Source organism: Phyllobates terribilis, unplaced genomic scaffold (assembly GCF_046119375.1).
Source record: "Phyllobates terribilis strain yellow unplaced genomic scaffold, ASM4611937v1 Scaffold_9__5_contigs__length_417890890, whole genome shotgun sequence".
In the NCBI taxonomy this organism is placed as follows: domain Eukaryota; kingdom Metazoa; phylum Chordata; class Amphibia; order Anura; family Dendrobatidae; genus Phyllobates; species Phyllobates terribilis.
The window spans coordinates 349081894-349208220 of NW_027362769.1; the positions used below are offsets into that span (position 1 = coordinate 349081894).

Genomic DNA, 126327 nt, shown 5'->3' on the forward strand with positions numbered 1-126327 from the left:
AGACAGCTATATAGATCCCCCCTTAAAGCCAGACATGTTCTAGACCCATTGACTCAGATGATATCGGATGGCTGACCACCGACTGCCATAAACACATTTTTAGCCCCAATAAGTTGAATTTTTGTCACTTTTTGTGCCAGCGGATTTTTCACCAAATTCATCAAAATGGAGCAGGATGTTTGATGCATCTGGCACAAATGCTTTTTTTTTTGCACTTTTGGAATAAAAAGTCAAACGACCTTTTCACTAAGTTTCAAAATTGACATCTGATCGTCTTCAACTGTGAAAAATAAAAAAGTGCAAAAAATGTTGCGACATTTAAGAAAGTCTCAGTAATGAATTAGCCAAGAACATCTGGATAATAAAACCTGTGCCCACATTGTGAAGGAAGGGGTCACTGCTGGATCTCCAGGCAGACGTGCTCTCTACTGGCAGGACACATATACTACTGAAACCTGTGGTGGAGCAGAGACTCATTTGCTCCCGGCTCCTCCACTTACTCTGCCTAGTCTCATGGCTGGAGAGAGCTCATGGAAGACAGTAGGAGGCACAATGGCCAGCGCTGGGCTACAAACTGCAGGAAGAAGAATCAGAGACCCCGACGCGCGTCACAGAAGAGGGGCCACGGTAGGGTTGTTTTTTTATCATTCAAATTAGGACATTACTATTAAAATCATATGGAGCAGGGCATTTACTAACATATAGAGGTATTTAATATATGGAAGCACAAAGGGGGTATTTATTAATATATGTACACAGAGGGGACATTTATTAATATATGGGGCATTACTTAATATATGGAGGCATAAAGGGGGTATTGCTTAATATATGGAGGCATAAAGGGGTCATTTATTAATATATGGAGGCATAAAGGGGGCATGTATTCATATTTGAAGGTACGAGGGAGCATTTACTAACAGAAGCTGAGAAAGGGCATTTTTAATATTTAAAGCAAAGAGGGGAAATATTAAATATTGACTCAGAAAGGGGGCACTGTAAGATATTTAGACACACATATACAGTATATATACACACATATATGTGTGTGTGTGGTGTGTGTGTGTATGTGTGTATTTTTTTTTAGGGTGGAAGTAACTTTTGTAAAGCCTATCATATTAATGGGTCATCTGGCGGGACAGGGGCAGGCAGGTCCAAAAGTTACCCATAGGGCTCTATTATGCCCCAGGCAGTTACTAAGTGTGAACAGAGCCTTACAGAGCTATCCTCCTAGGAGGCTTTGATTGGAGGGGGGGATATATATATACATATACACACACACAGAATTTTATGGACAGAATGTGGCACCAACTAAAATCTAAATCACAGTCACAAGACAGAAGGAGGTGGTCGCTGCCTGGGTGTCAGGAGGGTCCTCTGCAGATCTCTAGGAGAACTCTCACTCACCTGTCTGCAGTCCTGTGGGACTCAGGAATGACGGATTCTTCCAATCAGTTTGCACCCTGTTTCCTCCGCAGATTGTGTCCCTATACAGCAGCAGATTCAGTACATCCTTAGCCGGAGAGCCCCAGAGGACGGCACCGGACGGGCACCTGATCCAGGTGTGAACTCCGGCAACAGCCTCAATACCTGGACAATTCCAGGAAACCGTTTCTCCTCAGTCATTCGCTGGCAAGAAAGGAGCTATTTCTCCAAAACTTCAAAGAGGCTCTTCAGTCAATTAGAGGGAAGTGTGATTGAGAAGCCAGATTAAATTACTAAGTAAATATTCATCCTTAATGCATCTGCAGCACTGACCCAGAAACCAGCTGTCAGTGGATAGGTGAGCGCAGCACTATGGATCCGTCCTGCCGTCTGCAGCACATTCACCAAGTTATTTTCTATGGGTAACAAAAAAATAGATATATAGTTATAAATATTTAAACAGAAGCGTAACTTAAATTTCTCGCGACCTACCATGTACCACGCGTGGCGGAGCTCCAGAACATACAAGACCATAGATCAAGGATGGATAATGCACCACAAATAATATCGGTCGATTTTTTTCTAATTTTGCATCAGATCTTCATCTGTGGGTCCATTTTTTTTTTACATCTGCGTGATATCCACGTATGATCCGTTTTCATACAACTACATTAAAACATGTACATGATCACAATTTCCTATGTTTATAATAGAAATCTATCCGGAAAGATCGGATGCCACTCTGGTGGTCCATGTGGGATCCAATTTTTTTTTTATGCAACCACAAACTTAGATCCACAAGATCTACAGCAGGAAAGTGAATTGCTTATAGATCGGTGGGGGTCTCAGGACCCGGAACTCAACCAATCGCATAATAGTCCCCTGAGAAGGGTGCTGCTCAGCAGACAGGACCCGGACCCCCATAATCTGCACATAATTTAGGTGCCTGAAAAATTGGGGGGAAAAAAAATCTAGAAGAAAGTTTAACTACTTTTTGTATAATGAGGTGTTTCCGCTGTAAAAATCTTGACCAAAAAAACACATTAAAAAAATAAGAAAAATGTGAGGCTTTTTCTGACACTTTAGTCTCGTTTTCTTGATGTAAATGGATTGGAATCATTTTTTTTTAATGCAGATTTTGTCGCGGAATCCAAGCCAAAAAACGTGTTTAAAAACTCTGTGTGAACATACCCTACAAGTGTCCAGCAAGGTTAGACAAACACACCGATTTCAGTGGTCGAGGACGACCATATGACATGTATTTATGGGGATCTTCTGCCTTGTTGAAGGGGTGTGGTAAATTTCAGTGCTCGATCCTTTCCTATTTAAAGGAGAGGTGTATAACTATTCAACCCCTACCTCTACTTGTCACAACCCAATGATGAATACAGTAAAAAAGCTCATTATTTCAACCTCGGTCATTAAAAAGAACCTGTCGAATTGTATGTGGAGTCCGATCTGTGCACAGGTAGACAGAAAAAGAAGCTGAGCAGAATGATCAGTTTGCTGGAAAAGATTCAATATAACTTGTATTGAAATCCCTGGTGTATGTATAAGAGTCCAGTGGGCGGTCCTACTAGTGATTGACATCTCTGCATGCAGTCATACAGGAAGGACTGTCAATCACTTAATAGGACCACCCACTGGACTCATTACCATACAAACCCCAGGGATTTCATTGAATGAAATACAAGTTTTACTGAAACTTTTCCTACAGAAATGTCTATAAATCTGATCAGCTCCTCCTGCTCTGTAACATCCTGCCGGCAGGTCAGAGAACATTTTTAACATGATCGATTCCCTTTAAGCCAGAAAAATCCAGACATTACATAATGTCCCATAACAAGATGATGTATGTACTAATAACAGACCCCGACATGTAGGGCAATGTATGTCTACTGAGGTCAATCTGTCGTCAGCTCACTTGGACCATCATAACTCCTTGAAAAAAAAGGGTCGGGAAGGTAAAAAAGGAGAATTTTTGCACTACTGGACTTGTACAGTCTCTGTGTGTTACACTGTCAATGGCTGGATGCAGAATGAGTTAACAGAGAATCAGTCAGTAAGTTAAGTGATAAAAAAAAAAATTGGAAATTTGTATGAAAAAAAAAGAGTTTTGCTTTTGTCGCCTTTATCCGAGACCTGTAAGGTTTTTATTTGGGGGCTTATTTTTTGTGCCGCGAGCTCACCTTTTTATTGATACAATTTTCGGGTAGATCCGATGTTTTGATCGCCTCTTATTGCAATGTTGCGGCAGCCATTAATCCAATCTTCTGATCGAATTCATTATTTTTAGATTTTGATAGATCAAACATTTCTGAACGCGGAGATACCAAATATGTATATATATATTTTTTAATTGTCTTCACTTTAATGGGTCAATAAGGGGGTGATTTGAACTTTTTTTTGCTTTTTTTTTTAAACTTTTTACTGTACTTGTTAGTGTAGCTGCGATTGTCCAATCGCCTGTGCTATAACATAGCAGGGCTGCAGCACTGCTATGTATAGCAGGAATCGCGATCTCCTATGAATGCCGGCCATGAGCCAACGTTCACAGAAGGATCGTAATGACAGGCACGGGGGTCTTCAGCAGACCCCTGCCTGTCATGACAACCCATCTGCGCCCCTGTCATGTGGTCGAGGGGGGATCAATGATGAATGATTGACTGTGATTTAACTGATTAACATCCCGTGGCTGTTTAAGGCACATGATGGCTGATTTAATCAGCCATCATGTGTCGGGAAAGATGTGTCGGGAAAGGCAGTGACACGACATATGACGTAGATATGCGTCATATATCGTGAAGGGGTTAATAACGTTAATTTTATTCACCAAAATCACAGCAAAACCTGTTTGCTACAATTTTGTACTCTCATTGCTTTTTATGGACCTCATCAAAGTTGAACGTGCTGGGAAGCAGAGAGCCTGTAAAAGCCAAAAGTTGCAAAATGTTTAATAAAGCCCGATTACAAAAATCATTTTTAACCCCAAATACATGATGAGAAAAAAAAAAAAAAAAGTTTCCAAAAGGTGGATGTTCAAGAAATAGCGCCACTGGTCTCCATTGGCAGTGCCTGGTATTGCAGCTGAGTCTCATTCACTTGAATAAAGCTGATTTGTAATACCAAGCACAGCCTTTGGACAAAAATGGCGTCATTAAGAAACCCTTCTATTTTCCTCTTGAGCAGCCCTATTGATGCCCTGCTAAAATAAAATAAAAAAAAAAAACAACTGAATACTAAAATTGCAATATTTTCCTCAATTTTTATTTTTTTTTTTTAAAAAGTGTTTATTGTGCAAAAAGAAAAAAAACAAAAAGCAGATACATCTGGATTCTTTATAATTGTAAAACCTTTCAGAAAAGCATTAATTGATCACTTATATATCACATTAAACGCTATCAAAACAAGCCCCATCCCATCCCTCTAATGTACGGCTGATTTAATGTTTTTCCACCAAAAAAATAATATATTATTAAAATGCAATACATGTCCCCCAAAATGATGCTAATTAATGATACGAGCCCTAATATATGCATTAGGGCTCGTTCACGTGATCGTATTTCCTGTCCGAGTGCTAAAAAACGGATCGCTCTTGGGCCAATGTTATTCAATGGGGCCGTGCAGATGAGCGATTTTATTCGGAGGGTGAAAAAAAGTCGCAACGTGCACTAGATTTTTCCGGAAGTTGGATGAGACTCGCCCTGTGGGTGCTTGAAGAAAAAAAAAAATCGGATGCCATACAGAGCCACAGTACAACATGCGATATTAATGGTTTTCGCGGATAGCGCTCGTACCTGTGATAGTCTATGAGGCCATTTACATGTACGACTTCTTCCTCGGACCAAGAGGTCTGCGGAAAATCTTGGGAGACCTGTCCGATTTTGATCCGAGGGTCGGATCAAAAATCGCCAATGCAAGTCGATGGGTCCGTGAAAAATAATCGGACCACACTTGGATGACATAGATTTTCACGGATTATAAGAAAGGAGAAGGTGGAGAACATAAAGCAACGCAGTTACCAAAAAAGCAGAATTAATTAATAAATGACTCTTCCAGGTAAGTTCCTGTGCCGGGGTTACCTCCAGAGGAGCTTTGAAGTCGGATCACTTTCTTAAAAGAAGAGAAAATTCCTTCTCCGTAGAACACAGCGGAACGCGTGACATTCCGCATCACTTACAGGTAGCAGGTAATTGAATTAGCTCCTCACCTGCATGAGTTACATTACCAGCCGTCCACCAGGGTAATTCACCCAGAACCGCACTGCCCTGCAGGGGAATAATGCCGCCCCTCAGGGCATATTGTCTCAGACTAAATTATATACATACACTATATTACATGCACTATATTTTTTTACCTGCGAATTTTCTTAATTTTCTGCAATTCTACTGGGATCATCCGCACTTAAAACTCAGCGTACCGGCAGAAGAAATTGATGCCGTTAGAACTTTTTTTGCAACATTTTAGTGCAAAAAAATTGTTCTTTTTTTGTTTTCACATCCCAGCATTATAAAATGTCATGAATCACCTGTAGGATCCAAATGCTCACCACATGTCTAGATGAATTCCTTGAGAGGTGTAGTTTTCAAAATGGGGGTCCACTTGTGAGGGTTTATGCTGTCTTAGCACTTAAGGGGCTTTGAAAATGTAACATGGCATCTGGAATCTTTTCCAGCCAAATTTACACTCCTAAAAGACAAATCGCGCTCCTTACCTTACGACCTCATTCACACATCAGTATTTTTGATTTGAGCATTTCATCAGTATTCGTATGCCAAAACCAGGGTTGTCTCCAAAACACAGAACAGGTGTCAATCTTTCAATTATAGTTTTTCTCGGAAGTTCCACTCCTGGCTTTGGAAGACAATCATTGATACACTGATGAGAGGTAAAGACCCCAAAATACAGCCAAATCAGATCTCATGCTTTGCACTGATGAGGGGTAAAACATTGAAACACGTATCTGCAAATTGAGATTCTGGTTTGGCTTTTATCCTAAGTCATATAGCAAGGCTCGTTAAAGGGTCGATATTGACTTTTAGGGTCGCTGCTTCCAATAGGTGGTGCTATAGAATTCTAGTCCTCTTCCTCTATGACGAGACACTTTGCATATTTCATGTGGCGTATAAGTCTCCTCACTCTGACATGCCAGGCTTGGCATGTCATTCTTCACAAGGAGAAAATTTACCCCTTAAACCCCAGTCCAGAGCCACTCACCTAACCAAATCAGATCTCATACTTTGCACAAACGAGTGGCAACACCCCAAAACACATGTCTGCAAACTGAGATTCTGGTTTGGCTTTTATCTTAAGTCTCATTAGAGTCTATATTGACTTTTAGGATCTCTACTTCCAATAGGTGGCGCTAGAGTTCTAGTCCTCTCCCTCACTGAAAAGATCATTTGCATATTTAATTTCCCAGAGGAGGATGCATGGCCTATAAGTCTCTTCACTCTGACATGCTAGGCCTGGCTTGTGACTCTCCACAAGAACACATTACCCCTTAAACACAGTTTAAAATGAAAATGAAGCCTACAAGTGACAGTAGTTTCGAACCACATATGGGTATTGCCAGCTTCGGAAGATATTGCAAGAATCTTCTCGTATTGTTTTATTTTCCTAAAGCAACATTTTAGTGGAAACAATTTAAGTTTTCATTTTGTGCACTTGAAGGGTTAAACTCCCTGAACGCGATTTTTTAAAATTCTTTCAGGGGTGCAGTTTTTAAAATAAGATAATGTTTGGGGATTTTCTGATGTAGAAATCCCTAAAAGTCACTTCAAAAGTTAAGTGGTCCATAAAAATTAAGTTTAGTAAATCACATTGAAAGAAAAAAAAAAAGAAAAACTGCTGCTAAATATTTAAAGTGTAACAGTTGTTTTAATTATTATTCCATAAATAAATAGTACACATGAAAATAAGCAATTTAATATATCTTTTCAGAAAAATCTGTTCTCAGTGAAGACACAATTTCCCATTACTGAGATAGATGACAGTTAGTGCTTATAAAGTTCTATGGAGGGGGAGGAGCTAGAGGAAGACAGACATTCTAGGGAGGAGCTAGAGACAGACTGACATTCTAGGGAAGAGCTAGAGGCAGACACAGACATTCTAGGGAGGAGCTAGAGGAAGACATTCTAGGGAGGAGTTAGAGGAAGACAGACATTCTAGGGAGGAGCTAGAGACAGACAGACATTCTAGGGAGGAGCTAGAGGCAGACAGACATTCTAGGGAGGAGCTAGAGGAAGACACGGACATTCTAGGGAGGAGCTTGAGGCAGACACAGATATTGTAGGGAGGAGCTAGAGGAAGACACAGACATTCTAGGGAGGAGCTAGAGGAAGACACGGACATTCTAGGGAGGAGCTAGAGGAAGACACGGACATTCTAGGGAGGAGCTTGAGGCAGACACAGACATTCTAGAGAGGAGCTAGAAGAAGACACGGACATTCTAGGGAGGAGCTAGAGGCAGACCGACATTCTAGGGAGGAGCTAGAGGCAGACACAGACATTCTAGGGAGGAGCTAGAGGAAGACAGACATTCTAGGGAGGAGCTAGAGGAAGACACATTCTAGGAAGGAGCTAGAGGCAGACAGACATTCTAGGGAGGAGCTAGAGGCAGACAGACATTCTAGGGAGGAGCTAGAGGCAGACAGACATTCTAGGGAGGAGCTAAAGGCAGACAGACATTCTAGGGAGGAGCTAAAGGCAGACAGACATTCTAGGGAGGAGCTAGAGGCAGACAGACATTCTAGGAGGAGCTAGAGGAAGACACGGACATTCTAGGGAGGAGCTTGAGGCAGACACAGGTATTGTAGGGAGGAGCTAGAGGAAGACACGGACATTCTAGGGAGGAGCTTGAGACAGACAGATATTGTAGGGAGGAGCTAGAGGAATACACAGACATTCTAGGGAGGAGCTAGAGGAAGACAGACATTCTAGGGAGGAGCTAGAGGAATACACAGACATTCTAGGGAGGAGCTAGAGGAAGACACAGACATTCTAGGGAGGAGCTAGAGGAAGACACACATTCTAGGAAGGAGCTAGAGGCAGACAGACATTCTAGGGAGGAGCTAGAGGCAGACAGACATTCTAGGGAGGAGCTAGAGGAAGACACGGACATTCTAGGGAGGAGCTTGAGGCAGACACAGATATTGTAGGGAGGAGCTAGAGGAAGACACGGACATTCTAGGGAGGAGCTTGAGGCAGACACAGATATTGTAGGGAGATGGTAGAGGAAGACAGACATTCTGCTGCAAGTTCTGAAACCACAGTTACAGCTCTCCATAGAACTTCATGAGCACCAACTGCAATCTTTTATCTCAGTAATGGGAAAGTCTGTAGTCACCGAAGACACATTTCACCTGTGAATTAAGAATTATGAGAATGAATAATCAGTCCTGGCAGAAAAAGAAGCAAATTTCTCTAATAAAAAAATAATACAAAGTTGCTTTTTTAAATGTGCACTATAAAAAAAAACAAAAAAAAAAAAAACCTTTTTAAAAGCAATGGTTGCTCTTTAACCTCTCTAACATCCTAACAAAGTAAAAAAGCTTTTCAAAAATGATTTTAAGAATTACTAAAGATTTTCATAAATAAATGCAAATCACATCGACCTAAATTTACCACTAAAAGTACAATGCGTCATGAAAAAAAAATCACTCAGAATCACTGTGATTGGAAGAAGCATCCCAAAGTTATCACATAAAGCGAGATGTCAGATTTGAAAAATCTGTCCTGGTCTGGAAAGGAAAACTGGCAATGGCGGGAAGGGGTTAGCATAGAGATGGATTATAAAATAATCACAATAAAAAAACCTGCACTAATCACAAAAGTAGAATAAAAAGTCCCAATAAAAGCCCAAAATATTGCAACATGTAAAGTCTCTATATCAATTTTCTGTGGAGCTCACCCTATGTTTTAGCAGAAATTCTACCATTTAGGTCAGTGTTTCCCAAACTCCAGTCCTCATGGACCCCATCAGCTCATGTTTTCAGGATTTTCTTAGCAATGGCCAGGTGGTGGAAGTATCATGAATGCATCAGTAATTCTCTTAGCTGTGCAGCACTATAGAAATCCTGAAAACATGACCTCTGGCGGGCCGTGAGAATTGGAGTTTGGGAAACACTGATTTAGGTTCTTCCTGGGACATGTCTCCAGAAGAAGCCAAAAGGGCGAAACTCTAAGTCAGGCAGTATGCTGAGCATATGGTTTTGTTTTCCAAAACTGGATTATATTGATGTGCTGACTATCCCATGCTCTTTTGTGGGTATGATGATTGTGTTTTAGAATAAAAAAAAAAATTGAATGGTTTTACACTTTCTTGGCTAGAGAAACTTGCTGTTTACTGGGAGAGGAATCCGTGTAAAGTCACAATTCAATATCTGTAAAGAACCGCCTTGTCAAAGAATCAATATGAAAGCTGGTAGTCTGAGTTTTTATGACACTATTAGGATACCATTTGCTCTCTAGTACCTCATTATTGAGCACCTATGATATGTCTAACATTTGCTAATAATTGTTAGCTATAAAAGTCCTTTACATGCCTGAAAGGTGGCAATGGGCCTCCTTAATTCTGGGCCTCCCTGTATAAGTCACACGTTATAGTCACCTCTGACTTGGTGTGCACCTGGGCTTAAAAGGGTTGTTTCATGATTGTAAGTTATCGGGTATCCATCTGTAGGGAAATATTTTACTTCTCACTAAGAGACCCACCAATCTGAGATTGGGGCTCTGCAGAATCCTGTCTGAATGGACCAGGGTTCGAGTATGTGCACTTCCACTTAATTAAGCTATAACTTTGTCCATATATATGTCACACTGACTCTTCTAATTTAGTTGTTCCTTTCTATCTGGAAAGTCAAAGTATACGTCTCAGTGAGGTCATGTGATCTCATGGTGACGTCCTGGGAATGATATAATGTTCTCTGAAGGGGTGGTCACCATCAGTCACTAGATCTGCCTGTATGATGAAATGTCATGGACTGTGCCACTTAAGATCTCTATAGATGGCAAAATAATCTCCTATCACAGTAACTGATGATGATTACACAGCTCCTGTCACACAGTTATAATGTAGAAGATGACAGTTCAGATAACCTGACTGTATACTTAAAATCTATTCGCCTATTCAGGAGAGAGTAATTACAGTGTCATAGCAATGGTGCATCACGGGATTGATGGGGGTGTGCGAGATCCGGCACCACCACCGACCAGCTGTTCCTGGTGCCAGCAGATGCAATTTTGATTAGAAGATTGCAAAAATTGTAATCAAACTTAATTACAAATGTATTTTTTTCTAGATGTAAAAAATAAAAGTGCTAAAAGGTGGACAATACCTTTAATGTTTAAGATAAGGAAATTAACTAGATTCAGTTTTAAAAATAAGGTTCCTTCTGGGTTGCACAGATTTGTTGGACAGCAACATCTTCAAGATTTTATATATTTTAAAAGAAAAACACAAGAAAGCCAAACCCTCACCACACCGGGAACATTAGCCGCCATTGTCCCATACGGAGGATTCGTTCGGGTATTCCCATGTATTCTGCAACTGTATCTCATCTCCTGCCAGGCTGAGGGCTTAGTTCTGGGTCGCTGGCAGAGTGTAGGAAGCGAGAACTGAAACTTCACTTCATGGTGAAAAGCCACAAACTAACAAAATAGTCCCTGTCTGGAAGAAAAGCATTCACCTCTCAGACTTCAAAGCCAAGCCACAGATACTGGTTCCCGAGTGGGGAGTTATAGGGTGGAGGGGGGACGGCTGGAAGGAAAACGAGTTCAGCAACGAAAACACGTTCACAGATCGCTGCAAACCCGATGATTAGACACAAAAACTTCAAAGCGACTCAATCACATTAAGCCAACTTTTCCATTTAGGGTATATGGTGTCATAGAAGGGGGTCCTTCACTTCAGCTGCCATCTCTGTACCAGGGTAAAAAAAAAACTGCTAACAAGCAGTGGCTGTCACTTTTGTAGACCCCAATAATCCATAAATTATAAAGGACAGCCATTTATTTGAATGGCTGCATGCAGTACTACATTTCCCCACTGGCGGACGCTGCACATGCATCCGACTAGATCATCATTAGTGCTTTTGTTTATTTCCTCCCCTTCTTCCAAGAGTCATACCTTTTTGTTCCACCCCCCATAGCAGTAAAAGGGCTTGTAATTTTTTTTTTTGCAGGAAGACTTGTAGTTTTCACTTACACCATTCACTTTTTCATATTATGTACTGAAAAAAAGAGGACAAAAAATACAAATGTGGAGAAATAAAAAGCGATTCCGCCATTGATTTTAGGTTTTTCGTTCATTGTGCGGTACAAATGGCTCCACAATTCACCAGGTCAGTGGGATCAAGGTGATACTAAACTTGTATATTTTATTATTATTTAAGTGGTTTAAAAAAATTCATAAATAAAAAAAAAAGTTTGTGTTGCAATTGTCTAAGATTTCTTTTCTCTATGGTGTCTACAGTGCTGCTCACCATTATTGGCACCCTTCACTTTTTTCATGGACTGTACAATATCTTCAGAAATAAATGGAAAGGTACAAAAGTTATATCCTCAGGATTTTTTAAATTAGGGTCCAAAGTAATACAACAATTGAACATTGTTTTTCCTTGTTGCAATTTGAAAGAAGAAACAGAATAAACAGCATGTGCAGCAATAAAGGCCCCCCTAATTAATACTTGGTTGCACACCCTTTGGCATCAGTGACAGCCTCCACACGTTTCTTGTAGCCATCTATCAGCTTCTTGCACTTCTCAGCTGGAGTTTTCTCCCACTCTTCCTTTGCAGTTTGTTCAAGCTCTTGAATGTTTGCAGGATTTTTTTTCACCGATTGCAGATTCCAGCTCACCCTAAAGATTTTCAATGGGATTAAGGTCAGGACTCATTGCTGGTCATTTTAAAACAGTCTATTTTTATTTTTCAGCCATTCCTGTGTACTTTTGGATGTGTGCTTTGGGTCATTGTCTTGCTGGAGGACCCATGATCTTTGACTCAAAACAAAAGTTTTCTTACACTGGGTAGGACATTTGGCTCTAAAATCTCTCGATAATTCTCTGATTTCATGATTTCTGTGATACGGTCAAGGCCTCCAGTACCAGACGCAGCAAAGAAACTGCACAGCATTATGGATCCTCCACCATGCTTAACTGTTGGTAAGGTGTTCTTTTCCTTATAAGCTTCATTGCGCCGTCTGTAAACAAACTGTTGCTTTGCATTGCCAAAAAGCTCTATTTTTGTTTTATCTGTCCACAGAACATTTTCCCAGAAGGATTGTGGTTTGTCAAGGTACGCTTTGGCAAAGATCAGTCATTCCTTTTTATGTCTTTTCTTCAGCAATGGTTTCTTACCTGGAATTCGCCCATAAAGCTCTGTTTGGTTTAGTGTGTGGCATATGGTACTTGTTGAAACCATGACCCCAGACTCTTCCAGGTTGGCCTTCAGGTCTTTGGATTTTTTACGTGTTTTTTCCACCATTCGCATCAACCTTCGAAGACATCTCTTGTCAATTTTCCTCTTTGCCCCACGTCCAGGGAGGTTCTTGAAGGTTGAATGCGTGGCAAACTTCTTAACATTGCGCACTGCTGAAACTGGGATACCAAGCTCTTTGGAGATGGCCTTATACCCTTTGGAAGTCTTGTGTTTGCTAATAATAGCAGTTTTGATGTCCCCAGACAGCTCCTTTGTCTTCACCATTATGACAAAGGAACAGGGCCTACCATGTGGCTTTTTAAAGCACTGAAGTCACCATTCATTGGCTAATTCATGTCAAATGGGCTCCGACAATCACAGGTGAATCTCTTGTGATTTACCACAGGCGAGTCAAAGTGTGTTTCCATACTAAATTCATGTAAAGTGTGCCAATACTAGTGACACAGCAAGCTTTAGGTTTTTCTATTTTTCCCTCCCATGGTTTTTTGTTTTAAATTATTAATCTATCATTGGCTCTTTTGTATTTAACACGAGTCTTCTATACAAAAAAACTTTCACTTGATTCCATTTTTTTTCCAGGAGATATTCCACATTATGTACTTACACTTCATGGGTGCCAATAACGACGAGTAGGACTGTACATAAAGGGTTATAATTTAACATTTTGATAGACAAGACTTTCACGATGCTTACTTTATTTTTGGATGGTAGAAATCACGGTCTTCTATGAAGTACCAAGATGGCGGAGAAGGGGACCTTCAGGACGCCCCCGGCTGCTATGGTAAACCTGTTGCATGAGATAGGCGACAAGTGCCCAAATGAACAGTCCAGAGACTGACAAGTGGTAACTCTGTTTGAAGTGGTTAGAGGCTGAGGCAGGCTGTGCAACACAGCCGGCACCTGTCTTGTGTAGAGCAGGCTCAGCTACTGATACCGCACATAGTCCATGCCTTAACAGTCACTAAGTAGGAAGGAGATAAAGAGGTTGTCCAAATTCTAGCGTTTCAGCTCTCTCTTTGGAGCCTTTCTCAAGCAGTATCACTAATAATAAGGCCCACCACAACACGATGCGTTTTGGTGAATTGTCCTGGTCACTTGTCTTGCCAGGGATACTGTCTGGCGATAGTCTCACCACTATATTATAAATCATGTGGCTCCGTGGTTAAAACTGCTGAATAATAACACTGGAGTGGACCGTGGGGTAAAACCAACAAGTACAATGTCTGCAGGGAGTTAGTTTTCTTTGTGTTGGCAGGCTTTCAGGCTGACACTATAGGACTATTATATTGTGATTGCCAGGACACAGTTATATAGGGAGCAATTAGTAGATCATTACGGTTGAGTCAGAAACTATTTTAATATAAAAAGTAATTACACGACAATAAGCAGTTTTCTCATCACATTGTTCTCGTCTTCTTACACCATGGCCTCCATGTGGAGGAGCTTCAACGCTTCGGAGATCTGGGGGCTGGTGTCCATCTGTCCGTACATCCCCACCAGGAAGGCTCTGTGCAGGAGTATGGCTGCGTGTTCTGCGGAGACAGAGAGAACCGATAGCCAAGTACTATATAACATCGCTGCAATGATGGGTAACAAATGGGTAGTCTCATCTTATAAGGTGATTGCATATTGCTAAAAAATTAAATTGCACAAAGATTGGTGGGTATCCAGTGTCCTCTTCATTGTCCTCTCTTCAGGCACCCGGCTACCTGCTCATCTCCATTAAAGTGCATGGGACTGGCTGACGCTCCCCGGCTGGGGCCGGCTGACGCTCCCCGGCTGGGGCCGGCTGACGCTCCCCGGCTGGGGCCGGCTGACGCTCCCCGGCTGGGGAAATGCCAATGCGTAGGGAAAACTTAGGAGGGTGCTCAGCATTGTACCAGCGCCACATCTACTCTAGCCTTGTGATTATGTTATTGGTACAAAACCACATTGAAAAAAAAAAAATGGGTAAACTCACCCTGGCAGAGCAGTGTGTACTCGGGCAGGTTCCTCAGTGCCGTCTGGACTACTTCAAAGTCCCTGCTGCCCAAACAATACATGAAGGTAGGAAGGAAGTCTGCAGCAATACTGGATGCAGAAAAGAGGAAAATGTCATTAAGACTAAGGAAAGGTCTCTATCAAGTTAATAAGTTATCTGATATCAATAAGTAGGGGATAAATTACTGATCGCGGGGGAGAGAAGTCCTACCACTAGGATCCCCACTGATCCTGAAAATGTGGCTGTACAGAGGCCGAGCATGTGCGGCTTCTCTCTGGCCATTCTCTATGTGGTCGCCGGAGGTATTCTGAAAGCAGATCACAGAGAATGAATAGAGAGGTGACGGCACTTTCTTGTGACCAGTGAGGGTCCCAGTGGTCTGACCTCCAGCGATCTATATCGTATTGCCTTTGGTACAACCCCTTTAAGGGGCTTCACTTTGGAGGAATTCAGTGTTGCAACCAGTGTACATCAGCACCCCCATATTAGACCAAATATCTAGGACAAAGCAGCTGAAGAAGGGGGATCAGACACTCAGAAACAGGGCAGCACTTGTAGCAGGTGTGTGTGCACCATGTTTGAGGATGGAGTGGAAATTGCGTCTTTTCTATCGGTGTAATTCCCGTTATTAATATGCCGACCACATGAGCGACTGCAGCTGAGAACAGCGCTCTCCACATCAGAGCTAAAAGGGGAAGAACAATAAATGTAAAAGCAAAAGCTCCGAAAACAAAGCAGCGGCTCTCACCTGGGATTACACTGAATGGCGCGTAAGGCCAGGGTGAAGGCCTGATTGCGGCACGATTCCTCGGCGGAGCTCATAAGTCTCTGAAAATCACTCTGCGAAAGAGAAAAAGAGAGAAAAGGAAGAGGCATGAGACTCTCAGCAGATCTTCAATAATGAAAGCGCAGAGTACAACATTGATTCTCCCCCATACGGAGTTCACACGAGCACAGACGAGCCGACCCCTTGTTACATCGTACTGGTACAGAACAAGATGGCAGCAGCCCCTGCTGTGGAAATAAAAGACACCGAGCCCCCCAGGAATACCGCGAGTGTAGGAAGTACACACTGATCACTTCACAGGCAAGGACGGCCGTACTCCAGAAAACTTCTGCAATCCTGATGTCTGGATAGTAAATCAATTTTATACACTCGGTCTGGATTGTGTCTGACTACTTTTAAAGGGGTTGTCCAGGATTGGAAAAATGTAGCTGTTTTTCTGCAAAAACAGCGCCAACACCTGTCAAGAGGCGGCATCCGGGGCTGCAGCCATATTTTTAATGCTAAAAAGGCCGCCAAATGCAGACAAGCCCAATGACGTTACAATACCACACGTTTACTGTGACGTGTGCATGATTCCTGCCGGCCGTGCCCATGTCTCGGCAGGTTTGAGGGGTCTTAAAGGGAATCTGTCAGCAGGTAATTGCTAGGTCAACTGAGATCTGCTTGATGTAGGGACAGAGACCCTGATTCCAGCAATGTGTCAAATTGTTTACTGGGTGCAGCAGTTGTGATCGAGTCACAGTTTTCTCTGCTGCAGAGCTACGAATGCTGAGCTCTGTATAACCCCGCCCACACCACTGATTGGCTGCTTTCACTGTGTATTGACAGAAAGCGGATAATCAGGGGTGGGGGCGTGGTTGGACCAGGAGGCACGAGACACCTAGTCCTGTAGTGATAATCTCCTGCTGATAAAACACTGATTCTGTTGAAACAAAAAAACACAATGGTAAGTGATACATTGCTGGAATCAGAGTCTCTACCCCTAAATCATGATGCTCTCAGATGACATAGCAAAAATCTGCTGAAAGATTCCCTTTAACATCATAAACGCCAGATAACCCCTGTTAGAGAAGTCACTGTTACATATTCTGGCTCATGGCGGGGGTGGGCGCTATTTTAATGTCCATATGCCCAAACAGGAAACATTGGAAGGGGAGTTTGTCACAAGACAACCCCTTAAATGCATTTTTAAACGGTGGAGATAGTTGTTGGCTGAAAATACGTTAGGCAGACCGGTATCTCTCCTCCATGCACATAAAAAAAAAATTTTCGGCTGAGCATTCATGTGTTTTTAATGGGGAGAAGAAAAAGCCGCTGCCAGACAGTTCTGGCGGTGATTTATCTGCTTTGTAGACAAAAGGGTCAGGCATTATATAGGGTGGCTGGTCCAGCCCAGACGAAATTGACTCTCATATAAGGTGTATAGGGGCATTAAAAGCAGGACCACTTACCAGAGGAGGCCATATTATCGTTCCTAACACAAGGTGGACCTTTGTAGTGATGGCTTTGCTGCGGTTTTCAGAGCGGATTGGTCACATCACATGCAATGGATTGATTTATTCGACACCAGTGCAATCCTTTGGATATGGTTTTTAATAATGAAAGGATGGGACTTGTCGGATAAATAAGTGGAAAGGGCCGAATCATACAATGGTGGAGGGGGTCGGGCGTACTCACAGCGAAGAAGGAGAGGATTTCAGGCCGACGCATGGACATTTCATCTACGTCGCTCAGGACCTGCAGGATGTCTGGAAGAAAAAGAAAAAAAAAAAAGGAAACGAGTCCAAGAGACATCAACTTAAATCCATCACACGCCGGAGAGAAGCTGGGTCAGCGTGACACAATCAGCGGCCGGGATGGAAACGCCGTCTTTCAATCAGGCAATTCATTTTGCAGAGAGAATGAAGTGTGATGACAGATCGGCATGGATCCTGGGAGAAGGGGCCCAGCTGCCAGCTCCGCACGGCTCACATCGCCTCGGGCAATGCTTTGGCTTTCAAGAACTGATCAGATTGCAAGCGGACTCAGCCGTGGATGCAGAATTACCAGCAGTGTAACCGAGGTGCATTAAATAAGAACAAAAAAAAAAGAAAATCAAAAAACTCTACAGATCTGGATCGCTCCTGGGATTTCTTTAATTATATTTGACTCTTTCTAAACTTCTCTCTAATAAATATAGACTGCTGCGTTCTTACAAAGCTTCGGAAATATCAGAAGTTTTCTGGGACGCAGCAACATATTACCCAATACATCTTCAAGCCAATCCGTGTCCATAAAAAAATGAAATGTCTCGGGACTATTAAATATTAAAGGTGTCGGTTCACCTTTAGCACCACAGTGAATAATTCTATACATGGAGGTGTAAGCAGAAAAGCTTTGATCATACTCTTTACTTACTATTGTTGCTTAGTTTGTCCTCGTTAAGAGAAAAAAAAAATTGGAGAACTCAAATTAGAGATTGCCGGATGGTGTTTCGCTAGGGTACGCCATCACGTCACAGCTGGTACAATGGTGCCACGTCACAGCTGGTACAATGGTGCCACGTCACAGCTGGTACAATGGTGCCACATCACAGCTGGTACAATGGTGCCACGTCACAGCAACATTGCACCAGGTGTACCAGTTCTCCTCCTTCCAGATCCAAGATGTGTAAGATAGGCCCAAGATACATGGGCCAAACCATCATATTGTGTCTTCTCATGTGGTTTTCCTGTCTCCGTGTTAACAAGGCCATAGAACAAGTTGTCCATGACCGGCATGGAGCATGTGTCGAGGCCCAGACCCAACTGACCACAGCACACCACCCTGTATCCGCCAGACCTTAGGGCGGTGTCCCCAACAGATCATATTTCCAGTATTTCCTTAGTATTGCACAGGGGATCATTTGAGCAATGCTAAGGAAATCCTGATCTGTTGGTGGCATTTGAGGACTGGAGTTGGGAACGCTGCCTTAAGTGACCTTAAACTAATTGACTAGTGACCCTATACTGCTGACGTTGGAACAAATCTGTGGCCTATTAGTTCTTGTAAAACAACAACTCCCAAGTTGCCTTGATATCACTTCAAAAAGCTGCAGATCACAACTTTGGAGGAGTGGTTCGTCAATTGGAATGGCACCATATACTAGATTTTCATCTCTAGATGACGCTCTTCTTGCAATGCTTACCCTCTACCGTATGGCTGCGTGACATCCTCTTCAGGTAAGGAGCCATCTCGGCTGCAGTTAAAGGTGTGAACATGGACACGCTGACCAGGGGAAGGGAACCTGCAGCCGGTTCATCTGTGCCAGAGCAAAGACCAAAACAAATACTAAATATACAGAAATCATATAGTTACATCATAGCATCAGGTCACACCCCCGAGGAGCTAGGAGTGTCATATAACCTTACTTCCAAGTCATCCCTGCATTTAGCTAGGAAAAAAAACATCATATAAGAAACGCTTGAAATGTTATCAGCTGAGGTTCCTTTAGCTATTGTACATTCCTGGATATTGGGGTGGCCCCCAGGGATATCCAGTGATCATGCCTATTATTATAAGGGACCTGTCATAAATCATGGATGGGCTCCTTCATTACGAATACCCATGTTTCACCCTAAACCACTGCAGTGTTTCCTAGAGAACACACATTAAACAGGAGCCCGGAACGATGACCAAGATGAGTAGTCACCAATGCGGCTCTTCAGCGACTTCTTCTCGCCCGGCTCTGCATCACGGACATGTCTCTCCCTATAAATACATAGGGAATAACCTGTCAATCATGCAGAGCCGGGCGGGGAGAAACAGGCCCGGTGACTACATAGCCCAGTCAGCTCGTATTGGTAACTATACCTATGATTGGTGAAAATACATGTGGATAATTGTTATGCACAGAAGTCAGGAAAGTTTTTGGTTTCGTTCTTAGGTTGTTTCACTCTCTGGCTCAGCTGACAGAGGATAACTGAAACTTAAACATGAAGTTTTAAAGTTCCTTATGACTTTCTTGCCTTTTTGCAGCATCTCAGTATGAAGGTGAATGGTGGAAACTAATTGTGTAAGTTACATACCTTCTTTGTCTTCATCTGCGCTCTTCTCCAGAGTCCCACCTCTACTGGGCAAGCTCAGTCCTGCCAGGAGAGACTTAAGGGCTGTCAGGTCATTATTCTCAGATGACAGACCGCTGTAAGAAAATATATCACCAAGTTATAACTTATCGACAGGGGTCAATAGAAAGTGATTCACATATTACAGCATGGCTGACCCTTCTTTTGACCTGCAAAACGACACCCCGAGGTAGTGGTTCTGTAACCTGTGGTCCTACAACTCCAAGCATGTCCTGACAGCTGGAGGTCCACGGCAGTAGAAGTATCCGTACGCGTTCGATCAGACCATATGCTGCATCCGCTCTCCTCAGACTGTGGATGTAGAGTTAAAGGAAGACTGGGCATAGCGGCTTTCAACCCCTTAACAACCCAAGGTGGTTTGCACGTTAATGACCGGTCCAATTTTTACAATTCTGACCACTGTCACTTTATGAGGTAATTACTCTGGAACCACTTCAACGGATTCCCCTGATTCTGAGACTGTTTCTTCGTGACATATTGTACTTCATGATTGTGGTAACATTTCTTCGATATCACTTGCGTTTATTTGTGGAAAAAAAAAGGAAATTTGGCGAAAATTTTGAAAATTTTGCAATTTTCAAAATTTAAATTTTTATGCCCTTAAATCAGAGAGATCTGTCACACAAAATGGTTAATACATATTTACCATATGTCTACTTTAAGCACAATTTTGGAACCAAAATATTTTTTTTTTTTTTTTTTTATTAGGGAGCTAGAAGGGTTAAAAGTTGACCAGCGATTTCTCATTTTTCCAACAAAATTTACAAAACCATTTTTTTAGGGACCACATCACATTTGAAGTGACTTTGAGGGGTCTTTATGACCGAAAATACCAAAAAGTGACACCATTCTAAAAACTGCACCCCTCAAGGTGCTCAAAACCACATTCAAGAAGTTTATTAACCCTTCAGGTGCTTCACAGGAATTTTTGGAATGTGGAAAAAAAAAAAAATGAACATTTAACTTTTTTCACAAAAATGTTACTTGAGACCCAATTTTTTTTTATTTTCGCAGGGGTAACAGGAAAAAATGGACCCCAAAATTTGTTGTGCAATTTCCCCTGAGCACGCAGATACCCCATATGTGGGGGAAAACCACTGTTTGGGCGCACTGCAGGGTTCGGAAGGGAAGGAGCGCCATTAGACTATTTGAATGTAAAATTTGGTTGAATAATTAGCAGACGCCATGTTGCGTTTGGAGAGCCCCTGATGTGCCTAAACAGTGGAAACCCCCCACCATTTTGGAAACTAGACCCCTCAGGGAACTTATCTAGATGTGTGGTGAGCACCCTGAACCCACACGTGCTTCACAGACGTTTATAACATGGAGCCGTGAAAATAAAAAAATCTAACTTTTTCCACAAAAATTATGTTTTAGCCCCAATTTTTTTTTATTTTCACAAGGGGAAGAGGAGAAAATGGATCACAAAAACTGTCATGCAATTTCTCCTGAGTGCACCAATACCCCATATGTGGGGAAAATACAGTGTTTGGGCGCACGGCAGAGTTCAGAAGGGAAGGAGCACTGTGTGACTTTTTGAAAGCAAAATTGGCTGGAATTGAGAGCAGACACCATTTCGCGTTTGGAGAGCCCCTGATGTGCCTAAATAGTGGAAACCCCTCACAAGTGACCCCATTTTGGAAACTACACTCCTCAAGGATTTTATCAAGGTGTATAGTGAACATTTTGAACCCAGAGGTACGACACAGAATTTGATAACATTAGGTCATCATATTGAATAAGTTGTCATTAGTCTTGAATGCAAGTGCTCGCTACTTGAGTTTGCATCGGGTACTTGGGTATGCACCAAGTATCGCGGGTGCTCGAGTGACATGCTCAAGTCCCCGCCCACATGTTTCACGGTTATTAGACACCCAAAAAAAAACATGCAGGGATCGCTTGTGCATGGCAGGCAATCCCCGAAAGGTTTTTTAGGCCGCAAAGCATATGGGGCGGAGACTCGAGCATGTCACTCGAGCACCCGCGATACTCGGTGCATACCCGAACACCCGATGCAAACTCAAGTAGCGAGCACTTGCGCTCAACACTAGTCGTCATATTGTCATCTTTTTTTTTTTTCACTTTTGAAAAAAATCCCAACCCTAATACAACCCCAACCCTAGGACAACCCAACCCTAATACAACCCTTACCCTAGCCCAACCCTAACCCCAACCCCAACCCCAAGCCCAACCCCAACCCCAAGCCCAACCCTAGCCCCTAGCACAACCCTAACCCTAGCACAACCCTAACCCTAGCACAACCCTAACCCTAGCACAACCCTAACCCTAGCACAACCCTAACCCTAGCACAACCCTAACCCTAGCACAACCCTAACCCTAGCACAACCCTAACCCTAGCACAACCCTAACCCTAGCACAACCCTAACCCCAGAGTTTATTTTTTTACGCCGTTCCTCGTACGGTATAAGTGATTATACGACTTTATTCTTCGGGTCGGTGCGATTACAGAGATACCAGATTCATATCGGGTTTTTATGATTGACAGCTGTCACACACTAAAAGACACATTTTTTTGTAAAATCTAGTTTTTCCATCGCCATATTTTGAGAGCTATAATTTTTCCACATTTTGGCCGACAGTCATGTGACGGCTTGTTTTTTGAGGGACGAGTTTACGTTTTTATTGGTACCATTTTCGGGCACGTGACATTTTTTTGATCGCTTTCTATTCGGATTTTTCGGAGGCAGAATAAACAAAAAACAACAATTCAGGAATTGTTTTTATGGGTTTTTTTTATGCTGTTCCGCGTGTGGTAAAATTGATAAGGCAGCTTTATTCTTCGGGTCAGTACGTTTACAGCGGTACCACATTTATATTGTTTTTCTATGTTTTGGTGCTTTTACACAATAAAAGCTATTTTATAGAAAAAAAATATTTTTTTGCATCACTTTATTCTGAGAGCTATAACTTTTTTATTTTTTGGATGATGGGAGTTGTATGGCGACTTGTTTTTTGCGGTACAAGATGACGTTTTCAGCGGTACCATTTTTATTTATATTCGTCTTTTTGATCACGTGTTATTCCATTTTTTGTTTGGCAGTATGATGATAAAGCATTGTTTTTTGCTTCGTTTTTTATTTATTTTTACTGTGTTCACTAAAGGGGTTAACTAGTGGGACAGTTTTATAGGTCACGTCGTTCTGGATGCGGCGATGGCAAATGTGTACTTTTATTGTTTTGTTTGTTTTTTTTCATAATAATATTTATTGATGGGTACATTATATTTTTATTTTTGGTGGATTATTTTTTTATTTTATTTTTTTAAAATATTTTTACAATTTTTTTTTTTTTACATTTTTTAACACTTTTTGGACTTTACACTTTTTCCCACTATGGGACTTTCACTTTTTACATTCTGATCACCTGTATAGCATAGGGATGGAGCACCATCTCTGTGCTATGCAGGCTGTCAGCGCTGCAGATGCAGAAGATACTTTGGTCATGCACTGTGCATGACCAAAGTATCTTCCTGCTGTCTGGTGACCCGGATGTTGTCATGACGACATCGGGTCGTCATTGCAACATCCGGGAGGCCACGGCAGACAGCGCTGGAGGCCGGGAGAGGAGGCGAGTATCGCGATCACCTCCCCTTGTCCACGCAATGATGCGTTCGACTTCGATCGCAGCATTGCGGGGGTTAATGTGCCAGGAGCGATGCGGGACCGCTCCCTGCACATAGCACCGGTTGACACCCGGTGGCGATCGCGCCCGCACAGCCTGTGTGCGGACTAAATGAACAGGGCGTACTAATACGCACCTGGCTCTTAAAGCCCAGGGCGCAGGTACATATTAGTATGCCTTGGGCTGTAAAGGGGTTAAGATGCCCAATCATTTGCTCTCAAATTATAACCCACTGTCAGAGGTGCCGATTACCCCCGTCCCTATGGATAGCACACACTTATTCGGTCAAAATTTTTCTTTCTGGGGTGGGTGGGGGTTTGAAGAGAAAAAAAAATGGGATAAAAAGGTCATAAGTCATTGGGCGCTAGTTATCACCTTAGCCGTATTTCTCGTGCGAGGATCACATTGCAATCTTCGGACTAACCGTCGTCTCTCATGACCTGAGCGTGACATCTGCATAGAAATGCATTACGCCGTCACGCTCCGGTCAGGAGAGGTGCCGGGTCAGTCCGTGCACTGCGATGCCATCCTCGCACAAGACCTACGGCCGTCTGTCTGCGCCCTTAAAGTGGTTATCTGGCAATATCCAGGGTTGCCCACTTCCACCCACATTGACCGATGACGGTACATCCCGTACTCCTCCTAAGACGTGTTGACGATCAATGCGGAAGTGACACCAGACATTGCCGGACAACCCCTTTAACCACGGGCATGTAATAGAGAAATCACTTACTGGAGGGGATCCGAGTGTTTCTGCAGGAAGGACACAGCAGCCTGAGCGTCACACGTGATGTACTTGTGTATGAATTGGACAAACTTGCTGATGAAGCCGCCCAGCTGCCGGGAGTATTTTCTGTAATTCTGCAGAGAAGATGGAAGATCAGGTCATTAGCCGTCGGTTCATCCTCGCCGTACATATCAGTAATGCGGACTACAGAGCCGGCATCTGTGAGCAGCGTGGCAGACCTGTAATAGTTTGATGAAGGAGATAAGACAGTCCCACAAGGCTTCTTGATATTCACTGTGGAAAACTTGGGGTTGAAGAAGCTCCATGATGCCCAGGATGTGAGTGAAGAAGGTGAGATGGTTTTGCTGCCGAAACTCGTGGAAGTTGAAGTGCACGCGGCCATGAAGCAGAACTGCGATCATGGGCAAATGCCTGAAAGGGCAAGAGATACAGGACTCACACAGAACGGGATCGTTTTATTCAGATACCATAGGAATTAGAAAGGGTTATTCAATCCTTTGAGGTGCCATGCCATCACTTTATAATCAGGGGGGTCCAATCTCTGGGGATGAAGGGTACCCAGCACTGGTGTTGGGCGCCATCCTCTTCTAAGTGTTCTATACATGGTGGCCAGATGAAGTAAAAAAGAACACACCAATGTTGCATCCCCATCATTCTTAGGGTCAGGGGGAGTCCTAGAGACCAGACCTACAACAACCATAAAGTGGTGATATAAAAAGGGAAAACTTCTTTAAAGCAGTTGAAGAGCACTACCGACCTCCGCAGGCGAGCAAGACCGATGTTCTCATGTTTGCACATACCTGACAATACACAAGCATCACGTACCTGTCCTAAGGTGTAAAGTTTCTCCTTGTGGAGAGCGACATGTCTAGCATGCCAGGGTAAGGAGACTTATAGGCCATGTAATCTCCTCTGGGAAATTAAATATGCAGATTGACTCTTCAGAAAGGAAGAGGACTTGAACTCTAGTGTCACCTATTGGAAGTAGCAATCCTAAAAGTCACTATCGACCCTTTAACTTAGGATAAAAAGAAAACAACAAAATTTCAATTTGCAGACACGTGTTTGGTGTGTTGCCCCTCATCAGTGCAAAGCATGAGATCTGATTTGGCTTCATGAGAGGCCCCTTACTGGGGTCTAAGGGGTAATGTTTGCCAGGGTAAGGAGGTTTATAGGCCTTGCAATGCTCCTCTAGGAGCTCATCTCTTGAGGAGGATTACATGGCCTACAAGTCTCATTACCCTAGAATGTCAGGCATGTCACTCTCCAAAAGGAGAAAGGTTAAACCTTAGACCCCAATCAGAGCCTTGTCACATGACTTAGGATAAAAGCCAAACCAGAATCTCAATTTGCAAACACGTGTTTCCGGGGTGTTGCTCCTCTTCAGTGCAAAGCATGATATCTGATTTGGTTGTATGAGAGGCCTCTGACTGGGGTTTAAGTGGTAACATTTCTCCTTGTGGAGAAAGTGACATGCCATACAATGCTCATCTGGCAAATTAAGTATGCAAATTGCTCCACAGGAGGATTGCATGGCCTATAAGTCTCCTTACCAGGTCATGTCAGGACTGTCACTCTCCACAAGGAGAAAATGTATCCCTTTATCCCTTAGAGTCCAGTCAGAGGCCTTTTATGCACTGAGGAGGGGCAACATGTGTCTGCAAATTGAGATTCTGGTTTGGCTTTTATCCTAAATCATATGGCAAGGATCGTTAAAGGGTCAATATTGACTTCTAGGATTGCTACTTCCTATAGGTGTCAGTAGAGTTCAAGTCCTCTTCCTCTCTGAAGAGGCACTTTCCATATTCTGTTGGAATAGGACACACATACGAGTCTTGGCAGGTCTGTAAATATGCAAAGTCATCAGCATTGCTCACCTACCAATGGAGAAGAGGGTGGCCTCGGAGATCCCTTTAAGATAATGAATTGCAGAACAGTTGTAATGCATGGTATGACCGGTGTTGGGCACATCTCAGTGCTGGATAATTTTTAGACCACACAAATGTGAAGTCTAAAAATTATCCAGAATAGTGGTGGAGGAAAAGAAATGGCTGCTCATTACTATACTGCATACCTCAGCAGCAGGATGGGATGTGCCACGGCGAGCTTACGGCAAGCCATGTTGGCGTCTGACATTCGGCTCTCCTTGCAGTCACTGGTGTCGGCCAGAAGTGTAATGAAGCGGTGTATAAGGCCATCCATCTGACAGGAAAGGGGTGCAGAAAGCAGAGCGTTTTATCAGATGTAACATCTCACAGCAGCAGAGAAACACGCAATCATGGCCGAAAGTGAACACAACAGCGATTGTCTGCTCACATGTACAGAAGCGCGGGCAATGGATACATGATGTGCTGAGGAAATGACCCGTCCGCCCCCTTATTCCAGACCGATACCACAGCGGTGGTGCCAACATTCAGAATTAACACTTTAATGCCAGACCAGATACATTTTTTTTGCTTTGTTTTTGCCTCTTTGCAATTCAGCTGCCAAAACTTTTTTTTCGATATATTGTCATTCGCTCTTTTTGAGCAGGTGGAGCCTCCTTCATATGCATTTTTGCCAGCATTATAGGAGCTGGAACCTACTATCCTTCACTTCCCACAGCATGTATTACTCCTGACATTCTCCAATGGCTTGCCTGCACTGCTTTGTAGCCAGGCTCTCTAATATGGCTGTGTACAGTTTGACATACTGAGCAGAAGAAAAGAAACAAGGACCCACTTAATTTAGCTCGACAAGGACCCGTCCCCCACTACTTCCTGTAGAGCGACATGAACCCGTCCCCCACTACTTCCTGTAGAGCGACAAGGACCCGTCCCCCACTACTTCCTGTAGAGCGACAAGGACCCGTCCCCCACTACTTCCTGTAGAGCGACAAGGACCCGTCCCCCACTACTTCCTGTAGAGCGACAAGGACCCGTCCCCCACTACTTCCTGTAGAGCGACAAGGACCCGTCCCCCACTACTTCCTGTAATGCGACAAGGACCCGTCCCCCACTACTTCCTGTAGAGCGACAAGGACCCGTCCCCCACTACTTCCTGTAGAGCGACAAGGACCCGTCCCCCACTACTTCCTGTAGAGCGACAAGGACCCGTCCCCCACTACTTCCTGTAGAGCGACAAGGACCCGTCCCCCACTACTTCCTGTAGAGCGACAAGGACCCGTCCCCCACTACTTCCTGTAGAGCGACAAGGACCCGTCCCCCACTACTTCCTGTAGAGCGACAAGGACCCGTCCCCCACTACTTCCTGTAGAGCGACAAGGACCCGTCCCCCACTACTTCCTGTAGAGCGACAAGGACCCGTCCCCCACTACTTCCTGTAGAGCGACAAGGACCCGTCCCCCACTACTTCCTGTAGAGCGACAAGGACCCGTCCCCCACTACTTCCTGTAGAGCGACAAGGGAGCGTCCCCCACTACTTCCTGTAGAGCGACAAGGGAGCGTCCCCCACTACTTCCTGTAGAGCGACAAGGGAGCGTCCCCCACTACTTCCTGTAGAGCGACAAGGGAGCGTCCCCCACTACTTCCTGTAGAGCGACAAGGACCCGTCCCCCACCACCTCCTGTAGAGCGACAAGGGAGCGTCCCCCACTACTTCCTGTAGAGCGACAAGGGAGCGTCCCCCACTACTTCCTGTAGAGCGACAAGGACCCGTCCCCCACCACCTCCTGTAGAGCGACAAGGGAGCGTCCCCCACTACTTCCTGTAGAGCGACAAGGACCCGTCCCCCACCACCTCCTGTAGAGTGACAAGGACCCGTCCCCCACCACTTCCTGTAGAGCGACAAGGACCCGTCCCCCACCACTTCTTGTAGAGCGACAAGGAACCGTCCCCCACCACTTCTTGTAGAGCGACAAGGACCCGTCCCCCACTACTTCCTGTAGAGCGACAAGGACCCGTCCCCCACTACTTCCTGTAGAGCGACAAGGACCCGTTCCCCACTTCCTGTAGTGAGACAAGGGCCCACCCCCACTTCATCTAGGGCAACAAGGATCTCCCCCACACCCTGAGGAGAGACAAAGACCACTCTCCACTTCCGGTAATCAGTTTCGGTGTTTTTGCTGCTAGGGACACACCTGGTGACTGCACTTATGAAAGGCATTTTTCGAGAGGGGAGACCACATGATTTGTAACTAGACAGACAACCTACAAATCACTTTACCACAATATCTAGCAAATGATGTAGAGATGTCTGACAGTACAGGGAGCATTAAAGGATCTGCGGGGGTTCCACAGATCAGACTTACTCCGGTCATATTGTAACGCCATAACCTGGTTATGGGCGATCCCTCACCTTACAGGTGCTGCTGTCAGCGGCGCCCTCGCTGGTCAGTAAGATTTCTGGCACTGGAGTTATCATCTCCGGCAGTTGCAGATAAAGCTGCAGGAGGAAGTCCCGGCAATGCTTCCCTAAAGAGCTGCGAGATAAACGCCGCATTAGAGGATTTGCGCTGACCTTTCAGATCAGGCTTGTAATAGCGGAGAATCTATTGAGAGGATCAGGTAACAAATGTGTTTGCTTAACGCTACAATCCGAGGAAAATCTAGCACGACGGCCGGATAACACTCAGAGAAGAAGGGCAGGCAGAGGGATAATAGGCTTACAGGGGCCGCGTCCGCCCTGCGGCTGCTCACCTGTTTCCCCACCGCTTTATGCAGTTCGCTAGATGCTCCATAACCTTTCTGATGCTTTCCTGGCTCCCGTGGCAGCAGTTAATGAGCAGCGGCAGGCGAGACTGGATCAGGGGGCAGGAGGTTTCCTCGGACCCCTGGCTCCTGGTCTCTGACTCCGTTATAATAAGATCCACGAGGCAAATGAGCTCCGATGCTTTCAGCTGCAGCACAAACTCCTCACGGCCCTTCTGTAGGAGAGAAACGAGGCGTAGAGGAAAAAAGAACAACGATAAGGAAGAATTCAGACAAACGTGCAGCCAAGTCCGAGTGAGGGTCACAATGCAGCGGCCCGGGACTTTCCATGGCGCAGCGGCCCGGGACTTTCCATGGCGCAGCGGCCCGGGACTTTCCATGGCGCAGCGGCCCGGGACTTTCCATGGCGCAGCGGCCCGGGACTTTCCATGGCGCAGCGGCCCGGGACTTTCCATGGCGCAGCGGCCCGGGACTTTCCATGGCGCAGCGGCCCGGGACTTTATGAGTAAATATGCAGAGCAGCAATCAGCGCTGTTCTCCATGTTTGCTGGTGTAAAGTGCTCCAGGAGGAATGGTCGGGGGTCTCTGGACCTTAATGTGACAGCTTCATATATGCCTATGAGGCTGTTGCGTTCGGGGCCGGAGACCTGCAGCCGGTCCGTGAATTGTGGTCCATACTTTGTCAGAGACACACGAAAGCCCGCATTTGGCCTAAGTTGTGCTTGCAAAATATTGTCCAATGCAGTACCTGTGGAGTGCGCTGGTCTCTTCCCTGCCATATACGTGGGATGTGAACACAAGCCCAGAGAAAGTCCAGAGAGGCCGATGGGTGAAACCTGGGTATAAAGAATCAACATTTTTTGTTATACAAGGCTAAGCTAAGACTTCACAAAGACATAAGATAGCAATATTGCTGCATCGCAAGGAATGATAATGTATGTGGGTGTGCTGTGACCAAAGAGCTGTCGTGACCTGACAGTCGGCAGAAATAAACCACTCATGGATTTCTATGGCACCACATTAGACCATCAGTGAATCCTTATGTCGCGCAGGCACAAGACCTTCTGAGTATATATGGAAAGCAGCAATCACCTCTGTTCTCGATGTTTGCTCAGCAGGATACTAATGCACTGGTGTAACGTGCTCCAATTAGACTGATGGGTCAGAAGAGCCAGGAGGTATGGCCGGAAGGAAGGAGACTGGGACCCCGAGGGAGACTTTACCTACAGGACACAACATGCAAAGAAGAAACAGACAGAAGACTTAAAGGGAATCTGTCAGCAGATTTTTGCTGTGTAATCTGAGAGCAGCGTGATGTTCGGACAGAGGCCCTGATTCCAGAGACGTGTCATTTACTGGGATGTGTGCTGTAGTTTCCATACAATCAGTGTTTTATCAGCAGGAGATTATCACTACAAAACTAGATGCCCCATTCCTCCTGGTCCAACCACACTGCCAATCAGCGGTGTGAGCGGGTTCAGCTTTCTGAGCTCTGCTGGATCTACAGGAAAGAAAACTGATTGTATCACAAATGTGGCACCCAGTAAAGAAAGTGACACATTGCTGGAATCAGGGTCTGTGTCCCTACATCAGATATGGCAGCAAAGACCTGGTGGCAGATTCCCTTTAAAGTGATATTATGTCAAAATCTAACATATAACCCCAGCGTATCTCATGTTGTGCCTTACAACCGAGCCTTAATCCATTTTTTCCCTTCCCTTCTTCCATGAGCCATAACTTTAATTTTTCCATCGATAAAGCCTTACGAGGGCTTGTTTTTTTTGCTACACAAGTTGACATTTTAAATTATACACCATGTACCTTTCCCATACAAGATTCTGAAAATTGGGAGAGAAAAAAATTCCAAGTGGGGAGAAATGTTAAAAGAATGCCATCCCGCCATTGGTTTTTTTGGGGGGGTGGAGGGCAGTTTTCATAGCGTTCATTGAGCTTTAAAAAAAAAATAAAATATGCCCTGAAAATGGGTGGGATTCTCCAGATCAGTATATTTACAGTAATGCCAAACTTGTACACATTATTTTATATTTTAAAAAAAAAAATCGGAACTTTGTAGAAACAAGAAAAATAAAAATAGTTTTGTGTCGTCATATTGTGAGTTCCGCAACTTTTTTTAAAAATCTCCATCAATGGTGTTGCTCGTTTTGTATTTCTGGGTTTTAAATCGCTTTTTATTCCATTTTCTTAGAATCCAAGACGAAAAGATTATTTTTCTTTTTTTAACTTTTTTTTTTTTATTTTAAATTGTAGTTATTTTTAATTTATTTTTAGATTGTAAAAAATATGGCAATTCAAACATTTATTTTTGGTTATTCAAATATATATTCTATTAACTTTTATTTATTTTTGTACTCCTCTGGTGGACTATGGTCGCTTGTACTATATACTGCCCGCTGATCCATACCTCAGTACAGTAGTATCTAGCAAAACTGACCATCTCCTACGTAGCCCAGCTAAATGGTTAAACAGCAGCAATCTGAGCTGGATCCAATCGCTGCTGCTTTTTACATGCCTTGTTCCATGAAAATAGCAGCCGCTGCTGCAGGTCGGGACAGCTGCTAATAACTTCAGGATCCAGGAGGTCCAGCCAGTCGATGAGAAGACCAGAGGAGGGTTTCGCACGAGAGGCTTCAGGGCTGCAAAACAGAAAAAAAGAAAACTTGCATTCAGCCTTTTTTAATTAAGTGTCCACAAGCTCCAGATCTCATGAATCTGTCCATCATGCCCAGTAGTTGGTAGCAGCCTGACTTTTGGGCCCCTTCAATCTCAGGATTGGTGGAGGTCCCAGATGTTGGCTCCCTATTGATCATGCAATGATGCCATTTACCATAGCAAACATAGAAATATCCCATTAAACTCCATTTATTCAGGAGATGAGAATGTGATTTCATGAATTCACTTATCCCCTTTACAACCTTTGAAGTGAAATGTAAAACTAAAAATATAAAAAGTACAAATTATGCACTTTTCCCAGTTCAAAAGTGACAAATAAAAAAAAGTTTAGTATCGTTTCTATAAAAGCGACAAAAACATTGTAGGTATCCCAAAACGGGATCAATAAAAACTACGGTTCAGTGTGCAAAAATCAAGACCTCACCCAGTTAAATCGACAAAAAAACAAACAAAAAAAAAAACAATAAAAAGTTACAAGGTGTCAGAAAAACCTCAATTAGTCTTGCAGAAAACAAACCTTCGTACTGTTGTGTCGACAGAAAAGAGAAAAAAAAAAAGTTATAGCTTTTAAAGATGAGAAGGCAAAAATTAAATTGCAAAAAAATAAATAAATAAATTGCCAAGTCAGGAAAAGTTAATAGAGATGTTCACGTGATAAATTTGGGTAATAGCCTTCTGCTTCTTATTTATTTCACTTTTAGTGCACAGCTATCATCAGTGACCCCCCTGGAGAAGAGTGAGGAGCGGCTGCCATGGAGGAGCGGACTGGAGGGAAGGAAGGGGAAAAAAAGGAAAGGAAGGGGAAAAAAAGGAAAGGAAGGGGAAAAAAAGGAAAGGAAGGGGAAAAAAAGGAAAGGAAGGGGGAAAAAAGGAAAGGAAGGGGAAAAAAAGGAAAGGAAGGGGAAAAAAAGGAAAGGAAGGGGAAAAAAAGGAAAGGAAGGGGAAAAAAAGGAAAGGAAGGGAAAAAAAGGAAAGGAAGGGAAGGAAGGGAAAAAAAAAGGGAAGGAAGGGAAAAAAAAAGGGAAGGAAGGGAAAAAAAAAGGGAAGGAAGGGAAAAAAAAGGGAAGGAAGGGAAAAAAAAGGGAAGGAAGGGAAAAAAAAGGGAAGGAAAGGAAAAAAAGGGAAGGAAAGGAAAAAAAGGGAAGGAAGGGAAAAAAGGGAGGGAAGGGAAAGAAGGAAGATAGAAAAGGTTGTTCACTAATTTCCACAATATGGGGGTAAAAAAAAAATGTACAGTATCGGGAAGGCCAGAGAAAACAGACGTTAGAAAAGAAGCAAAGCACATGAGGAAATAAGTGCAGGACAGAAGTTGCTGATATATTAGCTTTAAAAAAAAAAAAAAAAAAAAAACACCACAGCAGCACCTTGGATACATATAGAAAACATCCAGCCTATATTACAGGGAGGGGCACTCCCGCAGGAGAAAAAAAATTGGAGATTTGGATTAGGCTGTAAACTGTACGTTAGGGGGTCTGAAAATGAATGACGATCGCATTGTGAAATTCGGTGCAAAACTAACTACGAACATGTAAAAAAAAAAAACATTTTTTCCAAGTTGAAATAGCCTGTCTCTTTTGAAGCACTGGCTGCCGCTTTGTCCTCCATGTTTTACCCTACAGCTCTAATTAATCAGATTATATACAGCAAATACCAGATTCACCAGAAAGTTATATCAAAACATTTCCAGCATTGTTCCTATATGGCCTACCTGCAGCTCTCGCTTCCCTTCTTCCCCAGCGTCTCTTCTTGCTCCTGCAGTAGTAGAGAGCTCACCACCGCAACGGGGCCTGTGGCCGTAAAGCGTGTTGTGGTTTCGATAGTTACTGACAGCAGAACGGTCAGAAATTCTTCCAAATAGGGTGACTTTGCTTCGATCAGTCCTTGGAGAACTAAGAATTGTGATAAAATGTGACAAAAGGAACAGAAATTCTCATTATTATATCTGGAGAAGTTTCCGGAGCGCGGCGAGGGTGACGGCGGAGCGCGGCGAGGGAGACGGCGGAGCGCGGCGAGGGAGACGGCGGAGCGCGGCGAGGGAGACGGCGGAGCGCGGCGAGGGAGACGGCGGAGCGCGGCGAGGGAGACGGCGGAGCGCGGCGAGGGAGACGGCGGAGCGCGGCGAGGGCCACAGCAGATCTCAGACAAGTCGTGCAGCCAAAAACATATGCACTGAGCTCCCACCACATCATAAATAGCGCAACTCCAAATGAAAGTATGGGATCAATGCAGTAAGTGAGGGATCCCTCTGGAGACGAGCCTCACCTTTGCTGATCAGTTCAGGTTCCACGTTGCATTTATCCCCCGCTTTCAGCGTGGTGATAATGGCGCACAGCGTGGAATTGATCACATCTGGTTCTCGTCGAAATGCCAAAGCTTCTGCCAAATGCAAAAATCCACCGCGCACTAACAAGTAAAGAGCGCAGGACTTGGTAAAAGAAAGGAACAGTTTGGCAATGCAGTCACACCGAATATGGAGAGCGTTAATCGGGAGTGATGGATTGAGAATATCTGTCACGCTGCTATGTCCCTCTACTAGTGTTGAGGGAGTATGTTCTGTTAACCCTTTTGCCGAGTATGCTCGGGCCGAGCTCCGAGTATTTACAGCTGCTCGGTGATATGGTTGAATCGCTCCCGTGTGCATGATTTGCAACTGTTTAACAGCTTTATTACATGTGAGGAATGTCTTTCTTACACATTCCTCTCATGTAATAAAACTGTCAAACAGTTGCAAATCATGCACACGGGAGCGATTCAACCATATCACCGAGCAGCTGTAAATACTCGGAGCTCGGCCCGAGCATACTCGGCGAAAGGGTTAATAGAACATACTCGCTCAACATTACCCTCTACAGCTTTCATTAACCCCTCCATACATGTCTGGTGTGGATTGTGTTGTACAGCCGACATCTGCCTCTCTGACTGCTGCTGTTTAACCACTTCAAAGGGGTATTCCCATCTCCAAGATCCTACCCCAATATGTAGTAGGTGTAATAATAATAATATTAGCAAATACCTTCAATTAGAAATGTAGTATAGTTCTTCTGATAAGCTATGTCACTTACCCCATGTACAGGGCACTGCAGTAGCTTAGGTATCCATGGTTACAACCACTAACAGCTAACTAATGGTCACTATATGAGTGGTTGTAACCATGGATAGCCAAGCTACTTCAATGCCCTGCACATGGGGTAAGCGACATAGTGAATCAGAAGAACTAGACTGCATTTCTAATTGGAAGTATTTGCTAATATTATTACGACTACATATTGGTATAGGACATTGGAAATGGAAATACCCCTTTAACAGCATTGTTAATCAATCACAGGGGCATGTAAAGCGTTGTCACTTAGGGCAGGAGTCTGTTCTGATGCAGACTGCCCACCTTCACTTCCCTGAGGGGTGCTGATGAGCCCTACTGAAAGTCCCCAGTCACCATAATCTGGGACCTATGAAGCGCTGCCTGGGGCCCTAGTGAAACTAAGGACCTATAGTAGATGAAGAAACATTATTCATTCATTCATTCGTTCGTTCATTCACCATAATCTTAACACACTAAAAAGCAAAAAACAATGCGCTTGTGCACATTGATTTCCTGGTCCTGGCAGTCTTCAGAAAAATGGCGTCAGTGGAGGCGCATGCGCAAATTGACCTTCACGTGGTCTTTAGTAAAATAGCACCGATGGTGGCGCAGATTGAGATCTCGGTTCATCATTGAGCGGTGATCTAAATCTGCGCATGCGCCACCACCATTTTATTGGAAGTTTAAAAGACAAGAGGAGCAGCAGAGTGGCCGTGACCGAGCAGAAGACCCCGTCCCACACAAAGAAAACTTCAAACCCCGATTACACAAAATGGATTTTTTTCACCACCGGTATCGTTTTAATCAATATCACAGTGCAAATATGACTGTGTGTACTTTACTTAGCAAAGTCCTGCAGACAGGTTCTCTTTAAGGAATTACATCATCAGCTGCTTCCTAGTAAGTATGATGGACTGTAATCATGGTCTATTCTAAGGATCGGCCATGAGAAACACGGTGATGAATGACTGACAGCAACACACGGTCCTGAGCAGACAATGCCATAATTGAACAACCCCTTTAATAGATCGTCAGATCGACAAAGGATTGGCAGGATTGTAATCTTTATATGAATAACTTCAAATCTGTGATAAATTGGTTGCAAAGAATTAATAATGTGCATTTTTTATGACATTCCGACATCTAGAGAGACTAAGGGGAGAGAAAAAAACCAAAACAATTGCTGTGTGTGAATTGCAGACATGTAGCGCAATAAATGAGCGTCGTACCGTCACTGATCCGGTGCTTGGATGAATACTGGGCAGCGAATGACTTGAGCTGAGCTTTTAGGGGTCCTTCCTCCATGCCCGGACTGTCCAGCCACTGCAGCAGCTGCATGAGCACTTTAAAGAACAGCGAGGAGTAGGCCGTGTCCTGGGGTACGCAGCGCTGCAAGAAAAATGGGGCACGTTCACAGAGCGACATGGCCAGACTGGTAACGTGGCCAATATAACGCTAAACTGGGCAGAAGAAATTCATATATATAATTAAAGGTGTTGTCCCCTTTCAGAAAACTTTCTGCTATAAGATCTGATAGTAATAAAATAAACTGAGAATTACTCACCCTCCCCAGGTCCATCTCTCCGCTGCTGCAGCCAATCAGCGAGCAGTATACACAGCTTGCTTGCTGAGCCCATGGATTGGCTGCAGCGCTGGACGTCAATGCTGTACACATATAACAAATTATAGAAACTGGGGCAGCAGCAGAATAGCCGCGCTGGACCTGGGGAGGGTAGGTAATAGACGGTTTGGGTTTTTTATACATACCATTGCTTATAGCAGAAAATTTGCTAACGCTTTAATCCACTGCAGGATCCAGGTGGGGCATCCATTCAGGGGCCCCTTTGTGACGAGATCGGTTACAACTGAGTTGCTATGGCGGGTGGGGGGTGCTTACTGGAGGACCCCATCGCTGCAATCTTGGTACAGGCTGAGAATCAGAGCCAATCGTGATTTTTACTACCACGCAATCTTCCTGCTTTCTCACCCCACTCCATCAGGGATTTCTAGACTCTTTCAGGAACAATTTTCAGCAGTTTCCTTATCATCACAGACAGGATTACAATGAGAGGTAACACCGCTATACACATCTGATAATACAAATCACAATGGGCGATGTCACAGCTCCCCTGCTCCTCCTCTCTTCACAAGACCGCTGCACGCGCTCATTAGAGGCTTCAATGCAAAAGATAGTCTCTGTCCATTGTGGCTAATGTACATGTAAAACAATATGAAGTTAGTGCCCGATTCATTAAAAATGGCGTCATGTTCCCCAGTCTTAAGACGCTGCTTCAGTGAGATGTGCCCGATTCATTAATAGGTACATCTTACAACTGACGTCGTCTTCGCCAAAAATGTTACTCCGTCAGAGACCAGAGGACAGTTCTGGAATAATTTAGGCCTCTGAAGCAGCAGACATTTTCCCTTATTTTGGTGGAGCTGGCGGGGAAGGGATAAATATTTCAAGGCATTTTATGTCAGAAAACTGCTGAAAACACTTTGATGACTCGTGTCTAAAATACCCCTAGTGGCCGGAGTGAAAAGTGCAAGATTTCTATATTTATTATTTTTAATACAGATAATATAGGAGAAAAAAATGGCTTAAAAATCCATTTAACACAAAAACCTGATTTGAAACAATGGGTGATTTTGATGATGGCTTCCCTTAATGTGATTAGAGGGGTATTTTCATCTCACAAAGTGATGGCATATTGCTAGAATATGTCAATATTCTATGATCTGTTCTGAATCCTAAGAATGAATAAGTGTTGATGCCCTAACCGAGCCGGGAAACCACAGCCAGCCAAGCACATATATGGAGCAGTGCTGAGGTTCCCCTGCACAGGAGCTGGCAGCCAGCCCCGCACATACATGGAGCAGTGCTGAGGTTCTCCTGCACAGCAGCTGGCAGCCAGCCCCGCACATACATGGAGCAGTGCTGAGGTTCTCCTGCACAGCAGCTGGCAGCCAGCCCCGCACATACAAGAAGCAGTGCTGAGGTTCTCCTGCACAGCAGCTGGCAGCCAGCCCCGCACATACAAGGAGCAGTGCTGAGGTTCTCCTGCACAGCAGCTGGCAGCCAGCCCCGCACATACAAGGAGCAGTGCTGAGGTTCTCCTGCACAGCAGCTGGCAGCCAGCCCCGCACATACAAGGAGCAGTGCTGAGGTTCTACTGCACAGCAGCTGGCAGCCAGCCCCGCACATACATGGACCAGTGCTGAGGTTCCCCTGCACAGCAGCTGGCAGCCAGCCCCACACATACATGGAGCAGTGCTGCGGTTCCCCTGCACAGGAGCTGGCAGCCAGCCCCGCACATACATGGAGCAGTGCTGAGGTTCTCCTGCACAGCAGCTGGCAGCCAGCCATGCCCATACATGTAGCAGTGCTGCAGTTTCCCTGCACAGCAGCTGGCAGCCAGCCCAGCACATACATGGAGCAGTGCTGAGGTTCTCCTGCACAGGAGCTGGCAGCCAGCCCCGCACGTACATGGAGTAGTGCTGCAGTTTCCCTGCACAGCAGCTGGCAGCCAGCCACGCCCATACATGGAGGAGTGCTGAGGTTCTCCTGCACAGGAGCTGGCAGCCAGCCCCGCACATACATGGAGCAGTGCTGCAGTTCCCCTGCACAGGAGCTGGCAGCCAGCCGCGCCCATACATGGAGCAGTGCTGAGGTTCCCCTGCACAGCAGCTGGCAGCCAGCCCCGCACATACATGGAGCAGTGCTGCAGTTTCCCTGCACAGCAGCTGGCAGCCAGCCGTGCCCATACATGGAGCAGTGCTGAGGTTCTCCTGCACAGGAGCTGGCAGCCAGCCCCGCACATACATGGAGCAGTGCTGCAGTTGCCCTGCACAGGAGCTGGCAGCCAGCCCTGCACATACATGGAGCAGTGCTGCAGTTCCCCTGCACAGCAGCTGGCAGCCAGCCCCGCACATACATTGAGCAGTGCTGCAGCTTCTGTAGTCTCAGAGTCAGTGGAAATCCTATAGGATGGACCCCCCATACAACATATAGTCAGCTGGATAGATAGCATCTGTAATGTACAGCACATATGCTGTATAAATGTACATTGTTATATAGTGGGTGGCACATACAACCACTTACGTGATATTGGTAGAGCTGCCTCATCAGCGGGCAGGAGATGTAATGATTTCTGTCCATAGCCATAGCCAAGACCAGAGCACCGCTGTGAGGGGAGCTGAGAAGGGCAGCGATCGCCTGCAGCAAACGGACAGCGATGCCGGTCACCTGAGTGTTCCCCTGACGGATAAGTGCCAGCTCCTGGCCCAGCGCCTGCTGCAGCGCCAAGGATATGGGTCTGGGATTGGAGTTCTGCCATCTGGGGTCCGGATTAAGAGGGAAAAGCTAAATGGGAACAAAAAAGTTAGTTATGTCCAGCAAATAATGGCTTTAATTTATAAAATATACATATTTTCTTGCACAGATTGATGGCTTCTATCAGGCAATTTTGCTGAGAAAATTCATTAACTAAAACAGGGCAACCAGTTCTTCCATAATAGAAAAATTATCACTTTTCTCACAATTTTTTAGCTTCAATAGTCGATGTTTTTGTACTTTTGTACCCAGTTTTTCCTCGGACATTATCAAGACTCTTTAAGCCCAACACGCAAACACCATGCCCCCTTTCCTATAGCGTTGGTACAGCAGTGTCTCCAATCCTCGGCGTTAGACATGAAGGTGAGTTCAGTACCATTTACCTGGAGAAACATCCCGGCCAGGTCGTCTTCTGGTCCCAGCACTGGGATCTGAGTGAGACCTCTGGGCCGTAGCTGTCCTTGGGGTACTTCGATGCTGGGTTTTCGTTTCACTGTATCCGCACTATCTGGACGACCAAGGAAAACAAAAACAACGGAAAAACATTAAAACACTTATTTCCAACCATAGATCACTTACTAATTTGCACCTAAACATATAAAATTCAGTGTGAGAAGTGTAGTGGGATTTTGGCAGCGCCACTCATTGACAGCAGCCAGATGTAGATGTTGCACAAAGCGCCATACACTGTAGTGGCCATTCTTGGGTACTGCAGCCTCTATTCTCTTCAATAGGAGCTGACCTGCAGTACCCCACAGCGGCCACTACAGTATGGTACTGTGATGTTCTGCTACACACACTATGTACAGCCGGCTGCCGCCAGAGCTGATTGGTGGAGCTGCAGATTGCCGGCCTCTCACCCATTTGATATTTATGACCCCTCCTCAGGACAGATCATTAATATATCCACATAAGACATAAAACCCCGTCATATCAATATAAAAGGGATACTCTTCTTTACGACAGAAGCCATTTAGTAGTTCTGTACCCACCTCTTCTTGGTGGTATAGACGCGGTCAACAGGCTATGAAATGTTTGGCCTCCAGTTGCACCTCTCTCGTGCTGAACCTCCACCAGGTGAGCCATGTAATCTGGGAAAAAAATAAAAAAAACATAAAAAAGTGACAGACCTGCAGAGTTGTTCTATATTCTGCTATCTAACGTAAACCTCACATTATATAAAACTCACTCATTTAGAACACCGTGTAACGTGGGACTCCAGTACTCACTCTTATCCATGATGTTCTGCTCCAACGCCTGAGGTTCATGGGACACCGCCTGGTCCAGATATTGCAGGAGTTTGCTCATACTAGAAACCGGGATCCCGAAAGACTGGACGAAAAGCAGCAACTGCTGTGGTTCCAGATCCTGCAATGCTAAAAAGTCAGACGCAAAGTTATAAAATATATGTGAGGTATAACAGCGTGGCATTACTGTATTGAACCACAAAGCAGACAACAAACACACAGAACAGTCCCAGCAAGTACCCAAAATGGTACAACGTTACATAGTCTCACCCTTCTTCCTTCTCCGCCAGCCAGGGATTGAACAGCTGCGACTTTGGAGACTTCCAGGGCCGACTACCTCAACCAATGGCCTACCGCTTCTGGCAGGCCCCCACAGAGAATGTAGCGGCAAGCTTAGGAAGCTAGCAGTCCATTGAGGTACAAGGCCGAGAGACCCAAGGGTCCTAACCTGGCCTATCCGAGAGTTTCCATGGGGCCAGGCGACCGGTGGGTCCCAATCTGGCTTCTCCGAATGTCTCTGTGGGTTGCAGGCGACCGGTGGGTCCCTCATGGCAACCCCAAACAACATATCCATGGGGCCAGGGTACTTCTTCGTCCTCTCCTGGTCTTCCCAAAAGAGGGATTTTTGGTACTCATCGTAAAATCTCTTTCTTGGAGCCTTCATTGGGGGACACAGGACCATGGTGTATGCTGCTGTCGCTAGGAGGTTGACACTATGCAAAAAAAGGAAAATAGCTCCTCCTCTGCACTATGCACCCGCCTACAGGCACCAAGCTCACCAGTTAGTGGCTAGAGCAGTAGGAGAAGCACAAAATAACCAACTATGTAATGTCCAACGGGGCACAACCATGAAAAACTAAATGAGATACCCAACAGAGCCAACGGGGCATATGTCCAAAAACAGGGAGGGTGCTGTGTCCCCCAATGAAGGCTCCAAGAAAGAGATTTTACGGTGAGTACCAAAAATCCCTCTTTCTCTATCGCTTTATTGGGGGACACAGGACCATGGGACGTCCCAAAGCAGTCCCTTTGGTGGGAGAACAGAAGATAGTCACAGACTAGATCAGACTTCGGCAACTGCTGCCTGCAGGACCTTCTGTCCAAGACTGGCATCAGCCGAAGAATAAGTGTGGACCTTGTAAAACCTTGAAAAGGTGTGAAGAGAAGACCATGTTGCGGCCTTGCAGATTTGAGAGGCCAAAGCCTGATGGCGGACCGCCCAAGAGGCCCCCACCGCCCTGGTGGAGTGAGCCCTTACTCCGGGAGGGGGAGGTTTGCCCGAGATGTGATGTGCCTCCAAGATGGTCGAACGTATCCAACGGGCGATGGTTGACTTGGAAGCAGGGAGACCCTTGCGATGCCCCTCAGGGATGATAAAAAGGGCATCCGAGCGCAGAAGGGAGGCCATTCTGGAAAGGTACACACGTAGAGCTCTGACCAGGTCCAGTTTGTGCATGGACTTCTCCCGTGGATGCACTGGTGCAGGGCAAAAGGAAGGCAAAACGATGTTCTCATTAATGTGAAAAGCGGAAACTGCCTTTGGCAAAAAGGAAGGCACCGGCCTGAGCACTACTTTGTCTTGATGGAATACCAGAAAAGGCGACCGACAAGAGAGGGCTGCGAGTTCTGCGACCCTTCTAATAGAGGTAACAGCCACCATAAAAGCCACCTTCCAGGAAAGGAGAGAGAGAGAGGCTGGAATGTCCTGACTGGGTTCAAATGGAGGCTGTTGTAGGACGCTTAGGACCATATTAAGGTCCCATGGTTCCACTGGAGGGCGATAGGGGGGAGCCAGGTGGGCCACCCCTTGAAGAAACGTCATGACCTGAGGACGGCTAGATAAGTTACGTTGGAATAGAATGGACAAGGCCGCAACTTGGCCCTTGAGAGTGCTGAGAGAGAGTCCCGCCTCTAAGCCAGACTGAAGAAAAGCCAAAATGACTGGCAAAGAAAAAGACATAGGAGTCAGCTGATCTTGTTCGCAGTGACGAAAAAAGGCTCTCCCTCCAAGTTCTGTGGTATATGCGCGAGGTAGCGGGTTTTCTGGCATTAATTAGGGTCTGAATGACATTGTCAGTAAAGCCCGCCGCCTTCAACACCGCGGCCTCAACGGCCATACCATTAAATTCAGAGAACGAGAACTCTGATGAAGAATAGGATCCTGAGAGAGGAGGTCCGGACGGTCTGGTAGTCTCCAGGGGGAGTCGACAAGCAGATTTACCAGATCTGAGTACCAGACGCGTCTGGACCAATCTGGGGCTACTAGGAGAACTGGTACTCCCTCTGTCTTGACCTTTTTGATGACTCGAGGGATCAAAGGTAGAGGTGGAAAGAGATAGGGCAGTTGGAACTGTGACCATGATATGACTAGCGCATCCTGGGCGATTGCTAGCGGATCGCGGGACCGAGCTACAAAGGACGGAACCTTGTGGTTTAACCGGGACGCCATGAGGTCGATGTCCGACGTGCCCCACCGTAAGCAGATTTGGTGAAACACCTCGGGATGGAGAGACCATTCTCCTGAGACGAGGCCCTGCCGACTGAGAAAGTCGGCCGCCCAGTTGTCGACCCCTGGAATGTGGACTGCTGAGATTGCCGGGACAGTCTTCTCGGCCCAAAGTAGCACTCTTGCCACCTCTTTTAAAACGGGCTTGCTGCGCGTTCCTCCCTGATGGTTTATGTAAGCCACGGCCGTGGCATTTTCCGATTGTACACGGACTGGGAACCCTGCCAGGATCTTCTGCCAGTGACGCAACGCCAGGTAAATCGCCCTTATCTCCAGAATGTTGATGGGGAGGGAGACTTCGTGGGGACTCCACCGACCCTGGACCGTGGGTTGTAGAAAAACTGCCTCCCAACCGATGAGACTGGCATCGGTCGTGACCACGTGCCAGCGAAGCGGAAGGAATGATCTCCCGGGTCTGAAGGAAGAAGGGCGGGACCACCAGGTTAGCGACTGTCTTACTTGACGAGGTAACTTGATGCGTCGATCTAGAGATGACGGATTCCTGTCCCAAGCCGAGAGAAGGGCTAGTTGAAGAGACCGGGTATGGAACTGGGCAAACGGAACTGCCTCCATGGCTGCTACCATCTTTCCCAGGACACTCATGCATAGGCGAAGGGAGTGTGGACTTGGGTCGGAGAGGATGTGGGTTCCTTGTCGTAGGGAGTTCATCTTTTCCCCCGGAAGGAGGACCCGGGCACGGGTCGTGTCGAACTGCATCCCTAGGAAGGTTAAGCGTGTTGATCAGCCAGCCTAACCGGGAGAGAGTGTTCAAGGTGATCTGGAGACTGTGGAGACAGTCCCTGAACGTGAGGCCTTTGACTAACAGGTCGTCGAGGTAGGGGATGATTACAATTCCCCTTGTTCGAAGAATGGCCATAACTGTCGCCATCACCTTCGTGAAAACCCTCGGGGCTGTGGCGAGGCCGAAGGTGAGGGCAGTGAACTGGTAATGTGCGTTCCTGAAGGAGAAGCGAAGAAACTTCTGATGTGACGCGCAGATTGGGATGTGAAGGTACGCATCCTTAATGTCCACTGAACATAGATATTCCCCGGCCTCCATCGAGGCGATTACCGACCTGAGGGACTCCATCCTGAACTGTCGGATGCGTACATGTCTGTTTAGCTGTTTGAGGTCCAGAATCGGACATAGTGAGCCGTCCTTTTTTGGGACAACGAAGAGATTTGAGTAAAAACCGGGAACCGGGACTATGACTCCTGAGCGCAGAAGATAGTGATGGCTTGGAGGAAACCGGGAAGCAGAGACGGTTGTGGGGGGCGGGACCTGAGAAAGCGTGATCGTGGGCTGGAATCGAACTCGATTTTGTAGCCGGAAGTCACAATTTCTTTGACCCAGGCATCCTCTATTGCCGGGAGCCAAGAATCTGTGAACAGAAGGAGACGGCCACCCACCCTGGGAGAAGTCCCAGGTGGGAGTGACCCGTCATGTTGAGGAAAACCTGTTGGATCGTGATCGTGATCCAGAGGACTTGGAGGAGCAACTCTTTGGGCGCCAGTTAGGCGTGGGCCTAAAGGAGGGTTTACGACTGTCCCGCTGTGCTGGAGTAAGGTCCTGTTGAGAGGAGGGGTTCGGTTGAGCGAACTGACGGAAGGACCGGAACTGAAGGGGGCGTCTCCTAGGAAAAGGGCTTTGAGTCTGGGGCTGGGGGAGAGAGGTGCTCTTACGCCCAGTAGCATCAGAGATGATCTGATCTAGCTTGGATCCAAACAGCCTGGAACCCTGAAAAGGAAGATTAGTTAGAGATCTTTTGGAAGCCGGGTCGGTGTACCAGGCTTTAAGCCAAAGAATTTTACGTAAGGCAAAGAGATTACTGGAAACCCGGGCTGAGCATGCAGCGGAGTCGAGGGACGCCGTAAGCAGATATTTTCCGGCATGGCCGATTTGATCAGCTAAGTCGGCCAGATCATCCGGGGAGGCCCCTGCTAGGATGCCCTGTCTGAGCGGTTTGGCCCATGCGGACACCGCTTTTGATACCGAGGTTGAGGCGAAGGAAGGGCAGAGGGAGGTGCCCGCAGCCTCAAAGGCAGACTTAGAGAGGGCCTCAACCTGTCTATCCAGGGTATCCTTAAGGGAGGAACCATCCGGAAGAGACAGTACCGTCTTGGCGGAAAGGCGAGAGACGGGAGGATCCAGAGATGGGGACTCCTTCCATTTGCTGACAAGGTCATGGTTAAATGGGTATAGGACGTTTAACTGTTTCTTTCCTGTAAAGCGCTTTTATGGATGTTCCCACTGCTTTTGAAAAACGCTGTCAAATTCTGCATGGTTAGAAAAAGTGCGTGCAAGACACTTAATCTTTTTGAAGGAAACTGAGTAGTCTCGGGAAGGGCTCTCGTCTTCTGTAACATGCAGAGTTTGATTGACAGCCGTTATAAGGCTGTCTATCATGTCCTGGACCTTGGAATACTGGTCTGTGTCAGAACCAGAGTCTGAATCTGAAGGAGAGTTAGATCCCGGGGCGACCTCCGAGGAAGAGGTGTGAGACGCAGGGAGCATCTTGGAGTCTGGAGAGCTGAAGGATGAGCTTGCGTGAGTCCACTTCTGAGAACGTGCCGTCAGTCTGCCCCTGTGAGAAGGGGGCAGGGGTGCCTGCGAATCGTCTGTGGGGACGTTCGGAGCGCTGGTGGCCGTGGATAACATAGGCAAACGTTCTGGCAAGCGTTCTAAGACCTGCACCACAGATTGAGAAACCTTGGTGAGGTCAGAGACAGACTGTGACATAGCAACAGCCCACTCCGGAGGGGAGGGGGTTACCACGCCCTGAGCGGCGGGGGGATCTTGGGGTGCCAGCATGGCGGGAGGTTTTCAGGTCGAGCAGAAGGCCGTAGTGAGACCCGCGGGCCACTTAGTACCGCAGAGAGCACAGGCGTAGTATGTGATAATATGAGAGGGATGGACTGAGAGCTCCCTGGGTTTAGGCATATGTGCCTGACCAGGGATACTGCAGAGGGGACCGCTGTGAGCAGGGAAGGGTGGGGGTCGGTGTCAGGACAGAGCCTACCCGATCCTGTAGAGAAGAGGTCCCGTGTCCCCCTGAAGGCTCCGAAGGTGATGCTGGAGCGGGTCACAATAGGTGCCGACGGAGAAGGGAGCTGCGTGCGGCAGAGAGATGGCGTCGGTGCAGAGGACGCAGCGTTGATGACGGAGCGCGTCGAGGCTCCGATAGGCAGATGGGAAGGGGGTGCGGGCTTGAAAGGCCCCCCGATGATAGGTCCGCGGAAGGCACGAGGGCGTGACGGAAGCGTCACTATGCTCCTCAGCCCTGGTAGGTCAAATAGGAGGGGACGTATAGCTATCGGAGCGGGACCGCCCACCGGACACGCCCCCCCCGACGGAGAAAAGCGCGGCAGATTTGCCGCACATAATGAAGAAGAATGAGGAAGTGCCCAGGGAAGCGCTGTTAAGCGCCATGTTTGGTGAGAGGGGGAGGGGGAGGAGGCAGGTACCGCCGGGGGACTGGGTACTACAGCTGAAAGGCAGGGAAGTACCTGTCTTAGCGGGTCCGAGAATCGTCCCTTTCTTTCTCCTTCTGAGGATGGCCTCAGGATGCCTTCCTGGATAGGGGGGAATCCTGGCTTTTCCTCCTTCCCGCACTGTCTGGTCCTGGACAGTGCAGGAGACAGTGTTAACCCCAGAAAACTGGGGGAAGGTCACCTGCAGGGACCACCGTCTCCCTCCCAGGCCGCTCCGAGGAGGGGGCTGGGGTGGGGAACAGGCTACGACTGGCCACCGAAATCACCCTGAGACACCCTAAAGTGGCAGGGGATAAGTCCTGCCCAGCGGGTCTGAGAGTGGGCGATGTGGGTGTAGCCACATTGCTCTCTCGGTCGCTAGTGGGTTAACAGGGGACGCAGTGTGCCCTGTTAGGCTGAAGAGCTGTATCTGAAAGAGAAAAAACAAGGATTAATAAACACAACAAGGTTCGATCTGTGAAGATCCAGGTCTACCTCCTACAGACACTAAGCTTAAACTGGTGAGCTTGGTGCCTGTAGGCGGGTGCATACTGCGGAGGAGGAGCTATTTTCCTTTTTTTGCACAGTGTCAACCTCCTAGCGACAGCAGCATACACCCATGGTCCTGTGTCCCCCAATGAAGCGATAGAGAAATGTATCTTTCCAGTCAGGGCTGATACCCTTAGATAAGAATAATTTAGAATACAAATCTGTGTCTCTTTGGGTAATGCCATGCAATCCATCTACTGTCCTGAATGAGGTCTCTCATTCTCCTTGTAAAGTTTTTCTCCAATCTCTGTTTCAAATCTTACTGCTACAAAAACACATGTCCCTTCTGCTTCTCTGGGCACAGCCCCCTGAATGGCAGGGACTGTTCTCACCCTCCTCCCCTAAAGCTAAGTGTGCATTAGTGGAGGTATCTTTCTCAGGTGACCACATCACGTGGGTCTACATGTGAGACTCCCTGTTGTGAAGGTTCCGCTGGATCTTCTTTCAACACTTAAAACAATGGGCCTAGACGATTTTTTGAACAATGGTTAGAGGCTCCTGAGATACTAATGAGATTAGTGGAATGCTGGACACTTTACAAGCTAAATTAGTGTACGTAAACTGACGCGCAAGCCGAACATTAATAAAACACAGCCAGCAATCCCTAATAAAACACAATAAGGTATTTCTCTTGGATTAACAAATCTAATCGTCTGGCTATTTAAGATTTTACGCTGTATCGTCACAATATACAGACAGCTTCTTACAATAATGTTGGCAACCAAATATACTGTAAGATGGACCTAAACCTCCCTTTCTGCAAAGAATTCCAGAACATCTTTTCTAAGATCTCGGTGTTGCACCGTTCCTCTATTAAGCCTCCTGGTAATGTAGAAATAAAACTAATAATTGAGTGTTAGCATTCACCTTGTCAATGGCGTGTCACTATACAGCCAGACACGGTCTGATAAATGCCGGAAGGGACAGGCTGCTTAGGGACCAAACTTACTGGCAAGTGGAATGGTAGAGCCCGATTGTTAAGTTATTTATTATTCCTCCTGGAAATGTATAGAGTAACGGCGCAAAGTAGAGAGCCAACATGCCGTTTTATATGTATATATATTCCTACCTTCTTGTGACTGTCTTTCGCATACCGCAATAGATATGGTCATATATAATAATACACCATGATGTTTTCCTGCTGAATAATATGCTACGGATTCTAATTTTTTGCTGGTAGAGGCCAACATTTTGGCAAGATTATGTTAAATGAATATGCGACTGTATGGGCGATTGCATGGGAGACAGCATGGGCGACCGCAGGAGGATGATCAGAGTTGCATTTTTGCAGAAATTCTCCTTTTTGTTCTCGGGGGCGCCTACGAAAAAGATCTTCTAACTAGGTGTATTTTATAGGTGTGGCCATCATTCGTGTGGTGCACACATCCCATATGAAGATACCAGCCTATGTTGTGCCATGTACACTGTGTGCATTGAGGCACATGGATAGATTGGAGGTATATGTTAGGGAAGACTCCCCCACGAATAGCTCTAATGTGAACCCAGTTACATTATGACCTTGTCCATCCCAAAATTATTTCCAACCTACCAGCATCCACAAGACGAGGAACCTCTGAGCGGATCATCCTGAGCTTTAGCCAGTCAGGAAGCAATAATGCTTCTTCTGAAGTGTCCACCAAAAACGCTGTAGGGAGAGGCTTCTTCTCAGGAAACCAAATGTCCAACAAAGCAAAGAAGTCACTAGGACCTATGACAAAAAAACAATTCATGTAACGTGTATCTAAACATAGGACTAAACCAGCAATCATGATCCTTACCACGAGGAGGCCCAAGGGTCAGTAGAATGACCATGGCGTGGACAACCAGAATATGCATTGTAGCAGTCTCCCCAGAGATCCAACGCAAGAAAACTTGATCCTGCGATTCAGACTGAGCAAAAACACATAAAAATGGTAAAAATTACTGCAGATTAGAGGCAGGAAGCAAACAAAGTAAGGGTAGACATGCATCCTGCGCAATCACAAAGTAAGGGTAGACATGCATCCTGCGCAATCACAAAGTAAGGGTAGACTTGCATCCTGCGCAATCACAAAGCAAGGGTAGACTTGCATCCTGCGCAATCACAAAGCAAGGGTAGACTTGCATCCTGCGCAATCACAAAGCAAGGGTAGACTTGCATCCTGCGCAATCACAAAGCAAGGGTAGACTTACATCCTGCGCAATCACAAAGCAAGGGTAGACTTGCATCCTGCGCAATCACAAAGCAAGGGTAGACTTGCATCCTGCGCAATCACAAAGCAAGGGTAGACTTACATCCTGCGCAATCACAAAGCAAGGGTAGACTTATATCCTGCGCAATGACAAAGTAAGGGTAGACTTGCATCCTGCGCAATGACAAAGCAAGGGTAGACTTACATCCTGCGCAATCACAAAGCAAGGGTAGACTTATATCCTGCGCAATCACAAAGTAAGGGTAGACTTGCATCCTGCGCAATCACAAAGTAAGGGTAGACTTGCATCCTGCGCAATCACAAAGTAAGGGTAGACTTGCATCCTGCGCAATCACAAAGCAAGGGTAGACTTGCATCTTGTGCAATCACAACAAAATAGTAAACTTACATCCTGCGCAATCACAAAGCAAGGGTAGACTTGCATCCTGCGCAATCACAAAGCAAGGGTAGACTTGCATCCTGCGCAATCACAAAGCAAGGGTAGACTTGCATCCTGCGCAATCACAAAGCAAGGGTAGACTTGCATCCTGCGCAATCACAAAGCAAGGGTAGACTTGCATCCTGCGCAATCACAAAGCAAGGGTAGACTTACATCCTGCGCAATCACAAAGCAAGGGTAGACTTGCATCCTGCGCAATGACAAAGCAAGGGTAGACTTGCATCCTGCGCAATGACAAAGCAAGGGTAGACTTACATCCTGCGCAATCACAAAGCAAGGGTAGACTTATATCCTGCGCAATCACAAAGTAAGGGTAGACTTTACATCTTTCAACTTTTTAGGAAAAAAAAAACTACAAAAATATACAGGAATGTAAATATACACACCCAGCTATACACCTCATCACCGTCCTTGTTTTTTCGCATGCGTTTGACATAGCATGAGAAAATGGAGAGGAGGGCAGCCAGGACAGCGTTTGACTCTGGGCAGTAAGACAGTCTGGAGAAAAGGTGGCCCATCATTGTGGAGCGTTCCACTGTCAGACGAGCCACGTCCTGCAACACAAGGATAACAGAAGAACAGTGAGAATCCTATGGGAAGGCTGCGAGACGTCACTGCGCCGAGGTCATATGAACCTAAGGCATCTTAGTCCTATTGATCAGTACAGTTACGGTGATCCCAAATTTAACTTTTTTCTTCTACTACTATAAAAAAAATATATAAAATGTGTCGCCATCATGTTGTGAAGTGATGATGGCATCAGAAATGATCCATAGCCCATTCACAGCCTTCTAAATATTGCTGTCGTGATTGGTATGTAACAGCTTAAACTAGCTCTGAGAGCCGGACCCTAGTTCTAGTGACCGGAGGAGGTCCCAGCTATCAGATATTTATCACCTATCCTGTGGACTATTATAGAAAAGACCTTTATCATCATGTGTGTGGCATGAATGTAAAGGCCATGTAATGACCCCCTTACTATTAGGGGATGCAAATTGCAGAATGAATTGTTCCTCACCAGTGCAAGTTCATTATGTTGTCCTTGATCTTCAATTGGCGCATGCTGGGAGAGGTACACGAGATAGGCGCTTATGGTTCTTAGATCAGTCTCCATATGAATAGCCTGAAAAGAAGAAGATAAAGAGACGCCAAACACCAGTAAGAAAATGGCAGTAACAGTAACCCCTTCACGACATGCGCTGTACATGTAATGCGCATGCAGTGTGTCCCCCGCCTCCCCCCGTGGTGCGGGCTCCAGCGCTGAGCCTGCACTTTTCCGGGCACATGTCAGCTGATTCTTACAGCTGACATGTGCCCGCAACAGCCGTGGGTGGAATCGCAATCCACCCGCGGCTGTTAACTAGTTAAATGCCGCTGTCAAACGCTGACAGCGGCATTTACATCGCGTTTCCGGGAAGCATGTCGTTGGCTCCGCCCATCGGCGACCCCGTCACGTGATCGCGGGTCACCGATGGGTTGGCATGACAACCCAGGGTCTGGATGAGACCCCTGTGGTTGTCATAGCCGATCTGCTATGAGCGCCACCCAGTGGTCAGAGTTCATAGCAGATGAGCACTTTTGTTACAAATAGCCCTGCTATGTGTAACAGAGGCGATCGGACAATCGCACCTTCAAGTCTCCTCAGGAGACTATTGAAGCAAGTAAAAAGTAGAAAAAAAATGTTTTTAAAAAGTTTAAAATCACCCCCTTTTGCCCCATTCAAAATAAAAAAAACAAAAAACAAATACACACATTTGGTATCGCCGAGTTCAGAATCGCCCGATCAATATAAAAAAAATTAATCAGATTGGTAAATGGCGTAATGATAAAAAAAATCTAAACGCCAGAATTCTGATTTTTTTTTTGTCGCCGCAAAAATCGTATCTGAACCAAAATAATATCAATAAAAACGTCAACTCGGCGCGCAAAAAATAAGCCCTCACCCGGCCCCAGATCCCGAAAAATGGCGCTTTTTATTTATTTTTTTTAAAACAAACTTTGGATGGATCAAGATGTACAGTCCGGCAACACGTGTCTCCTGACCCAAACTCGAGTCTCATATACTTATGGGGCCGCTCAGTTCAGGAGACCCACGACCGATCCGTACAATTACAGTCTGTACATCGCCGTCTGTACTCAGACCATGAATGCCAGATGTGTGCAGTCAAGCCTTTATGATTAATTTTAAGGATGAATCCCATTTATTTTACCCTGAGCACACATCCAGGTACCTGTTGTAATGCCACAGCTGTGGTTCCCTTAACGCTGTCAAATAGTGGGAGTTTGGGCAAGTCTTTAAGAAGCCACTGGTATCCAGGAATCATCTCCGAGTCAGGAGAATCGTCATCCATTGACTGATCCTTCTCCTCTCCATCCTGCAGACCACTCGACGTTAGCACCATGGAGAGACCCTGGGAAAGTGGCAACAAAAACTTCAGAATCCAGGAAGCTATATATTAGTTCCAAACATATAATAATATTGGCTTACCTTCATGGCCAGGACTCGAGAGGAGACCTGGGGGGAGCTGAGACGTCGCAGGAAATAATCCAGCACTTCACATGTCGTTTGCTCATCGGCTTTAGGTCCGAGAAGCAAATCCTGAAGACGGCTGAGAAGCTGCCTCTGCTTCTGCTGTCTCTAAAAAGTGAACGGATTTACAACAAACCACATGAATGCAAATGTCATGGCATACTTCAGACCACGTATATTTCACATTCTACGGTGTGACCACATGAGCATTCTCCTCCTTCAGTTTCTTGTCCGCGCTCCTGATACTAAACACTTGCACTACACTTGAACAGCAATGCAAGAACAAATTTATTAAGACATCACCTTTGCCCTTGTGAGTACAATTAGACATTTAAGGGGTCGTCTGGTTAAAATAAAGTTATCACCTGTCCGCAGGATAAGTGATAACTTGTTGCTTGGTGGGGGTCCGACTGCTGGGACCTGAAACGATCGGCAGAACAGGACACATTATCCCCCCTTACAACATGTTCCATTCACCCCCTATGGAGCTGCACGCAGCTTTTTCCTGCAGCCCCATAGAAAATGAATGGAGAGGCGTTCGGGCATCCAACCTGCATTGTAATTGGGCTGAGCGTTGCGTGTTTAATTGGTCGGACCCACAGCAGACAACCCAAAGTGTCACACAACCTACTGAAAAGTGTAATGGGTTACAGAAGTGATGAATTTTATTCATATATTTCCAGAATTAATAAGAGGAATAATTGCCACAGCCTACCTGGTGTTTCTTAGCCCTCTGTTCCTTGCTCTCATTCTCTTCCTCGTCGTCCCCAGCTCCAGACTCATCCGCAGCATCATGTAGGAGGAATTCGCAGAGGCATTGCACTGGCAGCACATCCAAGGAGCCTTCACTAGACTGCACCAAATCTGCCAACCAGGGCATGGACTGTGAGGACGCCTTTAAAAAATAAAGTATAACAGCTATATTATATGAGCAGCATGGTGGCTCAGTGGTTAGCACGGTACGGTGGCTCAGTGGTTAGCACTGCAGCTTTGCAGCACTGGAATCCTGGGTTCAAGGACAACATCTGCAAGGAGTTTGTATGTTCTCCCCGGGTTTGCGTGGGTTTCCTCTGTGTTCTCCAGTTTCCTCACACACTGTAAAGACATACTGATAAGGAATCTAGATCGTGAGCCCCAATGGGGACAGTGGTTATAATGTCTGTAAAGTGCTGTGGAATTAATGGCGCTATATAAGTGAGTAAAATAAATAAATCTGATATGAGATTGCATATTTACTTCTGGACACAAACACAACTTGATTTTTCCATTATTTTTAACAAACCTGTCTTTGGATGATATTCAAAAGGAAGTCTGGACTGCGGCTACGGCAAAGGAGGTGACCAAGACGCAACGACTGGTTCAAGGATTTGACCTGCTCTATGGCATTGGGGGGTGGGCGACGAGGAGGTCCCCTGAAAAGACACATGGAAGACATTGCAGATTTCGCAAACGTACAAAGTTTGACACAAAGAGAGAACAAAACCAAAACACTCCACATACTGCGGGTCCAAGCTGGTGAGCTGAGACAGGAGCAGACTGTTGCTCTCTGTTATGGTTTGCTTGGTGGAGGCCGCGGCCAGGTGACTCTCAAAGGCCAGAATTTCCTGCTTCTCCCGCTGTGAAATTTGCAGTTCTCGGTTTATGATCTCAGTCCGGGTCTCTTCATCTGTTACGGTGCACGGTGGAAACGAGTAATTGCTGCCGAAACACAGAGAATGAAAACCAGGAACAGAACATGAAAAGAAAATACAAATACTATGTCCACTATTAATATTCTGCACCAACGTGAGAATTTCTAAGTGTTCTTTGAGCTAGAAAAGGTTCCGAAAATTAATAATATCAGCATTTATATAAAGATTTTTCAGCTGCTGTGTCTGAAAAGTTTTGGGGAACCCCAACAGGCTGCTCCCAGTTTTCAGGTCTCTTTAACATTGCGTTCTGCAACTCGCTCAGTGGTCCCATCTGGGCTTACGTCTGAAGCCCCTGCAAAGAGATTCGGACGTATGCGTCGATGGGGCCATAGACTATAATGGTGCCGGCAGAGCAAATGTGCGCTCTGTCGTGCATCTTTTTAGGGTGTATACACCTACTGGAGGCAGACACTCAGACGCAGTCTACTACATCTAGGTGTCCACCTCCAGTAGGTGTCAACGTGCAAAAATGATGCACGACAGAGCGCATGTTCGCTCTGCCGGCACCATTATAGTCTATGGACTCGTTGGCGCATACGTTCGAATCCTGTTTTTCAGGGGGCTCGAATGCAAGCCCCCAACAAGGCCTGATCGCAATGTGCAAGTACCCTTATTCTCAGCTTACATCCAGGATTACATTCTACTGTATGCTAAGGACCAGGAATAGGAGCAGAGCTGCGGTAGCTAGGAATGGCCACTATAGTGTAAGGAGCTCTTATTTTCAGAGATCGCAGCCGATTATTACTGATGACCTATCGCAAAGATAAGTCATCAATATTGTGGTTCTAGACAAACCCTTTAAGTGTGCTGACTGATCACAGTATGGAGTCTAGGAAAACTCGGGAGAAACCCTATGCAAGGTGCCCGATACCTGTCGATCACGCAAGTATCGGGGAAGGTATTCATGACGTCACGTCCTCACTCACCCCCAGATGTGTAGCAGGAGTGCACATTTATGGCATCCACAGGATATGTACTGCTCTCTGCTTTCACTTGCACTCAGAAAATTGCTTCAGCTCCAATTTTTTGAGAGTGAATGCAGAAACCTATGTATCCGCAGTCATCTCTCCATTCCTGGCAGCGCAGGATCGAGCCCCTTGCAAGTTGCACCACCGAGACCGGCGTCTATCAGACATTTATGGAATATCTGTCCAAGACGACTCTTTAATCTGAGAATCCATTTTCAACCCTACTATAAGATGATAGTAACTTTACAATAGTTAAAACAATAATAGTAAAACATAAAAAAAAAAAACAATAAATCTTAGAAAAGTCTGTAAAGCCGCTATAATCAATGCACTACTGATCTTCCCGCTTTACTTACTTCGTCATTACCATCTCCATAAGCATCTTTAATGTCGGATATTCATCCCATGCAGCCAAGCCTAATGTAAACCGGGAATGAAAGTAGAGAAAAGAATAGTCAGATTTATATAAAAAGGTAAAATACCAGATATACGCCCCCATAATAATGGCACTACTTACCGATATTCTCAGGGTTAAAGGCAGCTACAACAAGCAACAGAGGCCAGGCCTTCCAGTACAGTGTGGAAATGGCCAAATTCGGAGGCTGATACCTTTACAAAAATCAGAAAAAAAAAAAAAAATCTAAATAACTAAATACAACTGAATCTGGAAAAGAACAGGTGTATAAAGGTCTAGTGAAAGACTAGGAATACCAGGAATAGATTTACCAGTCTCTCACTTTACATGAGTGTTGCAAAACAATTAGAAAACTTTTCTAAGGCTGATTTTTTTTTTTTTTTTCAACCATTCCAAAAAAGACCACAGTAAAAAAATTTTTGGATGACGTGAATACAAGTGCATTTAATCACCCATATTATGGATGCAATACCCATGATAAACCAAACAGTTCTGTAACCCTTTATGTGCAGTTCAGTAAGGGTTAAAAGGGTGTCTGGGGTGTTCAACACGCAGCATTAAAATAAAAAACGGGAACGACACACCCATATGGGATGAGGCCTAGAGCTTGCACATGTGTCTTATGGAGTGATTGCATTGAATTAATGGGATCAGCAATCTTATAAGGTCAAAGTGCATCATCAATGCTCATCATTACCATAAGGATTATTTTATCTGGGATCCTTGTGTTTTATTTTCACCACTCGGGTCCAATGGGAGATTGGTCCGTTTTTTGTTATTCGGCCTAACACTTATGAAAAACCGAGGTCGTACCCTGGAGGAAGCTGGATGTTTTCCGGGTGGTGGTAGGTGCAGAGGTTCAATACGGCATCAAGAAGCTGAATCCGTTCTATTTTGAGGACCTCCAGATCTACAAGGAAAAATCCATATTAGGTTGATATTGTGGTTTGCTAATGCATGTAGATGTGGCGCCCAGCTGCGCTTGGTACCACAGATCCTAGAAGAGTGCATTAATGGAATCCTCCACAAGAGGCCCCCATAAACATTCACACATCTCCACCTTCCACCTCAGACCAGCAGAGGGAGCCCGTTATGGATATAAATAGGGAAAGTGGAGCTAGGCAGTTAGTCTAGTCGAGCAGTTCCTGCAGTAGAGAAGCCTGAGAGAGGTTAGTCTGCAGTGGAGCACAAGGCTCCTGCTAGCTAGATTCAGGAAGCTCAGTTAGAGCTTAAGGTGTGCCGACGCCTGTAAGAGCGGTGAAGAGCGGCAAGCTGCCGTTAGTGTGAGTAGCCTAGTGAGGGCCCGAGCGTGGCCGAAGGCGAGTGGAAAGTGAGTAGCAGTGGGGGCAGAGGAGCTTACCCAGCTCACCCCGAAACATATACCGGACACCGGGTCCGATCTTACCGGGATCTCTACGACCCAGTAAGGCATAATCGGAATCCCTGGAGAACTACAGGTCCCAGGTTCACCAGAGAGCTGATACGTAACAGAGCCAGGAAACACATAGGCCCCGCAAACTGGGAGCGTGCACTCCAAGAGAAGGCCCTACCACAACGTCAGCCGGTGCAGGGCAGAGATAAAGTTAGGCCTAGCTTCAGGCAGGTCAGAAACTTACTACGCAGAGGCAAGAAACAGGAGGCCCTACACCCGCTCATTGGGGAGGATCCTGATATGCACCCTTCACCCTACAGTGCTCCGGGATGTGCCTGAACTACCACCAGTAAAAAGTACTGAAGTGACTACCGTGTCCGTCCCCGTTCTTGCTCTGACCCGGCTGGGTCTCGCCTGTCCTGCATCCCCCTCTCCGTACGCTGCCCTGAGGCCTAGCTCCACCTGTGGGGAGCTATACCATCGAGCTGCCTTATCACCGGCCTCAGTGGACTGCCGCGGCCCTGGTGATTCTCACCAGAAACCACAGGTGGCGTCACGAACTATAACAAATAATGGCATTAACAAATAATCCCCTTTTAAAAGCTGACCCCAGGGTACGGGCCCGGGAGCCGACCACCGCGACATCCTCAAGGCCAGGCAAAGGCCCAGGTACCGAGTTGTCCCCATCCCTCTGGGCGAGTCATAGATAACAAGAATATTTGCATAAAACTATCCAAGAAAAAAAATTATATTTTAGAATAAAATATAAAAATAAAATGCTCGGGTAGGCACAGAGTATCGCGGGTGCTCGAACGACATGCTCGAGTCCCTGCGGCTGCATGTTTCGTGGCTCTTAGACAGCCATAAAACATGCGGGATTGCCCGTGTATGTCAGGTATTCCCCGCATGTTTTGTGGTCGTCTAACAGCCGCAAAGCATGAAGCCGCATGGATTCAACCATGTCACTCGAGCACCCGTGATACTCGGTGCATACCCGAAAACCCAAGGTAGACTCTAGTAACGAGCACTTGTGCACATCACTAAAAATCACCATGGCGTTACATGAGAATGGGACGCTACATGAGAATGGGACGCTACAATTGCATTGTGTGTAAGTAATGAGCTGCAGATTGTATACCGTCGGCCTGCACTGCTGCCGCCCTCTTCACCAGGTGATCAGCGAGCTCCATGGCATCGGCAGGACCAAGAGGGAGATCGCGTGACAGACCGATGACCAGGATACGCATCAGGGTGTCTTCTAGAAGTGGCACTTCAGAGCATAGACGAAGGAAGAAGCTGGACAAAAAGAAGGCAAGGAGTTAATATGAGACAACTTGGACACAGAGGTCAGGTTGGACATTTAAAAAGTTATTTCCTTCTTTCGTAATTTGCTGTTTATTAAAATTTGCAGCCGTTCTTGAGATACTTACACTTGTTTATAGCTTGTTGCCTAAGACACCGACCACCGCTGCTGTCTACCTTGCGCTGAAGCGGAACGGGATTAGGATGTAACAGCTTGCTACAGTGACCCTGACCGGCTTTAAAACAGTGCTAACAAGCTCAACAGAAAAGAGCTGGCAAGCACTGCACCTGTTCTGCTGTTATGCAGCAGTGGTCGGCTTCCAAGACGACAAGATTTAAATAAAAAAAGTGTTAATATCTCAAGAACAGCTGACCATTTTAATTAGCAATAAAATGCTAAATTGTTTGTATTTACAAGGACAATAGCCATATAAAATGGGAATAACCCTTTAAAAGGGAAGATCTTACTGGAATTATCTTTATTTCTATCACTGATTTTAATGTGGATTCACTGCAGATTTCACCCCTATACAATGAAGGAGTGAAATCTGCAAAGAAAACTCCCATAACAGTAATTGATTACTTTTTTTTGTCCACTCAACCTTTTGGCTACATGTGGATGTTTTGTTTTTTTTCTTATATTACATTATAATTTCGCTAAAGCAAATTATGCTACAAAAAGGGAGATCATATAATAGAAAAAATAGTGTATAAAGTGCACTCAGTGTATTTTTGGGCTTTGGGTGATGGAAATGTAGACTGCAATCCTCCATCACTTACTTGCGGTCACTTTCTGGTGGCCAGTTGTCCCATTTGTAATAAGTTTCTGGTTGCTCAGTGAAGAGGACTTTGTGCAAGCTGCAAAAGGAAATGGAAAGAAATAAGAAAAGAGATGAAAAAAAAGGAAGAGAGACACCTGAAATCAGTGTTAAATCCCTAATTTCGCCTGTAGGGGCACCGCAGAAAAAGTGAACACTTTTTGCCTAAATCAATAAGAAATTTCAACAGATCACTGGGGTCTCGGCAGCAAAACTAATCATAATATCCAATACTAGCATAGAAAAAAAAAAAATAGGCAACCCTTTTAAATCACAGACTGATGGAAACATTACCAGTGCACGTAATCTTTAGTTGAGAGCTTGCTGATAGACGGCACCACAGTGTGAAGCCACCACACCGCATCCCGCTGAATTGCCGCAATTTGGTTCTGAAATGAACGCAGGATCTCCAAACCTATAAAAATGTAATAAAAATCACAAAACAAATCAGAATATACACAGCAAGAATGAGGAAAGTGAGGAGTACACAAAATATTTATATAAAAAAAAAAAAATAAAAATACTATTTGGCCGACTAGACTCGAGTTTCACAGCCTGTGATTTCCAGACCGGCAACGGGTCTCCAAATCAGAACTCAACAGCCTTATGTATTTCTATAAGGCTTTTGAGTTTGGTCCAAAGACCCCTGGTCGATAAGGAAATCATGGACAAGTGTGTGTGAATCCGGCCTAACACTGACGTTTTTTTTTGTCACTCACTCTTTTTCTCTCCTTTGTCCCATGCAATGCCTGCCTCCTTCACCTGAACGGTAATCCCCAACATCATGGACACAGCGAGCAGATCCGTTATATGGATCACGAAACGTTCCTTTAAAAAGAAAAAACAAAAAAAAGAGGAATGTCAGAATACCATAATCCTGAGATAGAAACCCCCTGACCCGGCACAGTAATCGAAGTCAGGCACAACGTGCAAGAAAAAAAACTATAGGGGACGAAGTGCTGGAGTAGCCCCTTCATTCTCAGGATCAGATGGTGGTCCTGGAGGATATATCCATATCCAAGCGATATGCCATCACTTAAGATGGAAATTCCCCTTTAAAGGTTCCCATGCTAAGAAATGAATCAACTCTATGGGCACTGTTTTTCGCATCAGTCTGGTAATAAGTGTTATGGAAATATTTAGCATGTACGCTGGGACCATTCCCAACATACAGTACAGACCAAAAGTTTGGACACACCTTCTCATTTAAAGATTTTTTCTGTATTTTCATGACTTTGAAAATTGTATATTCACACTGAAGGCATCAAAACTATGAATTATCACATGTGGAATTATATACTTAACAAAAAAGTGTGAAACAACTGAAAATATGTCTTATATTCTAGGTTCTTCAAAGTAGCCACCTTTTGCTTTGATGACTGCTTTGCACACTCTTGGCATTCTCTTGATGAGCTTCAAGAGGTAGTCACCGGAAATGGTCTTCACTTCACAGGTGTGCCCTGTCAGGTTTAGTAAGTGGGATTTCTTGCCTTATAAATGGGGTTGGGACCATCAGTTGTGTTGTGCAGAAGTCTGGTGGACACACAGCTGATAGTCCTACTGAATAGACTGTTAGAATTTGTATTATGGCAAGAAAAAAAGCAGCTAAGTAAAGAAAAACGAGTGGCCATCATTACTTTAAGAAATGAAGGTCAGTCAGTGCGAAAAATTGGGCAAACTTTGAAAGTGTCCCCAAGTGCAGTTGCAAAAACCATCAAGCGCTACAAAGAAACTAGCTCATATGAGGACCACCCCAGGAAAGGAAGACCAAGAGTCACCTCTGCTTCTGAGGATAAGTTTATCCGAGTCACCAGCCTCAAAAATCGCAGGTTAACAGCGTCTCAGATTAGAGACCAGGTCAATGCCACACAGAATTCTAGCAGCAGACACATCTCTTCAACAACTGTTAAGAGGAGACTTTGTGCAGCAGGCCTTTATGGTAAAATAGCTGCCTGGAAACCGCAGCTAAGAACAGGCAACAAGCAGAAGAGACTTGTTTGGGCTAAAGAACAGAAGGAATGGACATTAGACCAGTGTAAATCTGTGCTTTGGTCTGATGAGTCCAAATTTGAGATCTTTGGTTCCAACCACCGTGTCTTTGTGCGACGCAAAAAAGGTGAACGGATGGACTCTACATGTCTGGTTCCCAACGTGAAGCATGGAGGAGGAGGTGTGATGGGGTGGGGGTGCTTTGCAGGTGACACTGTTGGGGATTTATTCAAAATTGAAGGCATACTGAACCAGCATGGCTACCACAGCATCTTGCAGCGGCATGCTATTCCATCCGGTTTGAGTTTAGTTGGACCATCATTTATTTTTCAACAGGACAATGACCCCAAACACAACTCCAGGCTGTGTAAGGGCTATTTGACCAAGAAGGAGAGTGATGGGGTGCTACGCCAGATGACCTGGCCTCCACAGTCACCAGACCTGAACCCAATCACGATGGTTTGGGTGAGCTGGACCGCAGAGTGAAAGCAAAAGGGCCAACAAGTGCTAAGCATCTCTGGGAGCTCCTTCAAGATTGTTGGAAGAATAATTCCGGTGACTACCTCTTGAAGCTCATCAAGAGAATGCCAAGAGTGTGCAAAGCAGTCATCAAAGCAAAAGGTGGCTACTTTGAAGAACCTAGAATATAAGACATATTTTCAGTTGTTTCACACTTTTTTGTTAAGTATATAATTCCACATGTGTTAATTCATAGTTTTGATGCCTTCAGTGTGAATGAGCAATTTTCATAGTCATGGAAATACAGAAAAACCTTTAAATGAGAAGGTGTGTCCAAACTTTTGGTCTGTACTGTAGGTGCTAAACTAAGGGCAAAAAAAGAGGATTTTGGGTACTCACCGTAACATCTCTTTCTCGGAGCCTTTAATGGAGGACACAGGTAACCATGGGTGTGTGCTGCTAACACTATGCAAAAACAAAGATCAGCTTTGTGCCAGTTGGTGGGTATATACTGCTGGTGAGAAGCCAGTTACTGAGAAAGCCATAGGAGAAGCAACATGTAAAGCCTAAAAGTCACAACCACAAAGGGCGGGTGCTGTGTCCCTTAATGAAGGCTCAGAGAAAAATTTTAAGGCGATTACCCAAAATGGACTTTTCTCAATCACTTCATTGGGGGACAAAGGTAACCATGGGATGTCCAAAAGCAGTCCCAAGGGTGGGAAAAAGGAAGATAAAGAGACCAGAAAGTAAAAAACAACTGAACTTATTTCCTTCAGGTCGAAGGCCAAAAGAACTGCGGATTGCAAGATCCTCCTAGCAAAGCTGGCATCTGCCAAGATGTATGAACTTTGTAAAACTTGGAAAACGTGTGGGCTGAACACCTGGTAGCCGCCTTGCAGGCCTACAAAGTGGAGGCATGCTGACGAACGGCCCACGAGGCTCCCACTGACAGGGTGCAGTTGGCTGTGACCCTGGCGGTAGGTGTTTTGTTCTTCGTCCGATACGCTTCAAGAATAGCAGACCAGATCCAACAAGCGATAGTAGCTTTTGAGGCAGGAAAGCCCTTATAAGCACTCTCAGGGATGATGAAAAGAGAATCGGCACATTGGAAGGGGACTGTCCCAGAGAGATAGACGAGAATCGCTCTGACGAGGTCCAGTTTGTTTAGAGACCGTTCCAGAGGATAGGAGGGCGAGTGGAACAGACAGAAAAAAGGAAGCATAATTTCCTCGTTTAGATGAAAGGAAGACATTATCTTAGGAAGGAATGAAGGAACTTGGCGCAACATGACCTTATCTTGGTAAAGAATGAGGAATAGGGAAAAACAAGAGAGGGCTGCCAGTTCTGAAACTCATCTGATGGACGAGATGGCTACCAGAAGAGACACATTCCAGGAGAGAAGGAGCAGCGAGACCTTTCGAAGAAGCTCAAAAGGGGAATGCTGGTGGACGTCCAGAACCATGTTAAGGTCCTATGGGTTCACCTGGGGGACGGTATGGAGGGACCAAGTGGGCCACGCCCTGGAGGAAGGTCCTAATTTGAGAATGGGAGGGCCAGATTCTTCTGAAAAAGGATGGACAGAGCAGAAACCTGACCCTTGAGCCAAAAAAAAACTCTAGGCACGACTGCAAAAAGGCCAAGAGGGAGGGAAGAGAGAAGGACATGGGGGCAGTGTGGTTGGACTCAAAGCTTTCCAGGTGCAATGGTAGATCCGGGAAGGATTCTGAGCCTTTATTACGGTTTGGATGACCTGCTCAGAGAAACCGGAGGCTCTCAAAACTGCAGCGGCAATAACCATACCGTTAAATTGAGAGACCGTGAATTCTGGTGAAAGAGGGGACCCTGGGAAAGCAAGTCTGGCAGTCTGTGAGCAGATTGACTATCTCCGTGTACCAGCATCTTCTGAGCCATTCCAGAGCTATGAGAATTACAGGTACGCCTTCCGCTTTGATCTTTTTGATCAGCCTGGAGAGAAGAGGGAGCGGAAGGAAGAGGTATGGAACTGCAAATTGGGACTGGGGAAATCACCATGGCGTCTGAACAAATTGCGTGACCTGGAGACAACTAGGGGGACCTTGTTCAGTCTAGATGCCATCAGGTTGATGAAGGCAGATCTTGTCGAATACGGATGGGTGAAGAGACCATTCTCCTGCGGCCAGACCCTTGCGACTGAGAAAGTCGGCGGCCTTGGTGTCCATCCCAGTTATGTGCACTGAAGATATTGTTATGACTCTGTACTCTGCCCAGGGAAAAATTTGAGAGACTTCAGCCATGGCTAGATGACTTTGGGTCCCTCCCTGGTGTTTGATGTATGCTACTACCATACGTTGTCCAATTGGATGCACAGTGGAAGTTCAGACAGGCAGTCCTGCCAATGGCGGAGAGGCAGGAAAATGGCACTGATCTTGAGAATGTTGATGGATAGGAAAGATTCCTGTGCATTCCATCGACTCTGGACTGTTAGGTTGCGAAAGACGGCTCCCCAGCTAAGCAGTTTGGCGTATATTGTGACAACCTGCCAATGGACCGGTAGGAAGGACCGACAGAAGTGGACAAGGGGGGACAACAGCCACCAAGTCAGGGATTGCTTCGCTCTAGGAGGAAGGAGGGCAACTCGATCCAGGAATGGAACGGTTCTGTCCCACTAGTATCTAGCTGTAAAGGTCTGGAATGAAACTGGGTGAAAGGGATTGCCTATGTGTCAGCTATCATCCTGCCCATGACGGCCATGCCAAAGCACAGGCAGCGAGAATGTTGTAAGGAGTGAATGTCAACGTGTAGGGCAGAAGTCTTCTCTTTGGGAAGAAAAACTTTTGCTCACCTCATGTCGAAGAGCATAACTAGGGAGACTAGTCGCTGAGAGAGAACTAGAGACGACTTTGGATTGTTGACAATCCATCCGAGGCAAGAAAGTGTAGAGAGTGATCTGAATACTCTCTTGCACTGATGAGAAAGTCGGGGCCATAATGAAGATATCATTCCAGGTAAGGAATGACTAGGATCCCCCTGGCCTGCAGGATCAGCTATTGTCGCTGCCATGATCTTTGTGAATACTCTAACGGCAGTGGACAACCTGAAGCATAGGACTACGAACTGGAAGTGCAAGTAGAGAACTGCAAAGCGTAGAAACCTCTGATGTCCTATGAAGATTGGGACATGGCGATAGGCGTCCTGAATGTGTATCGGACAACAGAATTCCTGGGGTTCCATGGAGGATATCACGTAGACAAACCAGCTTGTTCAGTAGCTTGAGATCCAAGATGGGTCGGACAGAGCCATCTTTCTTGGGAACCACAAATAGATTGAATTAGAAACCCGTGAAGTGCTCCCATGGAACTGGAATAATTAAGCCCCTTTGAAGGAGAGATGAGAAACCATTAAAGAAATCTGGGACGAGTGAGGGATCTCTTGGGTGGGACTCTAAGAAGACATAGTGGAGCAGAGAAGAGAATTCTAATTTTGTATCCCCAAGAGACTACCGCTCTGACCCAGACACTGTTGACCACGGCGAGTCTTTTGTCCGGAAAGAGGAGGAGACTTCCACTCACCCGGAGAGGATTCCCAGGTGGGAGCAACCTGTCAGGAGGAGGAGAATCTCTTGGACCTGTTCCTGGAGGATCTGCCATGGGTACTGCACGGTTGTCAGGAGGGAGTGGGTTTGAAAGAGGCTCGCTTCCTTTCTTGAGGTGCAAGTGGCTTGTCTTGACTGTTCGAGCTTTACCACGAGAAAAAGGACAAAAAAGTACAGTTCTTTGTCTGAAGGGAGGTCATCTTTGCCTGGGTTAAGGGAGGAGAGAGCTCTTTCCTCCAGTGACCTCCATTATCACTTGATCCACTTTGTATCCAAACAAACGGGAACCCTGAAAGGGAAGATTGGTGAGGGACTTCTTAGATTCTGAATCCACATGCCAAGCTTAGAGCCAAATGACCCTGCGAATGGGAACCAGGTTGCTGGAAGCCTGAGAGGAGCAGGAGGCAGCGTCCAGGGATGCCGAGAGAAGGTATTTCCTGGCCTGGGCAATTTGGTCAGCGAGGTCGTTGGGACGGAACCCCCGCAAGAATACCCTGCCGAAATTGTTTAACCCAGGCAGACACCAACTTTGACACCTATGTGGCAGCAAAGGAAGGGCACAAGGCTAAGCCTGTCGACCCAAAGGCCGATTTGGCCTGGGATGTGACGTGTCTATTGTTGGAGTCATTGAGAGAAGCCTCATCGGATAGAGGGAGGACAGTTTTGGTGGATCTGAGGATCCACAGTAAGGGATTAAGTCCAACTTTAGGTAAGGGTGGAGTGGAAGGTATAAAGAATATCCTGGCGCTTCCTTCTCTTGTACTGCTTGTCTGGGTGTCCCCACTCTTCTGTTAGGACGCCCTCAAATTCCTTATGGCTGGCGAAGACCTTAGGGACTTGCTTGACCCGCATAAAGGAGACTGACTGCTCAGAGGGTGAAGAATCCACGTCCTTGACATTCAGGGTTTGGTCGATGGCTAGGATCAGGCTATCAACCATTTTTCTCAATATAGAAGCCTGGTCAGAATCTATGTCCGAATCACATTCAAAACCAGGAACAGATGCCAAATCTGCTTGCGGTTTCGGGGAGAGAGACTGTCCTCCTGGTCAACTGAACGCTCTTCATGCATTACGGGTTAGGGTCCTGCCGGATAGACTGGAGAGCATACAGTGTGACATACTCTACACTGTGCTCTCCATCTCTGTGTGGAGTGATTTCGTGACATATTCCACTTTGTTTCCCTTCCAGTAGAATCTGAAAGAAAAAAGGGAACAACAAAGAAGACAACAAAACCTAAAGGTAGAGATAGGTCTGTGAAAGACCCGTGTCTGCCTCCTACTGACACTAAGCTAAAACTGATTAGCTTCCTACCAGTTGATGGCTGTACCCTGCCGAGGAGGAGCCAATCTGAGTGTTTGCCTAGTGGTAGCAGCACACACCCAGTTACCCATGTCACCCAATGAAGCGATAGAGAAACCTTAACAAGCACAGTAAAATAAAATGGTGCAAAGTAAAAGTGGTGCAGATACCAATAGCTGCCAGCTCTATTATTAGGGGTCATTTGCAAAATTTGAGAAGCAAATAATTGGCTGCTGTGGGCAACTCCTCTACTTTCCTTTGTATTAGATACTTCTCCCCGAATACCATAGTATCCACCTATGCTAAATATGCTGCATTTAAAGTATCCACCAGCCCGACACGAAAAGAACAGTCCATGACCAGACTTCGCTGTGTTTCTCATATGTCCTCATATCCAGATAATCTGACAATTTAGTGGGGTTTTCCCACCATGAACACTTATCTGGTGTTAGTCTGGGACTTCTACCAATCATTATAAAGGGGGTCCCGGGTCCCACTCCTCTTCACTGCATGATCATAGTGAGGAAAGAGTGATGGCTGAGCAGCAAGAACAGTGCTCAGCCCTATAGACAATGAATAAAAATGGGCCGCGCAGGTCTGACTGCCGCTCCATTGACAGTCCTGATTGCAGTGGGGAGAAGGAAGAGACCCCCAATTCCAGTAACAGATTGAAGTCTGACTGGGCGTTTCACCGTAGATACTCCCTCTTCAAATGCAACAGGCCCCGTTGGATGGATATAATTTAGAAACGTGTGAATACTACGCATCTGTAGATAGCAATCACCTTAAACTCCATTTCTGTGTACGTGGTCTCCTTTCTCTCCTGCATCAGTCCCAGGCAGAAAGCCTGGAAATTGATTTCATGTTTCGTCTGTTTGATGATTTCTCGGAGCAGAGCTCGTGAGGCCCGGAGATAATCATCTTTATTGGTAAGTAAATCTTGGAAAACCATAGCTAGAAACTGAAGAGAGAGAAAAAAAAACATCATGAGGGTTGTGCTTAATGACAGTGGTAATTAGAGCAGATTACAAACTAGAAGGAATTCTAGTAATTTTGGTTGGGAAAACTTTTTTTTTTTTTTTTTTTTTTTTACACCATTTCTTTATATGCTAGATCCATGGGGTACCACTAGAAACATATCAACAATCCACAGTATAGAAGGTTAATGTATCATAGCTGGGGGGGTCCCACGTTCGGACGTCTAAGTGATGTTCTACAGGGGAGGTTGGCACAATGTGTAAAATAAATGAAAAAAAATATATATATTTTTACCATGAAAAAAAGCAAAGATTATCTGAATATCCAAACGTGAAAAGATTTTAGCGCTCTTAAAACCGCTTGTACGATTTAAAAAAAAAAAAAAAACTAAAATGTGCTTGGTCATGAAGAGGGGAAAATGGTCTTGAACTGATTAATAAATCCACATGGTTACCTTTGGGGCCTGCTCGGAGCTGTGCTGCAGCACAGTGTACAAGATTTGCATGTTATTTGGGTTTCTGGCATTTGACAGCTCGTTAAAAATCACAAACTTCACCATTGTGCCGAGATTATCTCTGTGTGCATTCAGAAGCTCCCTGTGTTAAAAAAAAAAAAAAATACAGTGAGGTTATTACCAAAGCAAATCACCGATACTATTACATCAAATAAAGTGCTGGCGCGTACTGTCCAAGTGCTGGCGAGCATTATCCAAGTGCTAGCGCGCATTGTTCGAGTGCTCCACAGATAACAGGGAGTCACGCAGCTCTACACGAGTAGCAGAGGGACGTCCATTTAATTACAAAGAGTCTGGATGGCGGAACTATACAAATAACATAGGCGGCCTATGTTAAGGGCATTGTGCACTACAAGTGCTGGGCTTATACATCTGTACAATACCTGACTGTATTCCAAGACTGAAGGTTCGATTACTTACTGATTGCAGGAGTCTGCAGGAACCCCTAGCCACCTCTGCAGAGCCCCACCTGAAAGGACGGGAGGGCAAGCATTCACCATTTATGGGACTGCCGGACCTGGCAGAGAACAGTGCTTGTCGGCTATTTCCAGCAGTCCCATAAGAATAGAGCGGTGGTGCACATGCTTGACATCTGCACCATTTAGACGGAGCCCTGTAAAGCCCAGTTCTCAGGATCAGTGGGGGTCTCTGGTTGGAAGTTATCCCTTATCCTACAACTTTCAATATTAGGAAAATCCCTTTTATCAATTTTCTCAGGTCATAAGGAATAAGCATATGATGCCCACACTTTGTTTTAAAATTGTGGCATTAGCATGACTTGTAGGCAACTTTAATAGAAAAAAAATAACATTTAGTAAAAGTGACAAGTTTCTTCCCCCATTCTGACAGAATTGGACTTTTGTACTGACTGTAAAATCCCTTTTCTTATTTAATACATTGGGGAACACGGATAATTCAGAAGAATTTGCATGTAATCCCTGTGATCTGTCATTGTGTCTCTGGAGTTATAGGAGTTCCTCTCTCTGGTGGACATAAGCAAAGTACATCTTCACAATCCCATCGCCAACTTCTTTGGCTTTGTTGTCAGTTCTCCCCGTTGGATTCGTGACAGTCCCCAGGGTCTTCACTGAAGTCCTTCTGCCCCTCATGGTGCTTCTCCCCTGATGTGGAGAGAAGCAACATGAAATGGTTTGCTGGTGGGACTTTGTTTTAGGAATGTGAAGATATGTGTCTCGTACGGCCACTGGAGAGGGATCTTCCCTAGGTCCAAAGACGCAACTAAAGATCGCATGTAAAATCTTCAGACCTGTGCTATCAATGAGATAAACCTCAGCACTGTAGAGAATAAGCCTCACTTGACACTTAGAAGAACAGAAGGAACAGTCTTCACCACAAGCCAATCATTCATAGGTCCTAGATCCGGACTCACCGCACAGACAGCATGTAATGATTGAGGAGAACCTTGGGCTTCAGTCGGATTTTAATCAGGTTAGAAATCACTTCCATGTCCTCAGAGCCCTGTGTGTTACAGTTCATGCAGACAGACATCAGCAGGTCCTGGGCCGGCCGGGTCAGCTGGGTATTTGCAAAAGACGTGAGAACAGTATTAGTATCACCCGATATCTATTCTTTGTATACATTCAGCAGCTATTAAATATTTGGAAATTAAGATGAGGGCCTCGCATTGTTAGTGCACGTTCATATAGTGATGTGATCACGTGGGGTCAACAGGCAAAGGGTGGTTGGAAAAGATAACTACACTTCTGCTGGAACCCACAGATAACCCTCTCAAGGGTAATTATTAAGGGGTTTCGCCTCCATATCAGCTGATAAGCTCTGCGAGTACCTTTGGGTTTTGCAGCCACATCTCCAGTCTCTGCACGGCCATAAGTCGCACTTCTTTATATCCACACGTTGCAGTAAGCAAACGTAGGAGATTTCTGGAGACGTTATCCATGGGCTGCCGGCGGTTCAGCTGATCTCGTAACATATCCAAGACATACTCCTCCACACCGTCTGCCAAATCTTCATAGCTGGGGAACAAGCATAAATAGAAAAAAAGTCATCAGTGAACTTACACTTATTGCACTTCTTGCAGTCGGGAGCAAGTAGAAAAGACAACACAGGATTGCTCTGAACCCCCAATCACTTTAGACTATCCACCATGGAAATTCTGTTTGCAAAGGGAATCAGCAGCTAAAAGTAAGGAAAATGGAAATACAACTGAGTTCTAACCACTCCGTCCACACTGCATCTTTATCACTGACGCTTAGGGCTGGGATCATATCAGTGTTATGTGCGCCGTCCCCTCCATGTTCTGTATTTCAATGGAGTCCGGGTTCTGGTTAAAGTTCAGGTACAGTTCACTCCAAACTCGTTCTTTCACAGATCCGCTCATCCCTATTCCTTTATCTATACACATAGGGAAAGACTGTCCAGTCAGCTGGCGTGGTGGGGTGGTAGGGAGACGCCACCAGGGACTAGTCTCATCTCTGGCTATGGACCCCAGCCGTCTTTTCTATGCAGTGACGTGCACCAGTGTCTGATTGATGTTACCTGTGGTTTGGAATCTGCTGATTCCCTATAAAAGGGGCTCTGTGGTTGCAAACACTTTATCTCAGTAAATCTTCAGAACGTTAATGATTTCGGCAGTTCTCGTGACTCTCTGGTTGCCTATCCCTGTAACTCGGGCAGGAGACTGTATAAGAAGGGGTAGGGAGGGGCACCGGTAGTCTGGGTATAACTGAGACATCTCGCCCAGCCAGACTGAATGTACGGGTTCTGGCATATAGGATGTACAGTAAGATAACATACCGCGGCATTAACTGTCCTTCCTGCTCTGGACTCAGCTTTTCCTCTGCAATGAGCAGTTCTGTCTGACTGTCCTCCTCCTCCGTCATGGACGGGTGAGGGCTGTTGCCTGCAATGAAGAAACAAGAGATATTTTTCATTCAGTAGCATCACACAAAAAAGAAAATCATTAAAGGGATTTTCTAGCACCGTTTAATTACTCATTGGTGGCAAGTGGTGCCGATGAGATTACGACCCTCATACCTGCCGAGACAATCCACAAGAGTGGTTCACACACGTGTCTCAGCAGGGATATGGGGTCTTATCGGCACCACACGCCTCCAAAGCAGATTTGAGCAGGGCTGGACCACCCCCTTAAAGTAGCAGATATGTAAATTAATTAGCGTATAAATTATAGAGTTAGTACCAGCACTCAGGTCCCCGGCTATTCGCCCGGTGTCTCCTTGCAAACCCATGTTCTTTGGAGGCATCTTGGTGCAGAACGCAGTCTGAATGTTGTCCACGAAGGTTTTACAGTGAGGGCTGTCCACCCAAATCCTTTCTCCTAAGGAGTCTTCTATGTACACCTAAGAGGTAGCAAGAAATGTGCTGAAACCACAAAGCAGCTATCTATATATCTATATATATATATCTATATCTATATCTATATCTATACATACAGTGGGAGAAATAAGTATTTGATCCCTTGCTGTTTTTGTAAATTTGCCCACTGTCAAAGACATGAACAGTCTATTATTTTAAGGGTAGAATCAAGAAAATCACATTGTATAAATTAGATAAATTTATTTGCATTTTGCAGTGAGAAATAAGTATTTGATCCCCTACAAACCATTATGAGTTCTGGCTCCTACAGACCAGTTAGACACTCCTAATCAACTCGTTACCTGCATTAAAGACAGCGGTCTTACATAGTCACCTGTATAAAAGACTCCTGTCCACAGACTCAGTTAATCAGTCAGACTCTAACCTCTACAACATGGGCAAGACCAAAGAGCTTTCTAAGGATGTCAGGGACAAGATCATAGACCTGCACAAAGCTGGAATGGGCTACAAAACCACAAGTAAGACGCTGGGTGAGAAGGAGACAACTGTTGGTACAATAGTAAGAAAATGGAAGAAATACAAAATGACTGTCAATCGACATCAATCTGGGACACCATGCAAAATCTCACCTCGTGGGGTATCCTTGATCATGAGGAAGGTGAGAGATCAGCCTAAAACTACAACTTGTTAATGATCTCAAGGCAGCTGGGGCCACAGTCACCAAGAAAACCATTGATAACACATTACGCCTTAAAGGTATAAAAGCCTGCAGTGCCCGCAAGGTCCCCCTGCTCAAGAAGGCACATGTGCAGGCCCGTCTGAAGTTTGCCAATGAACACCTGGATGATTCTGTGAGTTATTGGGAGACGGTGCTGTGGTCAGATGAGACAAAAATTGAGCTCTTTAGCATTAACTCAACTCGCCGTGTTTGGAGGAAGAGAAATGCTGCCTATGACCCAAAGAACACCGTCCCCACTGTCAAGCATGGGGGTGGAAACATAATGTTTTGGGGGTTTTTCTCTCCTAAGGGCACAGGACTACTTCAATGCATCAATGGGAGAATGGATAGAGCCATGTACCGTAAAATCCTGAGTGACAACCTCCTTCCCTCCGCTAGGACATTAAAAATGGGTCATGGCTGGGTCTTCCAGCAAGACAATGACCCTAAACATTCAGCCAAGGCAGCAAAGGAGTGGCTTAAAAAGAAGCACAGAAAGGTCATGGAGTGGCCTAGCCAGTCTCCAGACCTTAATCCCATAGAAAACTTATGGAGGGAGTTGAAGCTCCGAGTTGCCAAGCGACAGCCTCAAAATCTGAATGATTTAGAGATGATCTGCAAAGAGGAGTGGACCAAAACTCCTCCTGACATGTGCGCAAACCTCATCATCAACTACAAACAACGCCTGACTGCTGTGCTTACCAACAAGGGTTTTGCCACCAAGTATTAAGTGTTGTTTGCCAGAGGGATCAAATACTTATTTCTCACTGCAAAATGCAAATAATTTTATCTAATTTATACAAGGTGATTTTCTTGATTTTTTTTTTTAGATTCTATCTCTTAATGGTACAAATAACCTACCCTTAAAATTATAGACTGTTCAAGTCTTTGTCAATAGGCACACTAACAAAAACAGCAAGGGATCAACTTATTTCCTTCACTGTATACACTGCAGGGAGGGGCAGCCGCATACAATTACACACAATTATATCTCCCTCGGCACAATCGGTTTTACCACTTGCCCGATCCTTCCCCCCCATTTTTAGCCACAGTCCTATTTAAAAGGAATAACCCCGGTCCATATACTTTCTGCACATACGTAGCCCTCTCACCTTGACAAAAATCTCTGGCCAGTTTTCATCCTCTTCGTATGCCGCCATGAGCAGGTTACACGCCAGCACCGACACCAGGCTGTTTCCTTTGGCTTTAAAGTTTATGGAGGCGTCTCGTCGCAGTAGGCTGCACAGGGCCTGCAGGACATTACTTTGTCAGTACCTTTTTTTTACTACAACCTTAAAATTAAAGGGGTTTTCCATCTCATTTTTTAAATGTGGCCAGAGGAAAAGGATTGTTGTAAAATAAAATAGAAAAAAAAAGGTGGGCCGTGGTACGTCATACTGTGTGTGGGGGGTCGTGGTACGTCATACTGTGTGTGTGGGGGGGCCGTGGTACGTCATACTGTGTGGGGGGGGGCCGTGGTACGTCATACTGTGTGGGGAGGCCCGTGGTATGTCATACTGTGTGTGGGGGGGGCCGTGGTACGTCATACTGTGTGTGGGGGGGCCGTGGTACGTCATACTGTGTGGGGAGGCCCGTGGTACGTCATACTGTGTGGGGGGGGGGGGCCGTGGTACGTCATACTGTGTGTGGGGGGGGCCGTGGTACGTCATACTGTGTGTGGGGGGGCCGTGGTACGTCATACTGTGTGGGGAGGCCCGTGGTACGTCATACTGTGTGTGGGGGGGGGGCCGTGGTACGTCATACTGTGTGTGGGAGGGGCCGTGGTACGTCATACTGTGTGTGTGTGTGAGAGGGGGGGGGGCCGTGGTACGTCATACTGTGTGTGTGTGTGTGTGTGTGTGTGTGTGTGTGTGTGTGTGTGTGTGTGTGTGTGTGTGTGTGTGTACCATGGTACGTCATACTGTGTGTGTGTGTGGACCATGGTACGTCATACTGTGTGTGTGTGGGGGGGCCGTGGTACGTCATACTGTGTGGGGGGGCCGTGGTACGTCATACTGTGTGTGTGTGGGGGGGCCGTGGTACATCATACTGTGTGTGTGTGTGTGTGTGTGTGTGTGTGAGGGGCCGTGGTACGTCATAGTGTGTGTGTGTGTGTGTGTGTGTGTGTGTGTGTGTGTGTGTGTGTGTGTGGGAGGGGCCGTGGTACGTCATAGTGTGTGTGTGTGTGTGTGTGTGTGTGTGTGTGTGTGTGTGGGAGGGGCCGTGGTACGTCATACTGTGTGTGTGTGTGTGTGTGTGTGTGGGAGGGGCCGTGGTACGTCATACTGTGTGTGTGTGTGTGTGTGTGTGTGGGAGGGGCCGTGGTACGTCATACTGTGTGTGTGTGTGTGGGGGGGGGGGGGGGAGGGGCCGTGGTACGTCATACTGTGTGTGTGTGGGGGGGGGGGGGGAGGGGCCGTGGTACGTCATACTGTGTGTGTGTGTGTGTGTGTGTGGGAGGGGCCGTGGTACGTCATACTGTGTGTGTGTGTGTGTGTGGGAGGGGCCGTGGTACGTCATACTGTGTGTGGGGGGGCCGTGGTACGTCATAGTGTGTGTGTGTGTGTGTGTGTGTGTGTGTGTGTGTGTGTGTGTGTGTGTGTGTGTGTGTGTGTGTGTGTGTGTGTGTGTGTGTGTGTGGTTGAATTAAGTAAATCTATGCTTAAAATATACTTAAGGCTGAATAACAGGAGCAGTATGGTTTATCCATTTTATAAAAAGCAGCAAATTATATGGTTTTGATTAGCTGCTGCAGGCAAGAATAAAATGTGTATGTATATTTTGGAATATCAGAAGATCCTTCTCATCCAGTCAGCAATAGAAGAACCCCCCAAGGACCCTTCAAGCAGAGAAGTCCTTCATTTTCCTGGGACATTAGTCCTTACAAGTATAAGACTTGCTGAACACAAGAGGAGGAAAATTACTTGATACCTGGTGAAATTCTTACCTCAATGACACCCTCAGTTGCAAATATATTAGGTTTCATTTTTGCCAAAAACATCAGACTCAGGTACAATGTTGGGTCGGGCTTTGCACGGTTCATCTTCAGCTGCTTTACTGCTCCGCAGAGCACTCCTTCGATCCGATCATCATTTCCATCCTGCTCTGAAGCTTCAACGTCGTCCAGCAGTGACGCCGGGGCAACTGCGAGGAAATAAGATCACATTGTTAGCCCCTAAGAAACTAAAGTCTCTGCAGTGAGACAAAAAAAAGAGACTTTAAAGAGTTAAAACGTATAACATGCGGCCGGCCTGCCGGCTGACCTACAGAAGGTAAGGACTACCACCTTCGATGGGGACAACAGACGGCTCCTTGATGGACGGGGAGATGGCCCTCTTCTCGGCCACTGCCGCTTCAGCCAAACGCCCCAAAGCACTTAAAGGTGGGGTGGAAGAAAGTTTCGGGCGTTTTGTGAGTCCAGTCAGTGCTGAAGTGCTGGCCAAAGCAGACGAGGCTTCACGCTTCCTTTCCGAGGTCAATCCAGGAGCAGCTGGCTTCATCAGATTGGGGGGGGCTTTGGAGTCGCTGGTTTGCCCCTTGGTGCCCAGAGCAATGAAATCCCCTGGAGGTGGATGACCTGCAAACACAAATGTTTCAAATAAATGTCAGCCTAAATTACAACCAACATTTACGCTTCCGGGTTAACTATACCCTATGTGAAAGCTGACAATGGGGTCACATGATCACCTTAAATCTGGAAGAAACATCTTTCAAAGTAGTTATGGAGGGGGGGGGGGACTAGCTTCATCACCCCCCCCCCCCCCCCCTCATGACTGGCACTCTATGGCTGCCATATAGTTTAGATGGTATCCCCAAAATATGACCTAAATGTCTGACAGGCACATGTCCTAACACTGGGACCGGCCCCTATCTCCTAAACGGGTTTCTTCTGACTTAATTCTTCCTGCAACAAATAAATAGGTGGCCGCGCTTCAATGCCTCTTTATTTATTTTTAACCCCCAGGGTGATTTTCGTTTTTTTGTTCTTTCCTCCCCTTCTTCCAAGAAATATAACTTTTTTATTTTTCCGTCAATACAGCCATACGAGGGCTTGTTTTTCTGTTTGACAAGTTGTACTTTTGATTGACACTATTGATCGGGCTCAGCACCGGAGCCCGCCCCAAAGGCAGGGGAACTGCCTATTACGTAAATATACGATGTCAGTCGTTAAGAGGTTAACTGGTTGTCCACTACTTTGACAACCCCTTCTCAATACGTATGTTTGCCCCCAGTAGAATAATAACACCTAACATCATCTCTGATGCGGCCGTTGTTCCAGTGGTGTCGACACTGGCTCTCCTGGAGATTGCGTGATATTGGTATGTCACGAGATCCCCACCCCTATTTAGCTGCCGCTTCACTATCCTCACCTTCGAAAAAAAAAAAATAATCACATACATCTGTAAGACGTGAGCAAGCATCCGGAGGTATGCGAGACAGCCAAAGGCAGGGAAAGTGAAAAACCAGTGATTGAAGCAGGGATTGCATGACAATGTCACGCCATACCTGGGAGAGACAACGCTGGAACTGCGCTGGCTCTGGAGGGGAGTATAAAAGTGTTATTAATTTACAGGGGGCAAACATACAGCTTGGGAAGGGACAACCCCTTCTCAAGCTGTATGTTTGCCCCCTGTAAATTAATCTCTTTAAGCACTTCTAGGAGATTTCTGAAAAAAGCCAAGCAAGTGCATCTACCACAACTGGTGGGATGGGGGGAGTCGGCGGACCCCTGTTCTGGAGACAAACGCAGGTCCCATAGTAACAAAATGTCGGAGACGGCATTGTGCCTTGAATCTTTACCTGCGGCAATTACCTAAAAACCACATCACCTCTAACAAGCTCCTGACAACATGAGATACCTGAGGACTTTCCGGCGGCGCTCGGCCGGCGCACTGCGGTGGCTTTGGCGCGATTCATCGTGTTCACACTATGGGAAAAAAAGAATAAAAGCACAATGAGTATAAATGTATGAGAACGCGAGACTGAGATAGTTTAAGGGGATAAATATTAACTGTGAGAAAAGGGTTAATTCACAGCAGAGCTGTGGCCTCTCCCGCATACACGGCTTCATGTCGCTGCTGTGCAGTCAATCTGCGGCATTTCGAGGTGCGCAGTGCTGTGTGAATAGCGCCCTCACACAATACACAACTCGCAGGGATGAGACAAACTAGCTTCATCTCAAAACAACATATAATAAATACCATGAGGAAGCATAAGCGCTGTACACACCACACTGCGGTATAAGAAGCCGCGCTGCTCCCGGGAACCGCTCCGCCGTTATCTTCTGCCTGCAGCCGCGGCCCCGGCTCTTCTCAGCCCAACAACCCTCTACTTCCGGGTGCTGCGTCCGGGTGACGTCAGGGAGACGCGCAGACGCCTCTGGAGCAGGGAACCGCTGTCATTGGCTGTGTATGAGAAAGGGCGGGGCGTGATTTTCCTTTTAAAACCTTGTACTGCTCATCAGAGCAACAGAATGAAATAGCCTGAGGTGCGACTCCCGGCAGGCAGATGAGAGGCACGAGGGGAGTGTTGTTTTTTTTTTTTTGCAGGTTGCAGGGCATTCTGGGAGTTGTAGTCTTGCTGGTTGCAGGGCATTCTGGGAGTTCTAGGCTTGCTGGTTGCAGGGCTTCAGGGAGTTGTAGTCTTGCAGGATGCAGGGCATTCCGGAGACCTGAGGGGGTGTGCTCGTCATCCGGGGACATGGGGGGGGCGGGCGCTCATCATCCGGTGACTTGAGGGGGGGGGGGGATGCGCGTCATCCGGGGACCTGAGGGGGTGTGCACATCATCCAGGGACCTGAGGGGGTGTGCGCGTCATCCGGGGACATGGGGGGGGACGCGCGTCATCCGGGGACCTGAGGGGGTGTGCGCGTCATCCGGGGACCTGAGGGGGTGTGCGCGTCATCCGGGGACCTGAGGGGGGGACGCGCGTCATCCGGGGACCTGAGGGGGGGCGGGCGGGCGCTCATCATCCGGTGACTTGAGGGGGGGGGGGATGCGCGTCATCCGGGGACCTGAGGGGGTGTGCACATCATCCAGGGACCTGAGGGGGTGTGTGCGTCATCCGGGGACATGGGGGGGACGCGCGTCATCCGGGGACCTGAGGGGGTGTGCGCGTCATCCGGGGACCTGAGGGGGTGTGCGCGTCATCCGGGGACATGGGGGGGACGCGCGTCATCCGGGGACCTGAGGGGGGGGGACGCGCGTCATCCGGGGACCTGAGGGGGGGACGGGCGTCATCCGGGGACCTGAGGGGGGGGGACGCGCGTCATCCGGGGACCTGAGGGGGGGACGGGCGTCATCCGGGGACCTGAGGGAGGGTGCGCGTCATCCGGGGACATGGGGGGGACGCGCGTCATCCGGGAACCTGAGGGAGGGTGCGCGTCATCCGGGGACCTGAGGGAGGGTGCGCGTCATCCGGGGACCTGAGGGAGGGTGCGCGTCATCCGGGGACCTGAGGGAGGGTGCGTGTCATCCGGGGATCTGAGGGGGGGGGGACGCGTGTCATCTGGGGACCTGAGGGGGTGTGCGCGTCATCCGGGGACCTGAGAGGGGGGGGCGTGCGTCATCCGGGGACCTGAGAGGGGGGGGCGCGCGTCATCCGGGTACCTGAGGGGGGGGACGCGCGTCACCTGGGTACCACTCCTGATTCGCTCTGCCTCCAAAAAAAATCAACAGCAGCAGTGAAGAGAGCTCCTGATATCCCTCCTGGTTTCCTCTGTGGATTTGGGCTTGAATAAAGTTTTGGGTGTGAGGTAGGGATCCTAAATCATAAGGACAGTTCAGGATGTAACCTCTTAAGGACGCAGAAAATTTTCATTGTTATATTTTAATTTTTCCCCCCAAGGCTCATAATTTTTTTTTTCTGTCAAAAACCAGATGAGGACTTATTTGTTCTCTTTTTGAGGGACGAGCTGTAGTTATGAATGACTCCATTCATTATATCATACAATGTATTGAGAAACAGGAAAAAAATCCAAATGGGTTGAAATAATTAAAAAAAAATTAATTTCTTCATTGTTTTTTGGGTTTTCTTTTTACGTTGCTGATTTTGCAATAAATGGTCACATGATTCTCCAGTGCGATTACAGTCTTGCCAAACTTGAACTTTTTATTATTTTATATTATTATTTTAGTACAAGGCTTAAAAAAAATTCTTGACTTTAAAATAAAAAAAAGTGTTTTGTGTCTGTTTTCTAAGACCCTTAAGTTTTTTATCTGTCGCTGGGGCTGTGTGAGGGTCTGTTCTTTTGTGTGGCGAGTGGATATTTTATTAGTACCATTTTTGGGGGGCACATGCAACATTTTGATAGCTTTTTCTTAAATTTTTTTCTGGGGAGATGCAGCCACCAATTTTGGTGTTGCAATTTTTTCCTGTACAGCATTTACTGAATGAGGTAAATAATATTATATTTTCATAGATCTGACTCTTACGGATGCTGCAGTACAGAATATGCTTTTTTATATTTTTATTTTTTCTTTATTATTAAATGGGGAAAAGCTGAGTGATTAAAATTTTGTTGTTTGTTTTTTTTAATTTCTAAAATTTTAATTTTCACTTTTTTTAGTCCTCATAGGGGACTTGTGTAGCACCCTGAGGATTCGGCTGCTACAGGGGTATTACACCTCAAGCCAGAGGTGTGGTATTCCACTCCCGGGTAAGGATGGAGTGTGGAACTGAGCTCAGTAGGCTGCATGCACTACACACATCCCATTTCCGGGGGACAGACCAATGGTACTCCCACTAGAGAAATGTGCAGGTACGACAGTGTCTGTCCCTGGCTGGAGTGGGAGGGGGGTGGAACATCCCAGTAGTGTAGGGGCAGATAGGGGGAGCAGTCTGGGTAATGCTAGGAGCTCATTGGGTGCTGGTCACCTGAGCTCACACATAGAGGGAGTATATAAGGTGGGCACCATCTTAGATCAGGGTCAGTCTGTCAGAGTTGAGTCAGAGAAGCAGAGCAGCTCAGCCAGCTCCAAGGCCAAGAGAGAGGAGAAGGAAGGACCCAGAGGGGGAGAAGAGGGAACTCCAAGAACCCAAAATTAGACCAGAGGGTGAAGAGTTGGCACAAGGGTACCGGATCCCAAGCTGGTGGAGGGCCCTAATCCTTAGCCAGAGACCGGAGGTCGTGGGCAGGATCTGCCACGACCACCCACTAAATCCACCCGGAAGGCAAACCGTGAATAGGGTCAGGGAACCCAGAGACAAGGGTTTTACCAACAAGAGGCCCGAGGGAGCCGGACTTAGGTGGATCCCTGGTGGGGAAGGCCAGAGAGAAGGACAAGTCAGAAAGGGAGCTCAGGACCACGCTCCAGAATCACCTGGGGGTTGGCCGAGTCCAGGACCTGGTGGACGCAGCGCGGCTCGGGCGGTCACTCAAGGCCGGAGTGACCAACACAAAAGCAGTAAGTAAAACCCTGAACTGCACAGCCCGACTCGGAGTCTTATTACCACTCTCACTGCACCACCACAACCACCACCCTCTACAACTGACCCCCTGAGGCTATACCCCTCCCGTTGGGGGTTATACTACCTGAGCTGCACACACACCACCAGCCTCAGCGGACCCTGCTGCAGCGGCGGCCGTAGTGACCGCAAATCAACGGGTGGCGTAGTCGACACTAAAGAACATCCAGCAACATCTGTAGGACTGCCACACACTGAGCTTGACACCCTGGGCACGGACCGGGTCACCACCACTCGGAGACTACAACCCCCATCTGATCCGGCTCCGGGTATCCCCCCCCAAACAACACTGGCCCAGGGGGCGCGTCAACTTTGGCGTAGTCGGCAGGATTACGTGCCCGCAACCACCGGGTACTGCGTGCCTGAAGAAATGTTCACCGTTACCTTAAAAAGAAGTCTCCCGCCGGTTCCGGAGGGTCCCCGCCAACGGACCCCATCACAGGTCGTTTCCCGCCGGTTGTCCGCCATTTGCAGCTTTTTCCCGCCATCCATGGAGTTTCCCGCCACTGGGAGACGATTCCCGCCAGTTCCAAAGATTTCCCGCCTTGGAAGAGCGGACGCCATTATGGGCGTGCCAGAGGGTGGCAAGAGGCCACCTCCCATCGTGGGCCAGGTCGAAGAATGGCGCCAAAAGCGGAAACCGCGCCCACCAACAGAGACTGTGATGCTGGAGATGTCCATCAGCGTGAGAGAACTGCCCCTGGAACTGACAATCACAAAGTTGCCCCGGGACCACCTTCAATGTGGGCGGAGACTGAACAAAAGAACGAAGATGGGTGCAGCCTGGAGGAGTCTGGAGAGAGCGCACCCGGAGACAAGAAGTCTGGAGAGGACTCCGGAGAAGCCGTACCCGGAGATGGAGGGAGAGACAGGCAGCACCGACCCAGTGGTCAGGAGCCTGCTGCAAGCAACAACCCCACTAGGCTTAGTGGAGATCCTAGCACAGCTCCCCCGAGACCGGGAGTGTGCACAGACCGCGCTGGATGGCCTCGCACGGAGGATGGCCCAGGTGCAGCAAGACACGCTGACGGAGTGGAGCCGTGAGATGGCCCAGCAGACCGGAACCCGTCAGCGGAGCACGCCACCCGAGACGAGGAGACAGACCGCCTCTGAGGATGGTGCAGGAGGAGTGAAGGCCGGAGACGGCGCCGAGGAGGGAGCTGAACGGACGGAGGCAGGTAAAGGGGACGTCACTACCCCGAGCCGAGAAACCGTGTACCTGTCCCAGCTCCCCGTCGCAGAGCCCGAGATTCCCCCTGCCGTGCCCGTCGCTGCATCGTCACTGTGCCAGACTAGGCCTCAAGTAGAAGCTGCGGCCGCGACCCCTGTGACGTCACACGCCTCGACCCTGAGCGCGACCAAACAGGAAATACCATCGGCCTGGTTGCAAGGTCTAGTACCTCCGGGCGCCGCAATTCCAACAGCGCCCCCTACCTCCGCGGAGCCACCGGCCTGGTCGCAGGGCCGAGTACCCCCGGGCGCCGCCGTCCTTACGGTGCCCTTTACGTTCAGGGTACCCCAGGCCTGGTCGCAAGGCCTGGTCAATCCGGGCGCCGCTACCATCAACGCGCCCTCAACATCTCGAGTGCCGCACCTGGGCGAAGATCTATTTGCCCAGCACACGTGCCCGGATGGGCAGCCCTTTGTATGGCCCCAGGAGTACTACCAACTGGAACTCCAAAGAGCAAGGCCCCTGTGCGAGCCCCTGATTCCGGCTCCGAAGCCCGTCAGGAGAACCCCGCTCCCGCTAGAAGAAGCACAATTCGAGTGGGACCCCACCGGAGGAGACCTCATGGGGTTCACTCAAGAAACGCGGGCAGCTGCAGCAGAGCGAGTGGAGTGCTGCCGCCAGCAGTTGGCAGCCTTCGAGCAAGAGCGGAAAGAGAGGCGGATCCGTGAGCAGCGGCTGCAGGAACAGAGCGCAGGGCAGAAGAGCCGGACCAGGAGGAACCCCCGTGCAGCTCATGGTCCCCGTACCACCGGGACTGTGATTAAATTCAACCTGCAGCATGGGTGGGGCTTCATAAAAGACCATCATACCCCCGGCGACGTCTTTGTAACCAGAAGAGACGTGGAGTCCCATCTGCCGGAGGGACACAGAGGTCGTGACCTGTACGTAGGGGACGAGGTCACGTTCAACCGGCACAAATGTGCCAAAGGACCCTACGCCCTCCATGTGCATCGCCTGACGGAGGAGGAACTGCGGTGTGAGGAGGAGCAAGAGGACCCGGACGGGTCTGAAGACAAAGAAGGAGCAGGAGGACGCCGTCGTTAAAGTACGGTAAAGAGACTGTAAATAGTTACCTGTCGGGGTACAGTGAACTGTTGCTGCTTTAAATAAGTCCCCGTTGGGACAAGAGTGAACTGTTAACCCGTGTGTCCCTATTCCCATTACCTGGCCGGGGACTGAGAGCGGCCATATTCCTATTGTATATAGTTGCGCTTCCTAAGGCGCCCCCTACCGGTTTTATAGTAAACTGTTGTTTTTCTTAAAGAGACTGTCGCGCTTTTCCTGGTCACAAGTTGCACCGTGGCCGGAGGAGCAAGAGTGTTTACAAGGACGTTATTTATGAAGAGTTTTTATGAAAAGTTTTATGTGATGTTTTATATGTTTATGTTTATGAAAAAAAAAAAAATTGTATGTTTTGGATGTTTTTATATCTTACAGCCCGAGGACGTGCTGTGATTTACCAGGGGGGAATGTAGCACCCTGAGGATTCGGCTGCTACAGGGGTATTACACCTCAAGCCAGAGGTGTGGTATTCCACTCCCGGGTAAGGATGGAGTGTGGAACTGAGCTCAGTAGGCTGCATGCACTACACACATCCCATTTCCGGGGGACAGACCAATGGTACTCCCACTAGAGAAATGTGCAGGTACGACAGTGTCTGTCCCTGGCTGGAGTGGGAGGGGGGTGGAACATCCCAGTAGTGTAGGGGCAGATAGGGGGAGCAGTCTGGGTAATGCTAGGAGCTCATTGGGTGCTGGTCACCTGAGCTCACACATAGAGAGAGTATATAAGGTGGGCACCATCTTAGATCAGGGTCAGTCTGTCAGAGTTGAGTCAGAGAAGCAGAGCAGCTCAGCCAGCTCCAAGGCCAAGAGAGAGAGAGAGGAGAAGGAAGGACCCAGAGGGGGAGAAGAGGGAACTCCAAGAACCCAAAATTAGACCAGAGGGTGAAGAGTTGGCACAAGGGTACCGGATCCCAAGCTGGTGGAGGGCCCTAATCCTTAGCCAGAGACCGGAGGTCGTGGGCAGGATCTGCCACGACCACCCACTAAATCCACCCGGAAGGCAAACCGTGAATAGGGTCAGGGAACCCAGAGACAAGGGTTTTACCAACAAGAGGCCCGAGGGAGCCGGACTTAGGTGGATCCCTGGTGGGGAAGGCCAGAGAGAAGGACAAGTCAGAAAGGGAGCTCAGGACCACGCTCCAGAATCACCTGGGGGTTGGCCGAGTCCAGGACCTGGTGGACGCAGCGCGGCTCGGGCGGTCACTCAAGGCCGGAGTGACCAACACAAAAGCAGTAAGTAAAACCCTGAACTGCACAGCCTGACTCGGAGTCTTATTACCACTCTCACTGCACCACCACAACCACCACCCTCTACAACTGACCCCCTGAGGCTATACCCCTCCCGTTGGGGGTTATACTACCTGAGCTGCACACACACCACCAGCCTCAGCGGACCCTGCTGCAGCGGCGGCCGTAGTGACCGCAAATCAACGGGTGGCGTAGTCGACACTAAAGAACATCCAGCAACATCTGTAGGACTGCCACACACTGAGCTTGACACCCTGGGCACGGACCGGGTCACCGCCACTCGGAGACTACAACCCCCATCTGATCCGGCTCCGGGTATCCCCCAAACAACACTGGCCCAGGGGGCGCGTCACTTGCACCTCGTTATCATTGGACTACAGTATTAGTAGACTATAAGGGACAGAGCTCTCTCGTCGTGGCTGCCTTCGGGTGACATGTATAGCAAAACAGGTGTCACGGCAGTAACTCGCATGTGTTCCTGCCGCCGTGCTACTCACTGCGTTCACCGCACTGCTTATCCTCATGTCAGGCCACCATGCTGAGACCGTGCAGCACCTCCAACTCTGCTGCATATCCCTGATGTCCCTACATGGCTATAGGGGTGTGTTTCCAGATCTTGCAGGAATTTAACCCTGCTGTGTTTGGATTCCCCAGCCAATCACCAACCAGCAGGTGTTATATCAGGCTGCGCTGCCCTTCACACCTTGCCTGAGCTTAGGTTCCCAGTCAAGGGGTCTGTTGGTGAGCCCTCTTGTTACTGACCCGGCTTGTCTTCTCGTCCTGTCTGTTCTCTCCTCTCCTGACCTCGGTTACATATCCTCAACCTGTGCGGCTGACCCTGGACTGTCTAACTATGCTTCTCTCTTGCCCCTCTGTACCTCGTATACCTGCTCTGACCTGTGGGTCAGCTTCTGCAGGTCTGGACACTGCCCTAGAGTGGCACCTGGTGGCTATCCTGCGGCCAAGCCTATCCTCACCATCTGAGGCACTAGTAAAGGCAAGGTAGCCTCTTAGTCAGGCTCCTCCAGGGTAAGTCCAGCTAGTGGCACAGCAGTGGGTCCACCCCCCCCCCCCCCAGCGTTATAACAGGAGATCCCCATTCTCAAGGATATGCTCTAAATGTCTTTGTCTCGATTCCCCTTTTTAGGGCGCAGTCAGGCGGCCGTATAAATCGGAACGAGAATCGGAACAGAATGCTTGGACTGGCTGGCAGCTCTCCTGACCTGAGAATGACAGCTTAATGTATTTATATGAGGTTCTTTCTGGGCAGGAGAACCGCCAGCCAGTCCGAGCATTGTGTTCCGATCTTGGTCCGATTTATATGGCCGTCTGACTGGGCCCTTAAGTTGAGGCTCACACAATGGAGATTTAATATCCAAGTCCTTTCACCTAGCCAACATGTACCCTGCACTGATGAGAAGTAAGAACCCCCGAACCAGCTGTCTACAGATGGGGTCTCTTTCTTTTGAAGGAGACTGATTTGGCTTCTGCCCCCTAATCCTGTTGAAAGGCAGTTAAAGGGTCGGACTTTGACATATAGGCTAGTTACCTCCAGTAGGTGGCACTAGAGAGATAGCTTTCTTATGATCCTCTTTCATGGAAGATAAGCCTCTGCTGGAGATCACATGTTTCCTACAACCATAGGACAGAACCCAGAGCACATGGGAGAGTGGGGAAATGTAGCTGTTGGTAAAGCCGAGTGTGCATACGGTGCCGGACATGGGTGCCAAGGACCCACCAGTAACAATGACTCTGGTGGCCCACTGTTCAGCTACATGCAAATATCACATTACCTTCATTCACAAATGTACCTATTGTTCTATATAATAATAAATGGGATTAGCAAAATAGCCCAAATATTAGAAATTGAGTGTGGGCGAGGGAACAAAATCCCCCCCAACACCCTCAAATACCGACTCAAAAGTAACATTTTTTAACAAGAGGAAAACAGAGTCATCATGGTTTAAAAAGAGACACATATTTTATTGACACAATTGATTAAAACAAGTATATAATCAGAATAGAGAAAAATATGAATAATAAGCAAGTGAAGAGCAAGGTGGACAATGAAATATCCGAATTAGCCAAAACGGACCTGCCTCAGTACTAGATGCTCAATCAAATAAACGCAACTCTATAGCTGGAAAAAGGTTTTTCCATCGAAGTAGAAAAACGCTGCACCTAAAATTCTTGACCAGTAGAGTATAAGTAATAGGCATAAAAATTTGTTTAAATAGGGTACAATATCATGTCAAGATTGATAAGCTATTATAAAACCGAACACATGGTGGCGCACTCTACAGTGCACTGCAGAGAAAAGAAAAGCAGCAAAGCCAAGCTTATCAATTAAAGTGCAGCATGCATATTTGTATTAATACAGAGTTGGGTAAATAGGAGAGCACCTCCACACATTCCCTTCCCTCCCTCTACCCCCCACTCCTACCAAAAGAGAGGAGAGGGAAGTGACCTCTTAAGCATATTTGAGCAGAGAATTCAGAAAAACCACGTGCGTCCCCTTGAGAAAGCGGCCCTAGCTGCCGCGAAACGCGCGTCGGGGACGCACGTGGTTTTTCTGAATTACCCACTGACCGCCCACCACCACTCCTGGTAAGAGATATATCTCCCTCATGCCCATTTATAGTGACACATCTCCTTTGGCACTCTGCTCAAATATACTTAAGAGGTCACTTCCCTCTCCTCTCTTTTGGTAGGAGTGGGGGGGTAGGGGGAGGGAAGGGAATGTGTGGAGGTGCTCTCCTATTTACCCAACTCTGTATTAATACAAATATGCATGCTGCACTTTAATTGATAAGCTTGGCTTTGCTGCTTTTCTTTTTTCTTTTCTCTGCAGTGCACTGTAGAGTGCGCCACCATGTGTTCGGTTTTATAATAGCTTATCAATCTTGACATGATATTGTACCCTATTTAAACAAATTTTTATGCCTATTACTTATACTCTACTGGTCAAGAATTTTAGGTGCAGCGTTTTTCTACTTCGATGGAAAAACCTTTTTCCAGCTATAGAGTTGCGTTTATTTGATTGAGCATCTAGTACTGAGGCAGGTCCGTTTTGGCTAATTCGGATATTTCATTGTCCACCTTGCTCTTCACTTGCTTATTATTCATATTTTTCTCTATTCTGATTATATACTTGTTTTAATCAATTGTGTCAATAAAATATGTGTCTCTTTTTAAACCATGATGACTCTGTTTTCCTCTTGTTAAAAAATAATAATAAATGAGGTAGTTTGACAAATGATTGTTGAGATGATGCCCTTGTCTGAACATAGTGAAACAAATGTATTGTGCCAACTACTTCTCATATAGGTGGAGTGGGGAGCTAATTACTGTATGGGGGCCCACCGGAGGATTCTCCTGTGGGCCAGTCCGAGCCTGGGTACATATGTACAGTGGCATGTAAAAGTTTGGGCACCCCTGGTCAAAATTACTGTTATTGTGAACAATTAAGCAAGTTGAAGATGAAATTATCTCTAAAAGGCCTAAAGTTAAAGATGACACATCTTTGTATTTTAGGCAAAAAAAAAATATATTGTCATTTTTAAAAATTACAAAAAGGAAAATGGGTCGATGCAAAAGTTTGGGCACCCTTGGAGATTTCTGTGCTCAGATAACTTTCACCAAGGTTTCAGACCTTATTTAGCCTGTTAGGGTTATGGCTTGTTCACTATCATCGTTAGGAAAGGCCAGGTGATGCAAGTTTCCCAGCTTTAAAAAAAAACAGCCTCCGCTAGCCTTGTGCCAAAAAAACAGCAGTCATGGGTTCTTCTAAGCATCTGCCTAGCACTCTGAAAATGGTGGAGGACCACATAGTAGGAGGAGGTTATAAGAAGATAGCAAAGCGCTTTCAAGTTGCCCTTTCCTAAGTTTGAAATGTAATTAAGAAATGGCAGTTACCAGGAACAGTGAAGGTCAAGATAAGGTCTGGAAGACCAAACAAAATTTCAGTGAGAGCTGCTTGTAGGATTGCTAGACAGGCAAATCAGAACCCCCACTTGACTGTAAAAGACCTTCAGAAAGATTTAGCAGACTCTGTAGTTGTGGTACATTGTTCTACTGTTCAGAGACACCTGCACAAATATGGAAGAGTCATCAGAAGAAAACCTCTCCTGCGTTCTCACTATAAAATTCAGCGTCAGAAGTGTGCAAAAAACATCTAAACAAGCCTGATGCATTTTGGAAACAAGTCCTGTGGACCGATGAGGTTAAAATAGAACTTTTTGGCCACAATGATCAAAGGTATGTGTGGAGAAACAAGGGCACAGAATTTCAGGAAAAAAAGCATCTCGCCAACCATTAAGCATGGGGGTTGATCAACCATGCTTTGGGGTTGTGTTGCAGCCAATGGTACGGGAAACATTTCACGTATAGAGGGAAGAATGGATTCAATGAAATGTCAACATATTCTTGATGCAAACATAACACCATCTGTAAAAAAAGAGCTGAAGTTGAAAGAGGATGGCTTCTACAAATGGATAATAATTCTAAACACACATCAAAATCCATAATAGACGACCTCAATAGGCATAAGCTGAGGTTTTTACAATGGCCCTCACAGTCCCCTGATCTGAACATCATTGAAAATCTGTGGTTAGACCTCAAAATAGCAGTGCATGCAAGACGTCCCAGGAATCTCAGAGAAATGGAAGAATTTTCCAAGGAAGAATGGATGAAAATCCCTCAAACAAGAATTGAAAGACTCTTGTCTGGCTACAAAAAGTGTTTACAAGCTGTGATACTTGCAAAAGGGGGCGCTACTAGGAGCTAACCATGCAGGTGCCCAAACGTCTGCATCGGCCCATTTCCCTTTTTAAATTTTTAAAATGTAAAAGTTGAAAATATATATTTTTTGTCTAAAATACAAAGGAAATGTATCATCTTTAACTTTAGGCCTGTTAGAGATTATTTCATCTTCAACTTGCTTAATTGTTCACAATAACAGTAATTTTGACCAGGGGTGCCCAAACTTTTACTTGCCACTGTATAGGCGCTCGGGATGAAGAGCTGTCAGCCAAATTAGTTCAGTTGTAAGACCGGTATTTTTTTTCTTTACGTTCATCTTATTTCCATTTTTTTGGCTCATAGAACACATTTGTTATAGTCTATGGGGCATTCACACGTCTGATTGTCTACAATAAAATAAAAACAAGATACGTACATTTTTTATTCCATCATTCAACTGAATGCGCTTGTGAGAAAAACAGAACACGGATGCCGTCTATATGCCATCCGAGAGTTGTCTGTTTTCTGCTGTTTAATGAGTAGGACAAAGCCACACTGATGGTAAAAATGGATACAAGGACCAAATATGGATGGAAATTGGATCCCACATAGTAATAAAAAAGCCTCCAGTTTTCTTATACTTTCCTCTTGGAAAACAGAGAAAGGGGGGAAAATGGCCACCTGTGGTGCCATTAGTAACTGGTGGAGCTGATCTGGACCTGCCAGGTCACTGGTGGAGCTGATCTGGGTCTGCCAGGTCACTGGTGGAGCTGATCTGGGTCTGCCAGGTCAATGGCGGAGTTGATCTGGGTCTGCCATTAGTCACTGGTGGAGCTGATCTGGGTCAAACAGGTCAGTGGTGGAGCTGATCTGGGTCTGCCAGGTCACTGGTGGAGCTGATCTGGGTGTGCCAGGTCACTGGCGGAGCTGATCTGGGTCTGCCATTAGTCACTGGTGGAGTTGATCTGGGTCTGCCAGGTCACTGGTGAAGCTGATCTGGGTGTTCCAGGTCACTGGTGGAGCTGATCTGGGTTTGCCAGGTCACTGGTGGAGCTGATCTGGGTTGCCATTAGTCACTGGTGGAGCTGATCTGGGTCTGCCAGGTCACTGGTGAAGCTGATCTGGGTGTTTCAGGTCACTGGTGGAGCTGATCTGGATCTGCCTGGTCACTGGTGGAGCTGATCTGGGTCTGCCATTAGTCACTAGTGGAGCTGATCTGGGTCTGCCAGGTCACTGGTGGAGCTGATCTGGGTCTGCCATTAGTCACTGGTGGAGCTGATCTGGGTTTGCCAGGTCACTGGTAGAGCTGATCTGGGTTTGCCAGGTCACTGGTGGAGCTGATCTGGGTTTGCCATTAGTCACTGGTGGAGTTGATCTGGGTCTGCCAGGTCACTGGTGAAGCTGATCTGGGTGTTCCAGGTCACTGGTGGAGCTGATCTGGGTCTGCCAGGTCACTGGTGGAGCTGATCTGGGTCTGCCAGGTCACTGGTGGAGCTGATCTGGGTCTGCCAGGTTTCTGGTGGAGCTGATCTGGGTCTGACAGGTCACTGGTGGAGCTGATCTGGGTCTGCCATTAGTCACTAGTGGAGCTGATCTGGGTCTGACAGGTCACTGGTGGAGCTGATCTGGGTCTGCCATTAGTCACTGGTGGAGCTGATCTGGGTCTGCCATTAGTCACTGGTGGAGCTGATTTGGGTTTGCCAGGTCACTGGTGGAGCTGATCTGGGTTTGCCATTAGTCACTGGTGGAGTTGATCTGGGTCTGCCAGGTCACTGGTGAAGCTGGTCTGGGTGTTCCAGGTCACTGGTGGAGCTGATCTGGGTCTGCCAGGTCACTGGTGGAGCTGATCTGGGTCTGCCAGGTTTCTGGTGGAGCTGATCTGGGTCTGACAGGTCACTGGTGGAGCTGATCTGGGTCTGACAGGTCACTGGTGGAGCTGATCTGGGTCTGCCAGGTCACTGGTGGAGCTGATCTGGGTCTGCCATTAGTCATTAGTAGAGCTGATCTGGGTCTGCCAGGTCACTGGTGGAACTGATCTGGGTCTGCCAGGTCACTGGTGGAACTGATCTGGGTCTGCCAGGTCACTGGTGGAGCTGATCTGGGTCTGCCAGGTCACTGGTGGAGCTGATCTGGGTCTGCCATTAGTCACTGGTGGAGATGATCTGGGTCTGACAGGTCACTGGTGGACTGGTGGAGCTGATCTGGGTCTGCCACTAGTCACTGGTGGAGCTGATTTGGGTTTGCCAGGTCACTGGTGGAGCTGATCTGGGTCTGACAGGTCACTGGTAGAGCTGATCTAGGTCTGACAGGTCACTGGTTGAGCTGATCTAGGTCTGACAGGTCACTGGTGGAGCTGATCTGGATCTGCCAGGTCACTGGTGGAGCTGATCTGGGTCTTCCATTAGTCACTGGTGGAGCTGATCTGGGTCTGCCATTAGTCACTGGTGGAGCTGATCTGGATTTGCCAGGTCACTGGTGGAGCTGATCTGGGTCTGCCATTAGTCACTGGTGGAGTTGATGTGGGTCTGCCAGGTCACTGGTGAAGCTGATCTAGGTCTGCCAGGTCACTGGTGGAGCTGATCTGGGTCTGCCAGGTCACTGGTGGAGCTGATCTGGGTCTGACAGGTCACTGGTGGAGCTGATCTGAGTCTGCCATGTCACTGGTGGAGCTGATCTGGGTCTGCCAGGTCACTGGTGGAGCTGATCTGGGTCTGTCAGGTTTGGTTCTGCCATGTTGGAGCTAGCGGGCCATCTAGGAGTCATGTGTCTATTACATCTGTGCTGTACCATTACAATGGAGCAGGATTAACGAGGCTGTTCCCACTTGGTGAGCGATTGGCTGAAGCGGTAATATCTCCAAGTCTAGAGCAGGATGTACAGAAACAGACCGGCAAGGGACCCAGGCACCATGGGATTGGTAAGGTGAGTGAACTTTATTTTACTACTTTAGAGCATGCTGGACAATTTTGAAAAAAAAATTGTAGGTGGAAAGATTCTTCCCAACATTGACACTGAACATATGGCAGATGTGAAGTCAGGGAGCATGGAATGAGATCAGGAGCTGATCCTGCTCCATACAGCACAGGCACCGGCTGTGTTACACAGCCAGCAGCAACTTGAGGGTATGTTCTCACAACTTTTTTCAGGCATTTTTAGAACAGGTAAAAAAAACGCCAAATCAGGAGTGGGTGAAAAATGCAGAAGTGGTGATGTGTTTCTATTATACTTTTCCTCTGATTCTTCCACTCCTGGTTTTGGTTTACAAATACTGATGTAAAATGCTGACCAAATACTGAACGTCTGAATGTGGCCTTAAAAGATGTGAGTGGACCATTCAGTGTTTTTTCCACTATGACCCACTCCATACTTAACTTTACAATTCAATGAGAAGGCTAAAAATATGCCACCAATACGCCCCTGGCCGTCATTTTAAGCATTTTGTTAGCATTTTTGAGGAGTTTAATGGATTTAAAAATTGTGAGAAAATGGCTTTGACGAAACAGCTTCTAATCTTAATCAGCCAGATGTCTAGATTTGTTAAGCCAAGAGAAATACACTATTGTGTTTGTGGTGACTTGTGAATGTATGTGTGTTTCTTTGGCTGGTCAAGAACAGTGATTCCAGGTGAAACAATGATGTTTGTTACTATCCTAATTGCATATTGTACTAAAGCCAGCTAGATGTTGATTTAAAGAGTCCTTTGCTATACCAACTATGTAAATTGATTAAATGCACAAACAATGAGACCTGAGCCCTGTGGGATAATACCTTCCCTAATTCTTGACCTGTGGATGTCTACTTGAAAGGACACTTGTAATTATTTAAGGGGCATATGCCTCTGTAGCAGTCAGAATTGAAAGAGACTTTACAAGGAGAATAAAAGATCTGACACTCTTCAGACCATGAGCTTGGTAGCATGGCTCGATCCAGAGAGAAACAGATTTGGATTCTACATGATTCCGGCCTAAGGGTACATGGCCCTGACTGGAAGGATACGGATCTGCTCCATTGACCATCAGAGAACCCATGAATACATTTGGGGAGACCAAGTTGGGATGATGAAGTCACCTGGCCGCATGGATATGTTGTTTGGGGTTGCCAGGTGGGACCCTCCGGTCGCCTGGAACCCATGGAGACATTCAGAGAAGCCAGATTAGGACGAGCCGGTCATCTGGTCACATGGGAACTCTCGGAGAGGCCAGGGTGGGACCCTCGGGTCTCCTGGTCTTGTAACTCAATGGACTGTCAGCTTCCTAAGCTTGCTCCTACCTTATCTCTGTGGGGGCCCGCCAGAAGTGGTAGGCCACTGATTGAGGTGGTTGGCCCTGCAAGTCCCAAAGTCGCAGCTGTTCTATCCCAGGTGGGCCAGCGGAAGGGTGAGGAGACTGTGCAATGTTTCACCATCTTGGGTATTTGCTGGGACTGTTCTATATGTTATTTTCTGTCTTGTGGTTCAATAAATTATTGCCACGCTGATTTACCCTCACGCTGTGTTGTCTGAGTAGTATTATGTCCACGGAAGACCCCGGGTCTTCACAATGTCCAAAAAAAACGTTTACGGAAAACATCCAACAAAAACATTAACAAAACACTTAAAGGGGTTTTCCCATCTCCAAGATCCTATCCCAATATATAGTAGGTGTAATAATAATAAATAATATTAACAAATACCTCCATCAAGAAATGTAGTATAGTTTCTCTGATTTGCAATGTCTCTTTCCTCATGTGCAGGGAATTGCAGGACGTTAGGTATCCATGGTTACGTTCACTGATATAGTGACAGCTAGTTAACTAGTGGTTGTAACCGTGGATACCTAAGGTCCTGTATTGCCTGCACATGAGGAAAGAGACATAGTGAATCGAAAAAACTATACTACATTTCTAACTGGAGGTATTTGCTAATATTATTACACCTACTATATTTGGGGATAGGATTTTGGAGATGGGAATACTCCTTTAAGGATAAAAAAAAATTGCAGTTTCCTAAGCTGGAATTGATTTCTGCTGTTTAACCATTTAAATGTCACTGTTCTTCTCTGACAGCAACATTGAAATGGCTTTTTTTTTTGGCCGCTGCAACATTGCAATAACGGGCGATCAAAACATCGTATCTACCCCAAAATGGTATCAATAAAATCGTCAGCTCAGGGCGCAAAAAAAAAAGCCCTTACACAGCACTATAAACCGAAAAATGGAAACATTACGGGTCTCGGAAAATGGCGACACAAGCAAAATACTTTTTTTTCTTACAAATTTCTGAATTTTTTTCACTTAAATAAAAAAAAAACTATACCCATTTGGTATATGTGTAATCGTACTGACCTATAGAATCGTATTACCAGGTCAGTTTTACTGTGTAGTGAACATGGTAAATAACCCCCCCAAAAAAAACATTGTGGAATTGCACTTTTTTTTGCAATTTCAACTCACTTGGAATTTTTTTTTCCGCTTTCAAGTGCATCACATGGTAAAATGAATGGTGTCATTCAAAAGTACAAGTCGTCTCGCAAAAAAACAATCCTTCATATGGCTATGGGGACGGAAAAATAAAAAGTTATGGGAAGAAGGGGGAGGAAAAAACGAAAAATAGCCCCATGAGGAAGGGGTTAAAGGTTCAAGTCCCCTAGGGAGACTAAAAAAACAAAAAATATCAAAAACTAATAAAAAAAAAACATAAGTTTAAAAGTTTTTCCAATACAAAATAAAGTGACCCCACCTCCTTCTAAAAATGCAATAAATGACATCTCAGAAGGGAAAAATACAAACACTAGTACTCTTGAAGCAGCAGGACGGGTTCATGTTTATTGTGATCGGTCATTAACAGGTTAACATATAGATCAGCAACTTTAGGCTATAGGACATGTACATAACAACCAATCAGATTTCAGCTTTCATTTTCCAGTTGAGGGTTGTAAAATGAAAGTCAGCCTGTGATTGGTTACTATGGTTACACTTTTTTTTTGCTGTTTCTCATCTAACACGCGATCATTCCCGCTCCGTGACGTCACTCCTGGCTTTCGAATGAATGGATAGCGCAATGGGGGGGCGGGGTCTGGTGACGTAGCGATGACGCCAGTGTTGACGGCGGGTTCCCGGAAGTGGTGTGCGTTCGGCGGAGCTGGCCGCTGTTGTTGTTGTGGCGGTGGTGAGAAGCGCCAGGCGCGACCCCGGCTCCGCGTCCGTACTGCGCAGCAGCCCACAGAGGCGCAGGTAAGCGGCGAGGCCAGGCCGGCACCTTGCTGGGGGAGAGTTCGTGTCACTGCGGCGTGCAGCGGTGTGTGTGACCGCTCAGTGGCCGGGGTCTCCCAGGCCTCAGCATGCACAGCGCCACTCTCCAGCCTCCGAGGTGCTGAATGCAGCTTCCCCACAGCAGGAGAGCGGATACTACAACTCCCAGCATGCCCTGACAGCTGCACACAGCCAAGGCTTGCTGGGGACTGTAGTTTTTCAACAGCTGGAAAGCAACAGGTTGCAGGCAGGGATTCCCAGCACTTTATACTGCATGGCCATGCCTCTGCTGCCCCCGTATGGTCTCCTTACACCCAGGTGTAACCGCTGCAGCCAATCACAAGCTAGCCGGGCTACCTGTCAGCCGGGCTACCTGTCAGCCGGGCTACCTGTCAGCCGGGCTACCTGTCAGCCGGGCTACCTGTCAGCCGGGCTACCTGTCAGCCGGGCTACCTGTCAGCCGGGCTACCTGTCAGCCTTACCGCATGATATAAGTAGTAAAGAGCCCTCTCCGAGCACCGCTGCCACATCTGACCGCCGGCGGTCAGGAGTACTTGGTCCTCACCTCTTTAATGTTGATAGCCCATTGTAATAATACTGGAAAACCCCTTTAAGGCTGTGTGCCCACGATGCATTTTTTAAGTGTTTCCGCAGCGGCAAAAACGCTGCAGAAATGCATGGTAGAAGGCCTGCCATTGTCCCCAATGATAATCCGCATGTGCTGTGCACATGCTGCGGAGATTTCCGCTGCAGATTATCATTGCGGAAAAAACCGCAGCACTACCAATTATTTTGCGGAAGCGCTGCGTTTTCGCCGCAATTGACTTGCATTAGAACGCATGGATTCCGCATCACTGTATATGTAGATGCGCATTCCACGCGTTTCAATGTGCGGATGGTACCCGGGTGTGGAGGAGAGGAGACTCTCCTCCGCACCCGGGTACCATGGAACCTGTGAAAAAAAAAAAAGAATAAAATAAATATTATACTTACCTTCCGATGGTCCCCGCTGCGCTCGTCCTCCCTTGCCGACAGATCACGGTGGACTGTAGGACCTGCGCTGAGGTCATAGTCATGTGACGGCAGGTCCTTCAGTGTACCGCGATCTGCCGGCAAGGGAGGACGGAGCGAAGCAAGACACCGGGGGCCATCGGAAGGTAAGTATAGATTTATTTTTTTATTTTTTACCATTCTTTCGGTCACACTATATAAATCCATGCCTTTTGCATGGATTTATATAGTGTGACCAAGTTGACAAGCACTTTCCAAGTGATGATAAAATCGCTTGGAAAGCGCTTGTCAACCCACATGCAGAAATGCATGTGAAGAACGCTTCACATCCGCTTGTCCCTGGCAGGAAAAACTCATGTACAATCCGCATGTACAATCCGCATACGTTTTTTTCTGCTAGGGAGATGCAGAAACGCTCAGGAAAAATCCGGAGCATTTCTGCATCGTGGGCACATAGCCTTAAAGTTTTCCACTTTAAGGAAAAATTACATTAAATGCTCTAAGGCTGTGTGCCCACTATGCGTTTTTTCAGCGTTTCCGCAGCGGCAATTCCACCAAAGAAACTCTTAAAAACGCTTGGTAGAAGGTCTCCCATGTTCCCCAATGATAATCCGCATGTGCTGTGCACATGCTGCGGAAATTTCCACTGCGGATTATCATTGCGGAAAAAAACGCAGCACTACCAATTATTTTGCGGAAGCCATTGACTTGCATTGGAACGCATAACATCCGCATCACTGCATCTGCAGATGCGGATACCATGCGGTTCAATGTGCGGATGGTACCCGGGTGTGGAGGACAGGAGACTCTCCTCCAGACCTGGGTACCATAGTACTTGTAAAAAAAAGAATAAAATAAAAAATATACATTATACTTACCTTCTGATGGCCCCCGGTCTCCATAGCGATGCGTCCTGGCTTGCCGGCAGCTCGCGATGGTCTAAAAAGGACCTGCCATGATGTCATTTAGTCATGTGACGGGTCACACGACCGCTGACGTCGGCGGTCGCATGACCCGTCACATGACTAAATGACGTCATGGCAGGTCCTTTTTAGACCATCGCGAGCTGCCGGCAAGCCAAGACGGATCGCTAAGGACACCGGGAGCCATCAGAAGTTAAGTATAATATTTCTTTTTTACCATTCTTTCGGTCACAGTATATAAATCTATGCCGTTTGCATGGAATTATATAGTGTGACCAAGTTGACAAGCACTTTCCAAGTGATGCTAAAATCGCTTGGAAAGCGCTTGACAACCCGCATGTGGAAATGCATGTGAAGAACTCTTCACATCTGCTTGTCCCGCATGCGTTTTTTTCTGCCATGGAGATGCAGAAACGCTCAGGAAAAAATCTGGAGCATTTCTGCATCGTGGGCACATAGCCTAAAAGAACAAACAGTAGAGGCAGCCACCCTCCTCTGGTCCTGTGCTCGCTCCCTGCCGCTGCTCAGGTCTCGGCTGAAGCGGTGGCGTCATGTCAACAGGGTGTATCACCGCTGAGGCCGATCACTGAGCTCGGAGGCTTGTACCGTCTTCCTCAGCACAGCAGGTGACTGCAATGGTGATATGTGACGTTAGCCTACACCTGAGCAGCAGCAGGGATTGAGCACAGGACCTGCGGGACAGTGAGTCCCTGATCTGTTTGTCATGTGTTTTAGAGCATTTGGGGTCCAATTCTCTGAAAGTGGAAAATCCTTTTACACATTCCAGCGCCTCATATCAGTCATAGTTTGAGTTTATGGGGATGAGTTCCGCTCCACACAGGGCCGGTGCCCGCTCTTACTGCTGCTGTTTAACCACTTAAATGCCAAAGTGGTGCAATCTTGCAGGGGTGCCCATCGGTTTCCCCACAAGCTGATAATGCTGTGCTGATGGGTTGCTTTGTCAGTTAAGAGCTGGCAGAAGAATGATTTTTGCCGTGTCGTTTTTTTTTTATTTTTGCGGTTTGATGGTAGATTAAGTAGGGGAAATGAATGTCATTAATAACTACAGCTCGTCCCACAAACAAGCCTGAAACCGAAATAATTTATTTTCTAGGCACGGATAGATCTAAAACTATAAACTGAGGCTTATTAACCTTCCAGCACATCTGCAGTTTCTGACAGCTGTAGAAGAGATGTCTGCTTGGAAGTCAATGGGACCGCTGCAGGCAGTGACTAGAAGAGTCCGTCATCATCATCAGGTGACACAATATTGTGGTCACTTGACTGCTGGTGCCCATCGCAGTCTAAATGGATGGAGACAAGTTTTTCACTGAAATTTCTGCTACAAACCTGCTGTGTGATTACATCTTAGGATATGTTCACACACCTAAATGCACCTTTTGCAGGTTTTGCTGCAGATGCGCTGGAAGTTATAACCCTGTTATCCCATTCACTGACATAAAGCAGAGATCTAGGAAATATGAGATTAACCACAGTATACCTGGCACCGATTTTCAGAGATCCAGCGTGGTTAAAATACTTTTCTGTCGGGTGCGTTCACACTGGCTGATGGCAGCCGTTAAATGATTGGCAATTGTCTTCTCTGCATTCATTTCATTGCCTGGTTAGACAAGTTGACTGCACTTTCCATGCTCACAGAACGATCAGTAATAGATCGTTCTGTGCACTGCCTTGTTCGCAGCCTGAAGCCTGTTTACACTAGCCGATTATTGGGAAACTAGGAAATGCAAATGCACCAGTAGGGAATTTATTTTCTAGCTAATTAATACATTGCAGAATGATTATTTATCGTTGTTGCTTTGGGTCATAAAGTTTCAGATTTTTATCCACCAATGAACCGTTATGTCAGCAGGCACAATCGGTCCTCACCCGTCAGAGCATCACACTCTTTCTATCGTTGTTACCTCCAGCCTATGCTTAGGCAATGCATGCCTGACGTCTTGTTAAGTGCAGAGAGCGCACTGTGTCGTCCCCTTTCACACCAAAGCAAACACTTGTGGGGTTAAAAGCGCACGTTTGATATTAAGGCATTCACTGTGGAAACAATCAGCATTTCCTTGTATAAAGGTCAGCCGGCGTGGAGACATCCACTCACTGCACAGACTGATGCGCCGAGGTGCGGACCCCGACTGATGACTCGGCTTCTATATATAACACACAGCTTACTCACGTATTTTTTGCACCACGCCCGTGCCCTCCTTTCCTTTGGGCTCCCTGTAGGTGAAGTTAAAGGTCACATCATCTTTTCCTTCGCAGTTACTTTTGTTTTTTTTTTACACGCAGTCGAGAAGTCTTTCATGGTGACATTGCTGTCACATCCATACATCCATGAATGCTCAAAGTTCTGTTTCCATGGCAACCAGAACTCTTTACAATGATTAATTTTATATACAAAAATAAAAGCGTTAATCCGGCTGCAACAGGTCAGACCTTGTTTTCACAACCCCCATTTGATTCATGGCAGGTACACTAGAACGTAAAAGTATAGCCAGTAGGGTGCACCGATTACTCTGGATAGCAGCGATAAGTGCATGTAAGAGCCATAGAGAATAGGTGCAGAGAAAAGGAAGCCAAGCCTGTAGTAATATATATGTACAGCTGGACAGTACTATCCATTTTAGAGAGCGTTCAGATTTAATGTGCATGATATTTATAAATGGGAAACAAATGTAAAATATATATTTAGCGCCAGTTGCTTTACCTATTTATCTTTATCCTCCAGGTATTGCAAAGTTCAGAATTATTGTAATATACTTCATTACTTTTGCTTCCTTCTTCCTCAAACACTATGTTGCAGCGCTGTTTTAAACACCAATTCATGCTTCTATAGGCCCTGTTCACACGTTGTGTTTGCTTTTTTTTTTTTGCAAATTAAAAGCTGTGTTTTACAGTACCAGTAAAAGCTATGAGATTTCAGAAATCTCATGCACAGGCTTGTGTTTTTTGTTTTTTTCTTTTTACAGACTGAATTGGAAAACTGCAAGTAGTCAATTCTTTCAGTGCCTTTGCAGCCTTTTTTTTTTTTTTCACCCATAGAAAGTAGTGAGTGCAAAAACGCAGCTACGTATTCTGGCATATCTTTTGCAGCATTTTTTGGTGAATAAAACTAACTTTATTAAACATATACTGTAGACAAATCACACATGTAAGCTGTACTGAAAAACAGGCGTTTTGAACATACGATTTTTACTGCCAGGTTTTGGCTACTGAAAAAGAAAATGCTGCAAAAATGCAACGTGTGAATATAACCTTAGGTTAAGTTCTAACAATGAGATTTTTACGTTGTGTATTTTCTCAGTGCCAAAAAACACAGCTTACTACAGTTTAGCAAAGTGGATGGGATTTATAGAGATCTCCTGTCCACTGTGCATCACATCATTGAGGGCCGGTGACACGCCAGCAATGATATTATTTTAATGCAACTATATATTGACAGCAGCACTTAACTGGTTCATTTGCAGCAATCGGAGCAAGTTCTGGTCGGTGCAACTACAGGCAGATTCAGACTGTGTAGCGCAGCCGGCATCTACCTTGTATGAAGCAGGCTCGGCTTCCGAGCTGGTTTCATACTTTGCTATGATGAAAATGTATGTAGGTCATCAACCAGAGCACCGTGGACTCATATCGGAAAAAGTGGATTTTTTTAAGCCATGATCCATAAACCACTGTATAGAAATTCTGCTGCATTTCTGACCCATGTTCACACAGGAAGCTGAAGCAAGTGCTTGGGTGCCACTTTCTATTCTAAGCTGTATGTATGTATGTATTTGGTATTTTCTTCATACATATCTGTAAGGACAGCAGGCCAATGCCAAAAAGGGGCACAGCACTTGGCTGAGCTTCTCTTATACCTAGCGATCGGTGGGTTTTGAAGGGTGTATGAAGATTTTGTGGCCAAAAATAACTTAAAAATCCTAGAAGTGAATGCAAAAAGTCAGTGTACGTCAGCAGCCGAGGAGCTTTTGGAATTTGTCCAGGAGAGAAATCTCTGTAGATTGTTGGCCTCGTGATCACAGGGGAATGCGGCCGCAGCGCTGACCTTTATTATGTCTGAGCTATTTACAGTAAAGGTGATATAGTTAGTCACTGAGTTCAAAACATAAGAATAGGCACTGAATAAGGTTACACCATTGTACAGTCGGCTGTTATGTGGCATTGGGTGCAAAGGGGCTCTGTGCTGAGAGATGATTAGTCTTAAATACTAAATCATCTTTCGAAGCCGACAGAACTGATCAGTACTCATCCCCTCCCCATAATCGATGCTCAAGGTAGAAGTGAATGATATAGGGCATTAACTCTCCCCCTCTGTGATTGATAGACTGCAGGATTTTCTGCATGTTTCTGAAACAGTCATGTATAAAGCACGAGCATTAAAGGGATTGTACGAAATTTACTAGACGTATACAATTAAGAAAAAAAACATTAACCAGCTGTCATATGCTTTGCTTCTTCGGTATTCATGACTACAGACCTAAGTGACGACACTTGTGAGTATAGCTCGGTGGCGCCGAGGCCAGTCGTTGGCTGCCTCGGTTACGCCGAGGCCAGTCTTTGGCTGCCGCGGTGGCGCCGAGGCCAGTCGTTGGCTGCCGCGGGCATGTGAATGGCAGGGACCACTGAAAAAGTGGCGATGAAGTGGTGAGGGGGATGTAGCAAGTGAGTAATGGTGGCTTTTGGTAGTTTCCTGCTAGAATGCAACTTAATTAAAATCCCAAACAACCTGTATTCCGTTTGCGGCTGCCGGACATCTGAGGGGTTGGAGTCTTACCCCAGAGGTGGGATTTGCAGTTTGTAGAGGGGGGAGGCTCCTGCTGCAGCTAGTAGTTTTACAGCATTGCAAAGTATAGTAATGAGAAGGAGGACATGAGACAGAGATTTTTTTTATATATTTTTCATGTTTAATTGCAGTAAGAGACAGAACAGGATCAAAAGAATGGAGGCGATTAAGGGAGGAATTGCAGGGAATTTTTATTTTATTTTTTGTTCATTTCTTTTGTTCAGTTTTCTTTAAAGACCTCAACAAAGCGGGATGTTACTAAAGAGCTGGTTATTTTGCCACTTTAGTCATTTCATGTGGCATTGATTTATCTGCTGTTTATACTACCACCTGTCATCTATGTACAGCGGAGGTCCCTTGGCGTCTTGTTATACTATCCTGGTGTAGGATAGTAGCTTTCTTTTGGGTGCTTGCATTTTTTTTCCCCTCCTGCTGCATGACCTTGTGTGTGTGAATTGCAAATGTACACCACCCAGAAGCAAGCATGGTTATTGCACACAGTCATATGTAATGGGCTTTAGAATTATTTTTTTTCTTCTGCATTCACTTCTTACTTAGTTTCTCCATAATACCAGACTGCAACTGAGCACTAGCCGTATATATGACGTACAGTATATTATAGACTTATGCCATCCATGACGCACACTCAATTTTTACATGTAGAATTAATGTAAAAAGTCTACATTGCGTTAATTATCTTGCACTCCTGTATTATAGCCCAAAGCTGCATTCACCATGTAGAGTCCCCCTTAGTTTTTCTTTTCTTATTTTACAGTCATCGGTGTAAAAATTGTGCATCTCAGAAATGAGCAAGGTGCGTTTGGACTATAAAGGGTTTCCCCGGGCTTATGATGTGGACAATCCGCCATTAGAATACATCATTAGTATCCATTGGTGGGGGCCCAACACCTTTAAGTCCTCAGCTGCAGCGGTGGCTGGATGTAAGCCGTGGACATAGCCGGACGGCACAGCTTCGTTCACTGTGTCGTCGTTCTCCGGTATTGCAGCTCTGCTACTATTCGCTTCATTGGATAAAGGGGTTTTCCACTTTTAAGAAAAATGGTCCCCAAATGTATGTAAAGTAGCAAAAAAAAACAAACAGGTACTCTCCCTCCCCGAGTCCAGCAGCGATACTTTGCTGCAGCTTCGGTCATTGTTTGTTTTTTCAAAATCAAGAGCTGCATTCATAATTCTGCAGAGCATAAATATCAGTTTTATTCATAGGCTTAGAGGGGTTTTCCCACTTAAAAGAAAAGTGCTGTCCGAACACTTTTATACTTGTAATATAACAAGCAGTCCAGGTGCTCACACTCTTGGGGTCTGTCACGGATCTCCGCCACCATGTTTTCGCGGCATCGGTGACGTCATGTCAACAGTGCACATCACCTCTGCAGCCAATCAGTGAGCTCTGCGGCTCGTGCCATGCACACCAACAGGGTTGCTGAACTCAGTGATTGGCTGCTGGGGTGATGTGCACTGTCAAAGAAACGTCACTGCTGTTCACAACATGACTTTTTATTACATTTGCAACCTACACCAGGAATAGCCCCTACCATATTCCATAGAGAGGTTTTCCTATAAATGAACTTTATTATTACAGGGGCTCAGGCTGGTAAAAAAAAAAACGGAAATTAGCGTTGCCCTCTCTCATTGATACCCTGCAGGTCCCATTACGGCACCTCCCCAGTCCCTGTCGATCTGTTCTTTTTCTAGGTTCTGTCTTCAGCACAATGTCAGAAGTAACCACACTGTCGCCCGCTGCGGCAGTGACAAGTGCCGGGGTCGGGACATGCCCGCCGAGGCGGCAGTGATTCGTGGCGGGGTTGGGACATGCCCGCCGAGGCGGCAGCCACACGTGCCTGTGTCGGGGCATGCCCGCCGAGGCGGCAGCCACACGTGCCTGTGTCGGGGCATGCCCGCCGAGGCGGCAGCCACACGTGCCTGTGTCGGGGCATGCCCGCCGAGGCGGCAGCCACACGTGCCTGTGTCGGGGCATGCCCGCCGAGGCGGCAGCCACACGTGCCTGTGTCGGGGCATGCCTGCTGAGGCGGCAGCCACACGTGCCTGTGTCGGGGCATGCCTGCTGAGGCGGCAGCCACACGTGCCTGTGTCGGGGCATGCCTGCTGAGGCGGCAGCCACACGTGCCTGTGTCGGGGCATGGAGAGCAGACAGCAGCAGAATAGGAGCAGTGGGGAAATAGGCAACTGTTGCTTCTATCATTTTATAGACATCCCCTCTAAAGTCTCCGTCTTTGTTGGTTGGGTTTATCGCTTTGAATGTTTTCCGTACTTCTGTTTATCTGGTCGGTTTTACCCCGGGAATCTTTTTGCATTATATCATCTGTATTTCCACATCGCGTCTTTTCATGAGATTCCAGTGTTTTCCCTTCTATGCCTCTTCCCTGGTGCGAGCTTGTAATTATTGGCCCTGTCCAGCAGTGAGTCAGCTGAGAACTATGTCAGAGTTTCCTCTGGAGCTGTCAGAGCTCTGCTGCCTCAGTAATACTCTGCCCCCTCTTTTTAACAAAATTTTGAGGGGTTGTTTTTACTCATATTGGGCCAATCTAGAAAACTGATATATAAACCTGAACAGGTTGCAGGACATTTCCGCTGGTAACGAAGTTCTTGGCTTGTCCTGTCCTCTTCAGTAAAAATTGCTGAAGGCATTGGATGAAACTAAAGAAGTCCCCATCATACATTAGTGCTTCTGCTCTTGTGGTGATGTCAGGTATTGCAACTTAGTACTTGAAAGGGAATGATCTGCAATACCAGACAAGACCCCTGTAACTTAGCAGCGTTGTAGTTTTCTCCTCTCCATATTGCAGTCCTGACAGCTACTGTGGACCCCTCGGAGACTCGCACCTGTCTCACATGTATGCGAGTGGACACTATATTCACATCTATTGGCGTTCAGCTATTGTTTTTTTTTTTTAACTCCCATAGTTACAAAAGGAGGGAAACTTGTGGATGAGCGTCCACCTGTTTTATTCACAGGCTCCAGGATGGTCTTCGGAGGATCTGGAAGGTTGTTTTTGCTTCGCTGTGAATGAAACGCTGGACCACTTTGGGAGTTCCTGAAAATGGCAGATCTCCCATAGAAGCGAATGGAGAGGGCATATAGATGGGCACCTCTGCATTCACAACGACAAGAGTTGGGGGCCCATTTTTTGAGACAGATATGGCTTGTGTCTATCAGACATTTATAAGGTACACTAAGATAGGAATACCCCTTTTAAAAAAAAAAAAAAAAAAGTCTGGCGTCATCCAGAAGCATAAGCAGCAGATTTTCTGGAAGTTGTTTGCTGCCTGTGTGAACTTCCCCCAAGCTAGACTCGCCTGGAATGTACTATTAAAGAAATAAAATCCCTCAAATCTCAGGGGGTGCAGAGGATTTCACTACATTCGCCCTTTTTAATTTTCTCTAACCACAACAAGTTAACTCAGTCCAACTTTTTATTTGTTTGTTTGTTTTGGAAAACTTTCTCCTTGCTGGTTGGATACATTTTGTTTGTGTTCTATTTATTTACTTTTTTAAGGGAAATGTAAATAGAAGCCTTCCCATGTGCAGAGGTATAAGTGCTGAGCCTGGAGGAGGCAGAGGAACTTCCTCAGGCACTACTATAGTTTTCAGCCAGAAGCACGTGGGAGCCGGGGGAGTGTCGGTCTGGTCTGTGGGAATGCGAGCTGTGCAGAGCCTGTAAACAGCCCATGAGTCAGGGCATCGCTATGTCACACAGCAAGGAGGGCCTCCCTCAGTGCCAGCCAGTGGGTGTACTCCTGCCATGTATTTACAGAGGACAGGGCCTCCTTCAAGCTCCGCACCAGGTGAGAATGCAGAGTCCGGGAAAGCTGGATTGTTGGAAACTTTTTCTAAAATATTTTTTTTAACTTTTGAGAAGAAAGAAAACATTGGGACGACACTGGTAGGCCTGACGCTCCCATGGGTTTTGTTATATATACTTGATTGGAAATATATTGCAATTCTTGTGGTTATTAATACTGGTTTATAGCACACTTCACTTTTTGTAAGTTTATCTGCTTATTTTTATTTATTTTTTTATTTTTTGTTCTGCTAGCCTGGTTTAAGCCTATTGCAACACGTCGTACTTTTTTGTGCAGGTTTGAGTTTTTACCATAGTAATTAAGTGATTCCTTATCCATTGTATCGCTAGTAGAAACGGGCAAACACATGGGCGTCCTGTCCGTGTACATCAGAGAGGGAGATGATGAGACGGAGCTCCTTTTTGTGATCATTAGATTGTAGCGCGCCGCTGCCTCATCCATCCCGGCCAATATTTTACGGATTGGTTAGATGAAATATCTTCTCCCCGGTAGAAGACGACGTGTGATAATCTCCTTGTTAGTGAAAGCGTGCGACGTTTGTTGTGATCCCGCTCGTGGCACTTTTGCTTTCATTACGAGATATCGACAGCGTGCGCCGTGTGTAGTTTAGTAATGACTTTCTTCATCCTTTCTCTTTTTTTTATTTATTTTTTGAATTTCTGATGCAAAGGAAAAGTAAACAATCTGGAACTTGTGCTGAACTAATCCTCTACCTCCTAGGGGAGACGAGACAAAACAATATTAATGATATTGAAGTAGGAATAGGCACTGGCCATTTCTTTATTCTGATCTTTTTTCCCTGACCCTCTGTGATCTTAATTCCCACATCGTCAGCGCCCGGGATGTGTCCTTTCATCTTTCGAGTGGTTCTAGTCCCAAAGCTGCCTCCTCCGTCAGTGAGCTCTTTTGCACATTTTCTTCTGCCTTCTTTGTCGGACTTGCCCTCGAGTCATCTGCACGCTTGGACCTTTTTCTTTTTTTCTTTCCCTTTTCGTCGTCGTCCTTTGTCTCCATGGTTACGGTCTCCAAGTTGGCTGGTTTTTGATGGTTTCCATGACAACCATCCTTGGGAAATCTGTAGTGTCTCAGCTACATTTTTTTTCTTTTCATCAATGATTTAAACGCTGGGGTTTGTAACAAGCTGCGTCGTCTCGTTAGTAGGCACAGATCCGGTTCCGGTGCCGTTTGTTTGATTCCCGACCTCCGATGCTGCCGCTCTCTGCTCCCTCTCCGAATGCCATCTGCGCCCAGCAGCTGCTGGTCCTCATTTCCGTCCATATTTACCCCCATTGCCCCTACGTGCCACCATTTACAGCCTTGGGTTGACTTTAGGTCGACTGCCATTTGCCAAAACGTATTTTTTTCGTATTTTTTGGGGGGTGATCTGGTTTCATTGTATATCTCCATGGTAAGACTTTTGTGATTTTTTTTTTTGTTTTGTTTTTTTTATTTATTATATGCAAATTATGTAATCACTGCAAAATATGATTCAAATTGTAACTATATTTGACCCTTTTTTTTTTTTTCTTTTTTAGTTGCATTTTCTGCACCGTTTTGTCCTGGTGATTGTTTACAGGTTATGACGACTAATCTCAAACCAAACAAGGCATTAAAGGTAAGAAATTATCGCTTTATAATAAAATATATGCATAGATGGTGCAGATATTGGCACAAGGCCTGACGACGTGTCGCCATATTAAGAGAAGCCTTGTTGGTGGAGGCTCTACTGAAGTGTCGGTTTATAGATCTGGATATCGCTCCACCTTATTTGCCTGATGCTTTAGGACTAACCATAAGAATTATAGATCTTTATATCCATGTTTTGTTTTTGTTTCCTCGTCATTCAGCACAAGTGCGTGCTTGGCTTGGCTGATCGTGCATGTGTCAGGAGAGAAAACAAGTCTTGTCTGATATATATGGCCTCTTTTTAAAAGGCTTTAATGGAAAGAGCTTGTAAGTGCTGCTTACCTTGCCTAGGAGATTGGCCACCCCTGATAAACTGCCGAGGTGGCTGATGACTTGGGCAACAAGCACTGAAAAATAACATTTTAAAACTCCCTTCATAACTTGAGAATAGAGAGGATTTTTTAATAAGAAATAAATTGCTGCTGATTTTTAGAAGCCTTTTGCAATTTTATCCACTTTTGGTATATAATTATTATATTCTGCTATTTCTAGCATTTGTCCATACGTTTTTTTTACACAATCAGTTTAGGATCCAATTTCTGCATAAAGGGAAAATTCCAGAATATTTTTCTTTTTTTTTTTTTTTTTTCTTTTATATCTTAAAGTACGTTTTTGACTTTCTTTAGAGAATTTTTGTAAAGTTTTCTTAGTTTTCCATTAACATATTGTTTCCCTTGCTGGGGGTGGGAGGCAGGGGAGTCGTTTTAATGACAAATTTGTTTCCGACCGATATCCAGCACACATGATGTGAACTTCTCATGAACTTTGTTTTTTATGTGTTGCTCATTGAGTAAAATCCACATTCGCAATCATTATCCCTACTCATATTTTAAGGTCTGATTCATTAATACCTGTAATATTTAAAGGGGTTGTATCAAGATTGACATATAGGTGTTTTTTGTTTTTTTTTATAGTTCCTATGCATTTCCAGGGTTACAGACCACAAATAAGCCCTTTGTAGTCTGATTCTGCAGTTTAAATTCCCTTTCATCTGACCCCCTACATTTTACTAACTTACTTTTGGATCGGTAGAGGGCTGATGGATATGGCAAGGGTTTGTTTGTCTGTCTGTCTGTTAAAATGAAAACGTATAACTCTTTAACTCTTTGTTAGAGCTGCAAACATAGGCCAGCACAAGATTTTATTTAAAACTACATTCGATGAGGTTTGTGGGTTTTTTTTGGGGGGGGGGACGGGGGGGGGGGCGGTTGCATTGTTCCAGTAGCAAAAAAATATGGATAGAAAGGTGACAAAAATAGAAAAAATATCGGCTCACCACCATTATGAGAAATGCAGAAAGTATATAAATTGTGCTTCCTGGTCGGTGTCCTTGAGTGGCTATATGTATGGCACCCTTCATCCCTCATCCTGGTGTGTATGGCACCCTTCATCCCTCTTCCTGGTATGTATGGCCCCCCCCTCATCCCTCTTCCTGGTATGTATGGCCCCCCCTCATCCCGGTATGTGCCACGGATTTCGTCAGGGATCTGCGAGCACACGGTCCCCACTACTCTCTACGTAGGTATCGGCAAGCGACCAGTGAGCGTATGGCGTCACACCTCTGTATTCCAACGCATGGTATATGTGTTTACACCCTCCGTACAGTCACTGTCAGCTTCACGATAGCATAATTATTATTATTCTCTGCTACCACCGTCCAGATTTGAAATATAATACACTCCTGGCCGGACGCCTACGTTCTGGTAGCGTATGGCTTCGGGGGAGGGAACGATTACAGGACAAAAGAAACAGAACTATTAAATTTTATATTTAATCCAAAAGGGAGGTAGTGTTTAGGAAAAATTTACAAGATTGTACAAAGGAGACAATACAATACATAAGCTGTTACACAAAATAATAAGGATTAAAGAGGAAACTTACTCTATACAGTTCGCAGGGACGAATCAGCATAGGTGGAGGAGGGGCTCCCCGATTTGATTTGAACGTTATCGAAAGTGACCCTTTGCTTATACACTGCTCAAAAAAATAAAGGGAACACTCAAATAACACATCCTAGATCTGAATGAATGAAATATTCTCACTGAATACTTTGTTCTGTACAAAGATGAATGTGCTGACAACAAAATCACACAAAAATCATCAATGGAAATCACATTTATTAACCAATGGAGGCCTGGATTTGGAGTCACCCCCAAAATTAAAGTGGAAAAAGTGGAAAAGTGGAAAAACACACTATAGACTGATCCAACTTTGATGTAGTGTCCTTAAAACAAAATGAGTCTGAGTATTGTGTGTGGCCTCCACGTGCCTGTATGACCTCCCTACAATTCCTGGGCATGCTCCTGATGAGGTTGCGGATGGTCTCCTGTGGGATTTCCTCCAGGATGGCACAGGATGTGAGCTGTGACAGGAAGGTTTGCTGAGGCAGTCAGCATAGTGTCCAGAGGCTGGAGGCGCTACCAGGAGACAGGCCAGTACACCAGGAGACGTGGAGGGGGCCGTAGGAGGGAAACAACCCAGCAGCAGGACCGCTACCTCCGCCTTTGTGCAAGGAGGAATAGGAGGAGCACTGCCAGAGCCCTGCAAAATGACCTCCAGCAGGCCACAAATGTGCATGTGTCTGCACAAACAGTTAGAAACCGACTCCATGAGGGTGGTATGAGGGCCCGACGTCCACAGATGGGGGTTGTGCTCACAGCCCAACACCGTGCGGGACGCTTGGCATTTGCCACAGAGCACCAGGATTGTAAAAGTCACCACTGGCGCCCTGTGCTCTTCACAGATGAAAGCAGGTTCACACTGAGCATATGTGACAGACGTGACAGAGTCTGGAGACGCCGTGGAGAGCGCTCTGCTGCCTGCAACATCCTTCAGCATGACCGGTTTGGCAGTGGTTCAGTAATAGTGTGGGGTGGCATTTCTTTGGAGGGCCGCACAGCCCTCCATGTGCTCGCCAGAGGTAGCCTGACTGCCATTAGGTACCGAGATGAGATCCTCAGACCCCTTGTGAGACCATTTGCTGGTGCGGTTGGCCCTGGGTTCCTCCTAATGCAGGACAATGCCAGACCTCATGTGGCTGCAGTGTGTCAGCAGTTCCTGCAAGATGAAGGCATTGAAGCTATGGACTGGCCCTCCCGTTCCCCAGACCTGAATCCGATTGAGCACATCTGGGACATCATGTCTCGCTCCATCCACCAACATCACGTTGCACCACAGACTGTCCAGGAGTTGGCGGATGCTTTAGTCCAGGTCTGGGAGGAGATCCCACAGGAGACCATCCGCAACCTCATTAGGAGCATGCCCAGGCGTTGTAGGGAGGTCATACAGGCACGTGGAGGCCACACACAATACTGAGACTCATTTTGACTTGTTTTAAGGACATTACATCAAAGTTGGATCAGCCTGTAGTGTTTTTCCACTTTAATTTTGGGGGTCACTCCAAATCCAGGCCTCCATTGGTTAATAAATTTGATTTCCATTGATGATTTTTGTGTGATTTTGTTGTCAGCACAGAACAAAGTATTCAATGAGAATATTTCATTCATTCAGATCTAGGATGTGTTATTTGAGTGTTCCCTTTATTTTTTTGAGCAGTGTAGTCTATACCCCCCTGGCAATGAGTACTGCTCCAACCTCAGCAAACTATTTTATGCTTAAAGGGAATCTGTCACCCCCTGGGAGATATGGGGGACGCCAAGCAATTCCCGCCTATATGCTTAATTATCATTTTCCCGCCCTCCCCTGCACGTCACTGGGAAGTCACTGTCACTTCCCGGCGCCTGCGCAATAGAACTCTGCAGTGCACAGAGAGATGGGGCCGGGATGAAGCAAGGTGTGCTCTGTGAGCGGCGCTTTGTCCATGCATGGGAAATCAGGGAGCTCAGTGCACTTCACAGGGCCCTGTGATGTGCAGGGGAGGGGGGAATATAATTAAGCATATAGGTGGGGATTTGGGGGAATAATAAGCACACAGGCTGGGATTTGGGGGAATAATAAGCACATAGGCGGGGATTGCTTGGCTTCCCCCGGACGCCAAGCCTGTACAAAATAGAATTGATTAAATCGCTTTTCTCTGCAATCAAACCTCTACTATGGGCCATACGGGTATGTATAGATTCACTTTTGTATACCCTGTATGACCATAGTAGAGGTCTGATAACTCCAAAGTGGTGTCAGATTCCCTTTAAGGGAGAGACCTGTCCACACCCCCTTGTGCCGACATCACAGTGGCTGGGGCTCCCCCCTTCATGTTTGTATTAAGTTATCCCCAAAAAAAACAGATTTTTATCGCTGGTTGATCCCAGAAGCCCAAAAGTGGTATCATATTTTCTATTATGATTTTACCTTCATTTAGAGACCACACATGATATAGTTGCAGTCTGCTATTTTGCTAATTTTGCACCACAGCTCCCTTGTTTGGCTTACAGAAATGAGAAAATATGCATATCGCTCCTTGGCTGTCCCTGCCGCTAAAAATATAGGTCCCATTATTATCGGAATTATGGAACTTACAATATTCCATATGCCATATCGGTTCCAGCGAGACTTCCTTTCGAAGCTCGGGAAGCAAGCTTCAACAGTTACACGTAAATTATTGCTAGCCTGCGTCTAATAACCCCCTTTGTCTGCCTGGGAGAAAGATGCTCGCATTTTAATTAGGTTGTAGCTTTACAAGTCACTTCTACTGTAGGTGATGATTTGCAGAGGGACAGATGCTGGACTGTCAGCTCTCCTGTGACAAATGGGGGATGAAGAGGGGCTTCAGGGGAAGAAAGAGAATATATTCAATATTTCTCAATATTTCCTTGACAGTATGTATGGCACGACTCATCCCTCTTCCTGGTATGATTGGCACCCTCTTCTCCACCGCTGCGTCCTGCTCCCCTGGGATCTCACTGTGTGAGCCGCGCATGCCATGCGCCCTCACACTGTGAGATGCTGTGCTGAAATAGTCCCTTCTCCCCACGCCTGAACTGTGTGCGTGGGGAGCAGTGACCATTCACGCACCTTAATAGCGTGCACACTGTACCCACAGCGCGGCTCCAGCTGCGGCCGGTGGTCTGTCTGCCCGCTATTAAAGACCATGGATATTCACTACAATTCACTCCCATGGGTTGTAGTCAATATTTATGGTCTTTAATAGCAGGCACATAGACCACAGAGCGGCAACAGGAGGTGTGTGTGTGTGTGTGTGTGTGTGTGTGTGTGTGTGTGTGTGTGTGTGTGTGTTAAAAGAAAAAAAGATATTATAATCCAACTCCGCAAAAGTTTATTAAGAAAGATCTTTACTAAACAAACCTCTCCATAAAAAAATGAGATTTGACAATCTTGCGCTGTTTGGACTAAGTCCAATGGACTTTTCTAGTGTTTTTTTTTTTTCATTTACTTTTTACGGTGCTGGATTACAATGTATTTAAAAAAAAAAAAAAAATTATATACCGTATATTCCGGCGTATAAGACGACTTTTGAAGACTGAAAAATCTTCTGTCTAGTCTGGGGTCGTCTTATACGCCGGTAATGCTTTTGAACTTTCAGAAATTGACATGCGGGGATACTCTGGGGGTGTTAATAAGCTGCCGTGGCCGTATCCCTGCCATGTCGGAGTTAATATAAGGTGGAGGGAGTTAAAATACGGCGGCGGTAGGTCCAGACGGTCAGCGCTTCTGTGCTGAAACGGACACATCGCTGCGTATTCCCAGCTCCGGACACAGCGCAGGGCTTCTGTGCCGACAGCTTTCACTTGTCACAGAAGCGCTGCGCTGTGTCCGGAGCAGGGAAGTTCGCATCGCTTCTGTGACAATATATGAAAAGCCGGCAATTCAGCAGCGGCATAAGCCGGCACCCGACAATTTAGAATAGAAAGAATAGAGAATCACACATAGATTAGATAGATAGAAACATGTCAGTCACATATATATGAAGTACAGTGACAGTGTTGATTACTGTACTTGTCATTTAGTGTAAAAGATTTATTAAAAAAAATAATAGTGTTTTCATGCACTGTCTCTTTAAAAAAGCCGGCCGGCAATTCAGCAGCGGTACCCGACAATTTATAACAGAAAGAATAGAGCTTCACACATAGATTAGATAGATAGAAACATGTCAGTCACATATATATGAAGTACTGTGATAGTGCTGGTTACTGTACTTGTCATCTAGTGTTAAAATAACGGATTTATTAAAAAAAAAATTGGCGTGGGGTTCCCCTTAATTTTAGGCTCTAGCGGAGGTTAAGCAGACAGCTGGGGCAGATGTTTGAAGCCTGGGAAGGGGGTAATACCCACGGAGCTTCCCAGGCTACTAATATCAGCCCCCAGCTGAATACCTAGCCTTTACTAGCTATTAAAATGGGGGAACCCCCCCCAAAAAATAACGTGGGGTCACCCCTAATTTAATAGTTAGCAAAGGCTAGGCAGACAGCTGGGGGCTGATATTAATAGCCCAGGAAGGGTGCCATGAATATTGGCCCCCTCCCAGGCTAGAAACACCAGCCGTCAGCCGCCCCAGAAATGGCGCATCCATAGGATGCGCCAATTCTGGCACTTAGCCTCGCTCTTCCACGCTGCCCTGGTGCGGTGGCAGGGGGTAATAGGGCTGGGGTTCATGTCAGCTTATAATGCCAGCTGACATCAAGCCCAGGTTAGTAATGGAGAGGCGTCTATAAGACACCCCCATTACTAACCCCATAGTCAAAGTTAAAAAAAACACAAACACCCAGAATAAAGTCCTTTAATTGAAATAAAGACACAATTCTTTATTGTTCTAAATTAAACCATACTTACCGTCACGCCCATTCCAGCTGAAGCCAACGATCTCCTGCAATAAAAGAAAAATAATAAAGCAACCTCATCCTTACCTTTCCATGGTTCCCACGATGGCTCCAGCTCTGCTACATCGAGATGACAGGATGGACCGCAGCAGAACGCTGCCATCCAGCCTGTCATCCCGCAGACACTGAGAAGCGCAGGCATGCTTGCGCTCCTCAGTGTCTGACTGTGACGGCATCCAGATGAGCCGACAATGAACTCAGCTCACCTCCTGGACGTCCGTCACTGACAGCGTGGGAAACTTCTACTGCGCATGCGGGGAGCAGGAGAATTTTCCCACGCTGTCAGTGACGTGCATGAGGTGAGCCGAGTTCATTGGACATGATCTCGGCTCATCTGGATGCCGTCACAGTCAGACACTGAGGAGCACAAGCATGCCTGCGCTTCTCAGTGTCTGCCGCATGGCAAGCTGAACGGCAGCGTTCTGCTGCGGTGCAGCCTGTCATGTGAATGTAGCAGAGCTGGACCGGTCCTGGGAACCATGGAGAGGTAAGGATGAGGTTGCTTTATTATTTTTCTTTTATTGCAGGAGATCGTTGGCTTCAGCTGGAATGGGCGTGATGGTAAGTATGGTTTAATTTAGAACATTAAAAAATTGTGTCTTTATTTCAATTAAAGGACTTTATTCTGGGTGTTGTGTTTTTTTTAATTACTTTACTAGAAATTCATGGTGGTCATGTCTAATATTGGCGTGACCCCATGAATTTCGGGCTTAGGGCCAGCTGATAATGCCAAGCTGGCCTTAACCCCTTTATTACCCAGTGAGCCACCGCACCAGGGCCCTGGATGAGTTGGGTACAGCGCCAGAAGATGGCGCTTCTATGAACGCGCCATTTTCCGGGGCGGCGGCGGACTGCAATTTGCAGCGGGGGTGGCCCAGAAAGCTTGGGCCTCCCTGCGCTGCAGATTCCAGCCCCCAGCTGCCTAGTTGTACCTGGCTGGACACAAAAACAGGGCGAAGCCCCACGCATTTTTTTTTTTAATTATTTTATGAAATAATTGAAAAAAAAAGGGCTTCCCTATATTGTTGTGTCCGGCCAGGTACAAATAGGCAGCTGGTGGTTGGGGGCAGCCCGTTCCTGCCTGCTGTACCTGGCTGGACACAAAAATATGGCGAAGCCCCACGTCAACATTTTTGGGAAAAATTAATTACAAAATTAATAATTTAGGGACTGCATCTTTATTAACCCCTCAATTGTCATTTAGTGTTAAAATAAAGGATTTTTTAAAAAGAAAATTGGCGTGGGATCCACCATCATTATAGTCTCTAGCGGAGGTTAAGCAGACGGCTGGGGCAGATGTTTGAAGTCTGGGAAGGGGGTAATACCCACGGAGCTTCCCAGGCTACTAATATCAGCCCCCAGCTGAATACATAGCCTTTACTAGCTATTAGAATGGGGGACCCCCCCAAAAAATGACGTGGGGTCCCCCCTATTTTAATATGTTTATGAGTGACAGTTTTCCTGCTATATACCTGCATGTCATAAGAATTTAAATTAAAAAAGGACCATGTTAAATTCAAATCTGTTTTTTTTAAATTTTTACCGGTGTTTGGTATGCGTTGGAAAACGGGTAGTCTTATACGGTGAATATATCCTAAACTCTATATTTTAACAGGAAAGTAGGGGGGTCGTCTTATACACCAGGTCGTCTTATACGCCGGAATATACGGTATCTAATCTTGAAGGTGGTGACGGCCTTGAAGAAATAAAGGATTGTGTTATGTCGGTGTTGTCCATGTGTCCGAACCAATTGTAGTAACCTTGTGTTTCTTCCAGGTAAAGAAGGAGGCGGGAGAGAACGCCCCAGTATTAAGCGATGATGAGCTCGTGTCAATGTCTGTGCGGGAGCTAAACCAGCACCTCCGAGGTCTCTCAAAAGAGGATATCATTCGCCTAAAGCAGCGTAGGCGCACCCTGAAAAACCGCGGCTACGCTGCCAGCTGCCGAGTAAAGCGCGTCACCCAAAAAGAGGAGCTAGAGAGACAGCGCGTGGAGTTACAGCAAGAAGTGGATAAGCTGGCGCAGGAAAACTCCAGCATGAAGCTTGAGCTGGATGCTCTACGGTCCAAGTACGAAGCACTCCAAACGTTCGCCCGCACAGTCGCCAGGGGCCCCATCACCCCGACCAAGGTCGCCACCACCAGTGTCATCACCATCGTGAAGTCTGCCGACATATCTGCGTCCATACCGTTCTCCGCAGCGTCCTAGTATCTAGAAAAAGGGAGAGAACTAGCTGCCTATTCAGAGGGACATTATGGGATTCGCCTAATATGGTTTCTCGGTTCCTTTCCTGCCTATTCTGATGTTAGGCATTGCCTTTTATTCCATAGCCCACCCCAACATGACGCATAGAGGGGACACGCAGGTTCACAACACTATGGCCTTGTTGTAAGTGTACCAGGGAATATGTCTCGTTGCGTTTGATGAGGTAATCCTTCTTACTCCTCTAAGGAACTATACATTAAATTATGGATCGTCTCGGACCCTTCATAAGCAAGTGACGGCTCACCCTTTTTTTTTTTTTTTAAATGTATTTATTTTTTAATTCTTTGCAAAAATAACAAGACCTTCTGTTTAGTTTTCTGGGCAACCAGGAATAAAATCAGAAGATAATTAGTATCTAATAATTGATATGTTGCCGATGTCATGTCCTTGTGAGGATCGTGGTCAGCACCCGTGGCGTTATTCTGGTGATTATGTTGCATGTTGTTCTCCGGTGGGATTTTTATTTATTTATAAATATTTTTTTTTTATTAATGGCCTTTGTAATGAAACTCAGGATTTCCTTAAAATATTGAAATGTACTATGGTGGCATCTAAGTGTTAAAAAAAATAGTTTGTCATTGTGAAAACCTTTCGTCAAAACCCACATAGAGCGTAATTTTTTATTTATTTTTTTTTTTTCACTGGAAGCCATTGTGATTTTTTTTAGATGGTTTCCATATATTCTACTGGACTTTCCAAATAACATTTCAGTTCTAGGAATTCAAAACAACCTTGCATTGCATTGCAACATGGCATCTATTGGATGTCCGTGGGATTGCATTGCAATCGCCTGTGCAGAAGATCCAACATTGTTGCAAGTTGCCCTCGACTTTTCGGGGTGCGACCCTTTGCTTCCTAATTGCAACTTTAAAAAAAACTCGCGTGACTGCATGGTGCAAAAAAAAGTACTGCAACCAGGGCGGCCACGTTTCCCTTTCCTTGACTGGTAATGATATTGTGCTAGAGCGTCTTTACATGTGGCTGTCTATAGACTGACTCGGTAAGTGTTATCTGTAAGGTGAGCTGATATTTTACATTATGGAAGACCTGTATTGTTTTGTGGGTCGTTTATGGTTGTTTTTTTCTTTTAACACTTTATACAAGTCTCATATGTTTTATGAACGGCCGCCATTATCCGGCGTTTACCCTGAGAGTATTGGACAAAGTGATTGACAAATCTTCTCCATCGTTCCGAGACTACGATGTGATTTAATATGATCGTGTTACGTTTGTCACTTAGTAGGTGTTTTGTAGGATTTTTTTATTTATTATTTTTACGTACCTGGCTTGAATCGACCACTGCTACGACGGCAGGGATGGGATTGGATGGTATAATGTTAAAGTGAACCAGTTACACATTGGTAATAGATTAGATAAAGATGTATATGGGATGTAATAGACTGTTATACTGCCCTTTTTTTTTTTTTCCTTGGCGGTAGGACAAGTTTTTGGAGATGGCATAGGATTGCAGTACACGGATCATTGAAAGGGGTTATTTATTGATATATTGAAAATGAAATAAAAAATACAGCAAAAAAAAAAAAAAGACCCGATTATTGGATAGTTGTCGTGATGTTCTTGTGTGTTGTGAGAGGAGGTGATAAGGGCTCGCAGTCTGTGACCAAAGAGGTTTTCCTACAATGGGTTAATGGATCTAGACTTGTATAGGATGTGTCACTCGCAGGAGTATAGTGGTTTTGTAGGTGCATTTTGTGTTTTATTATTATTTTTTTTGCATTATCCACCATCAGATCTACTTATGATCTCGCACATGCAACATGTTTGCTCCGCTGCTCATGGGCGACCATTCATTGTGTACTCGGTCCTGTGAAGGTGCCGCATGGTACTCCGCAAATATAATCATTTCAGAAGCACTTGAGTTATCGCTGCTATGTAAAGGGATTTTTTTTATTTTTATTCTTGTGCGTCTTAATATAAAAAAGACAAATGACAAATCGGCTATCACATAATGTGTTTCAGAAAGTGGCCATACCCTCGCACCAGCCTACTCCTCCATACACGGGCACACTCGGCTCAGCTGAGGGTGCGTATGTTCTGGGGGCAGCTTATCTACTATGAGAACAAACTAGTCCGAAATATTAAAATCCAGCATGCCCGATCCGACATTTGTCATCGAGGGGAGTGTTAGGGCGTCCACATGCACTTTTGTAATGTTCATCTTAAGTCTACAGAAATCCTAACTTTTCAGCTCCATGTATTGTCTGTTACAGTACGTGTGTGTGTGTGTGTGTGTGTGTGTGTGTGTGTGTGTGTGTGTGTGTGTATATATGTGTGTGTGTGTGTGTGTGTATATATATATATATATATATATATAATATATATAAAATACACACATACATATATATGCACACACACATGTGTACTACATACACTTATGGTATATTTGTTTTTTATTTAATAAATTTCTATAAAATACAAATATATTTTATAGAATTCATTAAATAAGAAACAAATATACCATAATTGTATTTGTATTTTTAGAGAATTTTTATATATATATATATATATATATATATATATATATATATATATATATTGAATTAAAAAGTATATATGTTTAATATATATATAAATATATATTGAATTAAAAAGTATATATGTTTAATATATATATAAATATATATTGAATTAAAAAGTATATATGTTTAATATATATTGAATTAAAAAGTATATATGTTTAATATATATATATATATATATTGAATTAAAAAGTATATATGTTTAATATATATATATATATTGAATTAAAAAGTATATATGTTTAATATATATATATATATATATTGAATTAAAAAGTATATATGTTTAATATATATATATTGAATTGAAAAGTATATGTTTAATATATATATATATATATATATATATATATATTGAATTAAAAAGTATATATGTTATTTGATAAATATATATATATATATATATATATATATATATATATTGAATTAAAAAGTGTATATATATATATATTAAATTAAAAAATATATATGTTATTTAATATAAATATTAAAGTATGTAAATCTTTTTTAAATAAAGAATGTGTATATATTTTAAATAAAAAAAGTAATACAAATAAAGCATACACATATATATATATATATATATATATATATATATATATATATATATATATATATGTATGTATATGTATGTGTGTTTATATATAACTAAATAAAAAATTACAAATGATATATTTTTTTTTATTAAATTACATATATAATTAAATGTAATTTATTAAATAAAAAATAATACAATATGTATATTTGTATTTTTTTTATTTAATTATATACAATTTCTAAAACATATATTATACACTTCTTTTGATTTAATAAATTGCATACATTAATATTATTTTATTTTAAAGCTACCAAAACACTGTTGGTTTATGCTGGTGTCCGAGTCGAATCCATTACTAATTCAGGCAAATTCCCTGGGTAGCATTAACAAGGCTTGTGGTTCCCAGATTGGATGATGTGATGTCAGACATCCAAGTCCCGTTACCTGGTGAGGACTCCTGCCTTCGTCTGTAGGAAGCTGTGTGCATGTAGCCGAGCCTCCCTAGTGTAGGGTATATGGCCACACGTGGTCCTCACACAGGTATAGATTACAGGAACACCGATACTGCAGCATGCTGCTGCACAAAGGAAAGGTCTCTTATTATGTTTTTCAGATGTATCTATTTATTTGACGTGTGCCAAATAATTTTTTTTTTGGCTACGAAATTGCTAGCCCGCAAAGAAAGTGACTCCTCTCCCCCTGCCCTATAGGAGGCGGATAAGCTAAATGAGAAAAGGGAGCACAGGGACCTGGGCGTCATTATGCTGTTGATACCATGAAAATGGCAGGTAATCCATATTGGATATCCATAAGGAAAATATGGAAATATTTAAAAAGAGATTACAAGTTTTATCATAAAGATTTTTTGTTTTTCTTAAAGGAAAAAAAAATCTATCTTTTCTTTATTTATTTTTTTTATTTCAAGTCTAGTAATGCAGTTCTTTATTAGAAGACAATGCAAACCTATATGGTTTACTGTGAAAATAATATTTTAGAGGAGGAGGAAAAGAAAATTCCCCCCTCTTGATCTCTGTCGGCCAGCCAGAACTGCAAAATTATGGGAAAAAAAATTATTACCCTTTACTGCCTGCAATTGCCTACATGTGAACACTGGTATTAGGCTCTGGTGGTTTAAAAGGGGGTAATGTTCCTTTTAATTTTCTTTCTTTCTACAAAACTGTATTTCATCTTTGTGTTTTTACAGATTTTATTTTTTGTTATTTTTCTGTTTTAAACTGAATTTTTCCCATGTCCCCCCACACCTTCCTGACCAGGAATTGTCTAATTCGGAAGTGATCTTATTCTTCCCATTAACTTAATGCAGAGTTTGCGTGGACCCCCTACACAATAAAGGGAACTTGTCATTAGGTTTGGGGCCACTAAACCATCAGTATCTCCTTTAGCAGTTGTGCATTTGGTATTGTATGCATGCCCATGTTAAAATGTTGCAGAGATGAGTCATTCGGCAGCGTCGCATTCTCATTGCATAGAGAAAGCTACACTTCACTGCACTTGGGCACTAAAGTGAGGTGTACTGTCCTTTCCTTCATATGTGCAATGCACTTGCCCAGCACTGGTAATTTGCACAGTAAAATGACCTGTACTGTCTTCATACTTCATCTGTGCAATGCGCTTCTCCCGGCACTGTTAATCTGCGTAGTAAAGTGAGGTATACGGTCCTAAGCTTCATATGTGCAATGCACTTTTGCCAGCTGCTGGTAATCTGCGCTGTAAATTGAGGTGTACTGTCTTCAGGCTTCATTTTACCAATGTGCATGACTCCACTGCCGATAGACTGCGCTGTGAAAGCGAGGTGTACTGTTCTCTGCTTCATCTGTGCAATGCTCTTGCCCCAGTGCTGGTAATCTGCGCAGTAAAATGACCTGTACTGTCTTCATCCTTATCTGTGCAATGCTTTTGCCCCAGCACTGGTAATCTGCACAGTAAAATGACCTCTACTGTCTTCATCCTTATCTGTGCAATGCACTTGTCCCGGCACTGGTAATCTGCACAGTAAAATTACATCTACTGTCTTCATTCTTATCTGTGCAATGCTTTTGCCCCGGCACTGGTAATCTGCACAGTAAAATGACCTGTACTGTCTTCATCCTTATCTGTGCAATGCACTTGCCCCGGCACTGGTAATCTGCACAGTAAAATGACCTGTAGTATCTTCATTCTTCATCTGTGCAATGCACTTGCCCCGGCACTGGTAATCTGCGCAGTAAAATGACCTGTAGTATCTTCATTCTTCATCTGTGCAATGCACTTGCCCCGGCACTGGTAATCTGCGCAGTAAAATGACATCTACTGTCTTCATTCTTATCTGTGCAATGCTCTTGCCCCGGCACTGGTAATCTGCGCAGTAAAATGACCTGTAGTGTCTTCATTCTTCATCTGTGCCATGCACTTGCCCCGGCACTGCTAATCTGCGCAGTAAAATGACCTGTAGTATCTTCATTCTTCATCTGTGCAATGCACTTGCCCCGGCACTGGTAATCTGCGCAGTAAAATGACATCTACTGTCTTCATTCTTATCTGTGCAATGCTCTTGCCCCTGCACTGGTAATCTGCACTGTAAAATGACCTGTAGTGTCTTCATTCTTATCTCTGCAATGCACTTGCCCCGGCACTGGTGATCTGCGCAGTAAAATGACCTGTACTGTCTTCATCCTTATCTGTGCAATGCTTTTGCCCCGGTGCTGGTAATCTGCACAGTAAAATGACCTCTACTGTCTTCATCCTTATCTGTGCAATGCACTTGTCCCGGCACTGGTAATCTGCACAGTAAAATTACATCTACTGTCTTCATTCTTATCTGTGCAATGCTTTTGCCCCGGCACTGGTAATCTGCACAGTAAAATGACCTGTACTGTCTTCATCCTTATCTGTGCAATGCACTTGCCCCGGCACTGGTAATCTGCACAGTAAAATGACCTCTACTGTCTTCATCCTTATCAGTGGAATGCACTTGCCCCGGCACTGGTAATCTGCGCAGTAAAATGACCTCTACTGTCTTCATCCTTATCAGTGGAATGCACTTGCCCCGGCACTGGTAATCTGCGCAGTAAAATGACCTGTACTGTCTTCATCCTTATCTGTGCAATGCACTTGCCCCGGCACTGGTAATCTGCGCAGTAAAATGACCTGTACTGTCTTCATCCTTATCTGTGCAATGCACTTGCCCCGGCACTGGTAATCTGCGCAGTAAAATGACCTGTAGTGTCTTCATTCTTCATCTGTGCCATGCACTTGCCCCGGCACTGGTAATCTGCGCAGTAAAATGACCTGTAGTATCTTCATTCTTCATCTGTGCAATGCACTTGCCCCGGCACTGGTAATCTGCGCAGTAAAATGACATCTACTGTCTTCATTCTTATCTGTGCAATGCTCTTGACCCGGCACTGGTAATCTGCACTGTAAAATGACCTGTAGTGTCTTCATTCTTATCTCTGCAATGCACTTGCCCCGGCACTGGTGATCTGCGCAGTAAAATGACCTGTACTGTCTTCATCCTTATCTGTGCAATGCTATTGCCCCGGTGCTGGTAATCTGCGCAGTAAAATGACCTGTACTGTCTTCATTCTTCTCTGTGCCATGCACTTGCCCCGGCATTGGTAATCTGCGCAGTAAAATGACCTGTACTGTCTTAATTCTTTATCTGTGCAATGCACTTGCTGTAGATGGCTTTATACCCCAGACTCATCTTGTTAATTTATAAACCCTTATATTATTTAGAGCTAGAATTGGAAAATTTAACATGCTGGTTGCTCAGTGACCCCAAACCTATTGACAAGGTTGCCTTTAACACCGCAATATAACAAGTTAAAACCTAACATCTTTTGGAAAGCGTAGCTCTGGCATTTGACCGCTATGTCAGGTTTAAAGGGGGATAATAAAAGATAAGAAAAACATGTCTTCTTGCTTCCATAGACAGCACCACATTTTATCCATAGGTTGTTTGGTATTGCAGCTCAGCTCCATTCACTTCACTTCACTTCCATTTCTCTGAGCTGAAAATCCAGACACAACCCAAGGAAAGGTGTGGTCCTGTTTATAGACGCAGCCATGTTTTTCCAATCCAGTACAATCACTTTAAACTGCTGAGAAAGGTGAATTTGCAATTGATGGACTATTGTATGTGGATATTTGGGTGGGAACACCTTGAATATTCATTTTCATCTATTTTTTAGTACCAGCTATACAAAAAAAGGGGTTGACTGCAAAACTTTTATGCTAGAGTGCAATGATATCCACAAAAGCCGCCCCAAAGTGCCAGTTGGGATTGGCAATCTCTGGACAATCCATGGTTCTTAGGACCCAGAAAGTGCTGGGAAGCATCATGTGACTACTAGTGATGAGCGAGTATGTTTTGTTAACCCTTTCGCTGAGTATACTCGGCCGAGCACTGAGTATTTACAGCGTGCTCGGTGATATCTTTGAATCACTCCCGTGTGCATGATTAGCGAATTTTTGACAGCTTTGATACATGTGAGGAATGTCTACTTCTTACACATTCCTCACATGTATTAAAGCTGTCAAACAGTTGCAAATCATGCACACGGGAGTGATTCAAACATATCACCGAGCACGCTATAAATACTCGGTGCTCGGCCGAGTATACTCGGCGAAAGGGTTAACAAAACATACTCGCTCATCACTAGTGACTACTGCTGACTTGCCTGAATGGCTAGAAATGCTCACAGAGGGGAGGAGTCTATTTTTTTTATCCCCTTTTTGCATTTCGAGGGGCCCACTTGGTGAATGCAGTTCTGTCCTAATTGAGCATGTTACCGATACTTCCTGAAGGAGAAGGAATTGCACTTGCAGTGTTAACCTATGTCCATGGTTGCCTTAATATACATGAAAGTGACTGTTGGGAGTGGTAAGGAAGGGGGGGTGGGGCGGCATAAAAAAAAAAAAAAAAAAGTCCGCCTTCCTTCTAAAATCCTAAACAACCGTACATGTTGAATTACTTATCCTCTGTGTTTGTAGATCCTGTGCTATCACATGTAGTTGGCATACGCTGCTGTTCAGCACTTTGAAGTCCGAGTCCCACGCGTTTTTTTTCCACTGTTTTCTTAAGCCAAATCTTTAATATTTGTCACGTGTGGCTTTGTAACACTGGTCCGGGGTGTACTGCTGCATCTTCCAGATTTCTCATATTTGCAACATATGTATCCACAACGAAGCCTTCTGATGTAGTCACTTGATAGAAGATGTAGCAGATATTATCATATCACGGCCTCCATAGGTCGTCGCACTGGATCTCTTACTCACGCCGTGTTCTCTATATATCAAGATAGCTGTGGTTTCTTTCAAGTTATGTGTTTCAATTAAAGATTGATTAAAGTGGGGAGGAATGTAAGAAAGCCACTGAATAGCCGGTACTATGTAATGTCATGTACTATTATGCCAACCCTCCCACCGTTTCCGACTATTAAATGGTGCATTTGCCTTAATCTCCAAGCATCTATTTAAACCAATATAACCTGTTTCAGTGTGATGGCTGCGAAGCTGATAAGCCGTCGTATTTTTGGGCCTCTATATGGCGTAGCATCTGCCGAATTCAAAACTCCCACTGTGTGTCTCGCATCTGTCCGTGCTACGTGTCTGTGAAAGGGTAACATGCTCACACGTCATGACCGGAGAACTCAATGTTTAGAACATATTTTAAAGAAAAAAATTTTTTTTTTCTTTTTTAGAAAATTTCCCAACAAATGTTTAAAAAGTCCGTACTTTTTGAAGTGAACAGTGATTGTATGGTGAAAGAGCATTTACGATATTATATTGCACATGTTTGTCAGAGTGAACGCACCCTTCTTTTTTGCTTCCCTTTTACCCTTCACGAGAGTATAAAAAAAGTAAAAAAAAAAAAAAAGTTATCCTCCATCTTTTATATCCGGAGTTGTAAACTCTTGGATCCTCAGCGGGATGTAAGCATAACTTCACAGTCCATTATTCTATCCATACCTCCTTTTATTATGTTTCTGTTTTTTATGCAGTTTTTAATAATGTGATTTATTTCTTCCTTTTTATCGTCCTATCTTTTATGTTTTTGCGTCTTTAGGTTAAAGACACAACAACAAGGGCAGTCAAATAGCTTCTTTTTTTTTTTTTTGTCAGCAAAAATAGAGATCATTTGTAGAGTCCATCGCCTCCTGATTCGTCTCTGTGGTTTTATTCAGTAGGCTAATTTCAATATTTATATTTTTATTTTTCCTGTGCTGCTTTTTTTAATACATATATTAAAAATAAAAAAAAATAAATAAATAAATTATTGGGATATATCCAAGTAATTGTGGATTTATGTTTGTATGTCAAGACCGTAATCCTGTGTACTGTACGTGTGCACCAATTTCTCCTTATCTGACAGCCACAAAGTAATTTATTGCTGTATATAATACTGCTGTGACTGGTTTTGTACCTTTCCAATAAAGAGTTCTCATTGAAAGATCTGTGACTTTGTGGGTTGTGTTCCAAAAATAATGTGATTCCAAAGGGTTTCTATGACCTTATGATATATAAAGAAGCACTCCTACTCCTCCTCCTCTTCCCATCAAAGTTTTTATCTTCTTAATATATTGCAACCATCACATTATATAGCGCTGTGTACTTACAATTGCTCATTTTGCCTTTCTACCCAGCTAATTCTTCTCTTTTCCATTAGGTCTATGACATCACCTGATTAAAAACTGACTAACTGAATCCTTCTAAGCTCTATGTAGAAACAGGAGGTCAATTTTCTCTGTGTGAGTCAATAGTCACTCCAAAAGTCCCTGGCAGCGGGAAGGAGGGATCAGCTGGGTCGGGAGTTGATAAATGCAGGGAAAAGAGACTTCCTGTTTCTTCATAGAGCAAAGAGAAGAATTATCTGGGTAGAAAGGCAAAATGAGCAATTGTAAGTACACAGTGCTGTATAATGTGATGACTGCAATATATTAAGAGGGAAAAACTTTGATGGGAGTGATGCTTTAAGGATAGGTCATGATTGTCATATGCGGGGGGAATCAATTCGCAGGAAGCCGGTCCAGTGGCTACGGCAGTAGTCCGTGGCCGAAATGCAAATGCCCAGCTTGTCGTCTTGTGTGTGTGACCTCATGCCAGGCCTACTAATCAGAAGAGGTGTTCTGGGAGCTCCCGACCCGTAGCCACGGACTATGGACGAGTCTGCTGGGCCAGCGATCTGCAGATCATTTCATCCCTGGTGACCTCGGATGCTTTCCGCTCTTCACTTTTTATAGAAGTTCCAAACTAAGCCGAGCAAATGTTCTCAATAGGTGCAGGTCCTGTCTATAAATGTCCAAGATGGAAATACCCTTTTTATAGAATATCTGTAGAATCTGACGACCCATTATAATTAGTGTGAGCCGCCTTCTAGGAGCCCTTTAATCAAGGTCTCCTTGGCTTTTCCTTTGAACGGCAGGGCTGCTTCCCACCAGCGCATCTTGGCAGTAAGACCCACACTATTTAGAAAGACATAGCATAAAGGGATTTTCTGGGACTTTTAATACCAATGGTTTAACTTTAGAATAGGCCATCAATTTATAGTTGGGAGTCAGATTCTCTGCTCGCCTACTGATAAGTTGATTGTGTATACCGCATCACAGCTACATACCTTTTGTAGCCCATTGTAGGTGCCACAGCACGAGTATATACCTTTTGTAGCTGATTGTAGGTACTGTGACACTGCTATGTACATTTTATAGTGTCTATTCTCTGTTTTTTGGCTCCAGTT

General features: G+C 45.6%; 3 protein-coding genes across 7 annotated transcripts in view; 1 reads left to right on the plus strand and 2 right to left on the minus strand.

The window, feature by feature from the left end:
* LOC141162231 (uncharacterized) overlaps positions 1-1769 on the minus strand; it is a 9932-nt gene extending 8163 nt beyond the window's left edge. The window contains exon 1 of the mRNA XM_073648112.1: positions 1405-1769. The gene's annotated coding sequence lies outside the window, so the exon portion shown is untranslated. The remainder of the gene's footprint in view (positions 1-1404) is intronic.
* A 12430-nt stretch (positions 1770-14199) lies between these two features.
* On the minus strand, positions 14200-76602 carry INTS1 (integrator complex subunit 1). 3 transcript variants are annotated; one of them, XM_073648113.1, is made up of 48 exons: positions 76447-76602; positions 76077-76144; positions 74504-74794; positions 74165-74361; positions 72330-72467; positions 70363-70522; positions 69960-70065; positions 68992-69178; positions 68575-68720; positions 67125-67266; positions 66477-66653; positions 59093-59201; positions 58668-58788; positions 58336-58413; positions 57392-57549; positions 55695-55791; positions 54984-55075; positions 54823-54883; positions 53308-53505; positions 53090-53219; positions 52523-52702; positions 51766-51915; positions 51509-51688; positions 50296-50400; positions 49664-49831; positions 48425-48536; positions 48196-48354; positions 40103-40249; positions 39866-39964; positions 39257-39381; positions 38643-38903; positions 35770-35929; positions 33724-33864; positions 33170-33350; positions 31301-31424; positions 29863-29993; positions 29519-29606; positions 28759-28985; positions 28418-28541; positions 26197-26324; positions 24341-24533; positions 24108-24235; positions 19676-19788; positions 18796-18909; positions 17307-17377; positions 15591-15682; positions 14822-14931; positions 14200-14393 (listed from the first exon to the last, which is right to left on the minus strand). In XM_073648113.1, exons 2-48 carry the CDS (start codon positions 76132-76134, stop codon positions 14278-14280), a joined length of 6573 nt encoding a protein of 2190 aa, XP_073504214.1. In that variant the 5' UTR covers positions 76135-76144; positions 76447-76602; the 3' UTR covers positions 14200-14277. The 3 variants fall into 3 exon arrangements, with proteins under 3 accessions (XP_073504214.1, XP_073504215.1, XP_073504216.1); XM_073648114.1 differs by having other exon boundaries at positions 76419-76602; XM_073648115.1 differs by lacking the exon at positions 33724-33864.
* A 17427-nt stretch (positions 76603-94029) lies between these two features.
* MAFK (MAF bZIP transcription factor K) lies at positions 94030-116708 on the plus strand. 3 transcript variants are annotated; one of them, XM_073648117.1, is made up of 3 exons: positions 94030-94176; positions 106305-106384; positions 115023-116708. In XM_073648117.1, the coding sequence occupies exons 2-3, from the start codon at positions 106349-106351 to the stop codon at positions 115452-115454; spliced, it is 468 nt and encodes a 155-aa protein (XP_073504218.1). In that variant the 5' UTR covers positions 94030-94176; positions 106305-106348; the 3' UTR covers positions 115455-116708. The 3 variants fall into 3 exon arrangements, with proteins under 3 accessions (XP_073504218.1, XP_073504217.1, XP_073504219.1); XM_073648116.1 differs by lacking the exon at positions 94030-94176 and adding an exon at positions 104607-104751; XM_073648118.1 differs by lacking the exon at positions 94030-94176 and adding an exon at positions 105863-106177.
* Positions 116709-126327: the final 9619 nt, after the last annotated feature.

Bases quoted from the DNA above. Each gene is read 5' to 3' on its own strand.
- INTS1 (XM_073648113.1), bottom strand. From the start codon at position 76,134: ATGAATCGCGCCAAAGCCACCGCAGTGCGCCGGCCGAGCGCCGCCGGA. The intron at 51,689-51,765 runs GTAAGCCAATAT...CCACTTTCCCAG, and splicing joins CTCGAGTCCTGGCCATGAAG to GGTCTCTCCATGGTGCTAAC. The intron at 24,534-26,196 runs GTATGCAGTATA...TTGCCCTTTCAG, and splicing joins CATCCCATCCTGCTGCTGAG to GCATTTGCCCATGATCGCAG.
- MAFK (XM_073648116.1), top strand. From the start codon at position 104,709: ATGTATTTACAGAGGACAGGGCCTCCTTCAAGCTCCGCACCAG. The intron at 104,752-106,304 runs GTGAGAATGCAG...TTTCTTTTTTAG, and splicing joins TCCTTCAAGCTCCGCACCAG to TTGCATTTTCTGCACCGTTT. The intron at 106,385-115,022 runs GTAAGAAATTAT...TGTTTCTTCCAG, and splicing joins AACCAAACAAGGCATTAAAG to GTAAAGAAGGAGGCGGGAGA.